The sequence below is a fragment of the Pinus tabuliformis genome, chromosome X (genome assembly GCF_031772625.1).
Source record: "Pinus tabuliformis cultivar Carrire ecotype Pingquan chromosome X, CPIR1, whole genome shotgun sequence".
Taxonomy (NCBI): domain Eukaryota; kingdom Viridiplantae; phylum Streptophyta; class Pinopsida; order Pinales; family Pinaceae; genus Pinus; species Pinus tabuliformis.
This window is the reverse complement of record NC_142308.1, coordinates 814,169,293-814,313,471: the sequence shown is the minus strand read 5'-3', so window position 1 is coordinate 814,313,471 and position 144,179 is coordinate 814,169,293. Positions and strand designations below refer to the sequence as shown.

The window sequence follows — 144,179 nt, the reverse complement described above, 5'->3', positions numbered from 1 at the left end:
GCTCTTGATGGATAGCTCTTGAGGGGCTATGGGACCATCTTGAGGAGGCCAAGTGCCTAATATTATAGGCTAGGTGCCTAGTATTGGATTGGGATGCTGAAGTCTAGTGGGGGTGTAAGGACTTCGATGCCTGGGGTTGTGCACCTTAGTAGTTGTGGAGGGAGTGGGCCAGCCTTGCGAGATGCTCGGAGTCATTGAGTACCGTACCGAATGTTGGCCTTGGGGCAGATGAGGTTTGAGTCAGGCGCAAGCCTTAGGGACAGCCTTGGACTAGGATACAGACCAGGGAGGCTTAAGCTTGGTTCCGAAAGTGGGAAAAAGGACAAAGATTCCTTGAGATTTCCTGGGTGTTGTGAAAAATTTCGATTCCTGTTGGTTATACTAGTTCAACAGAGGGTGTAGGGAAAACATGAAGTAATAAATAACTAAATAAATAGAATGTTAAATAGTTCAACTTAACTTCGTTACGAAGTTCCTTAAAGAGAGGGAGTATGTAATGTCCCCTAATAATAATAAAAATAAGAAAATAAATGATAAACAATAAAGAAAAGATACTAATAGTAAATAAATAATAAATAAGCCCGCGGGGGTTTGGTCTCGTGGCCAACGGACAGTCTGCTAAGTCGTTCGTGCCACTGTGCAGGTCACAAGTTCAAGTCTTGTCTTACCCGAGGGCCGTTCTTGTGGGCTGGGCGGTTCCTCCTAGCGGTTATAGTGGCAGTCGGTGGGATTCGACCCCGTGTAACGTGAGTATGATACCACCACCGTTGTCGATTCCGCTAGATAACAAAAAATAAAATAAATAATAAATAATGAAGAAAATATAATAATAATAAATAACAATACTAGAGTTCTAAATAAATAAAAATAAAAATAAACTGTAAAATTAGTAAAAATAAGTAAAGTTAACAAAAAGTAAAATAAAATAAGAAAGAATTAAATTAAGAGAACTATAAAAATAGTAAAAATAAGTAAATTTATCAAAAAATAAAAAGGAATAAAATAAGAAAGAACTATATTAAGAGAATTACTAAATTAAGTTAAACTTAAAATAAAGAAATAAAAGTTGCATGTTGACACATGGAGTGTGTGCATGCGGTTCCCCTTCCAATGTTTGCTCTATTTAATAGACGGCGAGGAAGATGAAAGATCATTCCATCATTCCATCATCCATTCTCTTAGGAGAAAAGTGTGGTGAGACAAAGGATTCCCTAGCAGTAGTATGTTGATTGAGGGCTCGGGGGTGGCCAGTTGTAGAAAAATTATATGTAGTTGAGCCTACGGTTGGGTGGAGAGTCGTCCCCAAAACTTTGTTACAGTTAGTAGGATTCAAATAGCGTTCAATTCCGAAATCACAAGTAAGGGATATCATCGCCACAGGTAAGTTGTCTCTACTCATATTTCCGAAACGTGATGTTAAATAATTGATAAATTGTGTGTTGATTATAAATCGCGTAATTAATCTAATTAGTTGCATGTTTTAATTTTGGGGTTGTTACACGAGGAGTGCAAGACTCATCATGTCATCATTGGCTATCATGATCCCTACACTTCCAAGCTCATCCCTGCAGGTGGTGAGCTTGTTCAGATATGTAGAGATCGTGTCGCCCTTTTCACACTTGATTTTCCGAAGCTTGTCTTTCAGCGCCAGCTTCCTCTAATCGCTGCTATTCTGATATAGATCTTTCAATGTTTTCCACATCGAAAACGATGTCTCCTTCCCATGGAGACTTGAGACTATGTGGTCTCGAACTCCCTCCAGAAGGATTCTCCTTGCTCTAGCCACACATTTCTTCCATTCCGCCAATTCTGTAGCATCAGCTGCTGCGGGCTTAGGGACTTCTTGATCAATGAAGTCCTTTAGACCATTATCCTCTTAAACCACTGAACGCCATTGGTGAAATTGAGATGTGATAAGAACTCGATTTCTATAATCAGGGACCTCAAACTTTGAACTTCTCCCTTCTTGTATATTGTTCTTCGCTTTGATCACCTTTTCTCTGATACCATGTAGAAATTTTAACTGTAGATCAACAGATTATGCAATATACTAAAGCAAAATACAAGATCTACTTCTACAACAAACTTGTGGAAGCTTAATCGAATATGAGCAAGATCAAATAAAACACATATAACTGAGAATGAGAAATCAATCATACATGAACACAGAAGAATAACCCGGGGAAAGCCTCAGCCTAAAACCCCAATCTCTGTATTATCATATAAGTGGAAATATGTTCATATTACAAAAAGAATCAACTCACAAGCTATAACAATACATCTCATAGACTGAATAGACACAAGATATGCCTTTCCTCAGCCCTCCAAGCCTCCTATTTCCTTGCGCAGTTTTCCTTAGGGTCCAGTGATGCCACCTGTGTGAATTGGCCTCATCACACACTCACTAAACTGAAGAAGTAACAATGCAATCTCCAAGGAATGAATTCCTTCTGCATGCAAGAGATATTCACAATGGAATATTCCTGCAACTGATAGTACACTGTTGCTCCATCTGATCTCAACTAGGTCTCTGTCTGAACTGACATGCATGAGTTATTTATGAGAGAATATTCAGTTATCTGAAGTGCAGCAGTTACATGCATGCATGCATGCATTAACTAATTGAACTCACAATTAGTTCAACAAACTATTTGAACTAATCTAACTGGACTTAACTCAATTAACTGAGCTAACTAATTACAACTCAAATTACAACTCATCCTTATCTCTTTAACTAAGGGATAAATTCCTCAATCAATGGGATAATTGTTGCATGTCCCCACATAGACTTCATGTTTGATTTTCTACAACTAATTAACTCAAGATGAATTAATTAATTATTTTACAAACAGCTGCTAAGATCATATTCAAATTTTACTTCTCTATTTTAGTTCAAGGACTAACTAAAATAGGAAGGTATCCCGAAATGCTATTTATGGCAGTGCTATTTTTAGCACTTCTATATTTAGCATTTCTTGTTGCTATTTTCAACAATCCCCTCATCAACATCTTCTTCATCATTTTCATCCTCTCTAAGAAATTATTCATGTTTTGGTTCACAAATAATCTCTTCAGCAATTGTCTTTTATTGTTGCTCCATTTCTCTCCCCAAATGAGCATTTCACCTCTTTTCAAACTCCTTGAGTTTATCCATCAACTGAGTATTTGATCTTTGTCTCAGCTTCACCTACAAAAAATTCCAATTCACTCTCTTCCAGAGAGTCCATGTGTAACCCTGGTCTTCCTCATCTCTCTGTAGCAATCCTCTAATCATCTCTAGTTGTAATTTAATTTTAGATACTTCTCTATCAAGTTTGTCCTGACTTGATCTACTATGACTTCTCTCTCAACCTTTACTATGACTCTCAGTAATCACAAATATCCTTCTTCTATGAACTTCTCCCTGCTCATTGTGAGCTGCAAACAAGCCACTGCAAAAAGTTGACTCCATCAAATTGTTTGTAAATACCAAACTAAGCTCTTCCATGCCTAGACTTCTCCTGGTATTTCTTTTGACTCCTTCCTCTAGAATATTCATCTGAGCACTCTCTGCTCTCTTGGCTCCTACATTTAACTACTCACCATTCTCATTTGAGAACTTTGTTGGTCCTCCATCTCTACTATAAGGCTCTTTGCCATCATCATCAAGAAATCTCTTTGTTCTTGGCTACAGTCATCAACTCATCGTTTAAATATCTGTCTGAACATATGTTACTATTGTAGCTTCTCTGTTGGCTCTACCTTCAAGGTTACAACCTTTTAATGTCCTTCAACTTATAACTTTCTTGTAATTTCCTCCTCCCATATTTACCCAAATTCACAAGTCTGCTAGGGTAAACATGAGACGAAGAGTTACTACGACATGACCCAACCTCCAAGCTCTAGTTAAGGAAGTGGGGCCTACAAACTGACCTCATATTTTCATCCTACAGGTCACTCAAAGGCTGAACAACCATCCCAGGTGACACAAACCTGATATGGAACCATTTTTCTCTGTCTTGGGCCCACGATCGTATGTATGACAAGGCATGGGTACAATTATAGGCCTCCAACCGCATGCACAACACTGCCATGAAGGCCGATGTCGTGGCACACATAGAAAGCAGGTCTCATGTGTGGGAGACTATTATAATCCCTCATGTTCATCCCTGCAAAGTACTATACACAACGTTTTGCTCAGCTCCTCCACCCTTTGTATTGATGTCTTTGAAGCGACTAGAAATTTGGTGTTTTAATTATGATGAGATGGGATTCACTTGGGAGGGCAGTCTCCTCATTGACAAATTTATGTTCTGGTTTGGCCCCTCTCATTTCACTATCTCGCCATGTCCTATGCAGAAGTTCCCCCTCCTTGCCTTCTTAAGTTTGTTGGGCTCCTTCCCTTTGCAAGGCTCATGGAATTCACTTGCTTTCACTTTAGTTGGCTCTGTAATGAGGCCCTCTTAATGGTCAGAGCCATTTTCTTTGGTGGTGAGAGACCTTGGCTCCCCCACCCTGACAACTTAATCTACTGGCGAAATTCTCTTTCGGGGACCCCTTCTGTATCAACCAGCGGAAAAGCATGTGCAGGGGATGGCTTCAACATCCAGTGGTTCGACATAATTGAGCATCTTAAGGTCTTTGATTCCTGCATTATGTTTTATTCTAGTCTAAATATCATTTTGGTGTGAATTTCACAATCTTGTATTTCTTGCTTCTTTATGTTTCACTCCAAATTCATGTTCATCCCCCAACTCTATTATGGTTAGCCCTCTCCACCCCCTTCCATCTCCCCCTCCCTATCACCTTAGGTGTCCCTTTCACTCACTCTGGACAATTATAAACATATTTTCACTCCTTCCCCTTGACTCCCTTAATCTCAATGCAACCCAATGAATCCTCCTCTCTTCTACCTCCAATTACCTTCGGGGCACTGTCTTTTCCCCCCTCTAAAAACATCTCGGCAGCCTCTCAAACCTTCTAGCCATATCCTCGAGTCTCAATTCTCCGGGATTCAAGGGAAATTTTCCCAGTGACGCAAGAAACAATCCTTTGGAGATTATTCAAGTGGAAATTATGGACCTAAAATGGCGAATTCTCCAGCAAGATAACCTTCTAATATTTGTCATTGATGAGCTTTAATCCCTCAAACTTATTGTCATAATGACGAGATTGATGCCATTAAATGACAACTTGAGGATCTCAAAATCAATGGCAATGTTGTAAGGAATGAGAATTCTACGAGCACTATTCTAAGCCCAACCTATGTCAATCTCCATTTTTACTTGAACAAACCCACTGATGAAGACATCAATTTTCCTCTATAATGGAGCTTATTGTAAATTTGTGTTTCTGTTGTTTCAATTTTTCCGAATTTGTGTATGCCAAACTAATGTCATAGTCTTTTTATTTAGTAGTTATTTGATCTTGATAGACAACTCCTCTTTGAAGGACCCTCTGAAAATGATGAAATGTAATGATTTCCCTAGTATTTGTTGTGAACAAGTGCAGATTTAATGCAATATTTACTCATTTTTGTTTAAAAAATATTCGACAATTCTAAAATAGTTGTAGTTAAAAGTTAATTAATTGATGGTGAGATGTGGGAGATTTTTGTCATGTTAGGTTAGACAACTTACATTAAAAAAAAAGAAAGTTCATTTAATTAAATAATGATAATAATAATAATACAAGTTAGCTTATGTGAACATACATTAACCTATTTCATTTGGTAGAGAATGATCTTATGGGGAAGATTTTGTTTATTTCGTGACTCGCAAGGCTTTTGGAGAGAGCTTGGAGATAACTGAAGTGAGCTCATGAAATAGAAAGTTATTGAGAGCTTATGAATGAAATATCCTCTTAATATATACAAATACTCAAGTAATTTTCAATATGTATCATACATCTACATTACATAGGTTAACTATTTTCACATTTCTTTCGAGTTTGTCAATTGTTGTTTGTGAATTGTTTTCTTGTTTACAACTGGGAAAGTGGATGAATAGCTCTAAAAATATTTATCTTGCATTTACAATACACACACTAATTCTTTTAAGGTTTCTTTATAACTATATTCAAAAAATTCATAAACTAATGATGCTAGAATGTAGATGGATATTGTTCCATGCGCGTGTTTATATTATGAACAATTAGTCACATGAAAATAGGTCTTCAAAAAATTATTCTAATCATGGTATTTGAGATTCAGTAGATAAATAACAAAAAGTTAACTCAAGCACTCTATTTATTACAACTAAAATTAGCAATGAACTTTCAAGAATAAGGTACTACTGAATCTGGTGAGGGATCAAATCATTTTATGGGATTTTAAACTAGCAACCTTCACACAAATAGATCCTTAACAATACATTGTATTCTACACACCATAAACAATACCAAATAATGTATTAGTGTAGTTATTCATTTAATTAATATTAACATATTTAGTGTTTTTGTGATGATTTAGTTTCATTTATTATTAATATTGTTTTTCAAATCATTCCATGGAATTTTGAATTAGCAACCTTCACACAAAGTGTTCCTTAACAAAACACTATTCTAAACACCATAAATGATACCAAATAACATATAACATAATTGTTGGTTTCATTAAAATATTTAGTAATTTTTTAATGATTTAGTTACGTTTATTATTAATATTTCCTTTTAAAAATGTATCATTTTGTAATTCATAGTTTTTTGACTTTTTGTTTTTTCATTACAACATTACCTTAGTAATATGGTAATATGAAAGACATTATCTATAGAGGTGACAATTTTGTGCCGAGGACCCTTTCTTTTTGGAATCTAGTGATTTTTTTTTCAAAAAATCTACCTTGGGAGTGTTTCGATTACTTTTATTTATGGTGGAAATGGATTAACACCATCAAAAACCCATGGAACACCCAATTTCCACCAAAATTTATCAAAATCATACTAAAATTTCCATTATTTTCCAAGCAAAAACGTCCCATTAAATTACACAAATATCTACGCCGTAAGGCGTTCCCTCTAAGAAGAACTCCCCTCCCATGCCATCTGTGTGGTTTTGTGTCATTGATTTCGGTGTTAGGCGATTGAAATAACCTCAACCATGGGATTGAAGACCAATATTACAGTTACAATTCAGAATAGATAATCAAATCTAAAGCATTGAAATGATCAAATAACAAAACCTAGTGCAACAAACCAGAACCCCTCCTTCCCATTTATCCTGTGTTGTGAAATTCCCCTGCGTCTTGTGCCCTGTAGCACACTGTCCAATAAGTGGGTGTAGCTGGGGAAGTTAGTAGCGAGCCTATTCCTTGCCAGCGTTGTTATCCTTCAAATTATTATATTGCGAACAACAAATTCAATAAATTTCCAATTACAAAACTTAAATTTATTGTCTTCTCATTTGGAAACATTTCAGAGGTAAGGCGATCTCGCACCAAACTAGGGAAATGAGGATTCACCATGGAAAAGTTGTTGTCTCGACACACACAAGTGACAGTGAAGATAATTCATACATGAGAGCTATTATTTTTGTGGTAAACAGTAGCATAACTGCATTACAGAAACGATGGACTTCAGCGGAGTCGAAATGAGGCATTCAGGATCCTCATCCTCTCCCATTAGGGGAATTTCGAGGTCTAAAATGGGCCTCCTAAGAAAAATGTACAACCAAAATAAACTTTATAAGAACCAATAGGATTCAAGATGATGATCTCAACCATGGGGGATGAGTCACCATTTTTTGAGTAAAAAAATAAAAAGATTAAAAAATAATAAAATAGTAAAACTACTTTTTCAACTCATATTTTCAACTTATCTCCCTAAGGTTTTACTCAAATTTCAAGCGCGAGTGCTCGTTGGACACAAAATTTAATTCCTCATCCAAGGAGTACCCATGTTGTATACTTTTGATGGACCCTACTATATGAAAAATGAGGAATATATGAAAAAATGTGATTGTAATCACATTTTTCATGTATTTCTCATTTTTTGTGTGGTAGGGTCCATTGAAAGTATGCAACATGGGTACTCCTTGGATGAGGAATCAAATTTTTCATCCAACTAGTGTTTCTGCTCGAAATTTGAGTAAGCCCATAGGGAGATAAGTTGAAAATAAGAATTGAAAAAATAGTTTTTTTTCTTTTTTCCCTCTAAAATTTGATGATGTAATCTAATCTGATTTTATCATTTCCACTATTATTTTATAATTTAATTATGAGGCCCATTTTAGACCTCAAAATTACCCTAATGTGTCCTCGTCTTCACTATCCAAGCAAGCTAAAGAGGAAGCAAAAGTCGAAGAAGAAGAAGAGAAAGAAGAACTCCATAATCTAAAATTTAGAGGATGGAATCTCTCCTCTCTTTATTTTTGGAAAGATGATAGGCTCTCTAGAGCGAAGGTCTTCAGAAAACTTTCTCTAGCATTGCTCTGTGCTCTTTTGTTAGCAAGATTCATCTCACTGTCGCCCGTCTAGAACTGTTCGAATCCTCCATATTTGTACAAGAAGGAAGGAATTGTTCTATGTTGTCCACATGTTAAAGATACACCATCTCTTTCGGAGAATCCACACTCTTCAACCACTTCATGGAAGCCATGTGCCTAAATGCATGAAAAATTTTCACCTCCACAATGTGAAAATGAAACTAATGGCTATATTCTTATCCATGCTGAGGACAGACTCAATCAGCGACATATATCTATATGCAATGCAGTGGCAGTTGCAAAGATGATGAATGTGACATTTATCCTACCTATTTTGAAGCAAGACCAAATTTGGAAGGATCAAACGACGTTTGAGGACATTTTTGATGTGGATAATTTTATTGAATACTTGAAAGATGATGTACCAATTGTAAGGAGAATTCTTGCATGGTTCCTTGATAAGAAAGAATTATTTACTAGCATTAGGTGCACTATGAAAAACATCCCAAAGTATGCTTCCGCCCAATTTTATCTAGATAATATGCTTCCATGGATAAAGGAGAAAAGAATTATGGCACTGAAGCCTTTTGTGGACAGACTCAGATATGATAATGTTCCAGTAGAAATAAATCGTTTGAGGTGCAGAGTTAACTACCATGCCTTGAAGTTTCTACCTGAGATAGAAGCAATGGCAGAAGTTTTGGCCTCAAGGATGAGAAACCACACAGGAGTGACACATCCTTACATGGCACTACATCTGTGTTTTGAAAAGGAAACGATGGTTGCTTACAGACAAAAAGAGTGGCCTCGCTGTTATAAAAATGGTTACCACTTATAGAAACTAGCATTGCAGAAACGAAAAGAGGGTCATTTTCCACTTGAACCAGCTGAAGTTGCAGCGTTATTGAAGGAAATCAGGTATCCCAAGGAGACACAAATTTATGTTGCATCTGGGCAAGTTTATGGCGGTCATAATCTCATGGCTCCTCTAAGAAATATGTTCCCAAATTTGGTTACCAAGGAAGAGTTAACGACAAAGGAGGAACTCAATTCCTTTAGGAAACATGTTACAAGCCTTGCTGCTCTTGATTTCCTTGTCTTTTTTAAGTTTGATGTTTTTTAATGACACGTGGTGGGAACTTTGCTAAATTAATAATTGGAGCTCATAGGTATATGGGACACCGTTTGAAATATATCAAATCTAATAAAGGTGTTATGTCAAGAGATTTAGGGGATCCTTTCTTAAGTTGGCTAGCATTTGTGAATGATGTTATAGTTACACATGAAACTCGAACTAGGTTGACAGAGTCAACTTTTCCTACCTATGATATTTGGGAAAATCCTCAAGTCACTGCATGTGTAGAGAATGAAACCATGGACTTTTCCTAAGAATGTTAAATCTCATTGTGCAATTGGTTCCTTTTATTTTCAGGAATATAGGCATTTCCAAAGCTTTTTTTAGATTTATTTTGTTGGGATGGTAGTGGCAGAGCTCATTGAATTTTGGGAACAAGTTCCAGTTGGTGCATAATGTCTTTTGTTGTTGCTTTACCTGAATGGATCGTGCCTCTTATTTCAAATTGGAGTAAGTTAACCGTAGGAGTTTATGGTCTCTACTCAATCATGCGTATACTGGGAGTAAGTATCTTGCTTTGGAAGTAATCGAAGTTAGTACCCTTCTCTAAAGGAATGTGTTATTTCATGAGTAAAAAAATCCTTCAAATTATTCAAAATAATGCAAGCTTCTTGGCAACAAATTCAGAAAGGGATTAAATAAATCATAAACTTCTTCTCCACTGCGCGTAGAGAAAGAAGGCTCTTTTGCTTTCATTGGTTGAGCCATGTCGGGTGCGGTGCCCCCTTCAGGCAGTCTGCTGGCAATTGAAATCCCTCTAGCCATTCAAGCCATAAGACCTGCTGCCTCCCGACTACCTGCCAAGGAGACCTCATGAGAATGGCACAAGCAGAGTTGGGCGTCGACGAAGCTTGAACGATTATGACATCACAAAGTTGTTGTACCTCCAAGCGGTGGTGAAAGAGGCGCTGCAAATGCATCCAAGCAGTGGTGAAAGAGGCGCTTCCAATGCATCCACCTGTACCATTGCTATCATGGGCGGCTCATCTCTCTATGGCCGAAAGAATGTGCATTCCCGCGGGCACAACTGCGATGGTGAATATGTCGAAGGTCCTTAAGCTGTCATGTGAAATGGCTCATCCTCTTCATTGTGTTCCAATCATCCGAATGCCCTTCGCTAAATCTTCACATTAGCGAATGGTCATTATCGTTGAAATCATGATGTCTATTTTTGTGTAGTATTAGTAGGCACTACGCAGTGCCATTCAATTTTGCCCCGCGGTTATGTATTTTAGCTTGTGAACGGTAGATTTTCCGAAGGAACTGTCCTTAAAAAGGGCTTATCTTCCTCACTTTGTTCTCATCCCCAGGGAAAATATTTTGGAATAGCATGAGATCTACTGTAATGAATTTCATAATTGAGTCACAGATTTTGTTCATCGTAGGTTGTGGATCCTGCGCTGCAAGATGCACTCAATAGTCGAAATCACAAATGGAAAATTTACACTGGAGTTGTCTAACAATTCAACTATATTGCCTCATTTATTTTTCAATGCTTTTCCATCTTGTGTTGTAAAAAAAGGTTTGCAGAAAAGGTCAGGATTTAGCTTTTGAGCTATATACCTTAATGGAGGCCCTTCAATCGAGGTTCTAATGGTTAAATCTATGTGTTTGATATTCTAAGTATTAGTGTAACTTTAAAAAGTTATATGATCACATGAAGTGAAATAAAAGTTAAAAAACCCTTGCATGATTTAGTTATTTATTTAAATATTACATGCGTGAAAAGCAATTGTGTTAATATAATGTTAAACTATCTTTTAATTGGCCATCACCAGAAATGACAAGATGGATATATATATATATATATATATATATCCTCCAATGAGTAGAAGAAAGTTCAAAAAACTCTTTGCATGATTTAGTTATTTATTTAAATATTACGTACGTAAAGCAATTGTGTTCATATAATGTTAAACCATTTTTAATTGGCAATCATCTTAATTAACATAGAAAATGGCAAGATGATATATATATATATATATATGCTTCGATGAGTAGAAGAAATATGCAATGTAGGTTATATATATAGCTAGTAATTAGATAACTGCCCAGAGGCCATTAATATTAATCTTAATTTGATATTAATTATTTAATAAAATAATTGTTTTTTATACATAATTTGATATTAATTTATATAAAACATAAATAATAGAATAATAAAAATATTAGTTGTCAAATTTTATTAATAATGGAAATAAATTGAGGATAAAGTTTTTGAAGAGGATTTTATAATTTTAAAATTATTTGGTTATTAGATTACTCTTTCTCTTTTTTATTATTAACAAAAATTGTAATTGGAGTGGTCTTGTATTGGCATACATAATAAATGTTTAAGATTTAGCAAAAATTGTAATTGGAGTGGTCTTGTATTTGCATACATAATAAATGTTTAAGATTAATTGCAATAGATTCATGCAGACTTCATTATAAAATAAATATTTTTGTATCTTTGTATATTTATTCTCTCTTCCGTTGTGTAGAGTCCATAATTTCTATTGTCTTAATTTTCATACTTTACATTTCATATCAAAGTTTAGAGTCAATCAAGATGACATTGTCATTTACCAAATTCTAGTGCCTATCACAGATATCACAAATTTTCATGGAAGGAGGAGAATATCTGAACAGACTATCTTGTATGCAACTTTGAAGCAAAGAAGAAACGCAGAGAGCGCGGTCCAAACTGCGAAAGTCCAAATCAAGATTTCCAGACCATAGCAAAAGAGGGAACGAAGGGAGAAGTAAGCGCTGAGGGGCCAAATGGAAAAAAACGAGGGGAGGGGAGAGATCCCCTCCTACAAGAGCATGGCAATGGGAGAGGCAAGAAAGGAGCGAATGTGGAATGGAATGAAGCCAAATAACGGAGAGAACTTAGCAAGCGGAGCAAACTGGCAGATGGGTCTAAGGGGTAAATGTCTCCCCAGGGCATCGAAGAAACCCAGGTTCGTAATACCAAGTAACAAACTTGAAGAGTATAGGAGTTATATGAAAGACTATGCATTAATATGTAAATTTGTAGGGTTCTGGCCGTCAGAGAAAGACTTATCTAAATGGATACAACAGAGAATGAAACCTAAGGGGCATGTGGAACTAAAACTAGGAGCGAAAGGTTTTTTTACTGTAATATTCTCTAACATAGAAGACAAGGAAAGGATTTTCGAGGGAGGACCCTATTTCATGAATAATGCAGGCCTATTTATCCGGCACTGGGAAGACTGCTACAACCCAGACAAAGAGAAAATGTTAGCAGCCCTGGTCTGGATAAGACTCTTCGGGCTTCCAATGGAGTTTTGGGACCCAGAGATTTTAGAAGGAATAGGGAATACAATAGGGTCATTTGTGAAAGTCGCAGAATCTACAAAAAGAGGAAGATACACATCATATGCCAGAATATGTGCGTATATGAATATAACTGAACCCCTCCCAGACTTCATTGAGCTGGAATATCATGATGAGATATGGCAACAACCAGTGGATTACGAGCACATACCGTTCTGGTGCAGACGATGTCATGAATATGGTCATCTTTTCAGAAAATGTCCATTAAACAGAACAGAGGATGCAAAGGATAAGAGAGAAGAAGAGAGAATAACAACAGAGGAACCTGGACGGGGGGGAGAGGGTTTTAAAGAAGTACAGCATAAAAAGAAATCAGGGTTCAATAAACCCCAACGACAAATGCCAAAGGAAAATATTACCCTGGAAACGCAAAACAAATTCAAAGTCCTCCAGGAAGAAGAGATCGAGATGGGGGAAAAAGAAGACAGTGAGGAAGAGACAATGGAAAACTCAAAAGAATCAAGAAAACAAGTATCAGGACAAAAAGAAACAGAACGGGGAGGCAGAGGAAAAAGGAGAACAGACAAATGAACAAATACAAATGGAGATAGACCCACAAAAAGATAAAGGAGGAGAAGAGGAGCGCATAATGAGGAAATTGTTGCAGGAATGGAGGCTGTTAGATGAAAGATTCATTCTGGGGAGCAAAAGCAAATATATAAAGAAGCCTTCCAAAAATATAAGAAAAAAGTAGGGGAAACAACAGCAAACAAATTGGAACAGATAGAAATACAAGGAAATCAGAACATGGGAATGAGCAGCTCTGGCAAAGGAGGAAGAAAGAGGGGCAGGCGCTTGATGAGCGAGACAATTCAGGAGGTAGGAGAGATGTTGGTGAACTCTGGAAGAGTCATACCTCTATCAGAGGTATTCCAACTACCACCAAAATTATTAAAATGATTATTACAAGTTGGAACATCAGAGGCCTTAACAGTAGAGGTAAACAAAGATACCTGAAAGATAGATTAAAAAGAGATAAACCAAGTATAATGATAGTCCAAGAAACAAAGATTAGTACGGAAAAAATGAAAGAAATAATGAGCAGGGGAAATACTAGGTATGAGATAATGGGGCAGGATGCGACAGGCAGTGCAGGAGGATTGGCAATCATATGGAACCCGGAGGAAATACAATTTGAAAATTGGATAAGCCTCCCACGAATTCTCTCAGGAACTTTTAAGGTAATAGGATCATCGAAGTGGGTAGTCTTATCAGGAGTGTATGGACCACATTCCCCAATAGAACGAAAAGGATTCCTTCAAAATCTAAAAGCAATGAGAAGACTTATTCCAGAGAAGCCATGGATTATAGGTGGTGATTTTAATATGATTACGACCTTAGAAGAAAAGAGGGGAGGATTGAGAAGGATAGATTCAGATATGGAAGCGTTCAGAGATATGATATCAGAACAAAGAATGGTGGACATTCAAACAATAAATGGTACCCATACATGGAATAATCGTAGAGGAGGGACAAATCAAATAGCCTCAAGATTGGACAGATTCCTTATCTCTGAACAAATCATGATGAAAGATGTGTTCATAGAAGCCATGATCCTACTAGTAGTAGGCTCAGACCACTGGCCAATAAAGTTGGAGATAGACCTCAAGCAGAGCCCCAAAAGAAGACCATTTAGGTTTGAAGCCTTTTGGCTTAGAGACCAGAAGTTTCTACCTAAAATAGAAGAATGGTGGACTAAGAGCAGGCAAAGTGGGAGAAGTAAGATGCAAACATTCCAACTTAAGTTGAAAGAACTTAGAGGGAAAATTAAAAAAATGGAATAAAGAGGAATTTGGGGACATCTTCAAAGAGCAGCAACGCTTAGAACAGAAAATGAGTGAGTTGCAACAGGAGGATATACTGGAGGGAAGAACTAAAGAGAGAAGCAGAGAAGAAGGCATAGTAATAGGCCAATTAGAAGAGCGAAGAAAACAGGAAGAAATTTTATGGAAACAAAAGTCTAGAGTTCAGTGGCTCATAGAAGGAGAGAGAAACACGAAGTTCTTTCACAAGGCCATGATCCAGCACAGACAGAGAAATAGGATCTTCTCAATTAAAAACACGGAAGGCCAACGCATAACTCAGCACGAGGAAATGGAACAGGAGTTGGTAAGTCACTTCAAAGGTATACTCACCGAACCCCAAAGAAACAGAACAGAGGCCATAGGCAGGATTAGTAAGGAAATTCCCAAGCTTGTAACCAGAGACCAAAATTTAGCCTTGATGAGGGCAGCAACCCTAGAGGAAGTGGAGGAAACAGTGAAGGGCTTGAAAAGAAATAAAGCCCCAGGTCCTGATGGATATACAGTGGAATTTTACCAAGCATGTTGGCAATTCATAGGAGAAGAAATCTTAGAGGTGGTGGAGGAAGCGTGCAGACATCAAAAGGTATGGCCTGGACTAAACTCTACTTTATTAACCCTCATCCCCAAAACGGCTCATTTAGAATCAGCAGAAGGCTTCCGACCGATTGCCCTTTGTAACGTTATCTACAAGATTATAGCCACCTTAATGGTCAAATGACTTAAACCAATCTTGCCTAGCATAATATCCCCAGAACAAACAAGGTTCGTGGAAGGGAGGAAAATCTTAGATGGTCTGGTAGTATCTCAAGAAGTTATACATACCTTAAAACAAAAAAAGGAACCAGGCATGACGATCAAACTGGATTTGTCAAAAGCATACGACCGACTAAACTGGAAATATCTAGAATCAATTCTTTAGGCCTATGGGTTCTGCAACAGATGGGTGAAATGGATATTCAGCATGATATCCACGCCGAACTTTTCCATCCTCCTAAACGGTACACCAACTGCAACCTTTAACGCTTCAAGAGGTCTGCGCCAAGGAGACCCTTTGTCTCCATTCTTGTTTATAATAGCAGCGGAAGGGTTGGGCAGGTACATCAAGAAAGAGCTAAGAGAAAGGAAAATTAAAGGGCTGCGCCTATGGGGAAACAACATCCTAGTTACTCACCAACAGTTCGTAGATGATATCATGATATTCTGCAAGGTATCACTGAGAGAAGTCAAAAAGGTAAAGGAGATCCTAGAGGTATTCATGGAAGCTTTAGGTACTGAAATAAATAAGGATAAATCGAGCACCTTTATCTTCAACTCACCAGAAATGGTTAAAACCCACCTGACAAGAACTTTGGGGTTCAGAAAGGGAGAGCTACCCACCAAGTACCTAGGAACCATGCTCGATATAAGCTCGCTAAGGATAGCTAACTGGCAGCCCATTCTAGAGAAACTTAAGAGCAGATTAGAAAACTGGTCCTTTAGGACTCTGAATATAGCAGCTAGATTGGTGCTTCTTAAATCGACATTGCAATCAATCCCAATCTATCCCCTATCGATTATGGCAGTTCCGAAAGGAGTATGTGTCAAAATGATTGAAATCTACAGGAAATTCCTATTGGGAGGACCAAAACAGCAGAAGAAATGGGCCCTAAGTTCACGAAACAGCTTAACAAAAACAAAGGAGGAAGGGGGGTTAGGGCTAAGAGATCCATTGATTTTAAATAAAGTCCTAGCGGCGAAAATTTGGTGGCGGTGGATGAATGGAGTCAAAGATTTATGGAAGGAAATATGGACACTAAAATATAACATGCCCACAGCAACTGAAGAAATTATGAGAAAGGAAGCGATGCCAAAAGGATCTATGATATGGGAACTGGCGAGCCAGAATAGAGACATCATAAATCGACATGCTTTTTGGGAAATAAGAAATGGAAGGACAACAAAATTCTGGGAGGAAGCCTGGCAACAGAGGGGAAGAATGGTGGAAATTCAGGAGTTGCAAAACATTTACAGGGAAGCCAAGGCCAAAGGCTTAATCCATGTCAAAGACTACTGGAAGGAAGGAGGAGAAAATGAGATGTGGAGGGAATGGATAGGACCTGAAGAATGGGATAATAACATCGATGAGGAGCTAAAAGCCAGGATAATAAAGGAGATGGACTCAAGAAGGATTAAAAACAGAGATGGACCAGATATCCTCAGATGGGGCAGAACCACAAAAGGCACCTTCACAGTCAAAGAAGCATATATCATAAAGGCCAAGAAAGCACAGGAGGATCGAACACAAGAATGGAAACAATTATGGAAGAATAGGTGGTGGCCAAAGGTCACCATGTTTGCCTGGTTAGTGGGCAGAAGACGCATACTTACATGGGATCAAATCCAGAAAAGAGGGTTCCTAGGACCACCAAGATGTAGCTTATGTAGACAAAATGTCGAAGATCAGGAACATATCTTAAATTGTTGTTCAGTAGCCCAGCATCAATGGGAAGAGACTAGAAGCCTCTTTGGAAAGTCAAACCGAAACCCCCTGGACATAGTACAAACTCTATTCCAATGGGGGAAGGGACAATTTCAAAGCCCGGTGGTCAGAAGAGCATGGAACCTAGTAATGGGTTCAACATATGGAACATCTGGAAAGAGAGAAATAGAAGGATTTTTCAAGGTAAAACCACTACCCCTGAGGACTTATGGAAAAGAACTAAAAACCTAATAAGAGAAACAATTATATTGGAAGCGTGGGACCAAGAAGATTAGAGAACTTCGGAGGAAGAGAGCTGTATTTTAAGAAAGATAAACTTGGAACCTGGGATGGTTCACCCTCATCAACAAAAAACACAGGGTATAAAAAACCAAAGCCCAGCCGTGTTCATTCACCCTCAGGACGGCTTCATCAAAATTAATTTTGACGGAGCATCAAAAGGAAATCCGGGACCTGCTGGATATGGAGGGATCTTTAGAGACAGCCAAGGCCAAACCAGATGGATCTATGCAAACAGAGGAGGTAAAATGAGTAACAACGAAGCCGAGTTCATGGCGGCATATCAAGGAATCAAGATCTCAATAACAAATGGATATATGAAATTAGAAATAGAAGGTGACTCAAATTTGGTAATAGAAACAATCAGAAAACTAAATCATGGCAAGTCATGGGAACAGGTGGCTAAGAGCTGGAGGATGGCGGGTCTCATCCAGGACTTAGAAGAATCTATGAAACATATTGAGTATAAGGTCATTCATCATGTAAGAAGAGAAGGCAATAGACCAGCAGACTACCTGGTAAACTGGGGATGCAACAAACCGGATGGAAAAGTAGATACCATATGGACATCCCAGCTGGCCACGACAAGATGGGAAAACCTAAACCAAATCACCAAACAGGATAATAATGATACAATATAGCCATGATCATGCTAACACACATACCCCGATCAGGGTGGAGAAATATGGACAACATAAGGCTGTGATGGGATGTAGTACAGGGCAGTACTCGCCACACATCAAAGCTATCATTATTAGGCTAGCAGCGACGGCATGCAGAGGAGAACGCATACCAAGACAAGAAACAGGTAGAATTATGAAAATGGCAGGGGAGAAGATCGGCGGTGATCATCTGGTGCAACAAGGGTTAGGTGGTGGTATTCATTCAAGAGCAGGAGCAAGCAGAAAGATAGATAATCTGAAGATCGGAAAGGTGGCGAAGAGCGAAGCAGGTTGGCAGAGAGACTTGGGGCATCGACTTAAACGAAAGCAAGACGATATGGCGGAGGGAGGAAGGAAGGAAAGGCAGGTGAAGGAGGGGGAAGGGAGGAATACACGGAGGGAGTAGGAACGAACAACGGAAGAAGAAGGAGATTGCAGAGAAAAGGAAATGGAGATAGGGAAGGAGGAATGCAGGGAGAGGGTGACTTTCGAAGTAGGGAAAAGCAGCAGGAGTAACAATAGGGGCAGACCTACAAGAAGAGGAAAAGGCAGGAGGCGCAGCGGTCGCGGAAGAACATGGCAGGCGGACCATTGCAAGACTGAGATTCCAGCCTCGAACCAGCAGAAACGAGGTCGAAGATCCACAGAGCAGGTTGCTCAGGAAGCGGAGAAAGCATATGTCAAAGGGACCAACGAAGATATCAGAAGGTTAATAGATGCTCTGGAAAACAAAGTTCTGGAAGAACCCTCTAGTCTGGAAATGGAGGAACGGAACACCCTCATTCTGGATCCTGGGAATACAAGAGGGCGCTTAACGTTATATAAACAGGCATTACACATGTATTGGGTTATGAAACATCTGTTAGCCAGAGCAATGGAGTAGGTCACAGTAGAGATAACAGAGATAGCTCAAGGTCTGCCAGATATGAAAAAGGAGATGACCAATCTACAACTCATGATACGGAAGCAGGACAGCAAAATGGAGGAAATCTGTGGCATGCTGAAGGAATTAACCAAGGCGAAGCGTGAGGAGGAAATCAAGCAAGAAATCATGGTAGATTGAATGTTTTGCTCTGTTATTTTTTGAATTTTTTGATAAGCATTAGAGAACCAGCCAGTATGGCAGGTTATGATATGTATTCGAGACTAGGCATTAAGAGACAAAATGTAGATAGGATGCTGCTATAGTTTTAAACATGTTGTTTTTCAAGCTAAGATGGCAAGTAGACATTCTCAAACTATGGGTGACCAACATACCCGATTTCCCTATGGGGCGGGTTGAGGTCACCTACGAATGTATATTTTATTTTTGTTGTATATAATAGAAAAGGTCATACCGTAGCTTACAAAAAAAAAGAAAATGGATTTTGAATGAAATATGAATTATTTCACAATGACAATAATTTTCAAAAAAGAAATTCAAGTTAAAATTTTATTTATTTATAATAATAATAATATTTATAATTTATATTAAATATAAAAATAGAAGGATGACCACAGTACAATGTTGTCCATTTTTTATTTTTCTTGTCTTCAATTATTATTATTATTATTATTATGGGATGTGATTATGTTATAATGTTTTTCACATAAATTTGATAACTTTGTAATATAAAAGGGTAAAGAATGGACATATACAATGTAGAAGATAATTTTAATGATAAAATGTTAAGTATGTTTTTTATTTTTAAAATTTTGTTTCTTTTGATTTTTTTAATATATTGTAACATATATGACTAAATGTAAATAAATTATAAATATGAAAGGCTATATAAACAATACAAATTTAAAATAAGTATTGATTTTGAAATTTAGTAATGATCGTATACAAAGTTGGATTGTGTTTTTTCTTCATAAATAAATGATATATACAAGAAGTTATAATACAGATTAGAATTTTGGCCACTAGGAGATGTAAACCATGTACACTTGAGGGGGCAATGCAAAACACTAAAATAGTTTGTTGCCAGTGTTCATGCAATTCAAAATGTTTCTTTACAATTTTTGAGATGATGTTCTCATGAAACACTGGAGGTATTGAACATCATCAACTGTACTACACTAGAATTTCCCATCAAAATTGTAGATTTTACACCAAATTACACCAAAAGTTATAAATAATTGGGAGCTCATGTTTAGCTCATTTTCATCTAATACGTTTGAAATTTGTAAGGTTGTGTTGACGGTGCTGGATTCACCAACATTCAGGGGATCTCCTTGGTATGAAGTCCCAACTAGACCTCACATCGTTTGGTGTAGGAGTCCCATCCGATATGATGACCCGATTGTCATTATCTTAAAGATATGCCTTAGGTCTTGCTTGTCAGCACATGAGAGTGGTATACTTAGTCTTCAAACAACGAGGTTCGTGTGCTTCATGAGTGCTTAGTGTAACTTGAGTCCAAGTTCTTTCACTGCAGAGGGAGAGGGTGAGAGTGAGTCTCAAGTCGAAAGGGAATAGTCCCAACTCTGTTAGAGACACACAACACAGCAGGACATGCGTAGCTTCCAGTGGAGTAGTCCACACAGATGCGGCAGTCATAAACACAAAATGAACATGTAGCATGTACAACACCGAGCGGAATAGTCTACACGAGTACGACAGTCGTTATAACAAGTTTACAAGAATGGGTCTATCAAGTGTCCAACGGAATATGTAGAAATTCTCACTGTAGATCACCTGATAATGCAATATACTAAAGCAAAATACTTGATCTACTTCTACAAACAAACTTGCGGAAGCTTAATTGATTTTGAGCAAGATCAAATAGAACACATATAACAGAGAATGAGAAAGCAATCACACATGAACACATAAGAATACTCTGGGGAAAGCCTCGGCTAAAAACCCCGATCTCTGTATTATCATACAAGTGGAAATATCTCAGGATTACACAAAGCTTTAGCTCACAAGCTATCTAGCTCTCAGTACAATCCCTCACTGTTGCTCATAGACAGAATAGACAACACATATGCCTTCCTTCAGTCCTCCATGCCTCCTATTTCCTTGCGCAGTTTCTCCTGAGTCCTTCAGCTGCAACATGTGTGATTCTCACCTCACACACAACATTGACCTCTAAAATAACTGCGCAATCCTGAAGGAGTTAATTCCTTCTGCATGGATGAGTTTCCTTTATAGGAAAATTCCTCCAACTAATAGTACACTGTCCCTTCCTTTAATCTCAATTGGGTCTCTTTCTGAACTAACATGCATGAGTTATTTATGAGAGAATATTTAGTTATCTAGAGAACACTAGTTGCATGCATGCATGCATTAATCGACTGAAATCACAATTAGTTCCTCCAACTGTTTAGAACTAATTTAATTGGACTTAACTCAGTTAACTGAGCTAACTAATTACAACTCAAATACAGCTCATGCTTATATCCTTAATTAAGGGATAACTTCCTCAATCAAAGGGATAATTGTTGCATGTCTTCACAAAGACTTCATGTTTGATTTTCTCCAACTAATTAACTCAAGATGAATTAATTAATTATTTTACAAACAGTTACTGAGCTCAAATTCAAATTTTAATTCAAGGACTAATTAAAATTGGAATCTATCACGAAATGCTATTTATAGCAATGCTATTTTTAGCATTTTTATTTTTTTCTATTTCCAACTGAGTTGAAATCTATCCTGAAATGCTATTTATAGCAGTGTTATTTTTAGCATTTCTTATTGCCATTTTCAACACTCCCTCTCAACAAGGAAGGCGTTCAACTCGAACTCGATCTTGAACCTTTGGAATGTTCTGCATGCAACACTTCTCTCAAGTGTTTTTGCTCCAGAAACTTTAGGAACACAAAAAATATCCAACCTGAATCAGAATGATGCCTCTGTCATCAAAGTCTCTGACTGTTATTGCCTCTGTCGGCTGAAAAACTCTGCACCTTTGTGCTCTTCAGTATCTGACTGCTCTAGCCTTTGTCACTTGGATCTCTGACTGCATCAATCACACTGATTCCTCCTGCTGCATCCGTGTTGTTGTTGGTCTTGTCTCCCAGCACTACATCTGCACTGCACCTCCTCTCATCATGTTGCATCGTGCTACTCACTGCTGCACTGCAACTCAGTTACTGAGAAGTAAGTAACTGACCTCCCTATTGGGCTAGAAACACCCTCTGATTCTGAAGCTCCCTCTGCCGCTGACAAGTGCTCCCTCTCTGACCTCTGCACTGCTGCAACAACTCCCTGCATCTCACACCGTTGCACACCTCTCTGTGCCATCCTATACTAGTGCAACACTCTTGTGCCTCTCCCATTGCTGCAGCTTGCTAGCTCTGCGTTGTCTTTGGACTCCTGCACTGTAGCTCTCTCTGCAGCTCCATCTGCATCTGTCTTTACCCACTCAGCCAGTCCTGCTACTCCTCGTTAGGACTCCCGTAGCAAGGTCTAATCAAAGAGGCTGGGTACCTCAAGGATCCTACCCCTATTTCAGCCTTCTTGGGACAATCACTTCACATCGCCCCACCTCACACCTGGAGGTATGGATGCATGTGATCCCTCTTCCCACTTGGCTCGAAATTTCCCCCTACTGGAGGTCTCTACATGAGTGGATGCCTCCACTTGGTCTCCTCTTGGCTTCTCCATTTGTGGATGTTCCACAACCTCCTGAAGCTGCTTCACTAATTGTGGCTCCTCCACAATTGTCTGAGACTTCTTCTGGCGCTTCATGTTGAGAGTTAATTTACTCTCCCTCTCAACCACCAAATATCTAACCTTTGCCTTACTCCTCAAGGCTTTGCATGCATCTTGTACCTCAAGTGCATACAGGTTCTTGGCTAGCACACCAATCTGTTTCATCTTTCCCGCCGTCATGAAATTTTCTAGAAAAAGAGCTGATTTTAAATCAGCGATATCTCCCTCATCTGAACTCCGATTCAGCCGATTTTTTTTTGAATTTGTGTCTTTTTCCGCAAGGAATCCAAATCTTCTATTTGTTTCTGAAAATTTTTGTGCAAAATTTTCAGATCTGCTCTGAAAAGTCACAGCCCAATTTTTTTTTTACTTCAAATTCTCTTCTTCATATATTGTTCACTGCTTTGATCACCTTTGCTCTGATACCATGTAGAACTTTTTTCTACAAAACCTCGCTCTGATACCATGTAGAAATTTCACCGTAGATCACCTGATAATGCAATATACTAAAGTAAAATACTTGATCTACTTCTACAAACAAACTTGCGAAAGCTTAATCGATTTTGAGCAAGATCAAATAGAACACACATAACAGAGAATGAGAAAGCAATCACACATGAACACATAAGAATACTCTGGGGAAAGCCTCAGCTAAAAACCCCGATCTCTGTATTATCATACAAGTGGAAATATCTCAGGATTACACAAAGCTTTAGCTCACAAGCTATCCAGCTCTCAGTACAATCCCTCATTGTTGCTCATAGACAGAATAGACAACACATATGCCTTCCTTCAATCCTCCAAGCCTCCTATTTCCTTGTGTACTTTCTCCTGGGTCCTCCAGCTGCAACCTGTGTGATTAGCACCTCACACACAACACTGACCTCTGAAATAACTGTGCAATCCTGAAGGAGTTAATTCCTTCTGCATGGATGAGTTTCCTTTATAGGAAAATTCCTCCAACTGATAGTACATTGTCCCTTCCTTTAATCTCAACTGGGTCTCTGTCTGAACTGATATGCATGAGTTATTTATGAGAGAATATTCAGTTATCTGGAGAACACTAGTTGCATGCATGCACGCATTAATTGACTGAACTCACAATTAGTTCCTCCAACTGTTTGGAACTAATTTAACTGGACTTAACTAAGTTAACTGAGCTAACTGATTCCAACTCAAATACAACTCATCCTTATCTCCTTAATTAAAGGATAACTTCCTCAATCAAAGGGATAATTGTTGCATGTCTTCACAAAGACTTCATGTTTGATTTTCTCCAACTAATTAACTCAAGATGAATTAATTAATTATTTTACAAACAACTGCTGAGCTCAAATTCGAATTTTAATTCAGGGACTAATTAAAATTGGAATCTATCCCGAAATGATATTCATAGCTATGTTATTTTTAGCATTTCTATTTTTTGCTATTTCCAACTGAGTTGGAATCTATTCGGAAATGCTATTTATAACAAAGCTATTTTTAGCATTTCTTGTTGCCATTTTCAACAGAATAGTCCACACAGACGAGACAACATTAACAACAAATACAACACATTTCCAACAACATATGCACTAAAACAACCAAAATAGTTCAACTATCTTAGTACAAGTTAAAGCAACATGCATTACAAACGTCCAAAGAATAGTCTTATAGACGAATACAATACATGTGTGAAAACGTGTTGGCTTGTTAACAGGATTCTGAATTAAGCGAAAGTTCCAAGACACATCCGTACAACATACATCACTAACCTCGATATTGGGGTGTTGGAGCCATTGCTCGCTCCTCAAAGAAAAGACTACAGACTCTCAAGGCTATGTGGGAGGAGTCAAGGTGAAAAGTCCTTTGCATGTACAAATGAGGGGTATATATAGGCAAGGGTGAAACTGGCCCTTGTGACTCTTCGACTTCTCTCATGACTGTTCGACTTACATGAATCTTTGATTTACATGAATATTTAACTTCATTCGTGGGTCTCTTGGACTTCCACGTTACATTACATTGATTACACAAGTAGACCCAAAATAGCGATGTGGCCGAGGTGGCTCATGCCACAACTCGACATGACATTGTTGGGATGCACATGCTAGTTGTGATGTTCATGTCAAGTTGTTGTGTTGTTGAGTGATGAGTGTGCCTATGATGTACCATAGATTCACCTCCAAATGGCAAAGTGTTGGGAGTATTCAATGGTCTTGGTGTCCACTTGATGGTCCATGCATGTGCATGTGTCTCCTTCGCTTGCTACTTGGTATGCTTCATGTGTTTGTCCAATCGTGAGAAAGTCTTCTAGCATGCGCTCCTTGTTCATCCCGTTCATCATCGCACCATGTCTCATCCATGTACCTGTTTTTGCAATCACTCATGACGAGATGACATCAAATCCAGAAATCCCCTATTCTACCATGATGCATTGTCTTTCATTTCCAGGTGTAGGTGACCAGGAGAGAGGACAAGGCTCTGAAACAGTGCAGAGCACATGTCAGGCCAGGATGCGAGGCTTCGGGACACTGTCGAGAAAAACTATGTAGAGGTCACTGAGAGGCTAGGTTGAGCGGTCCAGGACAATAGTGACATATGCGGGATTTGGCTCAGCTAGGAGGCAGAACTACGCAATTTCTCTTGGGAAGGCAATGCATGAAACAGGAGGCATTGGCAGTGAAAACTGCACAGATTTCCAGAGGAGGTCGGGATCGGGCTACGAGAGCTTGTTGGCTAGAACTACGCAGATCTAAGAGGCGAGTATTAGGTGGACTGTCCATGAAAACTGCGCAATTTTCAGGAGTGCCTGGCAGGCTAGAAAAGGGGTTGACTGACAAAACTGCGTTATTTCCAGAGACAGTGTAGTAACAGGCAGCGAGTGCTTGACCCTCTTACCTGTGCAGTTTGTTCAGGCAGTGCAAGCAGGCAAGCTGGCAGCTTCTGTGCAATTTTGGAGATGAGTACAGCCCTGGGTCACTGCTTAGTCAAATTATCCGGTCGACTAACGGGAGGCTTGATGGATAGGCTTGCGGAAGCGTGGAATGAAATGGCTTCTTGGGTAACTTCTGCGTTGTTATGGGGGACAGTCATCCAGGTTGATTCCAGGATTGTGCAGTGCAGACTATCTAGAAGGCATCCCCAATCTCTGTGTATTTTTGGGCAACCGTGCTTGGTCACTGAGGGCTGAGACTGCGTAGTGCAGCTCAACGGAGGTCTGATTGATGGAGGGTGGTCCGGTCGACAGTTCTTAAGCAAAATGGTTAAGTGTGTGAGCGAGTGAAATCATGTATACATAACCTTGTGAACGCACACTCAACATGACTCGATGACACGACACCTCAAACCGACAAGAGAAAATGCTTAGAGTGACTGAATGAAGGTGCGAGTGACAAGTGTGACACTTCGAATAGACCTTCAGATGACCGTGACGACACTTGCACGATAGTGCTTACAACGTTATATGTGAGTGTGAAGGGTTTTTACATAGTCGAAATGACTCATGCACACGAAGACAAACCTTCGATATCACCAGAACAAGGTCACAAGCATGACATAGCAATCAACATGCCGAAGACGACAGTTGGTCAAACAAGCGAAAAGGAAGCAAGACATGTAGAGGAAATGCATGAAATGACTTTTGTGTTTGCACACATGCATGTTACTGAAGACATGATGATATGATGCTGACAAGCAGTCCTTCAAACTCAACTAAGAGGTGTACTTCGAAAGGTGTTCTTTACTTACATACTTACCCTCGAGATGATCATGTATCTGCCAGAGTTTTCATGCAGTCCTGATCTATTTCCATCACTCGGTCTCTTGGTCCTTCTCCTTAACTCCTTACAAGTGATCTCAACATGTCACCTTTTCAAGTTGTCATTGAGAGATAGGTCAACGTTGTTTCAGCGGACAGTGATTGTTACCAGAATGAGACCCTGGGAGGCCCATCTTCACAATTTCTGCATGCAAGATAGACAGGGCAGCTTGGAAAACACTGCGCAGTTTTGAGGCACAGGACACTGCAGCGGGATGGGGGTATTGGGAGGACACCTCTATGCAATTTCTGAATACAAGGCAATCAGAATGCTCTGCGCATTTCTGGAGTGCAGTGCTGATTGGGAAGCCGAGGGACAACACTTCACAGTTTCTGAAGACAATGGGTTCCAGCCGGAGGAAGGACACTAGAGGAAACCACTACAAAGTTTTGGATGATAAGGGAGGTTGGGGTCTTTGCGCACTATGGAGTTCCAACAAGCAAGGGAGGAAGCTTGAGGGTTGCAAAAGCAAAGTGCACAATTCCGGGAGGCTGAATGAGGCTAAGTTGCTTGGGAAATTGGCTAAGTGTGATAGTAGTGAAACATATGTAAACATTGATAAGACTTAACTATGATCGCACATGAACACTTAGTGATGCAATATAGACCATCCAGAATGTATAAAACATACTCTTCTTGATGCAACAACCTTCGTGACAAGAGTGTGTGAAATGAGTGTGAAACATGTTTACGTGATGATAACAACTCATGCGCGCATGCTTTCCCTTGAAGCAAAACAACATTCCCTTTACATGCCAAACAACAACCCATACGCCCAAAGGTGACACATGCTACATAAAGATGAGAACACGAACAACTCTTAAGATCAAGGAGACGAGCTTGAAATCATCAGCTTACCAACAAGTGACCAAGGAAGATCGATCGTAGGATCTAAGGTAGGCTCCGAAATTTGTATGCAAGCCAAAATTTTGGAGGGTGGTTGTAGCCGCTACAACATTTGCGACACACCATTAGAACTCCAGCTCTCTGTATGGACCTTGTTTCGTAAAAAGCGAGTCTAATTTTTTCATAAGTATTGTTAGATTGTTTGATCGTGATGGACTCTGCATTAGCTTGTGTGAAATATGTAGTCCCTGCCATTCTCTTGATTGGTCAGCACAGATTCCAATCCAAGTCAACTTAGTATTTTCGATTGGGGATGAGGGGCATATGGATGTAAAAGCAATATAACTGTCAGAGTTTAAGTTTCATCTCTGGTGTTGCTCCGCTGCTAGCAGGCCTAGACAGTACCTCGACGGAGTCAGGCAGGAACACAAGCATCGCGTCGCTGCCAGCGAGCCTGGTTAGTACCTCGACAGAGTTACTTGTATCATATCTCTGTGCAAGAAGCCTTTCTCTTCTTTCGCCTTATTCATTTTTCATCATTTTTTTGTTTGTTTCAAAGAATTTTGCGTAGGCACTTATCTATTTCAGAGGTGGAAGAGGGATCCCAACTTATTGAGAGCAGAAGAGGTTGTTCCTTCAGAGAAGTATGTTATATATACCTTTGACATATTTGTTAAGGTTGGCCCCCTCACCTTACTCTACTTTACTGAGCTAAAAAGGGTTAACCCAAAAGAACCAATTAGAGTAGGCGATATTAGTTAACAATGCAAGTATTATGTTTTCACTAAGATTCACTCTAAACATTTTTCCATCAAGGTATCATCGAATGAAGACAACAAGCTCTTCATAAAGAGATGGGACAATAGATAACCAGATGTTGATAGTTGTACAAGTCCTCTTAGATTTGCTCGGCTTGTCTCGAGATCCAACACAGTTTCATGGGAGGCTAACCTACGGGTACACGCAAGTAAAGAAAGCAAAAGTAAAAAGTAGAAGTAAAGCGAAAACAAAACAAGCAAGCAAGAAAACCATAACAAGTCAGTAAGCAAACAGACATGCAAACCAGAAAGCAAAGAAAAGCAAGAAGCAAAGACTACTCTCATTCCTATGCTAAACAATGCATGGGCCTACTCACGTGAAGTGTACTTCCAATGCAACCACCGACGCATTGGCTGGCCCATGCTGGTGAAGGCATGAAAAATATGCATGTAAACCAGTGAACAAGAAAGATTGATCAACGAAGACCAACACACTTCGAGTTCTAAAACATCCACAAAAAAGAAAAGAGCGAATGCACAAAACAAACATTTTGCAGACGTACCATGGTGTTGCGATGTACTGTGTGCAGAGGGTAAGCATACATACTCTTTGGACTGTGACATACGAGCAAACATGAGAAAGAAAAACAACTTATGCTTTGCAAACATGCTCGTTGTGTAATATTCCTCCAAGGAATGAGTGATGGGATCATGTGATTCGAGTGGAGGAAGCGAAATTTGTGCGTTGGATTGATCTTGAACGCATACAGATGAGTGATGAGGAGCCTTGGGTGTTTCACAATTTTTCTGATCGGAAGTGGAACTAACCTTAGGACAGTCAGGGCCCAACATAACCATCAGCTCATGCTGAAATGTCTCGACAACCTGCAATGTTTCCACTTCGTCAATAGATAGATCATTAGAGACCAGTGGCTTAGAAAGATTAACAATGAGTGAATCAACATCGTGATCGAATGGAGAAGTACAGAGATCACGACAACCATGATTAGAAAATTTGGGATGTTCGTCAGCGTCCTCATGATCTGATGAATAATGCAGAGGGGTTAATGAGAAATAAGGAAGTTCACCCTCTGTGTTTTCAAAAATGACAGATGACAGATGGGATAAATTTTCAAAGGAAGATGTGTCCTCTCTACAATGTAATGACAGGCTGACATCGGTGTGTCATGTGAATGATTGGAAGTAGAAACATCCAGAGATGAGTTTTCACAAGGGAAATCAAAAGTGGAAGAATCACAAGTGATGTCAAAATAAAGAGGATTAGGCGCGGATGGAAGGGAGTCATCCTTCACCGCATGTTCTTCTTTATATTCCTGCACACACTCATCATGAATGATAGCGCAAGTTGGCTACACAACACCAAATCCGTCGACAACTTGATCCTCGTTCACAACAAGTGTGGAGTCCGGAATGAAAGAACACAAGACAATACAATCTAGAGGATCAACAAAACGCGGGGACAAAGGTTGAGGTAACAAGTCCATATGACAACCAGCAGGCTTGCAAGCCAAATCTGCGCAGATATCAAGAGCGGGTGGGGTAGGAGGATGTGATAGTTCAACAGATGTGCACACACCTTCTCCCACATTGCACCGCGGAGCTAGAGTTGTTTGATGAGAAGAGGACAAACAGTCACTTGTGACTGTTAGAGCCTAGATTGACCTTAGGCTGAAAGAAGGCAATCCTAGGATAACCACAAACCAAGCTTAACCTGGTAGCTAGCCCTACCAGGTCGGGAGAGCGCTCTCTCCTTGTTAATCTCAGTTGAGATGAATGAATCGAATTTGCATTTTAGGCTAGGTATAGTAGCTCTAGGATTTTTTGTTGATTTTGAAGGTTTTGTTGATGGATCAAATGGAGCAGGCAGCTTTGGGTCTAGGAAATGAAGTCAGGATGCAGGGTGTTCTATGGGGCGAGGTAGGTAAGTGTTTTGGCACTTGTAATCGAGTGAGATGGTAGGTCTAAGACTGATGAGGAGATGAGGAGGGCATGCAGAGATCATGTATCCTCTTCTAACTGTAGAAAACATCAAAAACTAAATGGATTCCCAAGGCAGAGCACTGTAACCAATGTATTATACCTATCTATCTTGATTTCATTTACTTTAGAAGAATGAATTAGATTTTTGGCACACATAACACATGAGAAAAACTAATGACAGAACGAGAAACTATGCAAAAACACATTACCACAAGAATCCCACAAAAATAGCTGCAAATCCTAGTTTATTTCCTTGCCAAACTACTGTAGAGATGTATAATGTAGCTCAGAGCATCCAAGAGAGTCCAACCTTTGCTAATGACTGAAAAAAATACATAATACAGACATCAAAACCACCTATGCTAGCCATCAGGGGTCGAATCCAGGAGATGAGGGACTGTTACAATCATTTCCCAACAAGGAACAGGAATATAGGTAGTGGAACAGCTGGCCTCTATAAGCATGGAAACTTATTCATTTACCCCAAAACCACCTCAAAATGATGAATCTACCCTCTAAGGTCATTTTACAATTACATTGACATAGCATAGCATCATTTAAAATCATAAATTCATCCATGATGAGAGAAAAAGTCAACTTGTAGAAAAACTAGGCGAAATTTGGATTTTTAGGCAAACTGGCTCTATGCATAGCGCCACTGGCTAGGTGTGTAGTGCCACTAGCCAGGTGCGTAGCGCCACTTTACAACTATTTTTTGAGGTCTTCCTCTTAGCCAAATTGATCCCACGATAGCTCATTGGAAAGGTCTTCCTGTCTAGTTTCTGGAACATCTTGAATTTTTGCATTTGGAGGTCATTTTCCCCCTCAAAAGTGGAATCTCCCAAGGCTTCTTCTGTGTGTCCAAAAAGAGGCAGAGAGGTCATTTTTTGATGGGATTTTGACCTTTAGGTGACCAAGTTTTGCTCCAAAATTGCTGAGATTTTCTGGGTTTGATGCTCTCATCATGCTGAATCCAAATATGCAAGCCATTTCTCTAAAAATTCTTCCAGTGAAAAGCATAGCACCAGTGGTGCTACGCACCTAGGGCAAATTTCTGTGTTGTAAAATTCCAAAAATTGAAAATGACCAAAATTTGTCAAAACTTGCCCAGATTTGGCACAAGGCACCACCATTAGTTGCTTTGATGGGCTAGTGAGGCTTCAACCAAGATTTTTAGCTTGTATTGCTCCTTTTTTCTCCTTAAGGCCTTCCTCAACCTAGCCTTAAGCTTCCTCATTTTTATGTTGCATATTTTGTTCCGGGTCATGTAGTGGTAGGCCATGTGGTGAAGCATATTATTGTCTCTGTTGGCCTTCTCAATCAGCCCCTCAAGGTGTATATTGACCCTCTCAAGCCAAGTTTCTCGGTCATTCTCAATCTCTTGCTCAATGGAGGTCAACTTGACCTTTGCCTTCTTAGCCTTTTACATGTTCTCCTTGATCATTTGCAACTCCATGAGGACTTGCTTGTCAATCAATTGTTTGTTTTCTTGCTCTATATATTTGATGATCCACTTAGCCTTCTCTAAATTGTCAGACAAAGCTTGTATCTCAGCCTCTTGTTCCTTAATTATCATATCTTTGACAGTCTTTGGATCTTGAGTATCCAAGTCAATGACATCAACTCCTTGTGTCTCCTCATGATCAATAAGGTCAAAATATCTCTCTTGCCCATCACTAGGATCCTTCTCATGCATCTTTTTCTTGCCTTTACCTTTACCCTTGTGTTGTTGCTCAACCTGTACCTATTTAGCTGAAGAAGAAGGCAAAGCCCCTTCCACTCCTTGTGGAGATAGCATTTGCCTGTGGCCTGAAGATGAAGGCGAGACCCCTTCCACTCCTTGTGGATGTTGGATGTATACGCAACTGTGTGTAATGAAACAAACATATATCAAGTAAACTTATGATTCAGTTAGCTGATCCTTAATGAGTGCATCAGAACATTATTAACCATATGAACTGTAAACAAGAGCAGTATAACAAAATAGATCATCACACATAAGCAACGCACATGAACACCATGATATAAGGTGGAAACCCAATGTGGGTGAAAACCACTTGCTGCAAGTCGTCTCTATCTTCTTTTTAATAAGAAACTTCTTTTTACAATATTTCTGCACTGGTGCAGTCTTATACCAGTATGCAGGCTGCTACCTACAGAAGGCTAAAACCTTCTCTCGTTCTCCAGACTCTCTTGGAAGGGAGATACAACCCCCTTAGCTATTGTACTAGCTGAAGTACTAGTACATAGTTGCTGACCTACAGAAGGCTACAACCTTCTCTTTTCTTCCAGGGACTACGTTTCATAAATTTTTAGACTGGATCCATGAATATCAATCAAACATCAAGTATATCTGCATTAACCAATACCCAATACTGAATCACTGAAACCCTGTCATCAAAAAACAGTTACCAGAACTCTGCAACAACCACTAGAACCAACAACAACCTGAAACATCAAATCTCATACTGTATATGCTACTTGACTGTGTGAAACCGGCGTGTATGCGCCCTTTCACCAGAGAGAACCCGCGTACAGATATAAAGATAATTACTTATACCTTCGTTGCAATTTCCAACTTCAGATATACCCAGACAATAAGATATAAAGGATAAAATATGCGACACTATTCAGATCTACTCATGATCATACCATATACTGATAATACATTTTAGTCTTCAAGATCCCGGTCCATCGACCTTTATCCACTGCATAGGAGCCTCCTTGATTCAGATCGAGCCAAGCATCACAAACCCAGTATATTAGATCTCACACTTCATCAAATATTCAACACACACTTTTCCGCCCTTGGCCTAATGATCTTCTCCTTATATAGGTTTAGGATTCTCTCAATACCATGGTCCAAAACCATGTAGAACCAATACCTTGGACCCAATACCTAGGGTCAACACTTCGGACCAAATACCACGGACCAATACCAAAATACCATGGACCAAATACCACAGACCAAAACTTAGTTTTCCAACATGTATGCGCCTTTCCTTCTGTGAACCTGCGTGTGTACGCATACGCGCCTTTTGTTCTTCTCACCCGCGTGTATACGCACTTTCATCAAGGTTAACCTGCATATATCTCTCTCTTGACCTGCTGTACTAAGATTTGTCCTCTGATTGAGTTTCCATCACCTGTATCATACCTCTGATTGAGTTTCCATCAAGGACAACACTTGTATCATAATGCCAACAATCTTCCCCTTTGGACTTGATGGAAACCACCACACCAAGTCACTCTCCCCCTTTGACATCAAGGGCAAAGGGCAGACCAAGAAGTTCTCTCCCTCTGTTGTCCATACTCCCCCTGAGTACCTGCTGAAATCTCTGATTGGGCTCCCCCTTTGTATATGCCAAGATGTACCAATCCATCCATGCTCCCCCTGAGCACATGCAAGGTCTTTATAACAAAGACCAGCAATCCATTCAAGACCATGATGGTCATTAGCCACTATCATACACCATATATGATCTGCACCATAAGCATCAACATCCAGTTCTGTAACCTGCAATACCATTCTTTTGATCAAACCACAAGATGTATCATTTAGCCACATAAGCATCATCACCAAAGACTTCTAACCATAATGCCAACAATGCATTATTTGAAGTATATGCTCCCCCTGAGCCTGTGCCAACCATCATATACCATGACCGAACCATTTCCTGAGTCTGTTCTGCTACCTTTTTCTTCTGAGCTCCATATACGCGACTCTACAGCCTCTAGCTCGCGTATATACGTGACTTATCTTCATTATATCAGCGTATGCAAGATGGAATACTGAAGGTCTACACTTTCAGTTTCCCCTGTGTCTGTTATGTCAGCTAACTGAGTTATGTCACACCTTTCTATCTCTAATTTTGTCTTCTTCAATTCCTGGAATTGTGATGATGTATAATCCTCTTGCTTTGGAGTTTGAATTTTGCTCCTGCATTCCCTTGCTTTATGTCCAAACTTGTTACATGCATAACATCTTACATGTTTCATGTTCCTTCTATTGCTAGCAAAACAATATCCTTTGAAGTACTTGGAATGTGATGATCTTGTGTGACGGTCTTGAACCATTCTACTTCTGCATCTGGCTGCAACATGTCCAAGATTATAACATACATAACATTCAACATTATTCAATGGAGGAAATAATTGTCTATCACTTCCATAGTTAGGAGTAAAGGATTTTCTTTGAGGAATTTCTTTCCTTGGTTGTTGATGAGGTTGTCCTCTCATCTCCTTGTTGAGCATTTCAGAATTCTCATTAGAGTTCCTTGCCTCACCTTGTGAGCTAGATTCACCTTCAACAGATTCATAAAAGCTAAGACCGGCTTTGGTAGTAGGGGATCTTTGACTACCAAGAATGTCATCCAAAATATTAGTACTATGTTGAAATCGTAACAGTTTATCCTTTTCTTCTAATTTACTTTTTAAGATATTTACCTCAACCTGATGTTGTTCTTCCTTTTCCAGATACTGCTTCCTTATGTTTTCTTCAGCTTTTCTTCCTTCTTCCACTTGTTGCCTTAATTCGATCACTTCATTTTCTTGTTCTTCAAGAGCATCTTCATTCTGCTTCTTTGATTCTTTAAGATCTTATTTTAGATAGAGGATATTTGATTCAAGACTATGAATTGTTATGCTTTGATCTTTTACTATATCCTGCAATTGCTCCCTTACTCTGGTTACTGACTCCAACTGTTCTTTTAATTTGGTAACTTCCTTTGGTTCTACATTCTATTTCATATGCCATGAGAAGTCTAATGTCTTCATCACTATTGGATGAGTCATTACTTTTATCATGGATATAATAACTTCTATTAGACATCTTTCCTTTGTTATGAGGGCATCTAGCAGCGTAGTGACCAACTCTACCACATGAAAAGCATTTGAAAGGTAGCTTACCTTTCAACCTTCCTGTTATAGACATATTTGGGCACTACAACCCCAATCACATATGTCAAATAAACCAAGGGCTTCTAAGTCCCTAAAAGTGTTGTTTCATACCCTAAAGGAGCAAGGTCAGCTAATTACATCACCTCCCAGAAGTTTTCCATGAAAATCTACTCAAAACTGGTCAAAGCAAGACCATACAGACTGCCCAGTGCTAAAGGTGTGATGCATCTCACCTGCCACATGCAAAAAGTGTGATGCATACTGAAAAGCCCTTTCATAGGGTGCAATGAGCGGGAGCAAACAAATGGCACAAGCAGTTTGCTAGGTGGAAACCTAGAGAATCTTCTAGAAACTGCTCATTTGACATTTGCCTCTCTGAGTTCACCCAGGGATGAGTAAGAGATCTAAAATCTCCATGTGGAACCATGAACTATCAGAGAGATGACACTAATCAAAATCCCAAAGCTAACTCACCCCCCTGTAAATATCTATAAATGGATTCCTCCAGAGGTTGGAATTTGGTAATTTGCAAAGAGGTGTTGCTGGTTTCTCTTTGAAGACATTGTTGGGTGATCTTGCTTTGTGTGAGGTGAAGAGGGCTTTCAAGCTGGGAGGATGGCGTTGGGTCAGACCAAGTGGTTGTAATCCTCTCTTCTATGACTTTTACTAATAAAGCTATTTGAGTTTTCCTCCATATTCTTGTGTATCTTTGAATATTATGTTATATGCATTTGTATGGCCAATATATATCTGATCCTATAATGTTTACAATGAAAGATCTCTATGCTTTGATGGTATTATGTTGCTGTGAATCTACAGGTGCTCTTTGAAGCTGGACAAGTAAGGAAGCAGTGACAAGATTTTGTCAAAGGGGAAAGGAAACAAGCAAGGAGCCAAGCGGAAGATTGAGGTTGGTACTCTCTGCTTCTTTCCCATCTCTCTCTCGTAAAGGAAGAACAAGTGACTTTAATCTGTTTGTTTCTAAGATAGCTACCCGTCTTAGTGGGAATAGCAGCTCTGCATAGACACTAGATTTCCCGATAACAAAATGGAGACTCCACTGGGGAGCGATTATTTTGATTGCTTGTCTCTATTTGTTTGATTCATAAACCATAGACGGAGCTTGAAGTCAAGCCAGCTAGCCTTCGAACTGCATTTGCTATGCAAGTGCAAAGTAGATCAACGTTGCTTCAGTCAATCTCCGGGTTTGTTTATGAACTGAACAATTGACTTGCAAACATCCTAAGTTCCCTAGAGGTAACTTGAGTAACCTCATTAGTTCAGCCCTATACTTTATAGATACTGACTATCATTTGCTCGACCTAAATCCCTGGACTAAACTGCAAATTGTGACCAAAAACCAAGTTAAAGTCTCATTCCCTGACCATCGCACCCTCTCCTTTAGGAAATCTGGATGCATCGCACCTCCCGTGTGCAGTAGGTGGGATGCATCCCTGTTTCCCTGTGTTGCAGGTGCGATGATCAGACAAGACTAGATCTGCCTCCAGATTTTGGTTTTTTCTTCACTCTCTTCAGTTTTATTCAGGAGTTTTGCTGTCTGTGATCAGTAGACCACTATTGAAACCCCCTTCTTTGCATCATCCAACCTCTATTGTACAAATAATTGTGAATGTTTTTATCTATTGTGCGCCATTTACAATTCTCTTTTACAAAGAAGTAGCGTAATCGAACTGTCATTTGATTTGGAAGTGTCGCAAGTGTCGTTTTCAGTCAAAGAAAAGAATCCCATTGTTCCTAATAGTCGATTATACAGTTACTCTTGTATTTGATCTGAATTAGTAGTATTTCAAGTGTCGAAAGCAGTTTTCAATTTAAAATTGTAAAGTGTCTTCCTGACGTTTTTGGAAAAGAAAATCATTAGTACTGTCGCTTTGAAAGAAGAAATAATTCAGATTTGTATTTAGCATTCTTTTTGTCATTCACACATTAAGAAAGTGGAAAACAAATACATGCATGTGCATTTGCATTTAGACTGCTTGTTGATTTTGATTTAGGACAATGCATCTAGTGTGTGCTCTCTGCTCTATGTTGAAAGGATTTCATTTCTCTTTCCTTAGTAGCTAGGATTTTCATTGCAAAAATAAGATTAAACAACTGTTTATCATCTTAGATTGCATTTTAGGAGTTGTATATCTACATCACGCGGTGAACCTGAAAGGCAAATTTCTTAAGAAAGATCAACTGTAGAATAAATTTAATGAACATAAAAACGCTTTGGAACCTAACGCACATCTAGAAGTCTAGGCTAGAGACGTATTCCGGCGTCGTAAACCCTGGTAACTGTCGCTTTCATCGTAGGTTGGGTGATTCCTCCTCTTTGAGACGATAAGTGCCAGTACAGACTTGTGCTCCCACATACCGTCGAGTATATATTGGGAGACCGCAATCGGCTATATCCTTTATCCTTAGGAAGCCGTGTCTGCTGCCCTATCGATCGCAATGCACTGAACACAGCATTCGGGAAGATTTACTGCCGTACCGTAAAAAGTATTCTACAATTTTGCGATTGGTTTGGTAATCCCTCTGTCTAGATTTCCAGAGTAGACTCTTTCGTTCCTTTTCAGACTCCTTAAAAGAAAAGGTCCATTTGATCACTTGTCACTTCAGGCTCATTAAAAATCGAAGGCGACTAGAGTCATCTTTAGCTTTTTCTCGACTCTTAAAAATTGAAAAAACAAGTTGTGTCAAAGCGTCTAAAATTTATTTTAATCGGAATAACGTCATTGTTCCCTCGTTGGTCTTAGGTTGAGAAAATGGAGTCCACCAACCAAGGATTTCCCCTTGGGGGAAGTCCTAGTCCTTTCTCCTCTTGGGGAGATGTTGGTGCACCTCATATGGCCACATTATCCCTTCCAGGACTGACAATTGGCCTAGCGGTATGGATTTTCTCGACCTCTGTCGTTCAAAGCACTGTGATTCCTGAACAATCGAATCAGCAACTAGATGATACCAGAGTTCCCCCCAACCTTCTACTTCGTTTGTCTCTCCCTCTCCTTCTTCCTCTTCGTTTGGTAAAGATAGTAAAACTAAAAACCAAGTAACTGAGAAGAAGAAGAAGGGGAAGGAGAAGAAGAAGGAGGAGCCAATGGAAAAAAGGGGCAACCATGCATAGTCTAGCGAAAATCCACACACTGCACTGTCCAAACCTGAATCTCCATGTGTCATCTGCAAAGGAGACCACTATCACCGAGATTGTCCTTGCATCCCACGGATCCTAAGGGACTGGTCTCCCTGCTTGCACAATCCGGTGTCGTCAACCTCTAACGATCATGTTGAAAGTACACCGTCAACTAGTGAAAGCGAAGTCACCAGACAGAAAGGAAAATATAAATTTCCCTGCAGACTGTGTGAAGGAGACCATTCCCTCCACCGTTGTCCCTTCCTAGACGAAACTAAAAGAGTCTTGGATAATCGTCTGTATCACCACAGCGACTCCCTCCGAGGTACAAGAAACTCTTGCCAAATCCATCGCTAGTTGAAAATCCGACTGACCCACCTTTGGAGTCTATCAAAGCACCTATCATTGAAGAGAAACCCTCTGAGTCCACATCGGACCAAAGTCAACAGGTCGAGACGGCAGTCGACCCCATCTTGACTTCAGAAGATTTACCTTCAGATGATACAGTCACCGAAGAGAATGAGAACGACACCGTTCAAATTCTTTTCGTAAACACAGACTCCGATGAACATGGGGGCAATCTGCCCATTCCTTTACCGCAGGAAGGAAATTCGTTGGAGTTGTATCTGGCCGTTTATTTGGTCCCACCTCCAAGCAACCTAGTTGTTTCCTTCGATTGGAATCTACTAGGCAGACCCCGTTTACCATCTAATGTACCATTTCGAATCATAGTGCAAACTTACAAAATGGTCATGGTTGGTACCATCATAGATGAAGGGGCTTCTGTGAGTATCCTTTCCTCAACTGCTTGGAAAGCGCTTGGTTCACCATCGCTTTTGCCTGAGATGCGATATCTGACAGGCTTCGATAAAGGAACCAGTTGGCCGTTAGGGATCCTTCCAAATTTGCCTATAACTTTGAGAAGGAAAACCGTTTATCTGAACGTAATGGTAGTCCAAGGACCTTTAGATTACAATCTACTCCTTGGGCGCGACTACATTTATAGCATGGGAGCCATTATCTCCTCACTCTTTCGAGTAATGTGTTTTCCGCATGAAGGCAGAGTGGTCCAGCTCGTAGACCAACTTTCATTCCCTGGTTCACACATAGCTAATAGTCAAATGCCATCCCTAATAGGTCTTTTTGCACAAGGAATGTCTCATCAATCTCTAGTCCGTCCACCTGATGAGCGCGAGTGATTCGGTGGTCAAGACTGAAACCCAGGGGGCATGCACCCTGCCCTGCTTCAGCAGGAAAACTTCAGGTATAGGATAGGTTTCCACAAAGGATATATGACTGGTCTGACACACCCGTCCGTTTAGGAAAATGGGATTAGACCGAAATAAGATACCTTTGTTAGAAGGTAGGCCTTTCCCAATAGAACAAATGTTTTGTCTGCAAATTGAAGGGTAACCTGGAAAGGTAGGCCTTTCCCGATAAAACAAATGTTTTGTCTGCAAATTGAAGGGTAACCTGGAAAGGTAGGCCTCTCCCGATAAAACAAGTGTTTTGTCTGCAAATTGAGGGGTAACCTGGGGAAACTCTACTTCGCTATACCTGGGGGCATGCAAACTTTTTGTGTGAAAGTGAAAAGCGACCATTTATTTTCTTAGTTTGTAGGTTCTTAACCCTTTAAACTCGTAGGATTGGTCATTCCTAGCTTACATAATGAAAGGAGTTGGAACATAATTTCGAATGGTGCAAGCTCCCTAAAAAATGAACATATCGATGAGACATCCTTATTATACGACTGGCACAAGCAGTTTTACGCGAAGTTCAAGCTCGTTAAAAATTAAACCTAGCAATGAGCATATGTTCCACCAGAGTTTAAGCTCATTAAAAAAAGAACCCATCTCCGGTAAATAACCATTGTGAATGCATTGTCATCAGCTTTTGAGCCTTGGTCATGTTCTTACCATCACCTCCACTCTGTTGTTGTCGATCATCCGCCTCCATTTGATTGTTTACCCCTTTTTGAGGAACAGCTGTGACGAGTGATCCTATTAGCCACCTTTTTACACTGTCGTGATTGGAAAGTTCCAAACCTTACCTAGAACCAGCTGCTATCTGAAAACATCACTCATTCCTCAAAAAACGAGTCTCCTTTAAGCTCTTTTCATCTCACTCATAAAATATGAAAAGATTGCCGAGCGATTGGCCTCTCCAGCTCGTTAAAGTGATTGGAAGTGCTATCTATCCTCTAGATTTTAATCTTTTTGGACCTGAGTGATTATTACACAAAAATATCGAGCGTTTGTCTTGTTCGGCTCGTTAAAACTATCGAAAAGTCATCCCTTTCGCATTTTTTTATACTTTTTCGGACTTAAGGGATTATGTTACGAAAAAGGAATATTGGAGTCTTCTTTCCGTCTCTTTTCAGGCTCTCTAAAATTGAAAAGGACCAAGTTATCCTTGTCGTTAAACTTGTTAAAACAATAGCAACAAACTTGTCCATTCAGACAAGAGCGAGTTTCACTGTCGCTAGGCTCGTTAAAACATAGCGACGGGTTTGCCCGAAGGGAAAATTATAGAACAAGCATATGTTATCCTCCTCAAGCTTGACAAAAATAAAGAGGTACTGCTCAGAAATGACTGGGAAAAATTGGGAAGAAAACTTGAAGAAACTTTATTGGTAGCAGGTTGCTCTTGAACATGACACTTTCACTCCATCACCATGATTGAGTCGGGTTGGGTTATTCCGTTCACCGGTCATATTGCCATTGGTCCACCGTACCATCCACTTTTGGGGTTAACGCTACCAATCCATTTCAGTGTCGCCGATATGTTCAAGAGAAGTCGCTTAGAGAATTCACCTACCCAGCTTGTGTCTCATCTGCTACAATACCTTCACGCTTCATTCTTTCATGACCGCCACCCTGAACCTTGTATCATCAGATCGTTTTCACCTCTACAAAATCATTTGCTCCGTTCTGTGTCATAGATGTGGGATCCATTAATGCCCTCCTACGACGGGTCACTTCTTGTCGACATCAGCTCATTATCCAAGAAGCCGACCTAGGGACAACCCTTCCAGTACTTTGAAGCTTGCATGCCTCAATGGCAAGTTTCTCACTTCCGGCGACAGGTTTACACTAATGGCCTTCGACTGAAAGATTTTGCGTGGTGTTCGACATCAACTCATGTATTCACACCATGTGAATTGTACTGCAGTACCTTGAGGGTCATCATCATTATCGGTGATTCCTCTCGCATCTGTTAACAGCTTACATCATTGGCTGGTAATCAGGCAATGTCTTTCCATGTTCGACATCAGGACACCTATTCACATGGATCGACTTGTACTTCAGGCGAAGATTGAACGAGTTTTGAAGACGCCAGATCTAGTTTCATCCATCCGGGCTACGATATATTCAGGGAAATAAAGACATCAAATGTACATCATTGCTGCACAGATAATCATCCAAACAAAAGGATGATGGCTCTACCAGAATCATCAGTCTACACACAGAAGATTGTCTGTCCTATGTATATGAAAATGAATTTATCAAGCTGAGCATGGGAATGCCCGCCTCAGCCAGATCATGAAAATATTATGAAGATAATGTATTGTATTGTATCTTATTACAGGTCACCTTCCAGTGTGAAAAACCTCGGATCCTCACTATACAGCATTTCACCCGACATCAAAAGATTTACGACCTCATGCTTTAGGGGGCAACTATTATAGACATATTTGGGCACTGCAACCCCAATCACATATGTCCATAAACCAAGGGATTCTAAGTCCCTAAAAGTGTTGTTTCATACCCTAAAGGAGCAAGGTTAGCTGATTACATCACCTCCCAGAACTTTTCCATGAAAATCTACTCAGAACTGGTCAAAGCAGGACCATACAGACTGCCCAGTGCTAAAGGTGCGATGCTTCTCACCTACCACATGCAAAAAGTGTGATGCATACTGGAAAGCCCTTTCATAGGGTGCGATGAGCAGGAGCAGACAAATGACACAAGCATTTTCCTAGGTGGAAACCCAGAGAATCTTATAGAAACTGCTCATTTGACACTTGCCTCTCTGAGTTCACCCAGGGATGAGTAAGAGATCTAAAATCTCCATGTGGAACCAGGAACTATCAGAGAGATGACACTAATCAAAATCCCAGAAGCTGACTCACCCCCCTGCAAATATCTATAAATGGATCCCTCATCCAAGAGATCCAGAGGTTGGAATTTGGTAATTTGCAAAGAGGTGCTGCTGGTTTCTCTTTGAAGACATTATTGGGTGATCTTGCTTTATGTGAGGTGAAGAGGGCTTTCAAGCTGGGAGGATGGCGTTGGGTCAGACCAAGTGGTTGTAATCCTCTCTTCTATGACTTTTACTAATAAAGCTATTTGAGTTTTCCTCCATATTCTTGTGTATCTCTGAATATTATGTTATATGCATTTGTATGGCCAATATATATCTGATCCTATATTGTTTACAGTGAAAGATCTCTATGCTTTGATGGTATTATGCTGCTGTGAATCTACAAGTGCTCTTTGAAGCTGGACAAGTAAGGAAGCAGTGGTGGGATTCTGTCAAAGGGGAAAGGAAACAAGCAAGGAGCCAAGCGGAAGATTGAGGTTGGTACTCTTTGCTTCTTTCCCATCTCTCTCTCGTAAAGGAAGAACAAGTGACTTTAATCTGTTTGTTTCTAATATAGCTACGCATCTTAGTGGGACTAGCAGCTCTGTATAGACACTAGATTTCCCGATAACACTTCCAGATCCCCGTTCAAGATTCTTGACAAAATTTACCTCATCTTCTCCTTATGAAATGTATCCTGATTCATTTGCTGACACTTCAAATGCGGTTTCTCTCATATCTGATGGTCCTCCTTTTCTCATCTCAAAAGCAATTAAGATTCCGTGAAGCTATGTCATAGTGATTTTCTGCAGATCCTCCTTTTCTTCTATGGCAGAAACTTTGGAATCAAATTTAGCAGATAGGGATCTTAAAACCTTTTCAACTAAGACAACTTCCTTAAATTCTTCACCCAGATTCCTCATACAATTGACAATATCATCTATACGCAGGAAGTAATTAGCTATGCTTTCATTACTATGCATCTTAAGATTTTCATACCGTATTCTGAGAGTTTGAAGCTTTTCTCATTTTACCTGTTCATCTCCTTCGTAGCTTAGAATGATTTTGTCCCATATTTCTTTGGCTGATTTGAACTGCATGCCCTTGACAAATTCTAATTGTGACAAACTTCCCAATAAGACAGTAACCGCTTTGGCATTGAGTTCATATTGCTTTCTCTCTGATGTATCTGTAGGAATTGTTGATGGATATGTGTATCCTCCTTCCACGATTCCCAAAACATCCGTTCCAAGCGACTGTAGATATGCTATGGTTCTTATCTTCCAGTGGACAAAGTTGCTCCCATCAAAGATTGGTGGCTTGATGGATGCCTCTCTTTCTTGATTACCCATTCTGATGGATCTTTCCTTCAAGTGATCAAGCTTCTTCTAAAGGACTTGCTCTGATACCAAATGTTGGAAATAATATTGAGAGGGTTGGGGGGGGGGGGGGGGGGTGAATCAGTATTATCAAATCAATATAACCTTTTCATTTTCATACTCAGATTCATATACGCTACTTCAATTAAGACAAACCGCGTGTATACGCAACTGTGTGTAATGCAACAAGCGTATATCAAGTAAACTTATGATTTAGTTAGTTGATCCTTAATGAGTGCATCAGAACATTATTAACCATATGAACTGTAAACAGGAGCAATATAACATAACAAATCATCACACATAAGCAACACACATGAACACCATGATATAAGGTGGAAACCCAATGTGGGTGAAAATCACCTGCTGCAAGTCGTCTCTATCTTCTTTTTAATAAGAAACTTCTTTTTACAATATTTCTGCACTGGTGCAGTCTTATACCAGTACGCAAGCTGCTACCTGCAGAAGGCTACAACCTTCTCTCGTTCTCCAGACTCTCTTGGAAGGGAGCTACAACCCCCTTAGCTCTTGTACTAGCTGAAGTACTAGTACGTAGGTGCTGACCTACAGAAGGCTACAACCTTCTCTTTTCTTCCAGGGACCACGTTTCATAAATTTTTAGACTAGATCTATGAATATTAATCAAACATCAAGTATATCTGCATTAACCAATACCCAATACTGAATCACTGAAACCCTGTCATCAAAACACAGTTACCAGAACACAGACCAGAGCCCAGAACTCTGCTGCAACCACTAGAACCAACAGCAACCTGAAACATCAAATCTCACACTGTATACGCCCTTTCACCAGAGAGAACCCGCATACAGATCTAAAGATAATTACTTATACCTTCACTGCAATTTCCAACTTCAGATATACCCAGACAATAAGATATAAAGGATAAAACATGCGACAGTATTCAGATCTACTCATGATCATACCATATACTGATAATACATTTTAGTCTTCAAGATCCTGGTCCATCAACCTTTATCCACCGCATAGGAGCCTCCTTGATTCAGATCGAGCCAAGCATCACAAGCCCAGTATATTAGATCTCACACTTCATCAAATATTCAACACACACTTTTCCGCCCTTGGCCTAATGATCTTCTCCTTATATAGGTTTAGGCTTCTCTCAATACCATGGTCCAAAACCATGTAGAGCCACTACCTTGGACCTAATACCTGGGGTCAACACTTCAGACCAAATACCACGGACCAATACCAAAATACCATGGACCAAATACCACAGACCAAAACTTAGTTTTCCAACATGTACGCGCCTTTCCTTCTGTGAACCTGCGTGTGTATGCATACGCGCCTTTTGTTCTTCTCACCTGCGTGTATACGCACTTTCATCAAGGTTAACCTACGTATATCTCTCTCTTGACCTGTTGTACTAAGATCTGTCCTCTGATTGAGTTGCCATCACCTGTATCATACCTCTGAGTGAGTTGCCATCAAGGACAACACTTGTATCATAATGCCAACAATGGAGATAATACTCGCCTGGCAGCTGCAGAATTTTTCCTAGTGCCTCTCTCATATGTCACAAATACTGGCACTCCAACAGTTTCAGTCTCTTGAACCTTTTCATGTCGTGAAGGTTCACCTTCTTCATGTGGCACTGATGAAAATACTTGAGGGCCTTTGAACATTTCATGAGAAATGAAAGTCTCCCATGGCATGTTAAGAAGGTTCAGCTGATGTAAAACAATGATTTTAATCAAAGAGTAGTGGTAGATGCTGGTTAACTGTTGGGGGTATGATTTATTCTTTGCAATGAGTTCCATCTTCTCAATGTTTATGAACATGAAGTAGGGGATATTCATCATTCTCACCCTAGTGAAATGCATCAGCAGTCTAATGTGGTAAGCATACAGTCGGGAGAACCTACCTTCACAAGTAAAGTATTTGATGATGATCTTCATCAATGGAGCAAACCCGTCCTCCAAGAATTTAAAGGGGAATACTCTCTTGAGTTTTCCATGGTATTTAGCCTTGATGTAAGGCTCATAGTACTCCCTGTCAATGTCCTGACCTTTGTTCCACTTTTCACCTACATTTGGAATACCTGTAGCCTCTGAAATAACAGCTGGTGACAAAGTGAATGTAACTCCAACAAGGTTTGCATCATTGTTGTACAAATGTGTCACAAACAACCTTGCTAATTCATGATGATATTTAACCCTTTCCACCATTTCACAAAACCTGAAACATGACTGATGTCTAAAACAAGAAATGGCAAATGGGCAGGCTTGCAGCTCCCTCAAACTAGTGTGCTCCTCTCTGATATGTTTTCCTCCCTTATGAGGCTTCATGTCCTGTGTCTCTCTCACCCTGGAACTGTCACTAAGGGTTTCTTCTTCCAGCTCATACTCATTGTCCCTCTCCATTGTTGTATAGTTGTTTCTCTTGTGGTGAATGAAGAGATAGGGTGAATGGATATAAGATGAGTATGAAGAGATTTTATAGGTAAATAGGTGAGGGTGAACAAGAGTGGGAATGGGATTTAGGGAGTGAGTAGGGTTGGTGAATAGTGTAGGGTTTGGGAATAGTGTAGGGTTTGGGGTATATGTATAGGGTTTGGGGATTGGGGAAAATTTTAGGGAATGATGTCTAGGGAATTATATATGGGGGGATGGGATTTAAAGAACAACAAATAGATGATATAGGACAGCAGTAATGAGTGAGATTTTTAAAATATATGAGACAATTTGGTGAAAATTAGGGTTTGATTTTTTAAGAGACAAAACCACCAAAGACTGATGCAACAACCTCTTTTCAACAAGAATGATGGTGTTACTTACTTGCAAAGAGGCAATGGGGAAGTTTTGAGGTGAATTGATGCAATTTGCAACGATCTGGAGCCTAACTTCCAGGTGCATAGCGCACTCACCCAGGTGCGTAGCGCCAGTTCAATTTTACACTGCAGAAAATACCTAGGTGCGTAGCACCAGCTCTATGCGTAGCGCAGGAATTTGGTGTGTAGCGCCACTCAGATTTCTCCACAAACTTAGTAATTTCTCCCCTTTTGTTTAATAACACTTCAAAATCGTGTTTTTAGCTCAGCTCATGAACTTTAACTCAAACAATTAAATGACTTAAGAGAGGGAAGACCTTTATATGAATTTTCAACTTTTGATTTTTAATTTTCAAAACCCACTTTGTAATGTCTGTTTGCCTTTTCAAATACTCTGTTTTTTGGATGCTTGATCTTTTGCTTGAAATAGGTGAACTGATGCTTGATTTCTTTGGCTTTTGCAGTGGCATGTACTTGGAAATATCAGCAGGTGACCAGGAGCAGCATGAAACTATTAATTACATATGAGAAATAATAAAATTACATGAAATTTACAAATAATATACCAATGCTCCGTTTTCACCTAAAAACTAGTTTTGAGGTGAAAAATTTATTAAGTTTACAAATTATGAGATTAAAACTTTTCTGATGATTATTGTCATCCTCATGTGTCTGCTGACCATTATTAGTCAATAGTTACTAAAAATTTGACCATGATAAACCCTAATACCTAATGAGACTATAACCCTAAGACCTAAGACCTATTTGATGAAATAAACTAAAAATGAACCTGAACCTGAACCTAAACCATTGACTGAATCACATATGAAAAGAGGTCAGCAGATATGTGTCATGAGGGAAAAAACTAAAATGTACCCTACCATTAGTTGATCCATGACCTAATGGAATGCAACTCATTAGAATGGGACTCCTAATATGAGTGCAAAAGAGTAAACTTTGATCATTGATGGCAGTGTGAAGACACTGACACTAACAGTGACAACGACCTCATCCATATTAGATTTGGTAGCTCTAACACCAAGGTATGCTGGGAGGGGTTCGAATGATTCCAAGAATTGCAGATTTTCAGAGATGTAAAGAAGATAGTTAAATCTTCCATCGAGGAATTCCCAATAAATTTCATCTTCAAGGAATTGGTACACAAGATTACAAAAGCGTGTGTGAAATTGCTCAACAAATTCATCAGGTGCTTTCCGTAATTCTAAAATTTCATTATTGAGTGCTTTATGGTCAAAATGATCGAAAGCATGGTCAATCTCTACAATCAATTGAGTGAGAGAGTGAATAGAGTTCTCAGGCAGCGTGGCACACCATAGAAGTCGGTGACCTCGAAGCGTGTATGCAAACATCGAGAAGGTCATGTAATCTTCATGGATTTTATATTTGTGACATGTAACTGCAATGGGCATTCTGTGTTCAAGCCAGGCTATTCCGCCTTCACATGTGTGTTGTGACAAGTAATTCTAGGGCTCCTCCGAGATTTCAAAGTCATTTCCATAAGACATACACTTTGGAGGAGAAACTCGGTGGTTAGTCATGATAAGTATGCGAAGATTCAAAACATATTGTGAGGACTCAACTTGTCATCTAGCCCTCCTTATAGCGCCATAAATGTTGATGGTGCTGGACGCACCAACATTCAGGGGATCTCCCCCATATGAAGTCCCAACTAGACCTCACACCATTTGGTGTAGGAGTCCAATCCGGTATGATCGCCCGGTTTCCATTATCTTAAAGATATGCCTTAGATCTTGTTTGTCAGCACATGAGAGTGGTATACTTACTCTTCAAACAATGAGGTTCGTGTGCCTGGTGAATTCTTAGTGTAACTTGTGTCTAAGTTATTTCACTGCAGAGGGAGAGGGTGAGAGTGAGTCTCAAGTCGAAAGGGAATAGTCCCAAATCTATTAGAGACACACAACACAACAGGACATGTGAAACTTCTGGTGGAGTAGTCCACACGGATGCGGCAATCACAAATACAAAGTGAATAGGTAGCATGTACAACACCCAACAGAATAGTCCACATGAGTGCGACAGTCGTTATAACAAGTTTACAAGAATGAGTCTGTCGAGTGTCCGACGGAATATTCCACATAGGCGAGACAACATTAACAACTGATACAACAAATTTCCAACAACATATGCACTAAAACAACTGAAATAGTTCAACTATCTTAATGCAGGTTAAAGCAACATGCATTACAAATGTCCAAAGAACAGTCTTACAAACGAATACAATACATGTGTGAAAACATGTTGGCCTGTTAACAGGCTTCTGAATTAAGCAAAAGTTCCAAGACACATCCGTACACCATACATCACTAACCCCGATAGCAGGGCGTTGGAGCCACTGCTCACTTCTCAAAGAAAAGACTACATACTCTCAAGGTTATGTGGGAGGAGCTAAGGTGAAAAGTCCTTTGCATGTACAAATGAGTGGTATATGTAGCCCAAGGTTGAAATTGGCCCTTGTGACTCTTCAAATTTCCTCATGACTGTTCTACTTACATGACTCTTCGATTTACACGACTCTTTAACTTCATCCGTGGGTCTCTTAGACTTCCACATTACATTACATTGATTACACAAGTATGACCCAAAATAGTGATGTGGTTGAGGTGACTCATGACACAAATCAACATGACACTGTTGGTATGCATATGCTGGCTATGATTTTCGTGTCGAGATGTTGTGTTGCTGAGTGATGAGTATGCCCATGATGTACCATAGCTTCACCTCCACATGGAAAAGTGTGTGGAGTCTTCAATGTTGATTTGGGGTAGCATCGGATGTACTCTAGCCACGAAATTTGGTGAAGAGGTTGGGGCACATGAGATCTCCAACACCCAGAAAGCGTTTGGGCAGATTCTAAACAGATCAGGAGATATTAAAATAATTAATATTTTAATGGAGTCCCTAAGTCTAAACTTAGGGAAAATAAAATATTAATGTGTATTAATATGAATCTGTGTTAGAATGGTCCAAAAGATAAGGATCAAGCCAGATCTAATCTTAGCCATTGATTAGGGACTTAATCTCGGCTGTTGATATGTCAACAAGAAAAGTATAAGAGGAGGCTTGAGGGTCACTTGGCGAACACACCAGAGTGATCAGTTATTCTATTCTCTAGAGCGGGGTTTGCTAAGAGAGATAGAATCAGTGATCGAAAAGTAGTTGCTAGGAATTGAATACAGAGAGACAAAGAGGCAGAGATAGTGCCCGAATAGCCACAGAGTAGCCAGAGAGAGAGACGCAAGAGCAGCCAGTGCTCACGCAGGGCCATGCAAAGATAGCTAAGTCCTGCGCAGAGCACCACAGGGGCCAGTGTAGCTGATGAAAAGGCTCAGAGAGTTGACGCAGGGCTTCCTTGGGCTGATGCAGGCCAAAAGTGGTTAACGCAGGGCCAGCGCTGGGCTAGGAGAGGCTGACGTAGTCCAGATTGGGCAGACGCTGGGGTTTCTAGGGCAGATTGGTGCTAAGTAGCTGTCGGAAGGATTATCCGGGGTTTCAGCCAGTAGATTTGTCAGAAATTGAGAGGTATTACTGCCAACGAAATTCTCTGTTGGGTAGGCTAGTTTTGGCACCCAACTTGTACTTTGATATTACTTAATAAGAAAACCCTCAGATAGCTGCATTGGTTTTCCCATATTGGGTTTTTCTGGGGACGTTAGTCCAAAAATAATGGTGTCATATGGTGTGTTTGTTCTTGTTTCTTTTAGTTGTTGATTTGTAATATGTTGAGCATGCACTAGTGTTTATTTTCAGTATTTACATTTTAAATAACTTGTTAAGGGAAATAACAAGCATGTAGGAATAAATCAGATAAAGTGCATGGAGGGTTTGTAACTAAGTAAACTTAGAAACTTCAATATGGTATCAGACCGTGATTGCAGATCACAGGAGGACTAAAAGACATCAGTCTAGCAGAGCAATAGCAACAAAAAACAATTGTCCCGAGGTGACAGAAGCTGTTTCTAGCAACGTAGAAGCCAAGGAGTGTGACACAGGGCCAGCCAAGGCCACACAGAGGAAGCCGGGAGCTACGTAGAACCTTAGAGAGGCCAGTGTTGCTGACGCAAAGGGTCAGAGGGTTGACGTAGGGCATCCCAAGGCTGACGCAGACCCATCCGGGGTGACGCAGAGTTAGCGTGAGGCAGAGAGGGGCTGACACATTTCACCTAAACGCAGTTGCTGGGGTCTAGAAGGCTGCAGGAATATTGCAGAGTGGAGCTGGTGAGGTACTGTAGTCAGAACAGTACCTGACAGAGCAGGGCTAGAGGAGTTGTTACCGAGGGTTTCTAACCGAGGAACCCGGATCAGCAATGCAGCTGCACAAGTCGATCAGAGTAGGGGGCATCTCGACAAGCGGCAGAAGGATTTCCACAAGGGATATCGGGACTCAGAGGGAGTCCAGAAGAGAACTTCCAGACGGGAAGTGGAGACTCAAAGGAGTCGGACAGAGAACTTCCAGGAGGGAAGTAGAGGAGCATCATGGCACCACACGGGGTAAGAGACCAAGATAGACTGGACGGAGAATTGAACTTCGCAGTCTGGAAGGCTAGAATCTTATCCGTGCTTGACAGGAATCATCTCAAGAACTTTGCCTTGAAGGTAATAGCTGTCCCAGTCGACCTCGGTGAGAATGACAGGGACGAGGAGGCGATGGCGAGGGCCAAGTGCATTATCCTTGACGGGGTCAAGGATCATGTGGTACCACATATAGCCGAGAAGGAAATGACATTTGAGATGTGGGAGGCTCTCAAGAAGTTGTACCAGCATACTTTTGTGCAGAGAAGAATGCTACTTGAGAATTAGATGAGGTCGTATCAGATGAAGAAGGAACAATTGATTGACACCTTCTTCAGAGGACTGAATGAGATCCGAGACCAGTTGAATGTTGAAAATGCAACAAGATGATGGAGCTTAGTGGAAAGGAGTCGCCTTCACTAAGTGGGCCTGTAGGCTATTTTTGGCTCAAAGTCTATTTTTAGACATATGGATCATGGTCTATGAGTTGTAGGATGTTGTTTATGGATGATTGGCCATGTTGGGAAAAATAGATGGACTTCTATTTTTGGTTCACAGCAGAGTGATCAGAGTCTATTTTTAGACTGCCAGGCTAAAAATAGAAACAGTCAAATATTATTAGCCCTTAGTAATATTTGGACTCTAAACATTATCTTATTCTCTTGGAGCACTTCAGTTTGAGCTACGGATGTGGCACATGCAGTTGACAGAAGGAATCACATGGTTTCTCATGTGTTAGTTGAGCTATTGCATGGAGGACTTCAGTTAGAACTCATGCATGTGAGTTCTGTGGAGTTGGATGTGGAGTTGATGGAGTTGTGTTCAGTTTGACTTAATTGAACTAGTTGTATTTAGTCTAACTAAAGAATACACTAGTGATGAGTTGTGCGAATTGATTGTTAATTAATTCGCTAATTATTAACTCATAAAGAAACTAAAGAATACATCAGTTAACTCAGTGCATGGACAGTTCAACAGAGACAAGTGTTAGAGGTAAGTGAAAGGGTGAGTTGTGACTATCAGTTGTGCATGACATTTTGCACATGCATGGATTGAGTTATGCCAATGAGGACTGCGTAGTGTGGGCCAATACCAAGGTAATTGTAGCCTGTGCTCACATGATTTTCACCTTGGATTGTGCAGTGGAGGCAAGCAAAGCAGCGGAGGAGATTTGAACCTGTGACTTGTTCGGATCTGAGCTAGTTTTGTGTGTAACAGGTGGAGATAGTGCTGGATACTTGTGAGGAGTATTGTACTATGTATTGTTACATGTTCTCAATCATTAATATACATATAGTGTGGGGTTTTCAGCTGTAAGCTTTCCCTGGGTTACATACTGTGTTAATGTGTGCATGCGATTGATGTTTCATTGTTTATGATGCTGCTAAATTGATGATTGAATGTAGAGGATTATGTATGTATTGTGCATGTAATAGTGTATAATCGTGTATGTAATAATCTGGAATATATGTATTTATGTATTCAAAATTGTCTACATGGTATATTCAAAATTTCTACATGGTATCAGAGCTCTTTGATTTGTAGAAAAAGTTCTACAGGATATCAAAGCGAGGATTGATCATCAGATCTATTATTCAGAAAGTGATTACATTTTATTTCTTCAGGCAGAGTCTGTAATCGGGCCAAGTAGCCTCTGGATTCATCCGTCTTTTGGAAGGTGAGATATCCGATGAATGCCCATACAGTCAATCTCTATACGAGAAATACTTTGTTCTCATGAATTTTAGATCAGAAGCGGTTGAGTTTTGAGCTGGTGGAATTCGAATTTGCAGCAGTGTTTTCTTGGTGTCAAAGTTGAAATGTCTTTCAACGGATTGCGATTGGAGTATGCTCTTGAGGGCAGCTCGAATTATATTGCATGGAAAGACAGGATGGAGGCGGTGTTAGATGACAATGGGTTGAAGGATTTCATAGATGCTGAAGTCCCAAAACCTACTGATGCTGCTGAAGCTGTGGCTTGGCAAAAGAAGACAGCAAAGTGTTGAAGGATTCTGTTGGAGGGCATGAAGGATCACATTGTGTCCAGCCTGCATGGAAAGGCTTCTCCATACTAGATGTGGAAAGCGTTGACAGATCTACTCCAAAGCAAGAGCGACCAAAGGAAGTTGGCGCTGAAGGATAAACTTAGAAACATTAAGTGTGAGAATGGAGACAGCATGCCCAGGTATCTCACGAAGTTCACCCAATGCCAGGATGAGCTGGGAAGTGTGGGGGTAACTGTTGATGATGAGGAATTGGTGAGCTTGGCTCTCCTTGGTCTTCCGAAGAGTTGGCGTTCCTATCAGGACTCTGTCAATGGTCCGGGGAAATTGCCAGGATGGGAGAGACTTTGGTCAGATCTTGTGCAAGAGGAGATCAGACGGAGCACCAGAGACAATTCTTCATCCATGCATGATGAGGAGAACTGTGCCTTAGTGAGTAAGGTGAAGAAGGGGAAGGAGAATGGTTCTCTTTCCGAATCCAGTTCTTCCAATGATGGGAAGAAGGTTGACAAGTCGAAGGTGAGATGCTTTTGTTGTCATGAGTTAGGTCATTATGCTGCTAATTGCCCAAAGAAGAAATCCAAGAAGGGATCCAGGGAAGGATCTAAAGGTGAGGCACTTGCTTCACAGTTTGAGTTGGATTTCACACTCTTCACATGCATGGTTTCATCCATGGTGGGAAGTGGTTGGTTTCTTGACAGTGGAGCTTCTTTCCACATGACCAGTGACAAGAGTTTGTTCAGTACTTTGGAGGAGAAAGATCTCCAGATACTCATAGCGATGGGTAATAATGAGAAGTATAGTGTCTCAGGTGTAGGCACGGTTATTTTTTAGAGGGAGCATGGAGCTCGCCTTACCTTGACCGATGTCAAGTATGTACCAGGACTGAAGAGAAACTTGGTGTCGATTGCGATGCTGGAAGACGGAGGTTATGATGTAGTCTTCAGTAAGGGAAAGGTTTTCCTTAGACACATCATCACTAGACAGGTGAAGCAGATTGGTTCACGGGTCAAGAACCTGTATGCTCTTGAGGTTCAAGATGCATGAAAAGCCTTGAGCAGCGAGGCAACTGATGGAGACTTGGTGGTTGAGAGGGAGCGTATATTACCTCTCAACATGCAGAGCCAGAGGAAGTCTCAGACGATTGTGGAGGAGCCACGATTGGTGCAGCAGCTTCAGGAGGTTGTGGAGCAGCCACAACAAGGGAAGCTGAGAGGAGATTGAGTAGAGACATCTACTCATGCAGAGACCTCCAATAGGGGGAAACTTCGAGCCAGGTGGGCTGAGGGATCGCATGCAGCCATACCTCCAGGAAGGAGGTGGGGTGATGTGGATTGATCGTCCCAAGGAGGAGGGGCAGGATCCTTGAGGTACCCAACCTCTTGGATGAGACCTTGCTACAAGAGCCCCGATGTGGAGTAGCAGGAACTGACTGATTGGGTAGAGACAGATGCGGATGGAGCGGCAGAGAGAGCAATGGTGCAGGGAATCCCAGGACAGCGCATAGCTAGCAGGCTGCAACAATGCGAGAGGCACAAGTGTTTTGCACAGTGCTAGGTGGCACAGAGAAGTGCGCAATGATGCGAGATGCATGGAGATGTTGCAGTAGCGTAGGTGTCAGAGAGGGAGCACTTGTCAGCAGCATGTAGAGATTCAGCATCAAAGTATGTTCCTAGCCCAACAGAGTGGTCAGTTGGGAGTGTTTTTGTTCCAAGTGTTGTCGGAGCAAGTGGATCGGGAAAATGTGTTGCATGCAGAACATTCCAGAAGCAGGATAAGGGTTGCTGATAATCCATATATTTTTGAGAGGGAGTGTTGAAAATGCAACAAGATGATGGAGCTTAGTGGAAAGGAGTCGCCTTCACTAAGTGGGCCCGTAGGCTATTTTTGGTGCAAAGTCTATTTTTAGACATATGGATCATGGTCTATGAGTTGCAGGATGTTGTTTATGGATGATTGGTCATGTTGGGAAAAATAGATGGACTTCTATTTTTGGTTCACAGCGGAGTGACCAGAGTCTATTTTTAGACTGCCGGGCTAAAAATAGAAATAGTCAAATATTATTAGCCCTTAATAATAGTTGGACTGTAAACATTATCTTATTCTCTTGGAGCACTTCAGTTCGAGCTACGGATGTGGAACATGCAACTGAAAGAAGGAATCACATGGTTTCTTATGTGTTAGTTGAGCTATTGCATGGAGGACTTCAGTTAGAACTCATGCATGTGAGTTTTGTGGAGTTGGATGTGGAGTTGATGGAGTTGTGTTCAGTTTGACTTAGTTGAACTAGTTGTATTTAGTCTAACTAAATAATACACTAGTGATGAGTTGTGTGAATTGATTGTTAATTAATTCACTAGCTATTACCTCATAAAGAAACTAAAGAATACATCAGTTAACTCAGTGCATGGATAGTTCAACAGAGACAGGTGTTAGAGGTAAGTGAAAGGGTGAGTTGTGACTATCAGTTGTGCATGAGATTTTGCACATGCATTGATTGAGTTATGCCAATGAGGACTGCACAGTGTGGGCCAATACCAAAGTAATTGCAGCCTATGCTCACGTGATTTTCACCTTGGATTGTGCAGTGGAGGCAAGCAAAGCAGCGGAGGAGATTTGAACCTGTGACTTGTTCGAATCTGAGCTAGTTTTGTGTGTAACAGGCGGAGATAGTGTTGGATACTTGTGAGGAGTATTGTACTATGTATTGTTACATGTTCTCAATCATTAATATACAGATAGTGTGGGGTTTTCAGCTGTAAGCTTTCCCCGGGTTACATACTATGTTAATATGTGCATGCGATTGATGTTTCATTGTTTTTTATGCTGCTAAATTGATGATCAACGTAAAGGAGATTATGTATTGTGCATGTATTCCGCAATAGTGTATAATCGGGATAATCTCTGTGAATAAGTGTTTATTATTCAAAATTTCTACATTGAATGTTATAGGAGCAAGACCAGATCAGGAGCTAATGGCGAGGACAACCCTGAATGCTGTCTCAGAATACTGGGAAGTATTTGTCCAGAGTATACTGGGCAGAGGGACACTTCCACCTTGGGACGAGATGTGGGTAGCTCTTCGCCAGGAAGAGATCAGATGGCAGTCGAAGACAGGTAGCAACAACAAGGGGATCAAAGTCAAGCAGGAGGAGGAAGATGTGGCCCTAGCATCTGAGGGAAAGCAGGAAAAGCGGAAGAAGAAAGATCTCTCCAAGATCAAGTGCTTCCACTATGGGGAGCTGGGTCATTGTGTGACCCAGTGTCCAAGGAAGAAGAGTAAGGGAGAGTCTTCCGAGAATAAGGCAGCACCAGCACGGGCAAAGAAAGAAGTTTTGACAGATGATGACTGTGCCATGAGTGCACACACGCCACTTGAGCGGAAGTGGGGAGACATCGAGCTGTAGTCAGGTGGACTACAGGCGATGAGGGGCAAGATCCTCGAGGTACCCAGCCTCTTGGATTAGACCTTTCTACGGGAGGCCCATCGAGGAGTAGCAGGACTGGCTCAGTCAGGTAGAGACAGATGCAGATGGAGCAGCAGAGAGAGCTACAGTGTAGGAGTCCCGGGACAGCGCAAGGTGATCAGGCTACATCAGTGCGAGAGGCACAGGAGTGTTGCACCAATGCAGGATGACATGGAGAGGTGTGCAATGGTGCAAGATGCAGGGAGCTGTTGCAACAATGCAGAGGTCAGAGAGGGAGCACTTGTTAGTGGCAGAGGGGGCTTCAACATCAGTGGGCATCTCTAGCCCAACAGGGAGGTTAGTTGGGAGATCAGTTACTTACTTCTCAGTAACTGAGTTGCAGTGCAGCAGTGGGCAACACGATGCAGCATGATGAGAGGAGGTGCAGTGCGGATGCAGTACTGGGAGAAAGGACTAGCAGCAGCACGAATGCAGAGGGAGTTGTCGTACAGATGCAGCAGTGGTAGTGGCAGAACCATGGGCAATAGTACAGGATACAACAATGCAGAGCATGTTGGGCAGGAAGGCCTAGCATTAGAACATGTACCAATGCCAGATGATCAACGTAATACTCAGTGAGGAGTATTGCTAGAGCATTGTCCTCGCTAAGAGGGAGTGTTGATTTGGGGTAGCATCAGATGTGCTCTATCCACAAAATTTGGCGGAGAGGTTGGGGCACATGAGATCTCCAATACCCAGAAAGGGTTTGGGCAGATTCTAAACAGATCAGGACATATTAAAATAATTAATATTTTAATGGAGTCTCTAAGTCTAAACTTAGGGAAAATAAAATATTAATGTGGATTAATATGAATTTGTGTTAGAATGGTCCAAAAGACAAGGATTAAGCCAGATCCAATCTTAGGTGTTGATTAGGGACTTAATCTCAGTCGTTGATATGTCAACAACAAAAGTATAAGAGGCGGCTTGAGGGTCACTTAGAGAACACACCAGAGTGATCAGTCATTCTATTCTCTAGGGCGGGGTTTGCTAAGAGAGATAGAATCAGTGATCGGAGAGCAGCTGAGGGGCATTGAGTACAAAGAGACAGAGAGGCAGAGATAGCGCCGGGATAGCAGCAGAGTAGCTAGAGAGAGAGACGTAGGAGCAGCTAGTGCTCACACGGGCCACGCAGAGGCAGCTAAGTGTTGTGCAGAGCACTAGAGGGCCCAATGTAGCTGACGCAGGGCCTCCTGGGGCTGATGTAGGCCAAGAGTGGCTGATACAGGGTCAGCGCTCGGCTAGGAGAGGTTGATGCAGTCTAGATTGGGCAAATGCTGGGGTTTCTGGGGCAGATTGGTGCTGAGTAGCTGCTGGAAGGATTATCCGGGGTTTCAGCCAGTAGATTTGTCAGAAATTGAGAGGTATTACTGCCAAGAAAATTCTCTGTTGGGTAGGCTAGTTTCGGCACCCAAATTGTACTCTGATATTGCTTAATAAGAAAACCTTCAGATAGCTGCACCCGTTTTCCCACATTGGGTTTTTCCAGGGACATTAGTCCAAAAATAATGGTGTCATATGGTGTGTTTGTTCTTGTTTCTTTTAGTTGCTGATCTGTAATATGTTGAGCATGCACTAGTGTTTATTTTCAGTATTTACATTGTAAATAACTTGTTAAGGAAAATAACAAGTAGGTAGGAATAAATCAGATAAAGTGCATGGAGGGTTTCTAACTAAGTAAACTTAGAAACTTCAACATTCAATGGTCTTAGTGCTTGATGGTCCATTCATGTGCACGTGTCTCCTTCGCTTGCTACTTGGTATGCTTCATGTGTTCGTCCAACCGCGAGCAAGTCTTCTAGCGTGCGCTCCTTGTTCACCTCGTTCGTCGTCGTGCCATGTCTCATCCATGTACCTGTTTCTGCAATCACTCATGACAAGACGACATCAAATCCAGAAATCCCTAGTCTACCATGATGCATTGTCTTTCGTTTCCGAGTGTAGGTGACCGGGAGAGAGGACAAGGCTCTGAAACAACGCAAAGCACATGTCAGGCTGAGATGCGAGGCTCTGGGACACTGTCGGGAAAAACTACGCAGAGGTCACTGAGAGGCTGGGTTGAGCAGTCTGGGACAACAGTGACATCGGTGGGATCTGGCTCCACTGGGTGGTAGAACTGCGACAATTTTTCCAGGGAAGGTAGTGTAGGCAATAGGAGGCATTGGCAGTGAAAACTGCACAGATTTCTAGAGGAGGCCAGGATCGGGCTGCGGGAGCTTGCTAGCTAGAACTGCGCAGATCTGGGAGGCAGTCATGCAGGACATGTCTGCGCAATTTCCGGGTTGAGCGGGGTGTCGGGCAGTAAGTGGACTGTCCATGAAAATTGCGCAATTTTTAGGAGGAGTGGTTGGTAGGCTGTCAGGGGGGCTGACTAACAAATCTAGGCAATTTCCAGAGACAGTGTAGCAACAGGCAGTGAATGCATGTCCCTCTTGTCTGCGCAATTTCTTTAGGCAATGCAAGAAGGCAAACTGGGAACTTTTGCGCAATTTTGGAGATGAGTGCAGCCCTGGGTCATTGCTCAATTAAATTCTCCAGTCAACCAACGAGAGGCTTGATGGATAGGCTTGTGGGAAGCGCAGACTGAAATGACTTATTGGGCAACTTCTACGTTGTTCTGGGGGATAGTTAGCCAGGTTGATTCCAGGATTTTGCAGTGCAGACTGCCTGTAAGGTAGCCTCAAGTTCTGCGCAGTTCTGGGCAACAGTGCTTGGTCACTGAGGGCTGAGACTGCGCAGTGCAGCTTAGCGGAGGTCCGACTGATGGAGGGTGGTCGGTTGACAATTCTTTAGCAAAATGGTTAAGCGTGTGAGTGAGTGAACTCATGTATACATGATCTTGTGAACACACACTCAACTTGACTCGACGACAAGACACCTCAAACCAACAAGACAACATGCTAAGTGTGACTGACTGAAGGGTGCAAGTGACAAGTGCAACACTTCAGACGACCGTGACGACACTTGCGTGACAATGCTTACAACATTGTGTGTGAGTGCAACGGGTGTTTACATAGTCGAAACAACTCATGCGCACGAAGACAAACCTTCAATATCACCAGAACAAGGTCGGAAACATGACATAACAATCAACATGCCGAAGACGACAGTTGGTCAAACAAGCAAAAATGAAGCAAGACATGTAGAGGAAACACATGAAATGACTTTTGTGTTTGCACACATGCATGTTGCTGAAGACATGATGATATGATGATGACAAATAGTCCTGCAAACTCAACTAAGAGGTGTACTTCGAAAGGTGTTCTTTACTTACCATACTTACCCTTGAGATGATCATGTATTTGACAGAGTTTTCATGCAGTCCTGATCTTTTTCCATCACTCGGTCTCTTGGTCCCTCTCCTTAACTCCTTGCGAGTGATCTCAACATGTCACCTTTTCCAGTTGTCACTGAGAGATAGGTCAATGTTGTTTCAGCAAACAGTGAATGCTGCCAGAATGAGACCCTGGGAGGCCCATCTCCGCAGTTTCTGCATGTAAGACAGACAGGGCAGCTTGGACAACACTGCGCAGTTTTTAGGCACAGGACACTGCTACGGGATGGGGATCTTGGGAGGACAGCTTTGCGCAATTTCTGAATGTAGGGTAGCCAGACTGCTCTGCGCATTTCTGGAGTGTAGTGTTGGCTCAACAACTGAGCAACAACAACACTGCGCAATTTCTGAAGATAGTGGGTTTTGGCTGGAGGAATGTTATAGACATTTTTGGGCACTGCAACCCCAAGCATAAATGTCCATAAACCAAGGGCTCCTAAGTCCCTAAAGGTGTTGTTCCAACCCCTAAAAGAACAAGGTCAACTGATTATAGCATCTCCCAGAAGTTCTCCATGAAAAACTACTCAGAACTGGTCAAAACTGGACCATTTCACCTGCTCCATAGGCAAAGTGCGTTGCATCCCACCTGAATACACACAGTAGGTGCGATGCATGTCAAAAAACCCTTCTATGGGGTGCGATGGGCGAGAAGGGACAAATGGCAGGGTCAATCCGCAAGGTGGAGGAGCATGGAATCTTCCAGAAACCTCTCCTGTGACACTTGCCTCTCTGAATTCGACCAGGGATGAGTAAGAGATCATCAATCTCCAAGTGGAATCAAGAACTATAAGAGAGAAGACACTAATCAAATCTCAAAAGCTGACTCACCCCCCTTGCAGACATCTATATATGGATCCCTCATCCCATAGATCTGGAGGCTGGAATTTTGTATCTTGTAAGGAAGTGTTGTTGGTTTCTGGGTGCAATATCATAGTATTGGGTGATCTAAGCTTTTCATGAGGTGAAGAAGGGCTTTCTTGCTGAGAGGATGATGCTGGGTCAGAACAATTGGTTGTAATCCTCTTTGCTCTTTCTTGATTATCAATAAAGCTATTCAAGTTTTCCTCCACATCCTTGTATAATTAATGATTTATGCATTTGTGTGGTCAATGTACATCTGATCCTATATTGTTTATGATAATAGATATATGTTCTTGGATAGTGTTATGCTGCTTTGATTCTACAGGTACTCTTTGAAGCTGGGTAGACAAGGAAGTGAGTGGCAAAGACCTATCAGAAGAGAGAGGAATCAAGCAAGGAACCAAGCGCAAGACAGAGGTTGGTCTCCTTATTCTTCTCTTATCTATTTCTCATAAAGGAAAACGAAAGTAGTTTTTAGTGTGTTTGTTTCTAAGGTAGCTACCAGCCTTAGTGGGACTAGCAGCTCTGTATAGACACTAGTTTTCCCGATAACAAGGAAGGACACTGAGGAAACCACTGTGTAGTTTTGGATGCCAAGGGAGGCTAGGGTCTCTACACACTGCGGAGTTCCAGCAAGCAAGGGAGGAAGCTTGAGGGTTGCAGAAGAAAAGTGCACAATTCTGGGAGGCTGAATGAGGCTAAGTTGCTTAGGAAATTGGCTAAGTGTGAGATCAGTGAAACATATGTAAACATTGATAATACTTGACTGTGATCGCACATGAACACTTAGTGATGCAACATAGACCATCCAGAATGTATAAAACATACTCTGCTTGATGCAACAACCTTCGTGACAAGAGTGCGTGAAGTGAGTGTGAAACATGTCTACGTGATCATAACAACTCATGCACGCACGATTTCCCTTTAAGCAAAACACCATTCCCTTTGCATGCCAAACAACAACCCCTATGTCCAAAGGTGACACATGCTGCATAAAGATGAGAACACAGACAACTCTCAAGATTAGGGAGGGGAGCTTGAAATCATCAGCTTACCCACAAGTGACTAAGGATGATTTATCGGAGGATCCAAGGTAGGCTCTGAAATTTGCATGCGAGCCAAAATTTTGAAGGGTGGTTGTGGCAGCTACAATAGGCTGTGATGCAAATTTAGATTTGAAAAGATAGGTATCATATTGTTCATGAATTAATATTATTTTATTTAGCTTATCTAATGTCATCTACTACTTGAATTTTTTCAAAATCTATCAAATATTTGCTATTAGAACTTGAAATACCATCTTTGAAGATTAATAGGCAATCTATGTTGGAAAGGTTATAAAATCTTAGAGTTTAGGCTTCTGTGATCCATATCAAGTTTACAAAAGATTTTTCGGTGAAGATCACATGAAACACCATTTGTCGACGCGTTTCGAACCAACCAGTGTGGTTCATCGTCAGGACAAGTTGAAGAAACAGATCCAGCTTAGCAAGTTAAATAGACAGAGCAGAGCCTCCAACGGCTAAAAAGACCAACAACTACTTTTGACTAGGATCTCTCAATTTGACATAATGTGAATGATTTCTTTTCATCTTCTCGCTTTGACTAACATTTTGTTTACTAATTTTTATCTTCAATCATATTTTATAGGTTATATTTCTTTTCAAATTTATATCTTATAATATTTTCTTTACAACATGTGATACATTGCTAATAAATAAACTTAATAATTAATACCCTCTATTAAAATAATAAAAACAAAACAACCTTTCCGCACATTATACCCATTAACCCTCTTTTACGTTAAATCGTGAATGGTAAATCATAACCACAAGTGTACCTTGTTTCAAGCTATTTACGTCATCAACGACAAAGCGCTGAATCTGAAAAGTTTAGGGATAATTTTTATTGAACAAGCACATTCTACATCTTTCTGACATGTCTTATGAAGAACGGAACAATCATTTTTCAAATTTTTAGTTGTTGTGGTTATTATTATTAATATTTAAATTTTTAGTAGTTGTTATTGTTATTATTATTAATATTTAAATATTTATTTATTATTATTGATTTACTTAAAATTATTTAAAAAAATATATTATTATTATTATAATAAATATAACTATAAATGTTATCAACAGTCAATTACAACATATTTTTAGATTTATACCCACATAACGGGAAAACCAAACAATTCACAAACCGTTCCAATTAAGATTCTTTCACATTTTTCAACTTTCCATATAATTTGATCTAAATCTAATTTATCAATTTTTTTTTTTAATTGTAAAATATTCAAGTAAATTTAAATTGATTTTTAATGAAAAAATAATTTATAATCAGGTCAAATTTGGATGGTCAAAGTCTTTAACTATAATTAATTTCTAATTAGGTGAAATTTTAGTTATACAAGTCTACAGAGAAGAAGGTGAGTGATGCTGATCCGGTCAAATCACAAGGAGAACCTCCTGATTATGTTGTTGCTTAGTGATGCGTGCCTAAAAATCAAAGTTAAGAATTAGCTTTCTCCGACGCTGGTGACTGGACTCGGGTTCCAGGCTGAACATTTCTATGAAATTGCTGAAAGGCAGACTGGATTCGATCGCAGGTCAACATTTCTATGAATTGGCCGAACGGCGAGAGGTGGTTCTCGTTAAGGGCATGCAACAGGGGGGAGTTTTGACCTCCTCATAGGGTTATGAAGAGCAGATATATCTGGCTGTTGATGGCAGAGGCTTCAGATGAATAAACGCCTCAGAAATCATGTATTTTCAAAGCCGAAATTCAGTTATTTGACAATGAGTATTACACTGGTTCAATTGGTTTCTAGTCTTCTGCGAGGCCAGCAAATAAAATTCGAGGTGGGTAGCAGTCATCCTGCATGTTTTTTGTCATTACAATAGATAATACAATGAGATATACAATCTAGATAACCATGGTTCCACAGAACAGAAACCGCAGTAATAAGGTCGCATTGAAGCGTTTCGGTACCCTGGCTTGTTTGATTGGAATTGGGTTATTGGGGCTGCTTGTTCTTCTCCATACACCAAATGGGTTTTCGCAGGCTGCCCGTAGGGACTCCAGGGAAATAAATGTAATCCTTTTCAATAAGGAACTCTATCTACCCCCTCAAAATAATTTATCCAGAGAGCTTGAAAGAAGAAACTCCTTGCTACCTCTTAACATAGATCTTCATCCAAAGTTGGCGAAAAATCATATAACGATTGTTCTGTATGTGCACAATAGACCAAAGTATTTGCAGTTAGTTGTAGATAGCCTTTCCAAAGTGCAGGGCATTGATGAGACGCTATTAATTGTAAGCCATGATGGGTATTTTGAGGAAATGAATAAGATAGTGGAAGGAATAAGGTTTTGCCAGGTAAAACAGATTTTTGCCCCCTATTCCCCTCACTTGTTTGTTAATTCATTTCCAGGCGTGTCACCTGGAGATTGCCAGAATAAGGATGACCCCTTGCTTACAAAGTGTAAAGGAAAAGCTGATCAGTATGGAAACCATAGGTCTCCGAGAATAGTGTCTCTGAAGCACCATTGGTGGTGGATGATGAATTGGGTTTGGGATGGGATGGAAGAAACCAGTCGACACACTGGACATATACTTTTCATAGAAGAAGACCATTTTATTTTTCCCAATGCTTACAGAAATATTCAAATTTTATCTACATTGAAGCAACAGAAGTGTGTTGAGTGCTATGCTACAAATTTGGCTCCTTCTGATGTGAATTATAAGGGAGAAAAGTCAGAGAATTTGATTGCCGAGAAGATGGGCAATATTGGGTATGCTTTCAATAGAACAGTTTGGAGAAAAATCCATTCTAAGGCAAGAGAGTTTTGTGCTTTTGATGATTACAACTGGGATATAACCATGTGGGCAGTTGTGTATCCTTCGTTTGGCACTCCGGTTTACTCTTTGAGAGGGCCTAGAAGAAGTGCAGCTCACTTTGGAAAATGTGGCTTGCATCAGGGGACCAACAAGGGCGTTCCATGTTTTGACAATGGTCAGGCAACTCCTGCAATTGAAGAAACTGACAAAGTTGTTAATATAAAGCCTGAATGGGAGATATACAAGTATGAGCATCAAGGAGGTTACCAGGCTGGTTTTAAAGGTTGGGGGGGCTGGGGTGATGATAGGGATCATAGGCTCTGTCTTGATTTTGCCTCAATGTACCATATTGCAGCTTTCTCTCATGGCTCAACTAGGTGAATTTTTTAACTATGAAATATTTCAATTTTCTTGAGTAGAGCAGTATTAACTGAATTTTAATGATTGCCTATTCCGTAGTTACTAAAGTTATGTTCCTGCTTATTGAGTGAGATTCCTCCATTGGTTCTTATGTTATAATAAACAGTTTAGGAATGAACATTTGTTCCATGCTATATTAGTATTATTTTAATGCTTCATAGTAAGAAAACAAATATCTTATATATCTATGCCATTTACTTTCACATGGGTAGTGGAGTAGCTATCATTTGTTATATATTTATTTACTTTTATATTTTATCAATACACAGGAGAAAATACTTCATATATTCTTACGTTGAAATGATTTATCCACAATTATATCTTTGGCCAGCATTTTCAGTTTGTAATATGGGGATTATGGTAGTTTAGTGAATAATAATGTGAAACATATATTCCTGACCTGGCCCTGTGGAATGTTAGCATCTGTAACCTTGTGTCTGAGAGAGACGTTTTGAAGGTTTTATGGGGCACATTCTCTGTTCATGTGCTTCAAAATTGAGAATGAGGGGCCTAAAGGGCTTTCTTATCGTTTGGTTTTAGTTGGTTTTACTAACCAAGAGGAAAATGGATAGAATTAGAATTGACTCAGCCTCAAAAAACAAAAATATGTCAAGCAGCAACAGTTGAATGGGTGCTCAGACCAGGGTTTTAGAAACCCTAATCTTGGCCAGAATCAGGTTTACTTTAAACATATAGAAATTCCTATACACTACAAAACTATCTTGCAAAAACAGGAATACTGTCAGACACAAAATTTATGCAGATTTTCAGAATTTAATGCATAAGAAAAATGGGTAGATTCAGAAGAGTATTACAACTGGAACAGTCACAAATCTAGCTCTCTCGATCCAACTTTGCCAATTGGAAGCCACTACTCTTTATAGGGGCCTTATAAGTAAAAGCTTAAGATGATTATGTATGATAGTTATTTATAAGCGATATCCTTGTTCTCTTCCCTATTTCATCCTCATCCCTCCTCCCAAAACTTGGTGCAATATCGATATGATACAACACTAAAGCTCTGATGATATGTTAGCTAGTACTTATGACCAACAGTAGACTGCTGCTTTTTTAGGTGGTGCATTCTCAAATGACGCAGTTCTTATTCTACTTTGTCCTACTTTTTCTTGATTTTTTCTTTGGGCATTCATTCTTCTTCAACCAAACAGAATGGATGTCAGTTGTTCGAGGCCAGATTATGCTGCATAGTTGTCATCTTAGACAGATGATTTTTGGAATGTTAAGGACAGTTTGGAGTTCTATTAGTGTCTATTTCTAGCCTTTATTAACCACATCTCATCTTTCTGCTTTTACTCTAAGTTGTACTGAAACAGATACGAGAACAGATACGGATACAGGGTTTGAAACTGATACAGCAAATTTTCAAAAAATCTGGATACGATACGGCAACGAAACGGCGCGCACACACACACACATATATAGCAAAATAAGAATTTCATATTACCATTCATATTTTAGAATCTAGATTCTATATCTAAAAATGCATAATCAATTCAGCATAAACATTGTCATCGTCATTAATGATTATTATAACATTCATGATTCAACATATTATCAAGTTTCTGTTTCAAATTTCAATCATCAACATGACAACATCATCACCAAAATTATAATGCACACTCGATAGTACAAAGTACAAAATAAACTATGACTAACAGTTTACTATCATTATTCATATGGCATATTATGGTATTCAATGTTCATTGTTCAAAAGTTTAAAACACCATCATAAATTACATCTACATATCATCAAATATGTCTTCATCCATGTAATTAAGAACCACATCCTTTCCACGAGTGAGAGCATTACTGCCATGTCCACTTGAAGATCCAACTATTGGTGTCTCCTCATCAAAACAAAGTCATATGAGACCTGAACATACACTAGTTCCTCAGCCTTCTTGGAGCTCAATCTGTTTCGTTTCACCGAATGGATGAAGCCATATGTATTCCAGTTCCTTTCTGTTGAAGAGGAACTAGCAACTTGTGACAAGATCTTGATGGCCAATTTTTGGATATGTGGAAGTTCCCCACCATAGTAGTTCCACCAATCAATTGGACTTAATCTGGTCTTGTCCCACATACAATCAATATCAACACCCAAACCCTCTGATCCCATAAAATGAGCAAACTCTGAACAAATCCGAATCCCAATTTCAAGATCTACAAAAAGCTTTCTAAAAGCTTTTTAAAATCCTTGTGAGACTTTTGGGTCTTTGTTTGGTGCGGTTCTTTCTGGATCACTTAGCAACTCTGCAGAATAATATTTTGGATTCATTGTATAGGCCAAAAGGTGCAATGGGGTGGTCATCTTGTTCTGCCTTTTGGTCAATATATCTTTTACTTATCTGTAAAAGACTTCATCTAGGTCTTTCTCCTTGGCATTTATAACCACCCTTATCTTCTCTATCATGGAATCAATGTGCTCATACACCTCTTCCAAATCAGGCATATATGTGTCAAACATGTGGAGCAAATCCACAATTGGCTTAGTAAATGATAAGAGGTACAAAAATCTATCCCACCATTCATCATCAACAACCAATCTTTTCATTGCTTGTTCTCTTTCATATTGGGATTGCCTCCATTGGTTCCAAAGAGAATTGCATACCATTGATTGTAATGTTTCTTTCATCTGCATAAGTCTTGTTAAGACTATGATGTGAGAAGCAAAACGAGTCTCGGCAATCTGCAGGTGCCAATGTTTCAATAAATTAAAAATCATAATTGATTGAATACCTATTATGATTAACGAATCATGACATTTGATAATCCAATTTACATATTTGAATTTAGAGTCATAGAAATTAGAATTTATGAAATAAACTTTAAAGTTTAGGCATTTTAAGGAGGTCCAACTTCGCAAATTCCCTATAGATGCCTTGGGACATGTGGTAGTTTAGGCTTGAATTTCTTTTGCCTCTTCAAAAATAAGTTGAATCTATTCAATTTGCTTCCCCATCTTGCTCAACACGAGGTTCAATGAATGTACAACACAAGGTGTCAAGAAGATGTGCTAATATTTGCCTTCAATAATTAGGCCCAGTGCTCTACACACCATTGCATTGTTAATTGTTACGTAGACAACATTTTTTGGCCTCACTAATTCAATTGCTTCAATCAAGGTGTCAGTGATGAATTGGGAATCTTTCAGCCGCCCCTCACAATCCATTGCCTTAAAAAACATTGCTCCCTTTGGGCTTTGAGCAATCACATTGATCAAAGGCCTATTCCTTTGATCTTTCCATCCATCAGAAATGATGGACACCCCTGAAATGCATTATGAATTACGAATGGGGCTTTATTTATCCTTCAAATCTAACTTCTTAACACTCAACATTGTAGTGCGGACCTTCTCATATCGAGGGCTCTTGTACCCTTTTGGGGCTTCATTCATTGCTTTGATCATCTTTGCATAGTAAGGAGATCACACAAGGTTAAAGGGAAGGCCATTTACATAAATAAATTGACTATAGTTGTATTTGCTGTCTCTCAAGCATCATTATTAAAACTCCTTTCAAACGGTCCCAAATTAGACCGCTTTGAACCAGGGTTGCCAATTCCATAATAGGGAAGTGGAGGCTTTGATGAAGATGCTCCCAATCTTGTTGGTTGTTTGAATTGAGAGGTAGGATTTGCTTCATTTGCTTTAACATCTGCCTTGTCTTGTTCTTTCTGATATTTTGCAAGTTTTTCCTTGCTTAAACTATTTCCATCTATCCCATTCTCTTTAGGTGGGCCAGTGCATATTCGAACCCCATCTCATTTTAACCCAAGTCAATGTGCTTTAACCTAGGTGTATGATTCCTTATACTTCTTTTTACATTCACTGCAAACCCATGCCAGTGACCCCCCTCCTTGTATCTTCCCAACAACAGTGACATATTTCCAAAGTGGTGACTTTGAATCAACTTTAGGGGCAGATTCAATTTCATGTTCCTCATGAGGAATGGATGAACTTGAAGTTTCCATGATGATGTAAATGGAAACTACAAAATAAAATTGACAATTACAAATTCAAACTCAAATAATTTTAAAATTTACAACTGTAATTTGTTTTCACGCTAGAAGATATTTGCCCCCTTCAATGAAAGTTGTTTTAAGAGGAATGGTATTTAAAGACTAGCCTTTCAAGTTTCATCTTATATGTTTATAATAAGCACTATTATTCTTGTGCTTTTGCACAAAATTATTGATTCCTTCTGAGTCAAAAATCCAGATGCTCATAAAAATTACAAAGCAATGAACTGTGAAACACACCTTTGGATTATTAATTGTCAATTTTGTTAAGGTTATCTTCTCTGCAATCTAGGTAAGGTCCAAGGGCATTTATATTGTAAATTATTGGATAAATGAATGCTAGACCAATACTAATTTTTAAATAGTTAAATTAACTTAGTTCTCATAAACATGGCGGTTCAACAAGGCAAAGTGAATTTCCAATGATTTGATTTTATTAACTTCTTAGTGTATACCTTGATCATAAGTTGGTTATGAACAAATGGGAATCGAAATACCTTTTACTCTCTAGAGTCTATATACAAATGGTATTATGGACCATGGTAAGAATAAGAAAACAATTTAGTAGCATCCAATAGGACATTTTTAAGTTTCACAATTGGGAAATTGGAATGACATAAAAGTTAAAACTTAAAGCAAAGTGATTTGTTTACAAATTGTGAATACGTGCACATAACAACAAATACAAATTATGGCACTTCCCAATCCTCATTATAACCAAATGTATGAACAAATTTACAAGAGTTAAAAGTTAAAACCCTTGAAAGTTGAACGGTGGAACAAATACGTCGTCTACTTGCCTGGAATGGTGGAACCACTTAAGTTTCAACTGGTAGCTTTGGCAAGTTTGGCTTCGGCTCACGACTTTGAATATGTGGCTTTGAAGTTTGGCAACTCCGGTTGCAAGTTCCAATAGACAACTGACAATCGACTTTGGGAGTTGGCTCCAGTTCCAAGTTCAAAGTTCGAACAAACTTTACCAACAAATGACCATTAGCTTGGGCTCTTATAGTTTACCAACCAACAGGGCTCGGGCTCTTATGGTTTACCAACCAACAGGCCACGGGTTACGGGCCACAACTCTTATGGATGATAGTTTACAAATTACCGTTGACCAACAAACGATTTAGATTCCAATTGTTAACAATGCTGATGACTCTTCACTGTTCACAATGGCTTGATGAGAGGTGGGTTTCGCAACGACTCGATGAGAGGTGGGTAAGAACAAATGAGGCCGGTCATATGAGCCTTTAGGTTTAATGACAAATGACATTTTTTAATCGGTTACCAAACAATTAAAATGTTAAAACATTTCATCCGTTGCTGGCGTTTGAGGGCAATTTCATCCGTTCCTGGCGTTGAGAGATCCGTTGCAGAGGATTGGACTCAAAATTTCTTGGATCCTTTTCCGAATTTATGTGATCCATATCACAATTTCCAGAACCATATCACGATTTTCGTGATATGAATCCGGAAATCGTGATACAGATCCATAATTTCGGAAATGGATCTAAAAACTAGAAAAACGTCACGAACCTATTTCCGATTGGAAAAGTGCCGTTTCCAAAAAACTGAAATGGGATGGATTCGTTTCCAAGCCGGATTGTATGCGTTTCTGTACCAGAAGCAGTGAACGACGTTTTAGAGGGTTAGGGATGGTGTTTCTGATACCTTAGTTGTTAATTTTAGGATAACAATGGTGTGTTCTCTGCTTAGAGCAATTTTACTTCAATTTCTTCATTAGCCCAATATCATATCCCGATTAGCAATCACATCGACATGATAGTAAAATGCAGATAGAACATAAACAATAACAGAAGACAAGCCAACAAAAGAGGACACAAGATATGGCACCAGCCAGGGACAAACCCCAATGTGGGGAACCCTTGATCAATTCTTCTTATAATTCTTCAAAAGTTCAACAAAGACAGAGAGTACAATTTACAATATTCAATTGCCCAAACTGATCAATCAAAACAACAGAAACAAAAAGCCCTAACCAGAAAGTCAATGCTGGTCAACGTGGCTGAAATTGACCTCCAAAACAGCTCAGTCAACCTTGGTCAACTCGGCCTCCAACAACAAGATAATGCAAACTAAAACAATCCGAAAATAACTAGTCAAATTTAGTCAACAAAAGTCAACGCAACAACCTGAATTAGGGCAGTCAACACTGGTCAATGTAGGGGTCAAATTGCCTCGATTTTTGTGCCCCGAATAGTGGTCTGCCCAAATAGAAGTCTCCCTCACTAAACTGAAGTCAAACAGGGTCAACATTGGTCAAAGTCAGCCTCCTGAAATTTCGGTCAAATTTGGTCAACGCAGCAGCTAGAAAAGACAGTTTTCCTTTCGCACGTGTAGAGAGAGAGTGGCCCAGAAATCCGTATCCAATCAAGATGAGAGAGAGAAAGATGAATGAGATGAGATGCCCAAATGAGGAGGAGGAACCTTGTATTTATATGCAACGTTGAACGCTGGAGGAGGCTAATTTGATCGCTCATTGACCTTGACAATTTGTCCATAATCAAAATAAATTCATAACTTCATTTGTACATGTCAGAATGGGATGATCCTTAGATCAATTCTACACCCCTCGGGAAGAGGAATCGAAGAAAAATATCAACTGCCTCATAAGAGTTGTCCAAAGTGATGTTTGGCCCTAGTTGCCAAATTTAGCATTCCCTCTCAACTAGGGAGAACATCACTTGCCAAATTGTCTGACAATCTGTACCATCCTTGTCACTGCACTGCTCTGCTCTGCTCTGTTGAACCATGAGGAAAGAAGAAATGATTGAGAATCTATCATACCATTCTCCACTGACCCAAAGTCAGTCTCCAACAACAGAGAGTGTGTCATACCACTCTTAATTGACCCGTAGTTGGTTTCCATTGATCCCAGATAAATATCAACATCCTAGCATAGGGAGTACGGTAGTACACGCTGCGTCCATCGAAAGTACTATGGTCCCTATCTTCATTGGCCAGATGAGAGGTACTTCCCATGAGTCTTGGATTGCATGGGTATGATGTGCCGGCAGGAGAAGGTGAACCATTCATCCTGCTCATATGCCATAGGGGAGGGTGAACCACTCAACCTATGCATATGCCACCATGGGGTATCACAGGAGAAGGTGAACCATTCACCTTGTACACATCGCACCACGAGGGGAGGGTGAGTCACCCTATGGTCACTCATTGCTCCAAGAAGTGCCCTAAGCCCCCCAAAGCTCCCAGAGCTCACTATCCATCTCATATAGGACCCTCATAAGAGGGTCTCTCCATGACTCCAAGTCGTTCATGGAAGGTTAAGAATTTGACCTTCCCGAGGGGCTTCGTAAGAATATCGGCGACCTGCTCATCGGTCCCAATATGATGGAGCCTTATTGCTCCCCGCTGTACCATATCCCAGATAAAGTGGTACTTGATATCAATATGCTTGGAGCGATCATGAAACACAAGATTCTCAGAAAGACGAATCCCACTCTGGTTGTCACAGAAGATCACGATGGTATCCAACACATGTCCAAACAGCTCACTAAAGAGCTTCCTCAACCAGACAACTTCACAGGAGGCCAAACTAGCAGCAATGTATTCAGCCTCAACGGTGCTTAAAGCAACCGACTTCTGCTTCCTGCTCATCCATGATATTGAAGCAGAACCTAGAGAGAAGCAACATCTTGATGTGCTTTTGCGATCCACCACACTGCTAGCCCAGTCTGCATTAGAGTAACCATGGAGCCTCACATTCCCGGGAGTGTATCTCAATCCATAAGTGATTGTGCCCCGGAGATATCTCATGAGATTCTTGGCAGCAATCCAATGTATATGATGAGGCTCGACCATAAACTGACTCAATGTGTTCACTGCAAAACATATGTCCAGACGGTTGTTCACCAAGAACATGAGGGCCCCTATGAGTTGACGATACTCGGAAGGATTTCCCAAATCGGGCTCCGCAACACTTCTACATAACTTTTTGAAGTTAAGTTCCATCGGAGTAGTCATGGAATTGCAGTCCACCATCCCAAATCTTTCAAGTAGCTTCACAACATATTTTCCCTGAGAAAGGAAAATCTCCCTTGGCTTTTGCAAGACCTCCAACCCTAGGAAGTAATGCATCAGTCCTAGGTCCTTCATATCAAATTCGGAAGCCAACTTTCTCTTACATTGATGAATAAGAGGGTCTGCACATGTCAGAAAGAGATCGTCCACATAGAGTACCAAGATAAGAGGTCTATCATTCTCAACCTTAAAGTAAAGGTTCAGATCAACTTCACTTCTTGTAAATCCCAGCTTCATCAAATAGCTATCGATCCTCTCATACCAAGCCTGGGGTGCTTGCTTCAACCCATAGAGGGCTTTCTTCAACCTGCATACATGTGTCTGACGATCTTGAACTTCAAACCTCTCAGGTTGTCCCACATAGACTTCCTCCTTAAGTGAACCATGCAAGAAGGCAGTCTTGACATCCATCTGGTGTAGATTCCATCTTTGCGACGCAGCAAGGGCTATAATCTACACGTTCCTTTTGAGAGAAGCCTCGAGCAACAAATCTCGCTTTGAACTTCTCAACACTTCCATCAGCACCATGCTTGATCTTGTAGAGCCATTTAGAAGTGACAACAATTTTGTCTTGGGATCTGGGGACCACATCCTAGACATCATTCTTCATAATTGACTTGTACTCTTCATTCATAGCATCTTTGCATACTTGTTGCTTCATAGCTTCTTCGAATGAGCAAGGTTTAGACTAAATAATGGTGCTCATAGCAGTTAAGTACCCTTGGTACCTATTAGGCTTGTTCTTACTTTCATGAAATATCCCCCTCGGTGCAACATGTCTCTCGGCATCTTCGAGATTTTCCCTCAACCATGAGGGTCTCCTTTTGGAGGAGGAGGGCTCATGAGGAGGAGGATCAATGGGATCCATCGGTCCTTCAACATCGGGAATTGACTCATCCTGCGAATCTCCCTAATTTCTTGCATCTGCGTCTTTGTCCTTCCTTGGAATAGGAAGGTTGCTAATCTTCCTCAGAGCAACATCCTCATCGAAGGGGACATCATGAATCAACTCTAGTTCTCTTTGATCAGGCACATAGATTCTATATGCCTTAGAAGTTTCACTGTAGCCCACAAAAGTTCCTTTCTTCCCGGATGCCTCCAATTTACTTCTCTTTTCTTTTGGCACACGAAAGTATACGGGACTACCAAAAATTCTAAAATGAGAAACATCAGGTTTCTTACCGGTGAAAACTTCTTCGGGAGTTTTGGAGTCCAATGCTTGATGAGGGCATCGATTTTGAACGTACACAACAGTGTTGGCAGCTTCTCCTCGTAGGAACTTTGGAAGTCCTTGATCATGAAGGATGGCACGAGTGGCTTCTATAATGGAATGATTCTTCCTTTCAGCAACATCATTTTGCTCAGGAGTATATGCAGTAGTAGTCTCCTTCTTAATGCCAGCTTCCCTGCAATAGTCATTGAATTCATTTGACTCATACTCGGTTCCATTATATTTTCCACCAAGGCTTTGAAGGCAAAAAACCATGAGAATATTTTGTCCTTCTTCTTCAAGAAATATATCCAAGTTTTGCGAGAGAAGTCATCCACAAAGACAACATAATATAATTATCCTCCTAATGATGTCACATGCAACATACCAGATAGATCAGAATGAACCAATTGCAAAATGTCTGTGGTCTTGCTATCACTTGAGGGGAATGGTCCCCTTGTATGTTTTCCCTCGGCACATCCCTGACATACACCTTCATGCTCTATTTTGAATTCGGGCATACCTGTAACCATCTTCCTTGCATTAGGTAGAGCATTATAGTGAAGATGAGCAAACCTCCGGTGCCATAGCTTGGATTCAAGAGATGTGTCGCAAGACATGGCTCCTAGTGGACTTCCTCCAACTTGATATAAACTGTCAACCCTGAATCCAAGAGTAAATGATTCTTTGAAATTTCTTTTCCATACATGCACCTTTCCATCGATGAATGCCATCTTGAATCCTTTGTCTTCCATCAGCGAGATAGACACTAGATTCTTCTTTAGATCAGGTACATATAGTACTTCTTGAAGATGAACGATGTTACCTTGATTCAATTGAAGGGTAACATTCCCAACTCCCTTCACGGGATAGGTGGCATTGTCTCCAAGGATAATTTCCAAATTTGTATCCTTCTCTATCAGATTTGAAAGAGCTTCCTTGTACCCGGTGAAGTGCCTTGAGGCACCACTATCAATCAACCAATTTCCCAAAGTATTCGGAGGAGAGGCAGTAGAGAGGGAAGATATAAGATAAAATTCCTTTTGCTTAGAATTTACAACATTAGACTCATCATACCTGGAGTTTCTTGTTCTTTTAGAAGCTCGATCATTTCCAAGTTGAGTAGCGGAAGCATTCCTTTTCCCTTTGTTGTTGAACTTGCCATTCTTTTGATTGTTGTTGTTTCTCGAGGAATGATTGTGATCATCTGTTAAATTATGTTATGTTCTATGCTTAGAGCAATTTACTTCAATTCTTCTTATTAGCCCAATGTCAATTCTCAGTATAACAATCACATTAACATATAAATAAAATGTTGATAGAACATAAATAAAATCGACAGAAGACAAGCCAAGACAAGAGACACAAGATGTGGTGGCTAGCCAGGGACAAACCCCAATGCGGGGAAACCCTTTGATCAATTTTTCTATGTTCTTCAATAATTTAGTAGAGAGAGAGAGATAGTACAATATCACAAATCTGTGATTTATAACAGCAGCAACATAAATCAAACCAGCAAGGTCAAAGCTGGTCAAACAACTCACCAATGACCTTAAGATATCCTAGGAGAACTCGGCCTCCAACAACAAGTATGTGCAGCCCAAAACAGTGCAAGTAAGAGGGTCAAATCAGCAATGAAAGCTACAACAACTTGCAGCCAGCCCTAACTAGTCAACGCTGTCCCAAATCAGCGCTTCAAAAGTCAACGCAGCACTTCGTCAAGCCTAGGAGAGGCTGCCCATTAAGGCGCAATCAAAGAGGGTAAGGCGTTGGTCAAAGCAGCCCTAAATCACCCCAAACAGATGGTTGTACCCTGCTGTGTCCTCACTGCCCTAATCTGCGTCCTCACAATGATGCCCTAGTGATCTGCGTCCTTCTTCAAAGTTGCCCAAGAGATCTGTGTCCTCCTTCCTTGTGTATACCCAAGATACAAGGAAGAGATGAGAGGATGAGAGTGAGTGAAATGACACACAATGCCTCCTTTTATATGCAACGTTGAGGTTAGTTGGGGGTGTGCAACACAACTTAACTTGCTGGGCGACCTTGACAAATTGTCAAGAAATACAAATAAATTCATATCTCCATGAATACATGTCGGAATCAGATGATTGTTAGATCAATCCTACACCTCTTGACGAGAGGAATCCAAGAAAAATATCAGTTGCCATAAATAAGATGACCCACATAGAGTTTGGCCCTAGTTGCCAATTTTGACACTCCCTCTCAACTAGGGAGAACTCCATCTGCTAATCCATCTGTCTGTCGGTACCATCTCTGCCATCAAATGCACTGCCCTACACTGCTCGGCTCTGCTCTGTTCTGCTGAACTATGAAGAAAAAGAAATGATCGAGAACGTATCATACCATCCTCTACTGACCCGAAGTCAGTCCCAGATAGAAAAGAGTGCCTAATAGCGCTCTTACTGACCCGTAGTCAGTCCCAATGAAGATCAGTTCCAAAAGGGAGTGAGTTATATCGCTGTTACTGACCCGAAGTCAGTTCCAATTGATCCCAGATCAATGTCATCCTAGCATAGGGAGTACGGTAGATACATGATGCGTCCGTTGGTACTACTATGGTCCCTATCCTCATTTCCCTACTCATTGGCTAGATGAGAGGTACTTCCCATGAGTCCTAGACTGCATGGGTAGGATGTCTCAGCAGGAGAAAGATGAACCACTCATCCTGCCTACATGTCGCCACGGGGTATCACAGGGGAAGGCTGAATCATTCACCTTGTACACAATGCACCACTAGGGGAGGGTGAGTCACCCTATGGTCGCTCGTTGCTCCAAGAAGTACCCCAAGCCCCCTGGAGCTCCCAGAGCTCAATGTATGCATCATACAGGACCCTCATAAGAGGGTCTCTCAACGACTCCTAGTCGTTCTCGGAAAGTCAAGAATTTGACCTTTCCCAAGGGCTTCGTCAGAATGTCGACGACCTGCTCATCTGTCCCAATATGATGGAGCCTTATTGCTCTTCGCTGTACCATATCTCGGATAAAGTGATACCTGATATCGATGTGTTTAGAGCGATCATGAAATACGGGATTCTCTGATAAAGGAATCCCACTCTGGTTGTCGCATAGGATCATGGTAGTATCTAGTGTATGTCCAAATAGCTCACTGAAGAGCTTCCTCAACCAGACAGCCTCATAGGAGGCCATACTCGCAACAATGTACTCTGCCTCAGCGGTGCTCAAAGCCACGACTTCTGCTTCCTGCTCATCCAGGAGATCGAGGCAGAACCCAAAGAGAAACAACACCCGGAAGTGCTCTTTCGGTCCACCACACTGCCTGCCCAATCAACATCAGAATATCCATGTAGCCTCACATCTCCGGCAGTGTATCTCAACCCATGAGTGATTGTGCCCGAAGATATCTCAGAAGATTCTTGGCACCAATCTAGTGTGAGTGATGAGGTTCAACCATATATTGGCTCAATGTGTTGACTGCAAAACATATATCTGGACGGGAGTTCACCAAGAACATCAATGCTCCTATGAGTTGACGATACTCAGAAGCATTTCCCAAAGTAGGTCCGACAACACTACTGCATAACTTCTTGAAGTTAAGCTCCATTGGGGTAGTCACGGGCTTGCAGTCCACCATACCAAATCTCTCCAATATCTTCACCACGTATTTTCCTTGAGATAGGAAAATCTCTCCTGGCTTCTACCAGACCTCCAGCCCTAGGAAATAGTGCATCAGTCCTAGGTCCTTCATCTCAAATTCGGAAGCCAACTCCCTCTTACATTTGTGAATGAGAGGGTTTGCACTTTTCAAGAAGAGGTCGTCAACATACAACACTAGCATGAGAGTGTTATCATCCTCAACCTTAAAGTAAGGGTTTGGATCGGCTTCACTCCTAGTGAATCCTAGCTTCATCAAGTAGCTATTGATCCTCTCATACCAAGCTCGAGGTGCTTGCTTCAGCCCATAAAGAGCTTTCTTCAAGTTGCATACATGAGATTCCCGATTATGAATCTCAAATCCCTTGGGTTGTTCCACATAGACTTCCTCTTTAATCGAAACATGCAAGAACGCGGTCTTGACATCCATCTGATGTAGGTTCCATCCTTGCGAAGCAACAAGGGATATGATCGAGCGGATGGTGGTGTATCGGGCAACAGGTGCAAATATCTCGTCATAATCTACACCTTCTTTTTGAGAGAAGCCTCGAGCAACAAAGCAAGCCTTATATTTTTCAGCACTCCCATTGGCTCCATGCTTTATTTTGTAAAGTCACTTCGAGGTGACAACTGTTTTGTCCTGGGGTCTGGGGACCACATCCTAGACATCGTTCTTCATGATGGACTCATATTCCTTATTCATAGCATCCTTCCATACTTGATGCTTCACGGCTTCTTCGAACAATGAAGGCTCGTTTTGAATGATGGTGCTCATAATGGTCAAGTATCCTTGATACCTGGTCGCCTTCTTACTTTCACGGAAAGTCCCTCTGCATGCAATATGTCCTTTGGCATCATCAAGTGTCCCCCTAAGCCATGAGGGCCTCTTCCTAGAAGAGGAAGGCTCTTGCAGAGGGGGATCAATAGGATCCATAGGTTCTTCCACATCAGGCATCATCTCATCTTCCTTTTCATCCGGCTTCCTAGTGTCAGCTTCTTTAGTTTTCCTTAGAATAGGAAGATTGTCAACCTTGCTAAGAGCCATATCTTCATCAAAGGTGACATCATGACTAATCTCGACTTCCCTTTGACCAGCCACATAGATTCTATAGCCCTTAGAATTTTTGCTATAGCCCACGAAGATTCGCTTCTTTCCAGATGCACCCAATTTGCTCCTTTTCTCTTTTGGTACATGAAAATATACAGGACTTCCAAAAATTCTAAAATGAAAGACATTAGGTTTCTTACCAGTGAACATCTCTTCGGGAGTCTTGGAATCCAATGCTTGATGAGGACATCGTTTTTGAACATATATGGCGGTATTCGCAGCTTCGGCCCATAGAAACTTCGAAAGCCTTTGATCATGGAGCATGGCACGAACAGCTTCCACAATTGTACGATTCTTAATTTCTTCCTTTTCGCCACACCATTCTGCTAAGGAGTGTATGGTGTTGTGGTCTCCCTCTTAATGCCAGCCTCTTTGCAAAAGTCATGGAACTCATTGGATTCATACTTGGTCCCATTATCAATACTTAAGATCTTGATCCTCTTCTCGGTTTGATCCTCAATCAAGGCTTTGAAGTGACGGAACCAAGAGAACACTTCATTCTTCTTTTTCAAGAAGTATATCCAAGTCTTGTGAGAATAGTCATCTGTAAAAGTGAGATAATATAAATATCCTCCCAAAGAGTTCACGAGCATCATACCAGATATGTCGGAGTGAACCAACTGCAAAATGTCTAAGGTCTTGCTATGGCTTGAGGGGAATGGTCCCCTTTTGAGCTTTCCTTCGGCACATCTTGGACATACACCTTCATGCTCTATTTTGAACTCGGGCATCCTTGTCACCATTTGTCTCACATCGGGTAGAGCCTTATAATGAAGGTGGGAAAACTTTCGATGCCATAGTTCAGACTGGAGAGATGTGTCGCAAGACATGACTCCCAACGGACTTCTTCCAACTTGATATAAAGAGTCAACTTGAAACCCAAGAGTGAAAGCATCTTTAAAATTCTTTTTCCACACACGTACCTTGCCATCAATGAAGGCCACCTTGTAGCCTTTGTCTTCCATTACCGAAATGGACACCACGTTCTTCTTGAGATCGGGTACATATAACACTTGTTGCAAATGAATTGTGTTACCCTGATTTAATTGAAGAGTAACATTCCCTACAACCTTTACAGGATAGGTGGAATTGTCTCCAAGAATAATCTCCAAGTTTGTCTCCTTCTCTATCAGATTAGATAGAGCTTCCTTGTAACCAGTGAAGTGCCTTGAGGCACCACTATCAATAAGCCAATTTCCCAACGAGTCTGGAGGAGAGGTAGTGGAGAGGGTCGATATCAGATAATATTCATCTTGCTTATTGTTAACAACATTTTGTTCATACCTGGAGTTCCTTGCTTTCTTGGAGGGTTGACCACTTCCTTGATTTCCGACATTCCTCTTTCCTTTGCCATTGAACCTGCGATTCCTTTGATTGTGGTTGGAGTTGCCCCGAGAGTGGTTTTGATCATTGTCATGAGATGTGTCCTTCCTATTTGGACACTCCCTCGCATAGTGGCCAAATTTATTACAAGCGAAGCATCTTCCCTTTCTTCCACCCTTCTATCCGGCCTTTCCTTTGAATTTAGACCCAAAATTATTTCTCCTTTTAGCTTGAGAGGAGAAAGTAGTTGGGTTGCCTTTGCTTGAAGGCATTTCTTGCTCCATCATCCTTGTCTCTTCCTGAATGCATCTTGCCATCAATTCCTCAAATCTTGGAATTCGATCTTTGTTGAGAAGAGTGGTTCTAAATACATACCATTCGGATGGGAGCCCTCCAAGAGTAGTGATAGTTAGTTCCCTGTTAGCAATGACTTCTCCAACCGATAGGAGATCATTCTTCATCTCAGTGATCCTGAGGAAATACGATTGAATATCCTCGTCCTTACCCTTCTTAATATCCTTCAGCATATTTTTGAAGAACAAAACTTGATTTGCATCACTAACTTTAAACAAGATTACCAGTCTATCGTAGATCTCCTTGGAGGTGTTCAACTCGGAAACGTAGGCCACCAGATGCTTGTCAATAGAGTCCCGGATGATCTTCTTCGCTTTGACTTCACCCTTAGTGTACTTGTTCCTTGTAGCAGTCGGTGCATTTGATGGAGGCTCCGTAATTCTGCCTCTCACATAATCCAACACTTCCTGCTCTTCCAATGTCAGATCAAGAGACATCTTCCATCCGTGATAGTCAGACTTCTCACGGAGCTTGTCTTCAACGGGGAAGTGTGATGAGGAACCCATGAAGCCTTTTGACTTTTTCCAACTATCTTCGGTGATTGCTCTTGCTCTTGCTTGGGCTTTGTCTTCACCTCAACTCTGATACCATGTTAAATTATGGTATGTTCTATGCTTAGAGAAATTTACTTCAATTCTTCTTATTAGCCCAATGTCAATTCTTAGTATAGCAATCACATTAACATATAAGTAAAATGCTGATAGAACATAAATAAAATCGACAAAAGACAAGCCAAGACAAGAGACACAAGATGTGGTGGCTAGCCAGGGACAAACCCCAATGTGGGGAAACCCTTTGATCAATTCTTCTATATTCTTCAATAATTCAGTAGAGAGAGAGAGATAGTACAATATCACAAATCTGTGATTTATAACAGCGGCAACATAAATCAAATCAGTAAGGTCAAAGCTGGTCAAACAACTCACCAATGACCTTAAGATATCCTAGGAGAACTCGGCCTCCAACAGCAAGTATGTGCAGCCCAAAATAGTGCAAGTAAGAGGGACAAATCAGCAATGAAAGCTACAGCAACCTGCAGCCATCCCTAACTAGTCAACACTGTCCCAAATCGGCCCTTCAAAAGCCAATGCAACACTTCGTCAAGCATAGGAGAGGCTGCCCATGTAAGGCCGCAGTCAAAGAGGGTAAGACATTGGTCAAAGCAGCCCTAAATCACCCCAAACAGATGGCTGTACCCTTCTGCGTCCTCGCTGCCCTAATCTGCGTCCTCACAATGATACCCTAGTGATCTGCGTCCTTCAAAGTTGCCCAAGAGATCTGCGTCCTCCTTCCTTGTGTATACCCAAGAGACAGGGAAGAGATGAGAGGATGAGAGTGAGTGAAATGAGACACAATGTCTCCTCCTTTTATATGCAACATTGAGGTTAGTTGGGGGTGTGCAACACAACTTAACTTGTTGGCCAACCTTGACAAATTGTTAAGAAATACAAATAAATTCATATCTCCATGAATACATGTCAGAATCAGATGATCGTTAGATCAATCCTACACCCCTCGACGAGAAGAATCCAAGAAAAATATCAGTTGCCATAAATAAGATGACCCACATGGAGTTTGGCCCCAGTTGCCAATTTTAACATCTTCATCATGAGATGTGTCCCTTCTATTTGGACACTCCTTGGTCTAGTGACCAAACTTGTTGCAAACAAAGCATCTTCCCTTCCTTCCATTTTTGAATCCCAGTCTTCCTTGACTTTGCTTTTTTTGATCCTTTTTTCTTTCTTTTGGCATGGCGGAGAATGCGGTAGGATTATTCCTATTCGAAGGCATTTCCAATTCCATCATCCTTGTTTTTTCTTGTGAACATCTAGTCAACGATTCTTCAAAACCTGGAATTCTATCGTTATTGAGAATAGTATTGTTGAACACATGCCATTCGGGAGGAAGACCTCCAAGGGCAACGAGAGTGAGCTCCTTGTCAACAATAGCTTCACCAATCGAAAGAAGAGCATTTTTGATCTCGGTAATCCTCTTGAAGCAGGATTGAATATCCTCACCTTTCTCCTTCTTTATATCCTTCAACTTGTTCTTGAGGAAAAGAATTTGATTTGCATTGCTGGATTTGAACATGCCAACTAACCTGTCATATATCTCCTTTGATGTATTCAAATCGGAGATGTAAGCAACTAAGTGCTTATGTATAGAATCCCTGATGATCTTCTTGGCTTTGACTTCACCCTTCTTGTACTTTGACTTAGCAGCAGCCGGTGCATTTGAAGGAGGTTCCGAAATCTTTCCCTGCACATAATCCATAACATCGTGCTCTTCTAAAGTCAAATCAAGAGACATCTTCCATGCATGATAATCAGACATATCATGAAGCTTATCATCAGACTTGAAGTAGGATGTGGAGGCCATTGAATCTTGTCTTTGATTAGTGATTGCTCCTCTTAGTGGTTGCACTTGACTCTTGCTTGGGTTTTGTCTTCACCTCAACTCTGGAACCATGTTAATTTTAGGATAACAATGGTATGTTCTATGCTTAGAGCAATTTTACTTCAATTTCTTCATTAACCCAATATCATATCCAGATTAGCAATCACATCAACATGATAGTAAAATGTAGATAGAAAATAAACAATAACCGTAGAAGACAAGCCAACACAAGAGGACACAAGATATGGCACCAGCGAAGGACAAACCCCAATATGGGGAAACCCTTGACCAATGCTTCTTATTATTCTTCAAAAGTTCAACAGAGAGAGATTACAATTTACAATATTCACTTGCCCAAACTGATCAGTCAAAACGGTAGAAACAAAAAACCCTAACTAGAAAGTCAACGCTAGTCAACAGGGCTGAAATTGACCTCCAAAACAACTCGGTCAACTCGGCCTCCAACAACAAGATAATGCATCCCAAAATAGTTTGAAAATAACTAGTCAAATCTGGTCAACAAAAGTCAACGCAACAACGTGAATTAGGGCAGTCAATGTTGAAATTTGATGACTAAAAAGTTTCCTGCAATCCCAACTCGGTTTTAATTTCACCTTATCACTTCCATTTACTTAAATGCCCTTTCCCATAAACATACATTCAACATATAGAATTCTGGAAATGAAATTTTCAGATTAAAACACATGGGACTGTCAACACATGCTGAAAATAAATATGGACATAAACAGACCAGCGACACACATAAAAAGACACACAGATTTTTGGTCAACTTAGACCCAGGCAAAACCCCTTCAATCTTCTCCGGGGAAAACCTGTTAGAGAGCTCTTCAAATTTATTTATTTTTCAAGTTCAGGAAAAATACATTTGTAGACAAAACAAAACAACAAAATACAACTTATCTCTTCAGCCCAAAACCCTTAAAAACCGTGCCCACTTTGCTTTGATTTCCATGCCCACTTGAAGCTGAAAATATGTACTATACAGATACTGACTGTACGGACTGTACTGTATGGATTCCATACGGACTATACGGATTTTCGTACCGCTGTACACACTGTATGGATTTTCGTACCGCAGCACAGACTATATGGATTTTTCAATTTTTTTTTCAAAAAACTTCTCTCGAACGACGTGCAACTCACAACATTAAACCCTGTTCGTACTGTACCTTATGTTGTCTATTATGCCTTGATTTCCATACCCAACTTTGCCCAAAAATCACTCCTTCAGCGTGCTGCAACAAATTTCTTCTTCAGAATTTTTCTCCATCTCTCAGCCTCCTTTCTCCAATTTGCTCATGAAGAATGAATGTAGTCTCTCTTTTCTTTTCCCCCTTTTGTTTCCCTAAATGACTTTTGGGCAACCCTAAGATCTAATGGCTCAGATTCATTCATTTAGATCAAGGGATGAGAATAAATGTGCATTTAATTCTCACTTTCTATTTTTTAACTCACCCATTAAATAAAGTACCCACATTGTACTTTATGTCTAAAGTCACTTTTCACTTTATAATTTAACATTGACGTTACCACTTATAAAGTCACTTTCACTTTATAAACTCACACTAGGAAAATAATTATTTTGGACACTTTTCCCTAGGTAAAGACTAACCCATGGGAAACCACTTGTCAAAGGTACATTAAAACTCAACGCTCCCTCTTACCGAGGAAAGTATTTCTCACCACACCCATCTTGTCCACGAAATGGACATGCTTGCCTCTTGGCAAAGACTTCGTGAGAACATCGACCACCTGCTCATCTGTCGATATATACTCTAGCTTCACTGCCCCCTTTTGAACATAGTCCTTGATGAAATGATATTTGATGTCAATGTGTTTTGACTTGTCATGAAACTCTAGATTCTCTGTGAGTTTAATGCAACTTTGAATATCACAGTGAATAACCGTCGGTCTCAACTCCTGATCAAATAGGCCATACAACAACTTGCGAAGCCAAATGGCCTCACAACTAGCATGGCTAGTAGCAATATACTCAGCCTTAGAAGAGCTCAAAGCAATTGACTTTTGCTTTCGACTAAACCACGACACAACTGCCGAACCCAATCCGAAGCAACACCCTGAAGTGCTTTTCCTATCAGAAGCACACCCTGCCCATTCTGAATTTGTGTAACCTGCCAACCTCACTCCATCTCCCTGCCTATAGTCCAGACCATAATCAACAGTCCCCTACACGTAGCGAATAATGTGCGTTGCAGCGACCCAGTGCACCCTACTGGGCTCAACCATGAACTGGCTGAGTGTGTTCACTGCAAAGCATAGATCTGGCCTAGTGTTGACCAAATACATCAAGGACCCAATAAGTTGCTTATACAATGTGGGATCCACCAAACTAGAATTTGAAGCATGAAGCTTCTTCCAGTTGGTGATCATAGGTGTAGACATGGGTCTACAGTCTGCCATGTGAAATCTGCTCAACACATCCACAACATACTGCCCCTGCCCTAGAAAGATATGCCCCTCCTCCTGCCACACGTCAATCCCCAAAAAGTAATGCATCAACCTAATGTCCTTCATCTCGAACTCCATAGTAAGATCCTCCTTGCAACCACTAATCAATCTCTCTGCCCCAGTAATGAACAAGTCATCAACATACAACACAAGAATGAGCAGATCATCCCCTACAACAATGTAGTATAGGTTTGGATCTGCATCACTCTTCGTGAAACCCATCTGCTGCAAGTAAGTATCAATCCTCGAATACCAAGCTCTCAGAGCTTGCTTAAGTCCATAGAGTGCTCGCCTCAACTGGCATACATGGGTCTCTCGCCTAAGTACCTCAAAGCCCTATGGCTGCTCAACATACACCTCCTCCTCTATAACTTCGTTCAGAAATGCAGTCTTCACATCCATTTGAAGGATCTGGCAACCGATTTTTGCGGCAATAGAAATAAGGGATCGGATAGAAGTGTACCGAGCTACGGGAGCGAAGGTCTCATCATAGTCAACTCCCTCTATATGTGAGAACCCTTCAGCCACAAACCTCGCCTTATACTTCTTAATGCTGCCATCCGCAACATGCTTGATCTTGTAGAGCCACTTGGAAGTCACAACTGACTTGCCCTCAGGCTTAGGCACCACTTCCCAGACATTGGTCTTAATGATAGAGGCATACTCCTCCACCATAGCCTCTGTCCATACCTCCTGAATGGTAGCCTCCACATATCTAGTAGGCTCAGAGTCAACAATGTTGGTAGCCTTGGCTACATAACTGCAAAATCACTCAGGTGGCACACTCTCCCTGTTCACCTTGTTTGGAGGACCAACGGACTCCGCTTCCTTTAAGGTGTCTTGAAGCCACTTGGGCCTCCTCTTCCCTGAAGAAGCTTCCCCATAGGGAACCTCATCCTTTGCCCCCCAGTCTGGTGAACCTGAAGGTCTGCTAACTGACCTTGGTGTGCCTATGCTAGCACCTGTCCTCGAAGAACTTGTACCGACACCTGTGCCTGTGTCAGCTGAAGTGCCATGTGAACTCTGTACTAGTGGACTCCCTAAAGAAGTGCTCGGTGAACTCGCCATCGGTACCCCAGATGTTAGTGACACTGAAGTACCTCCTATACCAGTCGATCCAGAACCCTGAGGTCCTGCTCCCTGTACCTGACCTCCCTATTGAGGAGAAGTCTGTGACTCTCTCTCATCATACTCCTGTGATCTCCGATAGGCCCTCTCCTCGAACTTCACATCCCTTCTAATCACCACTCTCCGTTTAGAAGGAATGAATATCTGATAGGCCTTCGAAGTCTCGCCGTAACCCATAAAGATACCCTTCTCTGCCATGGGTTTTAACTTTGTCCTCTACTCCTTGGGGATATAAGAATATGTGAGACATCCAAAGATACGAAGATGTCCCACATGAGGCTTCTCTCTAGTGAAAGCTTCTTCCAGAGTCATATTCCCCAATACTCTGTGAGGAATCTTGTTCTAAAGATAAACAACATTATTGCAGGCCTCAGGCCACAAAAACAAAGGTAACCCCTGATCATTAATCATCGCTCTAGCAGCCCCAACAATAGCTATGTTCTTCTTTTCAGACACCCCATTCTGCCGGGGGTTGTAAGGAACCGTGTGTTGAGAAATCTATGGGCTTGATATGTTAATGATTTCTCTATCTTAGATAACTGCTTGTGACGTATTTTAATCCTTTTACTTATTCAAAAAAGATCTTTTCAAATGTGTATGTTTATTAACTTCATCAACCAGTTATCATGCATAATAAACAAAAGAACAATAACACAAGATATAGGCAGCAGCCAGGGCAAAACCTCTCCAACATGAGATGAAAATTCACAGTAATTCTTCTTATAGAATCTTCACTTGACAAAATTTCCAAGTCTTATACAAAGACCCTTTGACCAATGTGTCTCCTCTGACCTGCTGTACCATATATTAGATCTGCAACTATAGATGGAAGGATTAGCTTCCTACTCCCTTCTTTCTTCCTCCAAGCTTCACTAGTTCACTTGTCAAGCTGTTGTCCTCAACGCTTGCCTTTAGACAAAATGATTCTCTTTCGTGATGTGAACTGTTCAACAACCCTAGCAACAGACCTAAAGATGTCACTGTTTTCGCACATGTGAGTGAGCTACTTGTTCTTGTAGCCTCCTCCTTGCCTCGCTATACTTGGAGCTTCCTTCTAGATGAACAACCGAACTTTTTAGGCCTCAAATCAACCCTTTTCATGAAGATAACCTAGGACTGTAATGCAACCCTAATTGTGACCTGTTCCTTTTCACACGTGAGAGGTTTAGGGCTCTTCTAGCCCTCCTAAACCTTCGCTCTCCTTGTCACTTTTCTTCAAGTAAATCTACCCTTCAAATAGACCCAAGGTCGAACTCTTTCCTTGCTAATGAGAGCACATAAGATGATGCCCTAGCCTCGCACGTGTGGACATATTTCCTGCGGTTATAGATGGCAGAACAAACTTCCTTCTTGTTGACCTGTGGCTCCTTGACTTGACCCTTTCTTCGCACCCTTAGACAGACTTCTTCGCATAGGAGAGAGACCGAATTGATGTGATGAGAGTGTGTTCAAATGAGGGAGGAGAGGCCCTTATTTATAGTCCTCTCAAGGCTGCTCATTAGGCCGACATGACTTGTCTTTAGGCTGACTTACATAATTGATTTAGTCGACATGAATATAATATATTTTTGTCGAAATTACAATGCCTTTTTATCTTCGCTTGGAGGAGACTTTTACTAGCCATTTGTACTTGAACTTGGAGGAGATATTCCACATGGTTCTGCCCTTGATCTTGGAGGAGATATTCCACATGGTTCTGCCCTTGATCTTGGAGACACAAACTATATAATTTACAAGTGTAATTGTTTACGTCAATGACACAAACCTATCACCTAGCCTAGAGCTCTTCAATGAGAGCTAATACAAACAAATTTTGAGCATGAAACCCATGACTTAAATTTACAAAATATTTTGCTAGATACAATTTACATTATTTACATTGGAATGTGTCATTATGAAGACCGTACCTAGTTGCACTTCCTTCAACACTCCCTCTTAACTAGGGAGGTATTCATGCATACATGGTACTTGGACAATTTTTCAAGTTCACATAAGAATTCTCATAAGAAGATCAGATTTGCATTCCATCTGTTATAGCATCATTTCAACCAACATTGTTTTCATATAACAAGGCCTTGACTAACAACTCTATCTCTCACTTAGATCAGAGCACAATGTTGGTGAGACCAATCACTGATAGGCACATATCATCATTGTCTCTCTTAGGGTCATACCCACCCAGGTGTTCTCCGAGTATGCCCTACTAAGACTATTCTCATCTTGGGTTCCCAACCCTCAAGAATATCGGTCCCCTTGCCCACTCTTGTCTTGGATGCCCTACCACATCCTCAAAGAGTGTCGGATGCCTGATGATTATACAATCTTCCATTCTTTCTTCCAAACTGAAGACAAGAATGTCGTGTCTAACTCTCCCTCTTAACTAGGGATGAGTTCCAAGTTTCTCTTTACTCAGAAACTTACTCATGTTCCTTTACTCATAGGAACCTTCCAGAGCTCCCTCTTAAACAGGGACTCTATCATCAGTACTTTATAGGGTCTTCTAGTTGACTGATGATCCAAGACCTCGATGTCATCAATTTCTTCATATGTAGGGTTCAACCATCCATCACTTTCCTCCATCATGTCATTCCTTCTTTCCTGGAAAGTATCCTCCTTGGATTTACATCTGGGGCTTCCTTCATAGGGCCATCTATCTCCACCTTTCTTTCAACGGTGATTTCTCTAGATCACAAGGTACATAGTTGTGACATCCTTCACAACTCTTCTTACCATGGCCCTACACACATACCCAAACTTATCCCAAAAGGTCAGAAACCAAAAACAAATCACATATTACCTTTTTGGTGATGGCCTTTTCCAATGACATCTTCTTGTAGGTATCAACACCCTGCATACATGTTGACACATCTCCCAAAGATATCTGTTGTCAAGGGTCTTCATCTTTTCAGACTTCCATCAGAGTCTCCATATCTTTCTGGGAGATTTCCTAGTCAAATCTTCTTGATTCTCTGGATGTTGATTGCCTTCATCATGGTTTCATATTTCACAATCTCTACCATCCTCACACCTTCCATTCCCAGGAGCTTTCAATCAGAGTTTCTTAATTGTAGTCAACCACCTCATACTCCATATTGGGATATATTATGTTGATTTCATCTAGTGTGACTTAAGCCTTCCTGCATCCTTTCAGAGGAGGAGATCCTTTTTCTCTTGATCATGCTTGATCCATGTTACCTGCAACCATATGACATGATATTATAATATTAAACACAAGTATACATACCTCATTTGTCTTGAATCATACCATGATTCTTGCAGCAGACTTCTTGAGGGATCTTTGACCTGCAACGAAGTTGTCTTGATCCTTACAGGTTCTCTTAGCACCATCGTTCTGACTTATATGAACCTGGATTCTTCACAGAGGATATTTGCCTGTAAAAACTCTTCAAAGATTCAGAGAACCAAAGTGTTCTCATCTTAGGGTTTCCTACACATAGCAATTTCATTCCTTCCTAGAATCCTTACATAAAGAAATACAACATACTTTAATCATAACCATTAACAGATTTCCAGAGGATTCAACATATCCTCATACATCAATTGTTCATCCATGGATGGTACGGAATACATAATCAGTACATCCTTTAAAAAGTTACTTAAACAACACACAAGAATGTTCATGAATCACAACATGTCACAAAATGCTATGCAACTAAGACCTATGAAAGAAAACAAGAGGTGATCTTTTAATCATAGTAAAGATCCTGTGGCTCCTCCTTCTTCGGCTTCTTTTCATTGTCTTGTATTTCCTGGGTGACATGAGCTGTTTCATGTTTCCTCTTGCCATTCTTCTTTCGCTTGGGACAATCTCTTTGGTAGTGTCCATATTCGTGACATTCAAAGCATTGAATCTTTGACATGTCTTTCTTGGGATGTTGCTGGTGACTAGATCTCTCAAACTTTCCGAACTTTCCTTTTCTCTTGAACCTGGCAGCAAATGCTTGCTCCTTGGATCCAACTGCAATATCTTCCTTGGCCTTTAATCTGGCTTCTTCCACTTTGCATATTGCCCACAGATCATTGAGTGAGGATGCCTCCTTTTTAGCCCATATGCTGGCTGTAAAGTTTCCCCACTCCTCAGGTAGTGCATTCAGCACTATAGTAGTCATCTCTTGATCAGACATGATTTCTCCTCGATCCTGTAACTGATCTCTTATTTCAGAAACCCTTATGAAGTATGGAGCTATACCTTCTTCTTTGTTGATCTTCATCTTGTACAACTCATTCCTTAAAGAGATCCCTTCTCCTGCAGTGCTGACGGAGAATAGGTCTATCAATTTGTCATAGATTTCCTTGGCTGTTTCAAGCTTGGCTACATAAGGAATCAAAGAGTCCTTGATAGATTCTATGAGAATCTTTTGAGCTCTAACTTCGTTCTTGTTATACTTAGCCAATTCTTGACTATCAGTAGGAACAACAATTTTCTTTTGTACATGTTCAATAACTTCTTGTTCTTTCAAATTGAGGTCAGTTCTCTTCTTCCAAGCAAGGAAGTTGGCAACTCCAACTAACTTATTGCTTTCCTTGCAAGAAGACATCTTTTTCAAGATTAGTTTTGCTCAAATAAATAAGATACTTACTTGATGTGATGATCCTTGAAGCTTGACTTTGTCTATCCTTGAATGCTAGGGAACCTGATATTTTATCCTTGAGGATCTGCTCTTCAACTGAAGTGAGAGGATTCTTGATACCTTCCTCTTATAGATCTGCCTGAATAGTAGATCTTGTCTTCTCTTTGATAGATCTTGGAGTTTCAGAATGTGGATCTGAATCTAGCTTTGCCTTCAACTTCAACTGCCTCTTCTTTAATGTTCTTTATCAGCCCTTCCTTGATGTACTACCATCCCTCTGATACCATGTTGAGAAATCTATGGGCTTGATATGTTAATGATTTCTCTATCTTAGATAACTGCTTGTGAAGTATTTTTATCCTTTTACTTATTCAAACAAGATCTTTTCATATGTGTATGTTTATTAACTTCATCAACCAACTATCATGCATAATAAACAAAAGAACAATAACACAAGATATAGGCAGCAACCAGGGCAAAACCTCTCCAACCTGAGAGGAAAACCCACGGTAATTCTTCTTATAGAATCTTCACTTGACAAAATTTCCAAGACCTATACAAAGACCCTTTGACCAATGTGTCTCCAAGATCAAGGCTAGTACCTTCTGCTACTGCTGTCCTCTGACCTGCTGTACCATAGATCAGATCTGCAACTATAGATGGAAGGATTAGCTTCCCTCTCCCTTCTTTCTTCCTCCAAGCTTCACTAGTTCACTTGTCAAGCTGTTGTCCTCAACGCTTGCCTTTAGACAAGATGATCTGCTTCCTTGATGTGAACTATTCAGCAACCCTAGCAGCAGACTTGAAGATGTCACTGTTTTCGCACGTGTGAGTGAGCTACTTGTTCTTGTAGCCTCCTCCTTGCCTCACTATACTTGGAGCTTCCTTCTAGATGAACAACTGAACTTTTTAGGCCTCAAATCAACCCTTTTCATGAAGATAACCTAGGACTGTAATGCAACCCTAATTGTGACCTGTTCCTTCGCACATGTGAGAGGTTTAGGGCTCTTCTAGCCCTCCTAAACCTTCACTCTCCTTGTCACTTCTCTTCAAGTAAATCTGCCCTTCAAATAGCCCCAAGATCGAACTCTTTCCTTGCTAATGAGAGCACATAAGATGATGCCCTAGCCTCGCATGTGTGGACAAATTTCCTGCGGTTATAGATGGCAGAACATACTTCCTTCTTGTTGACCTGTGACTCCTTGACTTGACCCTTTCTTCGCACCCTTAGACAGACTTCTTCTTTGCATAGGAGAGAGACCGAATTGATTTGATGAGAGTGTGTTCGAATGAGGGAGGAGAGGCCCTTATTTATAGTCCTCTCAAGGCTGCTCATTAGGCCAACATGACTTGTCTTTAGGCCGACTTACATAATTGATTTAGCCGACATGAGAGGACTATATTTTTACCGAAATTACAATGCCTTTTTATCTTCGCTTGGAGGAGACTTTTACTAGCCATTTGTACTTGAACTTGGAGGAGATATTCCACATGGTTCTGCCCTTGATCTTGGAGACACAAACTATATAATTTACAAGTGTAATTGTTTACATCAATGACACAAACCTATCACCTAGCCTAGAGCTCTTTAATGGGAGCTACTACAAACAAATTTTGAGCATGAAACCCATGACTCAAATTTACAAAATATTTTGCTAGATACAGTTTACATTATTTACATTGGTACGTGTCATTATGAAGACCGAACCCAGTTACACTTTCTTCAACACCGTGAACTCTCTCCTAATGCCCTCTTGTGCACAGAAGTCAGAAAACCCACCATCGGTGTACTGACCACCATTGTCTGACCTCAAGACCCTAATCTTTTTACTTGTCTGCTTTTTCACAAGAGCTTTGAACTCTTTAAATCGACTTAAGACCTCACTCTTGGTCTTCAGGAAATATATCCAAGTCCTCCTAGAGTGGTCATCAATGAATATAACATAATACTCATAACCACCCAAAGGCACATGAGACATACGACCACTAACATCAGTATGAATCAAGTCTAATATACCTGTAGATATGTTGTCGCTCGCTGGGAATGGTAACTTGGTGTACTTGCCCAAAGCACACCCTCTGCAAACCTCATAATGCTCGACACTGAAATCAAGAACTTCAGTAGTGACCTCCCTTAGTACTTTCAAAACTCCATGATGCATATGCACCATCCTCCGGTGCCATAACTCGCACAAGTCTCTACTGCTGGTCGTACTTGTGTGAGTGCTACCAGATGTGCTACTCACCAATGCTCCTGCCAATTGAAAACTGAACCTGTATAGTTTCCTAGCGCAGACTCTAATCACTTTGGCTGAAGTGATGGAAGCTCCCTTGGGATGCATCAATAATTGCTCTCCTGAGAAAGTGACGTCAAACCCCTTCTCCTCCATAGCAGACACTGAAATCAAGTTCTTCTTCATCCCCGGAACATACAAAACATCCATGACCTTCAAAGGAGGCAAAGACTCCCTCTCAAAGGTCACAGTTCCCACACCAACAACTCTCACAGTGCGTCATCTCCTAGTACAGTCTCACTATCAAGTGCCCTCTCTGCAAGCTCTGAAAAGAACTCACATGCACCTGTCATATGGCGGGAAGCCCCACTGTCTATGTACCACACATCGGATGATGTACTCCTACTAGATGTAGAAGTAGTAAATGCAAAGTCCTTGTCAAACTGTGAAGCAAACTGCTCCACCTCTGTTGAACCTACAATACCCTTCTTCCCCTTGTTCTTCCTCTCAGGACACGTAGCAGCATAATGTCCCATCTTCTGACATGCCCAACATTTGACTTTGGACATATCTGTATCTTTCTTCTTCTTCTTCTCCTTTCCCTTAGCCCCATTTGATGAGGCCCCTTTCTTGGCCTTCCCTTTGTTCTTCCCTCTGGCTATCAAAGCAACATCTTCCTCATCTTTTATCTTCACCCCACCACTGCCAATCTTCCATATCTCATGCTGCACACAATCATCCCAGAATCTGTCCCAATTGGGAAGATTCTCCCTAGAGGTAACAACATCTCCAAAGACCTCCCAAGACTTAGGAAGTCCCGCTACAACTATCCTGACTAACTCTGTGGGTGCAACTGCCTCACCAATAGCAGTCAAATCATCACGTACCTGTTTGACCCTGCCAAGATAATGAACTACACTTTTAGCCTTTGTCATCCTGATGTTCTTCAATTGTTCTTTGAGTACCATCTTCCTGCTCTCATTGGTACTCTGATAGAGAGTGGTTAGAGTTGTCCACATTTGATATGCATATGTGTTTCCTCTCACCTGAGGAACCACATGATCTTTTAAACTGTCCATCAAAATCCTTTTTGCTTTTGCATTATTTTTTGTGAATTCAGCAAGTTCATCTGCAACAGTAGGAGGTAGAACCACTTGCTGCACTATGTCCGAAACTGCTGCCTTCTCAAACACTGTCTGAATTCTGTCCTTCCAAACGGCATAGTTGGATATTGCATCCATTCTGTTCTCTATCCTTAAGAACATGGCCATGACTGCTGTTCAAAATTTACAAAACCAAGAAAATGGAGAAATGAACTTTCCAGCACACCTTGCTGTCCCAAAAGTCCAGTCTGTGTGAAATATCACCTTGCTGTCCCAAAATATCGGTTTGCTGTCCAAAAAGTCAGTTTGTTGTCCAAACTACTGTTTGTTGTCCCAAACTACTGTCTGCTGTTCAAAGTTCAAACTGCGATTTTCAGCTTGTAGCTTTGATACCATTTTGAAATTTGATGACTAAAAAGTTTCCTGCAATCCCAACCCGCTTTTAATTTCACTTTATCACTCCCATTTAGTTAAATGCCCTTTCCCATAAACATACATTCAACATATAGAATTCTGGAATTGAAATTTTCATATTAAAACACGAGACTGTCAACACACGCTGAAAATAAATATGGAAATAAACAGACCAACAACACACATAGAAATACACACAGATTTTTGTTCAACTTAGACCTAGGCAAAACCCCTTGAATCTTCTCCGGGGAAAACCTGTTAGAGAGCTCTTCAAATTTATTTATCTTTGAATTCAGGAAAAATACATCTGCAGACAAAACAAAACAACAAAATACAACTTATCTCTTCAACCCAAAACTCCTTTAAAACTGTGCCCACTTTGCCTCGATTTCCATGCCCACTTAAAGCTGAAAATATCTATTGTACGGGTACACACTGTACTGTACGGATTCTGTACGGGTTGTACGAATTTTTCAATTTTTTTTTTCAAAAAAATTCTCTCAAACAACATGCAACTCGCAACATTAAATGTTACTCGTGTTGTACTTTCTGTTGTCTTCTATGCCTTGATTTCCATGCCTAGGTTTGCCCGTAAATCACTCTTTCAGCATGCTGCAACAAATTTCTCCTTCAAAACTTTTCTCCAACTCTCAGTCTCCTTTCTCCAATCTGCTCATGAAGAATGAATGTAGTCTCTATTTTCCTTTCCCCCTTTTGTTTCCCTAAATGACTTTTGGGTAACCCTAAGATTTAATGGCTCAGATTCATTTAGATCAAGGGATGAGAATAAATGTGCATTTAATTCTCACTTTTAATTTTTTAACTCACCCATTAAATAAAGTACCCACATTGTACTTTATATCTAAAGTCACTTTTCACTTTATAATTTAACATTGACTTTACCACTTATAAAGTCACTTTCAATTTCTAAAGTTACACTTTGGAAAAAAAATATTTTGGACACTTTTCCCTAGGGAGAGACTAACCCATGGAAAACGGCTTGTCCAAGGTACATTAAAAATCAACAATCAACGCTGGTCAACGCAGGGGTCAAACTGCCTCGGTTTTTGTGCCTAGAACAGTGGCCTGCCCAAACAGAAGTCTCCCTCACAAAACCGAAGTTAAACATGGTTAACGCTGGTCAAAGTCAGCCTCTTGAAATTTCGTTCAAATCTAGTCAATGCAACAGCTAGAAAAGACAATGTTCCTTCCGCACGTGTGGAGAGAGAGAGGCCCAAAAATCCGTACCCAATCAAAAAGAGAGAAAAAGATGAATGAAATGAGATGCCAAAATGAGGAGGCGGCACTTTGTATTTAGATGCAACGTTGAACGCTGGAGGAGGCTAATTTGATGGCTAGCCGACCTTGACAATTTGTCCATAATCAAAATAAATTCATAACTTCATTTGTACATGTCAGAATGGGATGATCTTTAGATCAATCTTACACCTCTTGGAAAGAGGAATCCAAGAAAAATATTAGCTGCCTCATAAGAGCTGTCCAAAGTGGTGTTTGGCCCTAGTTGCCAAATTTAACATTAGTACTATATTGCAATTAAATTTGCAAGAGTTCTAGAACCATTGTAGATGCATTTTAACTCCAGATCTTGCGTGTGCTAAGAGGGATCAAATCCCTCGAGGTGCAAACCTTTCCTCAAGTTTTTCAATCTAAAAAAATGCTTTTACCTCCGGAGACTTGATCCTTCTTCATGCATGATAGATTAAGAGTCTGTCTGTCTCTCTCTCCCTCTCTCTCTCTCTCTATATATATATATAATTTCTTATGGGTGAAACATTTCAATGGGGCATTGCTCAGTATGAGGGAGGTGTAATTCCTTCCATGCTCCACTGAAATTATAGGGAGTTGAATCATGTGTCAACTCCATGTTGAGCATGGAAGGAATTGCACATCTCCCTCATACTAAGCAACACACCATTGAAATGTTTTAAGTTTTAACCATAAGAATATTTTTACGTTCAATTGCTTTATATATATATATATATATATAGATATAGTTGATATTGAAATATTTAATTTAAAGTCCACATGGAAATATTTTATTTATGTTCAATTTTGAAATGCTTTTTTTTTTTAAATGCCACATCTCAAATCTATTTTGAACATGGAAATAATTACATATCTCCCTCATACCAGGTTGTAAAATGTGCTTCTTAACACAATGAAACTTTGTTTACAAAGAAACATATGCTTCGGAATTGTCTGACTGTTTAGTGCCTTCTTTTACATTGGTTTTGGAGGAATTGGCCAATCTCTAATTTCCTCCCGTTGCTGATAGCATTGTCTGTGTTACTTCAGACCTGGTAATGAAGTGATGCTTTCACTTACATCTTTTGTGACATATCGGCTTTTCAATGATGCCAATGTCTACTTGCAATGGTAGGAAACAAACATAATCTCTGTTTACATAATTCTTTTTGATTTAGTTCCAGCTTAATTTTTTTGCTTACATTTCAAGCATTTCAGGATGCCATGTTAAGCTCTTATTGTAGAGAGAGAAACTAAGCTTAGGTTTGACTTGATTCCATGTTTTTAGCAGGTGCAAGTCTCAAATACTTTGCCTTAAATATTGTATACATGCTTCCCAAAGAACACATACTGGAATACCAGTATGTATAGGATTTCCAACAGTAAGAAATATACTGGTGGAAAAAATTGCCTAGAAATTGGCAGTTTTATGATTTTTCCATGGTTATTCCTCAAGCTGAGAAATTGTCAAGAAAAAATTGTGGTTGTTTGAGCAGGAAAAATTGCGATTTTTTTCTTCCAAAAAATCGGGAAGGTTCAGAGAAAAAGTTAATAAATTTTTGAAAAGTAGAAAATATTATCTATTTATTTATTTTAATGTTGCTGATTTTGACCCTAACTGAGTTATTCCCTGACAACAATTGAAGTATAAAAAAATCAGGCATTTGGCAGCACCTAATATTCTAATTGAACGACAAGTGAGGCCACTAATAATTATCTTGCATATGCTTTATCATGTATTAAAGGATTATAAGGTTTGACTCCAAAGAACTGTAGTGATTTGTCCAATTCATACCCTCATTCATGTCTATGTGCAGCAGCGGCAGAGAAAAAGAAAACAATGCTTTTCACTTGGATAGGAAAAGAAGCCAGAAAATCCTTACTTTCCAGCCCGAAACAACCGGAGTCCTGGCAGAGTTTGAAATTGGAAAGCCATGATCACTCAAACCAAGCCTTAAATGGGCTCCAAATTACAGTTAATGTTAGTTCCCAGTCTAGATTTTATCTGTAGCTGTCTTAATGATCTCTTCATTCTGGATGATTAATAAATGTTGAATATTGTCGATTGTTGTTAACCTCCTCTTGCTGTTCATATTCAACTTGATGCCACTTTCAGGAACCCACATCTATATAGGTCTCAAATCTGACTTGAATGTTGAGAAAGCTTGTAAAATTCATAGTTACACCTGGAAATCAGAAATTAATTTACCCAAGATTAGAATTCATATGATATGGACATTTAATATAATATAGGTAAGGATTATTTCGTCTAAATTCTAATGAAGCAGTCACAAAGATGGCAGGACGGCCTCCTTTCTCTTGGGCTTGGTAACAAATTGGGGCCATAAGAAAGCGCACATACGAAACAGTGGCCAAAGAAATCGAGGAGCTTAATAAATTTGTTGAGACCTGCCCTTATGACAAACGCCTGCAACATAGAGCAACCAACTCAGTGCCAGGGATAGACCCTCAAAAAGACTTTTTCAGACCATTTACCTCAAAAGCAGCTCATGAGCATATTAGAACCATCCAATCAGATGCAGGTAGTGTCAAATAGTGGGTCGGAATTGAAAAAAAGAAGATTGTCTCTCACGAGTCACTGCAAACTCATGTTCTGGTTGCAGGCAATCATCGTAGAATGTAGGGTGGCCATGCAGATTTGTGTCGATGAAGCCTTCATAAAGGTGATAGAAACACAACACAGACATGTGACCAACTCCTATCAATGGACGAGTTGTATGCTATTTTACAACAACATACGGCAAATGAAAAATCTGTGGGCCTAGATGGATTTCTGTGTAAATATTATAAGACCATTTGGGATTTTTTAGGTCCAAATGAGAAGCCAGTGGAATGCAGTATTTGGTTGAGGTTAGCAACAAAGGTAACCATTAAGTTCATCCAGAATGTGGAGGATTCCAAGTTTCAATAGTTTTCAATGTGTCATACTATACCTTGGCCAAACCACTAACCTTGCAAATCAAGTATACTGCCCAAGATCATTAGATCTAAGAAAAGTGGCATTATCCATAGGTGCTATATCCTAGACAATATCATTGCAGTTTGAATATTATAAGGCCATTTGGGAATTTTCAGGTCCAAATGAGAAGCCATCCGAATGCAGTGTTTGGGCGAGGTTAGTCACAAAGGAAACATTGAATTCATCCAGAATGTGGAGGATTCCAAGTTGTTCAATAATTGGAGGCCTATGAGTTTTCTCAATGTGTCATACTATACCTTGGCCGAACCACTAACCTTGAAAGTCAGGTATACTGCTGAAGATCATTAAATCTAAGCATACTGGTTTTATCCTTAAGTGCTATATCATAGACAACACCACGACAGTTTGGGAAGCCACGGAATGGGCCAAATGTGTACAGGCCAACACACATTATTTGTCCAAAATAATTTTGAAAAGGCCAAGAGAAATTGAATGGCCTTTTATCCTCTCAATTCTTCATGCTCTAGGCTTTGGACCTTTTTTAATAAAGGTGGTCAAAACCGTCTTCACAAATGCCTCAAATTACCTTAACATTAATGAAGTGAAGTTGGAAGACATTAGATTTTTCATATCAATCAAACAAGGTTGTCTGCTTGCACTAGCCATGTATCTTGATGATCAAAGCCTTTGGCTACTCTTGACCTAGAAAGTTGACCAACACATAATCAAAGGCATTCCTATCATGTACCCATCCCCCTTTGTATCCTTATTGAGGGAGTGGCATTTTTTGTCTTTTTCATTATTCTTCATTTCTTTGTGTTTTTCATTATCCCTTCAAATTAAGCCTTATTACGCGGGTCAAAACCCATCCGCAATGCCCTTGAAAGAACATCTTTGGAAAGACCTTGATAAGCCATTAAGTCCCTTCCAAAGAACACCTTTCAAAAAGCTCCAACTACTTGTCAAGCCTTATCTAAAGATTAATTCCCAACCTTGGAAGAAACAACGTAGTTAAAAGCCATTAGGCCAAAATGCAAGATTGCCCATCAATTGCTTTAAAAAAACCTACTTAATAGACTATTAGGGCTCTTAGAAAGAACATCTTCAAAATGCTCTTGATAGGCCATTGGGCTACTTCAAAAGAACAATATTTGAACACCTCTGATAGGCTATCAAGCAACTTGAAAGATCATCTTCTAATTACCCTTACTAGACCACTGGACCATCGTGAAAGAAGAACATTTGAACACCCTTGATTAGTGATTGGGCCAACTTGAAAGATCATCTTACAATTCCCCTTTATAGGTCATTGGGCCAACCTTTGAACACCCTTGATAGCCCGCTAGGCTAGTTTGAAAGAACAACATTTGAATGTCCCTATTAAATCATCGAAGTATAAAAAAACATCATTCACATATCATATATAAATACAAGGCTATTGAGTGTCTTTGAGAATAAACATGGCTTCTATCCATTCGAAGAAATACTTAAAATTACACACAAGCCAACTTGGGTAACTGAAATGAACCCTACAAAGTAAGAACTAAAGGACTAAAGGGCAAACCATATCATTTGAACCATGCCAACCATCATTTGAAGTCAATACTTTGAATGCACTAAAGGGCATCTTCAAATTACACAAAGGCCAACTTGGGTAACTTAAAGGAACCCTTCAAAGTAAGAACTAAAGGACTAAAGGGCATACCATATCATTTGAATCATACCAACCATCATTTGAAGTCAATACTTTGAATGCACTAAAGGGCATGGACCCAACACCAATTTGTCGAAGCTTGTGGTAGCTTTGGAAGGTCTTTTGCGTAGGCTTGGTGTCTTAGTATGCAGAAGATGATTTATGTCTTCTTTCCCAAGTCTAACTTAGGAAAAATACAACAATTAAGGTCAATCAATTGTTGTGGACTCTTAAGTCAAATTCTAAGGATAAATAATGAAATTATTTAAGTGACTCAGAAATAGTCTCAACCATTGATATCCTAGATCTTCTAGAAGGGAGATTAGGGTTAGGGATTTGGGTTTCATGAAGATTATAAAATAATCCTAAGGGAGAGGTGAAGACGCACAAGTGGAGAAAATTATTTTTTCTAGAGCGAGGAGGAAGAGTGCAAGTGGATTCGAGGGCATTTCCAAGATGTTGAATTGCTAAAGCAAGGAGGTTGAATTGTTGGAGAGGTTGATTTTCCAAGGCCTAATTTCCTAAGGTGCATACATTGTTTGAGGGGAAGAGGCAAGGTCGAGTTGTTGATGAGAGGTGGGCTGAAAATCTCTAGGCCAAATTTCTTTAGTGGCTAATTTCCAGTGGGCTAAAATTCCTAGGGAAAACTTCTTCTAGTGGGGTCGAGTTACTGGTTCCAATGAATGCATATTTCCTTGTAATTTCTCTATGGGTTGAAACCCTAATTTTCTTGAGATTAATGTATGAAGGAGAATTGTTGTGGGTATTTATCTACTATAATGTGTGATTGTTCTCTTTGATTTTATTTCCGCTGCATATAAATTTTTAGAAGTTCATATATTAGTGGTTTTATTTTTCAACAATTCAGAATTTATTTGGATAGTAAAATAAATTTTCAGGAATAAATAATTGTTGCGAGAAAATAAATTTGGGTTGGTATTAGGAACTTTAACACAGTCTTGTAGGCTAAACACTAGTATACTCAACAATTCGAACTAGATCTAGCCCATGCCATCCAACTCAAAATGCATCACAGTATTCCAAAGGCATAACATGGATTCAAATGTAAATACACATATGCAATTTGAATTACAAAGGTACACTACCTATCAATGCAACTATCAAACATGCATAAAACTTTAATTTAGAAGGGATCTCAAGCCAAATAAATTATAATGCAATTCCAAATTCACCAAACAAACAATTAAGCCATTCAACACCTATGCATGCCAATGTCGTAAATTCCAATGATGAATTCCAACCAATTCATTCATGAATACAATATAGTTTAACAATATAATTGTAAACATGAATTCAAGCATAGAGATGGAATAGAGAAATCTTCCACCCAACCACAGGCATTCCTCTGTGGATGCCATGCCCAAGCTGGGTTGTGAGGCTACTAGGACAAAGAAAATTGGTCCTGTATACTCAAGTCATTCACCTAGCCCAATTGCTCCTAGACTGAACCAAATTATCTACTTTGAAACTCTTTAGCTAGCCTAGCCACGACACTCCCTTCCATTACATAACATAAGGAAGACGTTCCTTTCATTGCTAAATAGTCTCTAACGAGAATCCTCTTCCCTCCTATGCACTTTAGTGTGTGCATAAGGAGTTTGAGCCTTTGTTTTCCTTTATGATCAACTCAACATAGTCATATATTGGATCTTGAGCTCTTGATGAGCAACTATCTACAAGGAAAATGGGTGTGCCTTCCTATCAAACCAACTATTTATACACCACTATAGTGTTCCATCTCTCTCTCTCTCTCTGTCCCCGCCAGGTTCACAACTTCTCTTCCATAGCTCTACTTGGTCACTTGCAAGTTTGAATGTCTCCGACATAGCATAGGGACATATCTAGGATCAAATGGAATAAAATCAAATGAAGTGAATGGAATTGTCAATTTGAATTGCATCAATAGAGTGCATGGGAAAATAGATGGTTTGAATATCCATAATGTCCAAATCTTTATGAGAATGTAGTCTCTTACACGCCTTCAAACTTGTACTCAAATACCATGCTCTCATAACTATGGATGGTAGATTTTCTCACCAACTATTGTTGCGTCGAGAGGTGCTCTACAACCCAGTATGGGGTAGATGTGCAGGTGTTAGATGTTAGATGTCTTGCTTGGTCACTTGCAAGTTTGAATGTCTCTGACATAGCATAGGGACATACCTAGGATCAAATGGAATAAAATCAAATGAAGTGAATGGAATGGTCAATTTGAATTGCATCAATAGAGTGCATGGGAAAATAGATGGTTTGAATATCCATAATGTCCAAATCTTTATGAGAATGTAGTCTCTTACATGCTTTCGAACTTGTACTCAACTACCATGCTCTCATAACTATGGATGGTAGATTTTCCCACCAACTATTGTTGTGTCGAGAGGTGCTCTACAACCCAGTATGGGGTAGATGTGTAGGTGTTAGATGTTAGATGTATCGCTTGGTCACTTGCAAGTTTGAATGTCTCCGACATAGCATAGGGGCATACCTAGGATCAAATGTAATAAAATCAAATGAAGTGAATGGAATGGTCAATTTGAATTGCATCAATAGCGTGCATGGGAAAATAGATGGTTTGAATATCTATAATGTCCAAATCTTTATGAGAATGTAGTCTCTTACACGTCTTCGAACTTGTACTCAACTACCATGCTCTCATAACTATGGATGGTAGATTTTGCCACCAACTATTGTTGCACCAAGAGGTGCTCTACAACTCAACATGAGGTAGATGTGTAGGTGTTAGATGTTAGATGTTTTGTGAATATTTTTTAAATGTCTGACCCATAAGTATACATATGTTGTTATGTAAACATTTTGTCTTGGTTAAATTACATAAAAAAATATTTAATAAATAATAAATAAATACTAATTAAAATAAAATTGAGATAAAATAGTAAATTTACCGGAGGTTTTTGGGCTCCAGGTTTTTGCAAACCATGGTTTTGCACATGGTATTTTTCTCTAATGATAAAATTACATACAAAAAAAAAAAAAAAAAAAAAAAAAAAAAACTGATTATTACTAATTTTAATAAAATTGAGATAAAATACTAAATAGGTTTTTGCAAACCATGGTTTTGCACATGGTATTTTTCTCTAATGATAAAATTACATAAAAGAATAAAACTAATAAAATAAAATAAAATTATAAAATTGATTATTAATAATTTTAATAAAATTGAGATAAAATACTAAATTTATGGATGGAGGTTTTTTGGCTTCAAGTTTTCACAACCCATGGATTTTCCCATGGTATTCTTATCTAATGGTCAAATTACATAATAATTTGACCATTAAAATAAAAATTAATATAAAATAGTAAATTATGGATCGAGGTTTTTGGGCTCCACCATTTAACAACCCGTGGTTTTTTCAGCGGTATTCTTCTCTAATGTACGCTATTTAAAGGTATTCTTCGCTAATGTGAGACATTCGTTGCAACAATTTTTTTTAGTTAGATCAAAATAAATCCTAATTTCCACAACAAATATCAAACCTTGAGCAATTTTCATATTTGATTTGGCAGAAAAAACCACTCAATAAAGACACACTAGACAAAGAATTTATAGCTTTGCGGATGCATCTCTTCAAGGTAAAGCTTGGGAAAAACAAGCTTGCTCACTTTGTTACATAGCGTTCAAAATTTTTGTATGCTATTCTTTTTATTTTATATGTTTGAAATTATACTCTTGAGTGTGAAGAGCAACATGAGCATGAAAAAAAGAAAATTCGGTGCCTGCAGTCCTATATTTTGTTTATATTTTTTTGTCTGCATTAAAATTTATTGGAGTTGCTCAATTTAGACTATCTCAACTGTCTGTTTTAACCTCCCCATGAAAATTCATTGGAATATGACTCTCAAATGTTCATAACTTAGTTTAGATAAAATTGATATTGAGTTTTATTTAAGAGATCAAACGATAACATTAAAAATAAAATTAAACAAAAAATCCTTAACTCCTGCAAAGACAGAGGTATATATAACACAGAAGCTTATTAGGTTTTATGGTCTAACAACAGAGCCGCAAGTAAATTGTAACTACTGATCTTATATATATCAAAACAGCCTAGATCCATCTTAACTCTGGATCTATTAAGCGTCACAAGGGATCAAATTTCTCGAGGTGCAAACATTTCCTCATGTTTTGCAGTCAAAAAAGAGGTTTGCACCATGAGAGATTTGATCCCTCTCGACGCTTGATAGATTTGGATTTAAGATGGATCTAGGATGGTCTACGTTCAATAGTTGATGGTTGAGGTCTCTAATAAGGTACATGGTGAAAATATGAAGGTTAGGAGGCTGAGGAACTTTAGGAAGCTTAGGATTATTTGTGATCCCATTGGACTCCCTTTTCTTTTCCCTTTGAATGGTCTCATGGTGCCTCTTGTGCTCTTTGCAACAAATTTAGACCTTTACATAACTTTCAAAATAATATTTATATTTATCTTGAAAATATCATAGGAAGTCTATCTCATGATATACTGAAAGCAAATTTATTGAAAATACATGCCTAGACATTCATTGGTTGGGCCTTGGCCTTAAGCTCCACACCAATGTATTTACATCATTTACACATGGGGTCATTTATATAAGTTGACTCCCATCATTACACCCACTTATTTACAATTCAATCCAAAACATCCAAATAATAAGAACCATGATGTTGCATTCCCCTCCCCCTTGAAGTAACATCATCCTCAATATTCTTTTCATTTCAACAATACTACATGCCCTCATTTTTCAATGACACTTGCAATGATATCTTGTTCACTGCAACTTTGCATTCTTGTTCATTATTTTGGAAAATTATATTCAACCATTCCTTCCACCACCTTGGCTCACCTCCAAGGTCTCAACATCCCAGTATATGCCTATAACAATTATCAAAGGAAAAACATGCATGTATTAGCCATTGTAAGCAACAATAATATCATCCATATGAATTTCAAATTCATAATAGAAGGATATATATATATATATATATATATATATATATATAGCGAGAGAGAGAGAGAGGAATTCATTCCGACACTTATTTGTGTTGCTATATCTTTGTGACATGGCTGCCACAAGCGAGATTCATCTCATTACATTCTTTGATACTCTCTCTCTCTCTCTCTCTATATATATATATATCTCCTTCTTGATTATGACTAACAAATAATATGAATCTCTCATAAAATATTCATTCTAGTTGCCTCTTCCTTGCCACACTTACCTTCGAGGCTCAAGGATTCATTTCCCTGCTAAATAGTGTGGAACCATCCTGCTAAGATTTTCACTAAGAATAAGAGTGAAAACTTTTATAATTTAACTACCAAGGCATTCCACTAGCAACTTCGCCCACCTCCAAGGTCTCGACATCCTAGTATATGCCTATAACAATTATCAAAGGAAAAGCATGCATGTATTAGCCATTGTAAGCAACAATAATACCTTCCATAGGAATTTCAAATTCATAATAGAAGGATATTATATATATATATATATATTATATATATATATTATATAGAGAGAGAGAGAGAGAGAGAGAGGAATTCATTCTGATACTTATTTGTGTCTATATATTTTTGTGTAACAAGGCTGCCACAAGCGAGATTCATCTGATTACATTATTTGATTTCTCTCTCTCTCTCTCTCTCTATATATATATATATATTATATATATATATATATATATCCTTCTTGATTCTGACTAGCAAATAATAGGAATCTCTCATAAAATATTCATTCTAGTTGCCTCTTCCTTGCCACACTTACCCTTCGAGGCTCAAGGATTCATTTCCCTGCTAAATAGTGTGGAACCATCCTGCGAATTTTTTCACTAAGAATAAGAGTGAAAACTTTTAGAATTTAACTACCAAGGCATTCCACTAGCAACTTCTAATATACTACAACTTAAGGCGATCAAGGCATAACATAAGGTTTCAATGTCAACATAATAGCATCATCTCCATTCTCTCCACCAATCTCATAATAGTAGCATCCTCCACATACTTTTCAAGATACAACATCTATCTATCTATCTATATAGAAATTATGGAATTCATCCTAATACTTATTTGTATGAATATATCTTTGTGTAACAAGGCTGCCACAGGCGAGATTCAACTCATTCTCTTCTTTGACACACCCAAAACACATATTACCTTCTTGATGTTGAGAAATCTATAGGGCAATAGTTAGGATGATTTCTCTATCTATGATAACTGCATGTGATATCATTTTATTTTTTCTTTCTTATTAATTTCTTCTCTTATTATTATGTTCATTTATCATCAAACAACTACCAAGAACAAGGGTACACAAGTACACATGATATAGGTTGCAAGCTAGGACCAAAACCTCCCCACTTTAGAGGAAAACCTGCAAATCTCTTCTCTTCTTATGTATTCTTCAATTAACGAATTCCAAGACCTCTAGACCAAGAACAATAACCTTCCAAGACCAAGTTCGAGCTCTCCTGATGATGTGCTTCCTTTGTCCAAGTCAAATCCAGTCAAATATCTTCCAGCAGCACAACTTCGACCCCCAACTTCAAAATTTCGGCCTCTATTGCAAGTCTGAAATTTTCGGCCCCCAACAACTATATCTGCATCCACACGCATGAGAGAAAATTGGCTTTCCAAGGTGTTACATAGTATTTTGTCACACCTCCTGCACTTCCCTTTGTCATATCCGGAGTGCCCAAAACTTGGAAAATATGCAGTGTACCCATCCTGATATGTAGTCCAGATCCTCCCCAAAGAATTAATGAAAACATGCCTTGAGCGTTCCTTGAAGAAGTGAGCTCAAAACCCTAATTTCTGGGTCAACGTGACTGTGACATTGCTTACTCGTGTTGATGACAGGTTGCACCATATTAGCCTCGCACTGCCAGCGCGGTTTTTACCTCGATACTCACACTGATCCCTAAAAGACAAGTTTTCCCAAAGAGGAAAAGAAGCTTTGTGATCTAAAGGCTTCCATAATGATGAGCTGGAGGTTGTTCATTGTGGATGTGGTCAAATTCTCCCAATATTTACCTTTGATCTTATCCCTATGAGCTTCTTCCTTGAGATGAGGGCCTTCCTATATCTTTGGTGAGATCCTAACTCCCTTTCCTTGCCTATATATTCATCATCTTCCATTCCCAAATGGTTGGTCTCTGATTATTTGCACCCTTATGCTGAGATAATGCTTACATGCTATTCACTTTGGCTTGGAGAAGGAGTGCTTGGAGAGCTTGAGTTTGGACTTGGACATTCACTCAAGGAGGGCTTAATAACATTAAGGCCTAGGTTGTATGTTTCATTTTTCATTTATTAATATATATACAACTGCTGGTTTACTTTCCATAAATACTTGTGTCAATGCATCATTTATCTTAATGCTTCTTGATCTGTTAAGTGTATTACATTCGATTATGCTTGTTTCACTTTTATGCTTTGTTGTGTCTTTGGCCTCTTGTGCAGGTATTCGAACGTTGAGAACAGTAAGGACTAAGCCTGAGGAACAAACAATCAAGGTCTTCAACAAGAGAGTGCATTATAACATCAGAACAAGGTAGGTCTCCTTCCTCTTCTCTAATTTTGATTGTAATTTAAGAAAGTGTCTTGTAGATTATCTCGTTTGTTGCTAGACCCACTCATTGGGTTAGAGGGATCGTCTTTGCCTTTAGAGAGGATATATCTAGACAACAAAATGGCGACTCCAATGGGGAAGCTATAACCTTTCCATTCATTCCTTCAATCTGATTCTCTGATGAGTTTGACCAATCATCGATTTCTTGGCTTGTGTGCATCACTGTAGATTTATACAGTCATTGGTTTTTGCTTGAGAGTGTTGAGTTTGGTTTGATTTTTTTTTTTTTCCTTCTTTTCCTTGCCCAACGCATTTTCTGGTCTTACAGAAGCACTGCCAACGCTGATTTGGAATTTACAGTCGCATTTCTCTGCCTTTCATTGCTGCTTTGCCTTTAACATGCACGCTGATCTCAGAGGCTAGAAAAAATTAGGTTTTCTTCTTAGTTCCAGTGGATCTCAACCTCTGTGAGTATTTTTCCAATGTGATCATAGTCGGTTTGCCTTGATTGCTGTTCTTTAGTGGTTGCAATTATCTCTTTGCGTCCGATGATGTGTGATTGAAGTTGGATTGTCTTCTAGTGTTTCTAGGTCTAGGTCACTCTTCACTCGTCACTTGGCTTGTCTTCGTGAGATTGTTTGTCTCCATTTAAGAGTTTTACTGTGATTAAGACACCATTTACAAGTTGCTTTTGGTTCATATTTGCGAAGTTGTTTTTATTAGTATTGGATCATATTTGTAGTTTGAAAATTGCCTTTGCTCCATTGTCAAACAGGGATTACAATTGTTTGCTTTGGTGAAACTGAAAGTGCATGCTTGTGTTGATTTCATTGTTTCGAAAAGAAAAGTGAAAGGATCTCTTCATTTAAGTATTTTTGAAACGATTTTTTATTCAAAACCAAAAGTGAATGAAATTTTCATTTTAGTTGTTTTAAAATCCATTTTTCCTTTGCTTATGCATTAGTTTGCATTTTGAATCAAAGTGAAAAAAAAAGATTAGTGCATCTTAGTGAAAGAAAAGTGATTTTTGTTTCTCATAAGATTGCATTTTGGCATTGCATTTGTTAGTGAAAAAGAAAGAGTAGTTTTCATTTTTACATCTTGCATTTGAAAAGTTAGGGAGATAGGTTTTGATGCATTTGTTTGTTTGTCTCTCTTTCCTCATTAGTTTAGCCTTCATCGAATGAAAATATTTCATTTTTCTCATTTAGTTGCATTATAGGAATTCATGTGACATCGTTGATTCATAAAATTGAAACCTAATTCAAGATAAACTTAAAATTTACCTCAATTAACCTAAGGAGCATTTGTAACCTAACACAAATATCTAGAGGTCTAGGTTAGAGATGTGTTCCAACGTCTTTAAACATAGTCGCTATCGTTAACTGCTTGCATTGTATCTCGGGGGTGAAATTTTGTTCTAGTATGGAAGTATATCGAAGGTTCTCCAGTACTTTCAGGTATATAGGAGGCACTTCAGTATGGAAAGTATATCAGAACGCTCTCACTGAACGGTTATGTATTAGACAACGCTAACATGAACTTGTGCTTCCCGTATCGTCGAGTATATATTGGGAGACCCCACTAGGTTACTATCCTTTAGGCATAGGTAACTGAGTCACTCGCCTTGTAAACATGATACACCGAACACATCATTCGTGGAGATTGGCCGTCATACGTTAAGTCCTTGGTTTCGGCTAAGGTGTATATAACAGTTCACGGATACTTGGTAAACCCTCTTGCCTAGTATTACCCTTTTTGATTTATTTGTTGTTTTGAGTTATAAAATTAACTGCCAATGAAATTCCTTGTAAATTTTAATTTTAAAAGCCCTCAATGAATCATCTCTTCTCCATCTGCTCTTGAGAGAAAGTCATCGTGGCTGAACCATTGCGTTCACCTCACAGTTTCCTTTCATCATCTGATACTAAAGGGTCATCACAAGGAGTTCATCCTGAACTTTCATAGTCACTTAAAGCTTAAGGCTTTGAACTTGGAATTGTCCCAAGTATCCAACCCCTTGCTTCTCGTTCCACACCTCGAGACTCATCGTCGTCTCAGGACTCTGATCCAGAAATCCCTGAGAGTCCACAAAGGTTTGTTTTATACCCTCTGAATCCACTTTTTGATCTGTTTGTGATATCTCCTCAACGACCTTATAGTCCATACGATCAACCTGGTGTTCCTTTGGATTTGTCTCCTCGTCTATCTCGAATTCCTCCTCGCCAATTGTTTCCACCCATGGCTTCAAAAGGTGAATTTCCAACGTCTCCTCGAGGTCCTCCGAAAGTCTCAACTACTCACACTCCTAGTGTTGATAATGATTCTGAATATGACTTTCCCTCGGAAGACTTTCCTTATGCAGGAAGAATTCCATCTCAACCACCTCCTAAAAACACCGGGTCTATGCTTCCACATGGTTATATGACCTTGGTTCAATTAGTTTCAGGAACTCCCAGTGCTTCTTCATTATACCAAAATCCAATTTGGTTATCGAATGCTATGCCTACTTCTGGTCTGTTTATTCCTAACGTGATATCTCATATCCCTGTGCAAACTGCCTTTACTTCAGTTCCGATTCAATTGACTATTCTGACACAATCGTTACCTTCGTTCCAACCTTCAATCCCGGTGCAACCAACAGTTTCGTTTTATATGTCTGTAAGTTCCTCAATTCCCCCCTCGAGTGGACAAAATGTGCCACCACCTCATTTGCATCCTAGGGGGAAAATCCATATATCCCTCTTGTCTCAAGTGGAACCCATGTGAGTGGATCACAACCTCACATGGTTGGAGTGATTCAACCTGTTAGTGGTATTCCTAATCCGGTGAATCATCTATTCCAACCAGAGCAAGTAATGTCCAGTGTCAATAGCTTTATTCGGCTCAGATACCCCTCCAATAGTCTTATGTTCCATATGGTTCACAAGCACTTCAAAATCCACCTTATATTCTGCAAGTAGGTCCTCATATGCAACTTGGTCAAAATCCCATTCCCAGTGCATATGGTCAAATCCCAATTGGAACTTATCAGTACCAACAAGGAATTCTTCAAGGAACTGTTCAACAAAAACCTTTACAGCAATAGGGGCAACCTTTGCAACAACAAATGCAATTCGTCCAACAACTGAATCAACCCTTGTATTTGCAAGGTCAACCATTGCAGCATCAAACCCAACCTTTATGTCAACAAGGTCAAACCTTGCAGCCATAAGGCCAACCCCTGCAATAGCAGGGCCAACAGTTATATCACTAGGGTCAGGAGTTGCAGCAACCGTATAATCCATATGTTGCGCACAATGTTTATCCACCTTATGGTTCTCAATAGCCTATGGTAGGTCAATATCAACCCTACCCTGGATAGAACCCACCTTTGTGGGGCCAGAATCCACCTTATGGTTAGGGTATCCCTTAGTGGGGGAAAAAGAAAGCCCCTTATGATCAAAATCCTCCACTTTGGGGGCAAAACCCTTACCAACAATTTTGAAATCTGCAAAATGGGCCTTACGAAAGGCCTTACATGACTTCAAAATGTTGGTGCTACCTTCCAGAGAGCGATGTCATATGCCTTTCATGATATTAAACACATCGTTCAACCTTATTTAGACGATTTACCATTTCATTCTTCTAAATGTGGTGACCATCTGGACCACCTCCGAGCAATATTTCTACGTTGTCAACACTATAATATTCGTCTTAATCCACATAAATGTGTCTTCTGCGTCAAATCTGGTCGGATCTTGGGTTTTGTTGTGTCCCAAAAAGGCGTCCAAATAGATCCTCTGAAAGTAGAGGCTATTGTAAATCTACCCCCTCCTTCATCATTGCACCAATTGTAGAGTTTGCAAGGAAAGGCCAATTTTCTTCGTCGCTTTGTCCCTAATTATGCTGAGCTTTCCAAGGTATTTACTCACTTACTTAAGAAGGGGATCCCATTTGTTTGGGATGAAATTGTTCAACAAGCTTTCGATGCTCTAAATAAAACACTCATAAGTACTCTATTGCATCCCCCTGATTACCACTGCGATTATTTTCTGTACTTGGTCGTGACTGACAGTACCATTGCCATGGTGCTAGTCGAGGACGATGATGATGACAATGAACACATGGTTTATTATTTGAGTCGAAATTTTATTACCATAGAAACTAGATATGCTCATGTCGAGAAGCTTTCCTTGGAAGTAGTCCATGCTGTTCAACGATTTCGCCATTATATTCTTCTTCGGAAGACTACGGTGATTTCTGACTGTAACCCCATGACTTATATTCTGACTCGTCAGTTGCTTGGGGGAAAATACTCTAAATGGATTGTTATCTTGCAAGAGTTTGATTTGGAGTTTAATGCTGCCAAATCAAAGAAGTCACTAGTTTTTACTGAATTGAGCTGCGCCCTTCCTTCTGCAAACACCTCCATTGATTTTACTGAGAAAATTCTTGATGAAACCTTGTTTCTTATCAATACTCTCGACCCATGGTACAATGATATTATTGTTTATCATCAGACCCATAATTTCTGATTTGAGTTGTCTCGATCTGATTGACACTGCATCCGGCATCAGTCTCAACCTTATCAGATTATTGGTGATTTGTTGTACTGAGTCAGTGTTGATTATGTTCTTTGCAGATGTTTCACACTTGAAGAGGCTGAATGAGTCTTAAATGACTGCCACTCCGGAGCATGTGGTGGTCACATGTCAGGGTATGCCACTGCTCAGGGGATCTTTCACACTGGTTATTTCTGGCCTTCAATCTTCAAAGATTGCATTTTGGCAGTTCAAAAGTGCCATGAATATCATATATATAACCTTAAACATCGCGCCCGCCAACACTCTTACACCCAGTTGTTATCGTTGGCCCATTCGCTAAATGGGGCATTGATTTCATGATCTGTAACCCTTGCTCGACTGAGGGGCATGGCTATATCATCATCACCATCGACTATTTACTAAATTTGCTGAGGCGATGCCCACGTATAATGCTGACGATACAACTGCTGCTCAGTGCCACTTTAACCATGTTATAACCCGTTTTGACGTCCCTCAAGCCATTGTCACTGATCATGGATCACATTTTTGTCAGTACATGATGGCAGAGTTCACTGCTCAGTTGGGTCTTCGCCATGACAACTCAACTCCTTACTACCCACAAGCCAATGGCCAAGTTGAAGCAATTAATAAATTTTTAATTACTATGCTTCAACGTACCATTGGAAAGCATAAAAAGGATTGGAATCTCATGCTGTTTTCGACTCTTTGGGCTTAATGAACCTCGACTAAGACAACCATTGGTTTCACTCCATTCCAGTTGGTATATGGTTTAGAGGCGACACTCCCTATCGAGTGTGAAATTCCTTTGTTAAAACTAGCTATCACGCTACTCTCTGATACCTCACCTGAAGAGGAACGTTTACTTTATCTCGAGAGGCTTGATGAAACCCGTTGTATTGCTGCGATAGTTATTGAAGCACAAAAAATATGAGTTAAAGATCATTATAATCAAACTGTTTCTCCACGAGTTTTCGCTAAAGGTGACTTGGTCTTGTTGTATGGCCAAGCCAAGAATAAGTTGGGAGCTAGAAAGTTCGAACCTATGTGGTATAGGCCATACATTGTTACATGTGTTTTGCAAAAAGGCGCCTATGAGTTGGTTGACTACAAAGGTAACGCATTAGCACAACACCGTAACGAGCTTTATCTGAAAAATTATTATGCATGAGTTCTGTGTAATTACTTTTGTACATTAGTGTGCATTTTGATTTTTTGGTGTGATTGTTTGCTTTGGAGACATGTTTCCTCTCCTTACCTTGTGTTCCACTTGGTGCGCAGATGTCATCGAACCATTATGTTGGTTTTGCTGATGGTGCTTGTTGTAGCACACAAAAATTATATTCCGCAGCTTGGGCACTCTTTGCCCTTAATGGTGAGTTGATCAATTTACAAGGTATTTTCCTGGGACGAACAAATAATAATATTGCAGAGTACAGTGCAATTATTGAACTATTATCATACGAAGTTGCCCTCAGAATCAGAAGTTTGGTTGTTAAGTTAGATTCACAACTCGTTGTGCTACAATTAAATGGTCATTATTCAGTAAGAAATCCACAAATTTAGTGCATGTATCTACGTGTTCGATTATTGAAAGAAACATTGTTTATATTACATATTAACACATTCCACGAAATTTGAATACATTAATAGATGCATTAGAAAATTATGTTTTAGAAAGACATTTGTGTCACTTGTAAAAACTGAACACATCATCATGATATATGAACACATAAGTAGACAATAGAAACATATATATATATATATATATATATATATATATATCGAGTCTGTCAAAGTTTGTTATATCAAAGTCTCAAAAAAAATTTATAGTGTTTTGAGAACCATGGCTCTAAAAGCCCACAATAGTGCAGATAACACGACTAGGAATAGGCTATTCACCCACATAATGCTCATGATAGCATGCGACCACTCTGATCACTCGGCCTAACAACTAAGGCAGTCTCGCGGATACTCGTACTGTATGCCTCTGGTACTGCAACAACACGTCATCTATAGTCGCATACTCTGGAATCCCCCAAGTAATCACTTCCAGGTTTCACTCCATCTCTACTATAGGATCTTCTCCTTCCTCGTATGGAGCATCCTCCTCTATCTAGCGTGCTACTTTCTGAGCTATCAGAGACATTCCTAGAGGTCTTTCTGGTCCCACATCTGCAAAACTATCATAAGTACACTCTCAAATACACTTCAAAAAAATCACAAGACTTGAAAAATTCAAAAAAAAATTTTTTACCTGCACCGGTGCACTGTGCACCAGGTGGTAGAGGGAGATCTGGGTCTCCTCTGAAGTCCTTGCTGGCATAAGCATAGTCATCCACGATGATCAATTGTTGGCATAAGCCAACCAAAGAACGACGAAGGGAAATTCATCTGTTGACCTCCTCCCCCTCTAGGCATGATCTCACTCCATCTGAGCAACCTCAGATCTCATGGATCTGGATCATCCACATCTACCCACTGGTATCGAAATAGGGGCACATTCTCCAAAAAGAATGTGACTAAAATCGATCCAAACCCAAACTTCTTCAAGCGTCCTAATTTACCCTTGGTCAGCTGTCTTTTCATGTTGACTAGTAGTCCTTCTCACCAGTTAAATATTGTTGGAGCAAGACAATCCACTGTGTATTGGAATTGTGATTTCGTTGCCTCATGCAACACTTATGCCCCGTCTCTACGGGCCATTGTGTGTATAATAGTCGACAAAGGAAGGTTGTTGATGGTTGCTATTTTCACCTCCCCACTCACAGTGGTTTCCACACCCAGGCAATGCCTTCTGATAAGGGTATTGGTGCTCTCTCCTCCAGTACGAGCTCCAAAGAGTTGGACCCTCTCCCCTCTTCTGGACAATCCAGTGATGAAGTAGATGTAAACTACTTCTAGCTCAAGTTCTTGATCTCCAATGATGAAGATCTCACCTTCGACATCCCATAATCCAATGAGATATTCTAGTAGCTCATTCTGAGCTATGAGTCCCAGGGTTTGGAAGAACTTCAGTAATCCACAGTCCCTCAAAGCATTGACACATTCATCGACTTGGGCAGCTTGGTGATCTTTTGCCTTGTGGCCTTTTTATTTCCATTCGATGGCCATATCTGTCAAAATCTCCTGCAAACAACCCATAAACAACATTTAGAAGCTTTTTAATGGAGTAAAATTTTGGAAAAACCAATTTAAAGAGAGGATTTTTCATTCGATTTTTCACTCTGCGCCCAACGTGACTATTAGAATTATTTTTGCGCTGGCAGCGCGAGGGCCTTTTGGGCTAAGGGGTGATCAACGCAGATGCGATGATCAGAGTCACGCTGATCACCCCCGATTATAAAAATGAAAATCCTCCCTTAACCAACTAAAATCCTATGAAATGGCATGAAAATGGAATGAAAAGCAAGAGAAAGGGAAGATCTCTTACCTGCCGCTGACGGTTCGTGAAATGGTGCCCGAGATTTCCCACATCACTTGCCTGAATAATAAAGGAAAATAGGGTAAAATACACTCTCCAATTCACTCCAAGTAAAATGGTAAGATGTTTTTTAATTTTGGTCTATTTATAAGTTTTTAAATACATTTTACCAATATTTTATTATTTTTCTCGATATCGGTGATGTGTGGTTGTCTTTGTGTAGTTACAGGATCTTTTGGTGGCAATGATGATAATTTTTTACCGATTCAACGAATTTTTGTTTTATCTCGTTTTCAGACTCATTAAAAATAAAAAGGAACCCCCCTGGAGTCATTTTTAAGCTCTTTTCTGACTCTCGAAAGATGAAAAGATCGTCGAGTACTTGTCTTTTCGAACTCGTTAAATTAAATGAATTGACGTCGTCTCAGTATACGTTTACCACTTTTTCGAGCTGGGATTGACTATTTATGAAAAAAGAACACCTTGGTCGACATGGTCAAGAGGTTCTCTCGAATATTGTTTTCTACCTTTTCAGGTTCGAGAGACAATTTACGAAAATGGACATGATGGAGTTTTTTTTTCATCTCTTTTTCAAACTCTCTATATATGAAAAAGGCACCGAGTTACTCTTTTGCTAGACTCGTAAAAAATAAACGACGAAAGACTTGTCACTATGACGAGACCGAGTTTCTTCTTCCTAGGGCTCATAAAACTTAATAGGATTGATTCATTCGAAGAACGAATTTATATGACAAGCATATGCTATCTCCTTCAAGCTTGTGATTAAAAATAATCGGGGTACTCGCTAGAAATAGTGGGGAAAAATGAAAGTGAAACACCTCTTGTATAGGCAACATGTCGCTCTTGAACATGACACTCATCTGTTTCTTGTGTCGGGTTTGGGATATCCTCACTTAGTCACTTGTCCTTCCGATTTTGGGTGATCCATTTTGTCTCTCATCTGACTATTCCACTCTGTCCTCATGACCCTTGGTCCTATGTTGAGTCAAATGCTGCCACACTCCGGAGTCGTGTCACCGATATGTTCAAGAGAAGTATTATTTGCAGTTCACTACCTATATACTGTCTGATCTTTTTCCATAGTCCTGGATCATATTCATTTTTCCACTTTATTCCTTGTTTCGTGTCAATGATGAGGGAATCATTATGGCCCTCCTTCGATAGGTCACTTCCTGTCGACTTCAGCTCATTATCCAGGAAGATGACTTAGAAACTCCCTTTCAGTACCTTAGAGATTGCATGCCTTAATGGCAAGTTCTTCGCATTCGACGACAAGTTTTCATCATTGGGTTTCGATCAGATGATTCCATGAATGTTCGACTTCAGCGTCATTTTCACATTCACGGATTGTGCTGTCGTACCTTGAGAGCCATTGTCATTATTTGTGGTTTCTCTCGTTCCTATTAACAATTCACATCATTGGTCGGTAATCAGGTGGTTTTCTAGCATATTCAACTTTGACACATTCATTCGCATGTTAGAATTCGTACTTTGATCGGTTGGGGTGGAGCGCAAGACCCTCAATTTTGTTTGATATAACTCAGGCTGCGGAGTTATGTATTGTTCATAATTGTATACATGTTTCCTCTCTACGGATGGCTGTGACCATGCTGTGGGAGCTTATACCTATGATGATTTTGATCCTTCTACATCGAGTAGCTGCATCCATACCTTGGATCTTAAGACTTACAGACAATCTTTTTTATTCGGATGGTTGCGCCCATACTGTGAATCTCTTCACATGGTCCTTCCTATCCGGATGACTGTGTCCATGCCGTGGATTCATGTTTTGATATATATGACAGAGATATCAGGTATGTATATGTATATGCGTCCTTGATTTGCAGGTCTCCCGACAATGTTTATTCTCGTCCTTGCAAAATCTCGTAAAGCATCTCAACCATCACTCCCTGTTCTGCCTTCATGCTTTAGGGGGAATCTGTTACACAATGTTTTGTCACACCTTCTGCACTTCCCTGTGTCATACCCCAGAGTGCCCAAAACTTGGCAATTATGCAGTGTACCCATTTTGATATGCAGTCCAGATCCTCCTTGAAGAATTAATGAAAACATGCCTTGAGCCTTCCCTAAAGAAGTGATCTCAAAACCCTAATTTCTGGGTTAGTGCGACTGTGACATTACCTACTCATTCAGATGGTAGGTTGTACCATACTAGCCTCGCACTGCTAGTGAGGTTTTTACCCGGATACTCACGTTGATCCCTAAAAGAAAAGTTTTTCACAAAGAAGACAAGAAGCTTCGTGATCTAGAGGCTTCCAGAATGACGAGCTAGAGGTTGTTCGTTGTGGATGTGGTTGAATTCTCCCAATATTTCCCTTTGATCTTATCCCTATGAGCTTCCTCCTTGAGATGAGGGCTTTCCCCTATCTTTGGTGAGATCCTAACTCCCTCTCCCTACCTATATGTTCATCCTCTTCGATTCCTGAATGGTTGGTCTCTGATTATTTGCACCCTTATGCTAAGATAGTGCCTACATGCTATTCACTTTGGCTTGGAGAGCTTGAGCTTGGACTTGGACATTTAGTCAAGAAGGACTTATTAACATCAAGGCCTAGGTTGTATGCTTCCTCTTTCATTTATTAATATATATACAACTGCTAGTTCACTTTCCATAAATGCTTGTGTCAATACATCAGTTATCTTAATGCTCCTTGATCTATTTATTGGATTACATTCAATTATGCTTGTTTTACTTTTATGCTTTGTTGTGTCTTTGGCCTCTTGTGCAGGTATTCAAACGCTGAGAATAATAAGGACTGAGCCTGAAGAGCAAGCAATCAAGATCTTCAACAAGGGAGTGCATTATTGCAATAGAACGAGGTAGGTCTCCTTCCTCTTCTCTCATTTCAATTGTAATTTAGGAAAGTGTCTTGTAAATTGTCTCGTTTGTTTTTTTTTTAATCTAGGATAATCGGTAACTGGTGAGAGTTATCCTGAACAGGCCCAGGATCAAATCCAACTGGCTGCCACTATAAACCTAGGCTAGGTGCAACAGCTTGCAAGCCGCACACAATAGCAATTAACTTATGCCTCAACAAGAGCCGAGATGTTCGCTCTGGGGTCGCCTACTCTTCTAGCCAAGACACAACAGGCCATATACTCAATGAGATTTGAACCTTCATCTCGTGGGTTTCACCCAGCGAAACTTACCGTTAAACCCCATATCACTGTATTAAAGGTGAGCGGGCTTGACCCACGAAACAAGTAACACCCGCGACTAGTCAACGCCCTCGCTCAAGTTTGAGCACAAGACCTGACCGTCTTTACGAGTCCAACTTTACCAACCAGCTGCCTCCGCCGACCTTTAGATTGTCTCGTTTGTTGCTAGACCCACTCATTGGGCTAAAGGGATCGTCTCTGTCCGCAGAGAGGATTTACCTAGACAACGCAAGGCATACCAACAACTTCGCTTGCTTTGCTTCCTTGTCTAGGGCTAGAAGGTGACATAATAGGCCCTTCTTCTAGCAACTTTGATCCTCTTCCAACAGATAGAGAATTTTGACCTTGAAGCAACAAACCCTAGCCTTCATTCTTCGCATGTGTGAGATATATTTAGCCCATACACTTCTTCCTTCATCCTCTTCCTTCTTTGCTAGCCTTTTTCTGCTCGTCCTTCGCTTGAATGAGATGAGAAGTGAGTGTGTCCATAGGAGGTTGAGTTCCCTCCTTTATATAGGCTTCTCAAGGTGGATATGGCTCCTCAAATTAAGCCGACTTCTTAGCTGGCAGGTCGACTTGGTCCTGAAGGGTATTTTGACACTTTTAATTACAAAAATAATTTTCTTTACAAGTTACAATGTACTCGATGGGGTCTTCAACTTATGACAATGAATCTTTTGACTTCTTGACCTAGGACAAACCCTAGAAGAACTCAATGGGTGATTGACCTCTAAAATAAAAGACCTTGAGCATGAAACCCATGCTAAAAAAATAGCAATAGTATTTTTTTCTTTCATTTTACAAAATACAAGAATCAAAACTACATTTCATATTTAAGAAAACCAAAACTAGTTACACATTTTTCAACACTCTCTCTTAACTAGGGAGATACTCATAAATGGTACATGGACATTCTCAATTTGAAGAGATCTCATAAGAAGAGTCGGATTGGTAACCCATCTGTTTAGCATCATAACGACCAACATTGTCACATAGTAAGGCCTTGACGAACAAATCTAGCTCTCCACATGATCAAAGCATAATGTTGGTGAGACCAATGATTTATAGACACCATCATCATTGTCTCTCAAGGCACATACCCCACCTGGGAGATCACAGAGTATGTCCTTGTTGGACTATTCTTATCTTGGATAGCTAGTCCTTAAAGAATATCGGTCCTCGACTACTCTTATCTTGGATGCCCTACCTCATCCTCAAAGAGTACCAGATGCCAAATGTTTACTTAATCCTCCATTTGGTCTTCCCAAGTGAAGACAAGAATGATGTGTCTATCTCTCCCTCTCAACTAGGGAGGATATATCAACCAGACCAAGCTTGTCTCTCAAATATACAAGCTTCTTATTAGGAAGAGATTTTGTCAATATGTCAGCTACCTTCTCATCGGTGGAGATATACTATAGCTGCAATACACCATCTTGTACTAGCTTCTGAATGTAGTGATACTTGTTGTTTAGATTCTTTGTCTTTCCATGAAAAACTCGGTCTTCAAACAATCTTATATAACTGGTGTTATCACAACGTATCACTGTAGGGTCCATTGGTCCTTCTAACAAGTCAGAAAACAACTTACTCAATCGAATCCCTTCTTTACTTACTTCACATGCTGCAATATATTAAGCCTCATCACTACTTAAAGCAACTGATTCTTGCTTTCTGCTCATCCATGAGATCATGGAGGATCCCAAACTAAAACATCCTCTTGTAGTTCTCCTTCCATCCCGCTCACTACCTCGTTAGTGAGAATCTGTATATCTAATCAAGTGGAAATCATTGCACCTTGTAGATATCTCAAAAGGTGCTTGGATGCTATCTAATGATCGTGCTTCGCTTCAATTTGGAATTGACTGAGAACATTTACTACAAAACATATGTTTGGTTGAGTATTCACCAAGTACATCAGTAAGCCAATCAATTTTCTATACCTGGTCGAATCCATTGGGTTTGGTTCGGAACTCCTTAGTCTTTTCAAGTTTGTGATCATCAAGGTTTTCATTGGTTTGCAATCCATCATGTCAAACCTCTTCAACATCTCGATCACATACTTCTCTTGACCTAGATAGATTTCATTAGGTCCCTGCTAGACTTGTAGTCCTCAATAGTAGTGCATTAACCCAAGATCCTTCATATCGAATTCTGCTGCTAGCTGCTTCTTGCGTTCTTGGATTCAACCTTCCACACCTGTCAAGAGAAGATCATCCACATACAAAAGAATAATCACAGACTCACCTTGTACAACCCTGATGTAGAGATTCAGATAAACAAAACTCTTTGTGAAGCCCAATCTTTATAGGTATGCATTCATCTTAGCATACCATGCCCTTGGTGCTTACTTAAGACCATATAATTCCTTCTTCAACCTGAAAACATAAGCCTCTCTATCTTTGACTTCAAATCCCAAGGGTTCCTCTATATAGACTTCATCAATTGTGCCATTCATGAATACAATCTTGACATCCATTTTATGTATATTCCATCCCATTGATGCTGCCAAAGAGACTAGTGAGCGTATAGTTGTATACCTTGTTGTTGGAGCAAATGTCTCTTCATAATCGATGCCCTCCTATTGAGAGAAGCCCCTAGCCACAAATCTTGCCTTATACTTGTCAATAATTCTATCTACTGCATGTTTGATCTTGTAAAGCCACTTGGAAGTTACCACATACTTGTCTTTAGGTCTAGGTACGATCTCCTATGCGCCATTCTTCATTCATGACATCTTTCCATTCTTAATGATTGACAACGTCTTCAAAAGTGGATGACCATGCTCTATTAAATTTGTCATATATGTTGCATACCCTGAATGTATTTTGGGCTTCTTGCTTTCTTTAAATGTGCCTTTAGTTGCTCCATGACCGTCTGCATTTAATATAGTATATTTCAACCAGTTAGTTCTCTTTCTAGATTCGGGGGTTACCACAGGTTGTATAGGTTCACTGGGACCTTCATCTTCTTGTTTTGTTTCTTCTTCCCCCCTAGTAACTTTCTCTTCAAATATTAGAAGTTATTCATCATCAGAGTCCATAGGGAGATCATTTGATTTCTTAAATGTAATACTTTCGTCAAATTTCACATCTCGACTCACTTATGTTCGATGTCCTTATTTTATGTAAATCCTATAGGCCTTAGAAGAGTTAATGTAGCCAACAAATGTTCCCTTCATGCTTGATGGATCCAACTTCTTTCTCTTGTCCTTTGGTATATGAATATAGACAGGACAACCATTAAAAGATGATCCATGCTTGGTTTCTTCCCAGTGAATGCTTCTTTAGGAGTCATGTTATCTAATGACCTGTGGGGACTTTGATTTTGTATGTATACAACTGTCTTCGTAGCTTCACCCACATAAATTTTGGAAAATATTGATCATGTAGCATAGCTTTTACACTTTCTTCAATGCACATATTCTTTCATTATGCAACTCCATTTTGCTCAGGATTATATGGGACTATTAGCTCCCTCTTAATCCCAAACTCCTTATAGAAGGCTATAATTTCCTTGGATGTGTATTCTCCTCCATTATCAGACCTTAATATCTTGATTCTCCTTTTTGTAAGGTTCTCTACTTTAGCTTTGAATTCTTGAAATTTGATAAATACTTCATCCTTGGATTTCATTAAGTAAACCCAAGTTTTCCTTGAATGGTCATCTATGAATGTGACATAATATAGATGACCTCCAAGTGACTTTGGAGTCATAGGACCACAAACATCAGAATGAATAAGATCCAAGATTTCTTTTGACCTTGAAGCACTGCTTCCAAATGGTCTCTTGGTGTTCTTATCGAATGCATATCCCTTGCATACTCCATGATCTTCTTTTAGTTCAGGGATTCCATTCACTATTGAATTTAGGGTTGGTAAGCCTTTGTAGTGAAGATGACCAAATCTTCTATGCCAAAGTTCACATGGGCTAACTTCAATGTGAACGAAAGCTTGAGTGAGGGGAGTCAACAATCTGTAAAGTCTTCCTCCACGGATCCCAATCATTCTTGCATCTTCTATGCTTGATTTTTTTACCCCATATTACCACCTTTCCATCAATGAAAGGAGTTACTTTATCACCCTTGTATTCTAAACATGAAATGGGGAGTAAATTCTTATGCAAACTTGGAAAAAATAAGATATTGTTGAGATGAATGTTTCCTCCATTCTCTAGCTTGAGTGAAGTTGATCCAATTCCTTTCATAGGGTAGATTTTATCGTCACCAAGTGCTATGGAGTAAGAGGACTTTCCTTTTGATAATGTCTTTAATCTCTTGTGTTGACCAGTCATATGTCTTGATGCACCACTATCGATCACCCAAATATTCTCATCTTGAAATGTTCCCGTGAGTGCTAAGAATAGTCCTTCATCATTTGTAGATGTCTTGGTCACTTCCTTCTTAGAAGAAAATAAGAGACCCATACTTCTTTGATGCCCTTATTGAGTTGACTTGCCACCTTCATACACTTCTTTAGGAACTTCTTCTGTGTAGTAGAGATATTCATTATGCCCTTATCCAGTCTTAGCTCTGATACCATGTTGAGAAATCTATATGGTAGTAGTTTGGATGATTTCTCTATCTATGATAATTGCAGCTTCTATTATCTTTTTACCTTTTCTTACTTATTAACTTTTTCTCTTATTATTATGTTTGTTTATCATCAAACAACTACCAAGAAAAAGAAGAACAAGAGTACACAAGTACACAAGATATACGCTGCAAGTCAGGGACAAAACCTCTCCACTTGAGAGGAAAACACACAAATATCTTCTATTCTTATATATTCTTAAATTGACGAATTCCAAGACCTCTAGACCAAGACTAATACCCTTCCAAGACCAAGTCTGAGGTCTCCCGATGATGTGCTTCCTTTGTCCAAGTCAAACCCAGTCAAATCTCTTCCAACATCACAACTTCGACCCCCAACTTCAGAATTTCGGCCTCTACTGCAAGTATGAAAATTTCGGTCCCCAACAACTACTTCTGCATCCACACGTGTGAGAGAAAATTAGCCTTCCAAGGCCTCCGAACAACTTCACTTGCTTTGATTCCTTGTCTAGGGATAGAAGATGACCTAGTAGGCCCTTCTTCCAACAACTTTGATCCTCTTCTAGCAGATAGAGAATTTCGACCTTGAACCAACAAACCCTAGCCTTCCTTCTTCACATATGTGAGATAGATTTAGCTCAAAAACTTCTTCCTTCTTCCTCTTCCTTCTTCACTAGCCTTTTTCTGCTCATCCTTCGCTTGAATGAGATGAGAAGTGAGTGTGTCCAAAGGAGGTTGAGTTTAGTCCTTTATATAGGCTTCTCAAGGTGGACGCAGCTCCTCAAATTAGGTTGACTTCTCAGTTGTCAGGCCGACTTGGTCTTGAAGGGTATTTTGACACTTTTAATTACAAAAATAATTTTCTTTACAAGTTACAATGTGCCCGATGGGTTCTTCAAGTTATGAAAATGACTCTTTTGACTTCTTGACCTAGGAAAAACCCTAGAAGCACTCAATGGGTGCTTGACCTCTAAAATAAAAGACCTTGAGCATGAAACCCATGCTTCAAAAATAACAATAATAAATTTTCTTTCATTTTACAAAATACAAGAATCAAAGGTACATTTCATATTTATGAAAACTGAACCTAGTTAGACATTTTTCAAAACTTGATCCCAACTAGCTTATAATATGAATCTTTGATAAAATATTCATTCCAGGTGCCTCTTCTTTACCACACTTACCCTTCGAGGCTCAAGAATTCATTTCCCTGCTAAACAATGCTTGAGGGATCCATCTTGCCAAGGTTTTCACTGAGAAGGAGACTACAAACTTATAGAATTTAACTACCAAGGCATTCCACTAACAACTTATAATATACAACAACTTAAGGTGATCAAGGAATAAAATGAGGTTTCAATGTCATCACAGTATCATCCTCTCCATCCTTTCCACCGATCTCATAATAGTAACATCCTCCACATACTTTTCAACATACAACAATCATCATCTATTCTTACCAGATAGATCCATCATCTTACCTATATCAATATAAAATTACCATGAAATGCTAATACAAAAAATTTAAATTACCAAAATTATATTTCACAACTATGAAATTATTCTCATAATGTTTGGCCCTTTATTTGCCATAGCTTTCATTGTGGGTTTATAGTCATTGCCATATCCAAGGCTCTCTACTTCAAATATTGTGCTCTCTAACAAATCTTTCATTCCGTGAAACAAAGGTGAGTATTCATGCATATACTTTTTATTAAAACATTCACAACAACACATCAAATAATAATAGAATTATGGCATCCAATAATTCAATCATTTTCAATAGTCGACATGTTAAGGACAATGAAATATCTTTTACTATATATGCATTATTAACACAAACAAACATTCACCCAATGCAATAAAATATATGTGCTAATACTCATGGAGACATAATCACACTCTTCACATCCACATAGTCTAGTCATGCACTTTTACATGAATCTTTTACATCTTTATATGGCATTCACCATCCTCACTCACTATGCCCTTGCACAACATTGGATACTATCTGATACTATAGGATACTTTCTATATGTATCCTAGTTCATACATCTAATCATATATATACCATCGTCTTCACCATCTTTTAGATCCATATCATTTCTACATGCCTTCATCTCCACATTATATAATTTTTACTCTTCCATACATCTATGCTTACGTCTATTATCACAATTAGCATATCTCCTATGTCATACAATCCATGTATCGACTAGAAAAATCACTCAACTCTTCAACACATAAGTAAATCTTCCTCTTCAATGAAGCAAAACACAGGAATGTGCCCCTCTTCATTGCTCAATAGTCCCTTAAGGACCTTGCTATCTCTTAACCAACTGAACATGATATTTTTTTATATGAATGCTGTAAAAAATTTCTAACAATCATTGCACATCCAATATTTTTCTCTTTTACTATATTTAGATGTGGATCACATATATGCGTTCAAATATCATAAAACATATATTGAGATGTCAAAGCATGATTGGAAGTATTCTTGTGAAATTTCTTTCAACACACATGCAATGTTGGATTGACCAATTTTATAGTTGTATGGTTGCTATTAACATTTGACCGCCTTTTGGGAACTCACACAAGTCCCTTCATCAACCTCTTGTCAATCATTCACTTGTCTTTATCACTTTTCGCGAGGTTGATTGTCATAAGTAGTTGTACAACCACATTAAACATCATGACATACTCATTTCATGTACGACATATCACATATAGCCAATTATATGCATTATCACATATATTCTCAAGCATATTTACAAGCACATTTGATTGCATATTATTTCACAATATATTCACTAGTGCACGCTTATTCTAGTGGGTTTTACTCGTTTGCATTTCAGCAACATTCCCATAGTTTTAAATACTGGAACTAGTCTTTGAATCAACCACATATCAAGTTGGGGTTTGAACCAGAACTAACATCGAACTGGATTTGATGAATCAGATTTTTTTAGAATATGTGTGTGAGACTAATGGAATTGGAAACTGGGGCAGGTCTCGTACTCATGTGACATGGGGTCAATTCAATTTGCTACCACTACAACCTCTAGATGCATCACAACTTCCTCTAATGTGGATATGGGTTAATTGAGTGATCAAACCAAGGACCTCATATTATTTTACATAATATGTTTACATGTTTTGCCAAGTGAGCTACCCCTAGGATGATTAATTTTTAATGAAAAATATTATTTTTAATATTCCAAATCATTAGAGACAAACTATGCAAGGATTGCTCATCTAAATACCGTGTAAAGGTGAATATATCAAAATGGCATCAAGTGCAATACATATCAGCGAGAAAATACATAATCAATGAGCCTCTAGAGTCCAAAAAAAATGTTACAAGCTACTGGCCTGCTAGCCAACTACAAATTATTGATCCACATGATTTCTCATCAAACTCATCACCGTTACTAGAAATAAGATCATCAGTAGAAGTTACATAAATATCATCTATTGCAGAGTCTTCATACTACTCATATTCCTCGACCTTATAATATGGTAGAAAAAACTTAACATGCCTAACCATTGATTTTGTTGAGAGAAGGGTTCATCTCTTCAACCTTATAATATGGTAGAAAAAATTAACATGCACAACCAATTATTTTGGTTTGAGTGAAAGGGTACATTTTTGTTAAGGCTATGGCAGAGGAGTTCAACAATCAATACTGCTGACATCAAATGAGTTTAACGATCAATATCACCAACATCAAGGTACATAACAAACTTGGTGTTCTTGATTAAATGGCAATCCCATACTCTCATACATGATATGAAAATGTTGCAATCCTACCAATCCTAAAATTGTTTAGTCTGCTGAATTTTGAGTGGGATATTGAATTTTATCTTTTCCACATGGAATCTGATAAGGTTGAAACCACTCTCAAACATCCTAAAACAATTAATAATAACATTAAAATTAAAACAAATAATTAAAGAAACTCAATAGACTCAAGTAATGGACAAAAAAAAAATTGAAGGTTGAAAAAACAACGACAATGAAGTGCAAAACACAACATGACAAGAATACATGGAACTCTAATGAGAAATGTTGCTAGTAAAAAATAAGAAGAATGATGGGAAATGGAAAATGAAGGGACAAGGACTCTTGGCCTTCTATCTACCCAACATTGTGTATATCCTCTTCCAAATAAACTCATAAAGGGTTTTTTTTTTTTTTTCCCTAAGTGGAAGATGATGCAAAGGAAAATCTTGGCTAATTTAAATTGTTTAATGATCGAGAGAGCCACAAGACTGCATTGTGACCTTGCTATTATTGAAATTAAAAAATAAAAATCACTAAAAACTGGTTTTCCTATTTATGTTTTGAGGATGAGAATAAGTGTGTATGATACATTTATGATGGATCCTTGTGTAAATGTTTTGCTTTCCATTGATTTAATGAATGAATTCCATTGCAAATTTGGTATGATGAAACTTCATCTAGTTTGTTTTCCACTCAGCATTTCACTTGCCCACAATGATGGGATACCCTAAAGCATTTGTGAAGTAAGTGCCGAGTAACATTCTCATTTAGTAAGGCATTTTTATATATTAATACTCTCTTAGTATATCGATTTGCAGGTAGTTGGATGTACTCTTGGTGTTATAGTGGCAGCTACGAGGATTGATTCTGGGTCTCCCATAGATTAGGACTGACAATGACCAATTCACCATATGGTTTAAAAAAAAATAGTCTCTGCATTATCAAGAATTATAACTTTTAGTTAATAATCAAAATGCATTCACTGTGCATTAGTTTTCAAGATTTCAATTAATAATCAAAGTGCATTGGCTATGAATTAGTTTTCCAATAAATCTTTATTGGAATAAAGTGCTGGGAAAAAGAATCTTATTATCTTTTTTAAACCCGATAAAGTTATGGGAAAAAAAATCTTATTATCTTTTTTAAATAAGCCATGAAGCTTGTTGGCTAAAGAAAGCCGTTCTGTGCCAAACCGGCTTGCTTCTTTTGCAAATAAAAACCGTTGTCATTTAAGCCTTACAGCTAGTCTCGAAAATTTGAAACATAAAACATCATCACAATCAAAATAGTTTATGAAAGTATCCAAAACGGACAGTCAGATCATTATATCTATATCTTTTGTAGTTATTCATTAAACTAAAAAAATGCATGTTAGTTGTTTTGATACGTGATACGTGATGCCTCAAAACTAAATAGCAGAGAAATGAGATTATATTAGGATAGACTTAAACCATGTTACTTCAACATAATTTTGTTGAAACATGAACAATGAAGTATGATATAATTGTGTTAAACTTCACTTTTAATTTTAGTTTTTTTTTTTTTTTCCAAAACCGTGTTTAGATTGAATTTATTTATGATTTTTTTGCAAATTATAATGATGTTAGGTTATTTATTTAAATGATGTTATGTTATTTATTTAGTGGGAAATGTTGGCCGTTTTTGTTGAGGAATTCAATTATACTAAACATGAGTTATAAATAAAATATACGTTTTTTTAAATTGAGGATTATAATTTCCTTTTCTTTAATCTTTCAAAAGAACAAGTAAATACCATTATTTTTGGTGAAATAAGTTAAGCACAATAAACTTTTGGTGAAACAAGATAAGCACAATAAACAAAGCACAAAACAAACTTGCTCCAATTTCTTTCCATATAAATAATAAAAATATGATATGGACTAAACACGTTACATAATTTTTTTTCTTGAACTTTCTGTAAATTTTAGGTTTATTAAATTTAATATATGTATCAAGAATTTTCTCACATATTTTTGAGAATTATTTAGAAAATTAACTTTTTTGTTTTTCTGAAACTTGGAAACGTTGTGAACTTGGGTATAAGAATTTTCTCACATATTTTTGAGAATTATTTAGAAAATTAACTTTTTTGTTTTTCTGAAACTTGGAAACGTTGTGAACTTGGGTATGGGTGTTTGAACAACTAAAAGTTTCCCCAAAATTTTCAAGAAATGGCTAATTGGGAGCAGTAATATTATTTAATAAAAAAATAAAAAATAAAAAATAAAAATTATCTTTTTAATTATATAATTTATATAATAATCAAAATATTTCAAATATTAAAATCAATTTAAAATTTTAATTCATTATATGAATATCAAATTCAAAAATGAAAATTCGAAAATGTAAATGATTCAAGAGACACTTTTGAATTTAAGAAACATAGTGAAAATCAAAGAACTCATCATATTAATATTCATATTGCTAGCATGCCCAATGTAGTACATAGTAAAAAAAAAAGACAAATGCCCAAAGTGGCAAAGTAATACATGGTCAAAAAATGCTCAAAGGCCAAAACATAACATTAAAGACTAAAGTAGAAGATGACCATAAAGTGCAATCTTGAGCATCAAGACTATCCATATAACCTTGAGCCTCGCTAGACACTCCAATTTCATCATCACCGTCATTAATATCAAGATCACCTGCAATGCTACCCAAAGGTATGCGAAGTAAACCTACATCTAGTGAATGATTATCCTCCTCATCATCAATCTGAGAAGCCTCCTCAACATCAACATCCCATCTTGCTGCAGGGCCATCTAAATACTCATGTAGCTTCCTTGAGCAAAGTCGAAGACTACTATGCATATAAACCAATTTCTCTGCTCTCTTAGAGGTAAGCCTATTCCTCTTAACAGAGTGAACTAAACTATAAGTAGACCAATTCCTTTCAGCTGCCAATGAACAAGGAACTTGAGATAGCAAGTGTGAGGCAAGATTTCGAAGATCTTGGGCTTTCCCCCATACAATCTCCACCATCCAACGAGATTCCTTTGTGCATAAATGTTGATGTCCACCCTTGCATCTTGAGAGAATTTGGAAGGGTTTAAGGTAGCAAAATCAATAAATTTCTCCCGCATTACAATTGTTCCATTAGGTGTATAGATTTTGCATATGGCATCAAGAAAGCCTTGTTTCACTTCTTCACCATCAATGGGTAGAACTCTGTTTGGTCTCTCCATATACCATTTTGGATTAAGGGCATAAACAACCATGTGAAGAGAGGTATTGAGTTTGATCCATCTCTTCCCTATTATTTTATGAATTTCATTGAAGAACTCCAAAGAGGGGTTTCTATCCTGAATGATGTGCCATATCTTGCCTACCATGCTATCAATACATTCATAAACTTCTCCAAGGGTGGGGGAATCAGAATTTGCATACCTAATCAACTCCATAATTGGAGCTGTGAAAGAAACAACATATTTACAATCAAACCACCAATCATCATTGAGAAGTTGCTCTCTTATCTTCTTTGCTTGCATTGATTTAGATTTAGACCATGCCTTCCACTCTTGGGAAACAACAATGGCTTGTAAGGATGCATGCACCTCAACAATACGTTGAAGAAGAATGAAGTATGTAGCATATCTTGTTTCTGCAGGTTTCAAAAACCTCTTCCTTGAGTACATCTTATAGATTGCTAAAGAGGCACGGTGGTTGCAAATGTACATTTGTGCATCTCTTGCATCTCAAATTAGTTTTTCAATCCAAGATATTTTTCCAATGTCTTTGAGGACATTATTCAAGGCATGCACACACCGAGGAGTCCAAAATATATGCCTATATTGACTTTGAACCATCAAACCCATTGCTTTGCAAACAGGTGCTGCATCTGTGATTACATGCACTACATTTGAAGGACCAATCTCATCAATTTCTTCTTTCAATACTTCAAACATGAAGGTAACATCCTTTAGTTTCCCACTACAATCAACTACTCTTAAAAAATAGGGCCCAACTGGAGATGTAACAATAATATTCAACAACGACCTTTGTTGAATGTCTATCTAACCATCCATAGCTGTTGAACATCCTGAATAAATCCAAGATTGTTTAAGGGGACCCATAAGCCCCTGCATTCTTGTCACCCCGTTATCTAACAATGATGTCCTCATTTTGTTGTAATTTGGAGGTGCATATCCTGACCCAAAAACTATGATTTTTTGCGCCATTTCTTTGTAATGTGGAGAATGGGTAGCATTAAATGAAATTCCATTTGCCATAAACAAATTAGCAATAACATCATCAACCTCATCCCTATGTACTACATTGTAGATTTTAGAAATTTGTTCCTGAGCAAAACTAGCGGGCCTCTTACTCCTCTCAGAAGTAGACCCCCCCACAGACTCAAATTTGTTTGATGCATTTTGATTAACTGAATCTTCCATATCATGGGAAGAAGATCTAGGTACTTTAAAATTACAATCATTGTCCAAGTTCATTACATTGGATCCTAGGGAAGCCATATGAAGCTTTGTCAACTCCATCCTTTTCAAAATAGTACATGTACAACCATTTACACCATCACTAGATAGGGAGAGAAGATGATGCCACACCCCAGTGTAGCTTCCTTTAAACACATGGTTACATAATGTGCACATCCATTCTTCACAACAACCACTATTCTTTTTCTTGTTTTTAGTAATTTTCTTCACAAACTTTAACAAGGGTTTCTTGGGGTTTGTGCTTTGTTGGACTTGACCACTTGGAATTGGAGGAAGAGAAGAATTTTCATATCTACTTGTTGGTATTGAACTACGACGCTCCGTTCTTTAGGGCTTATTATGCTTGCTTGCTATGGAACTGACTGAGCAATCGTAAGGAGTTACTAAGTTGATGCAATCGATTTATGGGGGTCTATCATTTCAAGTTCTATTATGGTCTCGATCCTAGGACATGTGGATTATAAGCCCATAAACTCAAATCATCCTCACTTCCACTACAAACTGAAGAACCCTATGGTCTACATGTAACAATAATTCATTGAATAAATTCAATGGATCTATGCATCAAGCCATCAATGCATTAAATCACCATGCACAAACATAGAATTACATAAAGTAGAAATAAAATTTCATTAATTAAACCCACTAAACTATTAATAGCATCTATTGGCACCTTGGCTGGCCATACCTTCATTCTAATGGATGCCTTTTTTCAATGCCCAAAGGCTACAATTTACAAAGGCAATTACAATATTGTGGATCATTTCAAGATCCATGGTCTTCTCCATAAAAATCTCAACATGATCCTCTCCACAAAGCTCTCAACATGATTTTTTTCACAAAGCTCTCAACATAATCCCTAAGATCCCTCACAAATATGATTTTTCAAGATTTTTAACAAATCCCTTGCCTTTGACACATTTTTCTCATTTTCACCTTTAAGAAATCATTCTTGCTAATTTTTTTTAGAGGATGGGTCGATGCTAATTCATGAGAAAACATGTCTTTCTTCCTTTATGATACACTATGTTCTTTAGGGCCTATTATGTCTGTTTACTATGGAACTAACTGAGCAATCTTAGGGAGCTACTAAGTAAACCAACATCTTGTCTCTCTTTCTTTACACTAAGCCATACTTGATGTTGTGTGGCGAGAGCTAGTTGTTAGACCACACCCCTTCTATTTTTTCTCCTCATAGTGCCGAAGTGCTATCTATGCTCCCATCTTCATCTCTAGCAATGCAATGTGTCCTCGGTTAGCTTGTGTAGAACAAGGTAACTTGGACAATGAGAGGTAACAAGTATTTTTGCTCAAATATGATGGTACAATAGCTAAAATGATTTTGAGTTGAATTTGACATTGCAGATGTTGTTGTTGAGATATCAGTGGTGATCCTAATTATCCCATTCTTAGTCTAGAAGTTTGTAACTGATCATGTTGGTTATCCATTTTCTCTTTTTATTCCCTCTACAACCTCGGCACATATGATGCAAGCATATTATGTGCCTCAAATCCGAAGTATATCGTTGACTATTTTAAAAGAGACCCCAAACGACCTTGGATTTCCCTCGGAGAGTCACTCTTTGCATAACATGTATGCATGTTTCTTGCCTGCCAATTTAACATATTTCAGATCTTATTATTGATTTATCACTTAAGGACACAAGCTCTAATGCTTATAAATTATGTATGATGTCAGAGATGAAGCTTTGTTTGCTGATTTAGGCCACTTTTTTGTTCATTCCATTCAGAGAATTTGATTCATTGCACAATCATTTAATTTTAAATAGATAGTTTCTAATGAAATTATTGGAAAAAAACAAGTTTAATTTTATGGGACTGTATTCAATATTTCATATGATTTTCATAAAGTTTGCAATCAATGATAATTAAAATAATCAATTGTCATAAATTTGACTAGAAACAATAATTAAAATAATCAAATTGTCAAGATGAAGTAAAAATTTAAAACTACATAGAAAATCTAAAAATATTTTTATTGGATTTAGAAACCTCAGTTAATAAAAATATTATTTCATTAATATAAATTTATGGCAGTTATGTTCCCATCATTATTTACAATTCCAACATTTTTCTTTGTTCATTGAGATCCTGTAGTTAATACATATATTAAATTATTAATCATAATAATGAATGCAAAATTTAAATTGGAAATTACATGCAAACACATTACCAAGATCCAAACTCAATATGCATACACTACATGTGTAACTTTTACCTTGGTAAATGCTATTTTTTAGCTTTATGTATTCCATGTATTCCCCACATTTTGAAGATACAACATTCCAGAAGCACATGTTTCTTCATTAGGGGTCATACCCATGGCATGTTAGTCTTACATGTCTTGTATACGAACTGTTGATGTTAGCCCTATAGATGTGAGCTCTCACATTTTACATAGTACTGACCATATTTCTTGTCAGAAACTCTTGTTTATCATGCTTTACGCGTGACTTATAGTCCTAATGTTGGAAATCCTACGAGGGAGGATGAATCAACATTTCAAGAATTATTACTCATTTATATATTTCAATTTAATTTACCATTTTATATTTGCATAATCAAGAAACACAAACAATCCATAGACATCATATGCAAGAAAAAAAAGATTTTTAAGGTGGAAACCCACAAGGGAGAAAACCACCATACTTCTTTTATTCTTAAGTCTTTTTTTACATATGTTCACTAGCACCGACCAATAGGCAACATCGAATCCCTTGCACTGTTTTGCTGACACACATCAACAGGAAGCATCCAATCCCTTCACTGTTTCACTAGCACCCACTCCCTTACACACTTTTGTTGGCATCCAACAGTAGGAAGAATCCAATCCCTTCATAGTTTCACTAATACCCACTAGCAAGAAGTGTTGATTTTCATGATTTTCTAGACTGATAATTACTTCCAATGATTTTTTAATTATTTCCTCTTATGTCACATACATCATTAAGCAATTATACATAGAAAATATCAATAGTAAAACAACAATGACTGTAGAACCATGAAGAGGCAATCAAACACAAAAGAGACACAAATTTACACTTGGAAAACCCAACAATCTTTTCTTAGGAGAAATTGATCAGTTTTACAAGAATACAATTTGAGTTTTATAGAACAACTTGGGAAAATCTAGGGTTTGACGAACCCTTCTCCCATGAATATACTTTTAGGGCTTGACCAACCATTCTTCCATGACCAACATTCTTCTAGGGCTTGACTAACCCTCTTTCTTCATACAAAACAAGACCAAAACTTTGACCTTTCTTCTTCTTCCTTAGATAAACAAGTAACTCAGATTTCTTACTTCAATTCATCCTTGATGAAGATATGTGGCTCCCTTTGATTGATTATTCTCCATAGAAAAGAGTCTCAGTCCCTCTAGGGCTTCTGCAATATCATAGAAGATAAACAAAGAATACTAGAAATCCTTTTCTTTATCGTATATATGATTAGCTTAAGAAGATTCTCCTTTTCACATGTTGAACAAAACAATGGAGATGATTCAAGTTCATGATATTAATTGTTCAAATGAGAAGGGATAATTCCATTTTTATAGAGTTCAAAAGTGCCCTAAGAGGTGTGTCATAACGTTGGGATGACTTGCCTTCTTGGAGGTAAAATTCAAAATTAAGTTTCTTTTTCTTTAGGAGTTGACTTGAGTAATTTAGATTTAGATTCAATTTTCCTCTTTGAATACCGACCAAATCTACACTAAAATCAACACTCCCTCTTAGCTATGGAGGTATTCACTTTGACTTCTTGATATGTACATTTTATTGAAACAATTTCTCCATCCTAAGAAAAGATTGAATGAGATCAACTATATTGATGAATCCATCCACCTCATGTTCTATTCCATAACCATGTGGAAATCATCCTGTAAAGGGATATGGTTACCTACCATTCAACTCTCCTTTGCAAATGGATGTAGTCACCCATTGACCAAAGGTCTTCTGGAATCCCACTGGCCTTTTGGCTTTATGGGGTCAAGAATAGTCATTGGTCACCAATTATCCAAGTCATCACCTGGAACCTAGTTAACACCTGTGACCTATTGCGAAACCTTGGGCTATTACCATTATTGCATGCCAATTGAATGGTAATATACTTGCACGATGCTAAAGACACTCATTCTACCCACTATCCAAGTACCTCTCGGCAATCTGGGGAAGCACTCGAGGCCTTGATGCTCTCTAAGCCATTATCCTTAGCCACATTACATGGCCCATGGTCAATATATTTGACCTGTCAATATCCTGACTTAGGGAGAATTTTAGCCCCTTGATGCTACAACATCAATACTCCCTTTAACCAAGGGAAGCATTCTCAACCACTCCAAGATGTCCTTGAAGTATATGAACTTCATCTCGGGACAAAGGCTTTATGAAAATGTTACCAATCCTGCTCATTTGTAGAAATGAATTAGAGCCTCACTACTCCCATCTGTGCCATATCTTGGTACTTGATCTCAATGTGCTTCGACCTGTCATCAGGGTCATCTCCAACATATAATCAAACAATCCTGAAAATATTTTCCGAAGCCACACTGCTTCACAACTCACCAAAATAGTTGCAATATACTCAGTCTTTGAAGTCCCGAGTGAAAAAATGTTTGCTTCCTGCCCAAGCAAAATTCAAACTGAATCATCATCTTGATGTGCTCTTCCTATCTTCAACACTCTTTGCCCAATCTAAATTTGTATATCCCATTAGCTCTACTTTATCATATGAAGCTGTACCATGTTGGAACTATAGAAATTAGGTTGTATATTTGAAACTTCTCATGAAGTTTTAATCAAAATCACATGAAACAAACCTACACTACTGTGATGCAGACAATAATTCACAATTTAGAACAAAAATATCAAACATGCAAGAAGAAATAACACACATGCAACAAGTATTTTTATTTGGAGAAAGCAATCTTCTAAAAACCACAATGTTTTCTTGCATTAATCCTATGAATATAGATGCATTATGATTGATTTTGTTAACTAAGCTCACTCTGCAAGTGCACAACCTTTCTCATTGCTAACTAAAGGACTCTGACCTAGACTTAGTCAAATTTTGCCTCGGCTCGAGCTTCTATTTCCTTGCACCATTCCTTGAGGAATTAGCCCCTATTATTTAGGAAATTCCTCTAATGGAATTGCACAATTCCTTAGACTGATCATCTAACTGCGGGCAACACCTGCACACTCAAGACTAGTCTACAACTTCTGTTACACTACCTTGGAATCTCCACCTCAATTGGGTAACTCGAATTCTTGTTATGCACTAGCTATTTTGGGATGATTGATAAATTAAATGGATGATCATTGAGTTTGACTGAAGTCCTATTGCTTAACTGACTTTCCACTAGTTCCTCCAAAAGTTGGAACTAGTTTAACTGAAAAAACCCGAGATAACTAACCTTGATTACGATAAATTAGCAATCACACATGAAAAACTAAAATCTAATGCCTCCAACTTGAATTTATTGAGTAAACTGGGTGACACAAGCCATTTCACACAAGTTAACATCATCCAAGTTGTGTACTGATGTGGAAATTCAATTTTTTCTCATTTTAATCAAGGCAAAATCAAATTGGGAATTTCTTTGCTGCATTTTGACACCCCCTTTCAACAAGAAAGGGATTATCAACCACCCCTATCCCACACCTATGGAACTCAAACTTCCCTCTTAACAAGGCCTTTATCAAAATATCAAAATCTGATTCCTTTGTTGGAATGCACAACAACAACATTATACGCCTCTGCACATAATGGTGATACCAAATATCTATATGCTTGGATCGATTGTGAAAAACAAGATTTTCAGATAGCTTGATGCAACTCTGATTATCACAGTAGATCACAATTGGATACATCATCTGACCAAACAATCAGACAAGTATCTTTCTTATTGATATCGCCTCACATGTTGCTTGACTGGCAGCCATGTATTCTACTTATGCCGAGTCGAGTGCCACATATATTTTCTTTCTATTGTACCAAGAAACAACTGCGGACCCAACACTAAAAATTCCACTTGATGTAATTTTTCAATCTGATGGACTCCCCACCCTCTACATCTGTGAAGCTACATAGCTTCACTCCCTTTATCCTTCTGTACCATAGTCCAAATTGGGTAGTGCTTCTGAGGTTTCGTAGAACATGCTTAGCTTCCCTCCAAAATAATTTGGTTGGACTAACCATATCTTGGCTCATATAGTTGATTGTGTTACCACTCAAACTAGCAAGGGGCCTAAAAGGGACTCCTAAAGGGACAACTGCTAGATCAAGGGAAACAATGGAGACTTAGCTTACTATCACCTCAACTAAGAATCCCTACTCTTTACAGACTTTCACCGATGGGAGGAAACTTGATATATGGAAAGTCACTTGTGAAGTATTAATCAACAAATGGATGTGAGGTGACCTTAATGATCCTTTTACTAGAAGGGGGTTAAGAATGGAGCTTGCTTGCTCTTCAAGAAAGGTACTAAGCTTTCTAGGAGAAGGAGGTGAGGATTCAAGGGTTAGGTTTAAGGAATATTACTTGTAAAGGAGTTTCCAAATCCCTAAAATCCTTATTGAACTTGGTTTCCCAAGTGGTTATTGAAGAATTAACCTTTCAAAGGTATGGGACCACACAGGACCAAGTGAACCCAACCTAGGTTAAGGGGAGGGAGTTTAGCAACCAATGATGTTGTTAACCCATACAAGGAAGGGGAAAGGATCAAAACTAGAGTTTTCACTTAGAGGTGTCAAGTTGATCTTATGAGGTACTAGCCTAGGGAACACTAGGGACAATTTTGATCTCAGAGCTAGGGCTTGAGGTATCTTACAATCCCACCATTAAAATTTCTTCAAATTTGGAGGATACCTTGAGGACACACCAACACAGTAGAGTCTAGGAGATTGAACATTTTCTATGACTACTTTATCAGGAAAGTGATGCCCTAGGTGACCCAACTTGGTTAGACCTAGAAGAGAAAGGGAAGAGGCGGAGAAAGTTTTTATTTGAGTGATCACCTATTGGTAGACCAGTGTCTAATCTCTTGAGGAAAATGAAGTCTAGGAGAGTGATGAGAAAGGACTTCGTATTTCGGTCAAGGAGGCCTTAAGGATTACTTCGCTTGCCCTTTAGGGCAAGAATAAGTGACCTCACATTAGGGAAATTTTGAGGTCTAAAACGGGCCTTCTAAGGAAATTATAAAATAATAGTGGAAATAATAGAATAATATTAGATTACATCATCAAATTTTAGAGGGAAAAAAGAAAAAAAACTATTTTTTTTTCAACTCGTATTTTCAACTTATCTCCTTATGGGTTTACTCAAGTTTAGAGTAGGAACACTCGTTGGATGCATAATTTGATTCCTCATCCAAGGAGTACTCATGTTGCATACTTTCAATGGACCTTGCTACACGAAAAATGAGAAATACATGAAATACATGATTACAATCACGTTTTTTCATATATTTCTCATTTTTCGTGTAGCACGGTCCATTGAAAGTATGAAACATGGGTACTCTTTGGATGCGGAATTAAATTTTTCATTCAACGAGTACTCTCACTCGAAATTTGATTAAAGCCTTAGGGAGATAAGTTGAAAATACAAGTTGAAAAAATAGTTTATTATTTTATTATTTTATAATTTTTTTACCTTTTTACCCCAAAAATGGTGAATCATCCCCCATGGTTGACATCAATATCTTGAATCCTATTGGTTCTTATAAAGCTTATTTTGGTTGTACATTTTTCTTAGGAGGCCCATTTTAGATCTCAAAAGTTCTCTGATGAAGCTTTTATACTTTGTTTTTCAAAAAGAGATGGCTTATCAAGATAAATTCATGGTTAGAATTATCCCTAGGAGATTTCATTCACATACATGGCTGATACATTGAGAGATGCTTGTTGAAAATGAAACAAGAAAATCCTAATTTAATTTTTTCCTTGAATTAAATTGGGAATAAAATTGTAATTCCACATCTCATGACAATTTGTATTAGTTAACTAAGTTAATTTGACTTAGTTGGCTCAGTTAATTCGAGTTGAGGGTCTAACTAGAGTCATGTAGAGCGTCTCCTACATTATAGGACCTTGTTTGAGTTTATTTTGATTTGTAATTAATTAATTCAGTCTAAGTGAGTTAAAATTAGTTAGACTAGTTCCAATTGATGGAGGAACTAGTGGGAGGTCTAGTAGTGTGGTGATGCCTACAGTCGAGTGTGGTGCTGCCTCAAGGCAGTGTGGTGCTCCTAGAGTCAAGTGTGGTGATGCCTAGATCAACTAGTAAATTGAAGATTCACTCATAAATAACTCATGCATGTCAGATCTAAGAAAGTCCAAGTTGAGATTAGAGTTCAAGGACAGTGTACTATCAGTTGTATGATTATCCAAATTGTATAGGTGGTGCATGCAGTCATAGGAAGGCCTATGAGGAGTGCACAATTCTAATTGAAGAATTTCCCTAATTAATATGGGGCTATTTCCTTGAGGAACAACACAACAAAATAGGGACTTGGGAAAGTGAGAAATTGGTTAAGTATTGGCCTAGGCTTGTCTAGGAAGTTGTGAGATAGATAGAGATAGTGCAGAGGTTGCTAGGGCTTGAGCAAAGCATTGTAACTAATGCAATATACAGATAGAAGGGGTTTTTAGCTATGTCTTTCCCCAGGAAATCATTGTGTCATGTGTTGATTGAATTCTTTCTCTTGTATGCTTCATGATTTTGTGATCATTTAATTGTTTCCATTGATGAGTAGAGTAGATTCAAGTCTATTGTCTTAGTAAATTACAATTAGCAGTTTGAATCTACAAGAAATTTGTACATCGTATTAGAGAAAAAATCACTATATAAGAGGAGAATATGAGTTTGTCTTTTGCAGGTGAAATTGAATTTGCAATATCATACTTCAGAGCCAACAGGATGTCGTTCTACGAATTGAGACTCAAATATGCCCTTGAGGGTAGTTCGAACTATATTGCTTGGAAGGATAGGATGGAGGCAATGTTGGAAGACAACAGGCTTAAGGAATTCATAGAAAAATATATTCCTAAGCCTCCAGCAGCTGATGCTTAAGATCTGACAGTGGATAAAATGTGTGGCAAAGGCAAGAAGGATTACCCTAGGAGGAGTTCAAGATCATATTGTATTAAACCTCAATGGTAAGGAGACTCCATATGCGATTTGAAAGGCCTTGAAATACCTGTTTCAAAACAACATTGACCACAGGAAGTTGGCACTGAAGGACAAACTCTAAAAGGTCAAGATGGAGAAGGGCGACACAATACCAAAGTACTTGACCAAGTTCACCCAATGTTAGGATGAGCTTGGAAGTGTCAGTGTTATAGTTGCTGAAGACAATCTGGTAATCATAGCACTTCTAGGCCTTCCCAAGAGATGGCACAACTACTAGGACCTAGTAAATGGGAGGGAGAAGCTACCATAGTGGGAGCGTTTGTGGTCCGACTTGCTGCAAGAAGAGATTCGACATAACACTAGAGATGGATCCTCATCCAAGCATGATGATGAGGAGAATTGTGCCTTAGCTGGGAAGGTGAAGAAAGGGGAGTCATCCCATTCCAAATTAGATTTCAGTCAGGGAAACAAGAAGAAGGACATGTCAAAGATCAAATTTTTTCACTATCACGAGCTGAGACACTATGCCATGAAGTGTCCACACAAGAAGGCCGAGAAGGAGACATCAGGAGGAGTGGCAGGTGAAGCTCTTACTTGAAAATTCACCCTCATCGCTTGCATGGTAACATCGGTGATGGGTAGTGTGTGGTACCTGGATAGTGGAGCCTCATTGCATATGAACGACAACAAAGAGTTCTTTAGTGAATTGGAGGAGAAAGACCTCCAGATGCACATCGAAATGGGAGATGATGGGAGGTATAGCGCGAACGACATTGGTACTGTTACCTTTCAGAGGGAGTTTGGTTCTCCTCTCACATTAAAAGATGTCATGTATGTTCCGGGTTTGAAGAAGAATTTGGTTTTAGTTTCCATGTTGGAGGACTGTGGCTATGATGTGATATTTAGCAAAGGAAAGGTTTTCCTTCGTCACGTAGCCTCAGGACAAGTGAAGCAGACCAGGGTTTGGGTGAAGAATCTCTACAAATTAGATGTAAAAGACTGTGTTACTTTGAGCACAAAAGCAGAGAAGGTGCAAATCCGAGACATTGGTGAGTTGTGGCATAAAATATTGGGTCAGTTTCACCACAGAGCTTTGAAGATCACGTAACAACTTTCTACAGGACTTCCCAAGGGTATAGTAGAGCAAAGAGACACATGCAAAGTGTGAACATTGGGGAAGTACACCAAAGATACCTTTCATGATAAACGCAGTCGAGCACAAGTGATACTTGAAAGAGTTCACTCAAATGTGTGTGGACCATTCTTGACAGCCTTCACGACCAAGCACATGTATTATGTAATATTTGTAGATGATTTTTCTCGTAAGTGATGGATTTTCTTCATGCAGAAGAAAGGTCAAACGTTCGCTAAATTTTGTGAATTTAAAGCACTTGTGGAGAAAAACACTGACAGGAAAGTTAAAGCTCTCAGGAACGATAACGATGGAGAATATGTGTCGAATGAATTCAATAAATTCAGTGCATCAGAAGGCTTTCGATGGGAGTTAATAACATCCCATAACCCATAGTAGAATGGGGTGGCTGAAAGGAAGAACAAAATTATTGTGGGCGCTGCGTGGGAAAGGTTACATGATCAGGGCCTACTGTTGCACTTGTGGGTTCAAGAAGCTTTTTCAGGTAAGAAACCAAATGTGGAACACTTCAGGATCTTTGGTTCATTAGTCTAATATCATGTTACCAAGGATGCAAGGAAAAATCTAGAACCAATAGATGAGTTGGGCATATTTGTAGGGTACACTGATACACCTCACAACTATCAGGTGTACCTACCATCTCATAGGATTACAATGGTTCATAGAGATGTGAAGTTTGATGAAGAGAAGGCCATTAGATGTTCCCTTGAGAGGGAGCTTCAGTTGCATGGAGAAGATGATATTTTAGCTCCAAAGAAAGAACCTCAAGATGATGTGGAACAACCACATGCAGAGGAGTAGAGAGTGGAAACACCCACTCATGCAGAGACTTCCAAAGATGGAAGGAAGCACACTAGAGAGGTTGAAAGATTGATGCATGATTCTAGAGAGAATGTGGGAGCACCCACATCACAGTGTAGGCTGAGGAGGTTACCAGATCGATACATTGGATACATGGCTCTGATGAGCGAGAATGTAGAGATTGAGCCATCCTCATTCGAGGAAGAAGTGCAGAAACCAATATGGGTTAATGCCATGGTTGAGGAATATGACTCCATTATCAGAAACAATGTTTGGGAAGTGGTCCCAAGACCAACAGATAAGTCAATGGTGAGTTCCAAATGGATTTACAAGGTAAAGCAAGCAACATATGGGAGTGTGGAGAAACAAAAGGCTATATTTGTGGCCAGAGGGTTCTCTCAGGTGGAGGGAATTGATTACGAGGAGACCTCTGCTCCAATAGCAAGGTACTCTTCAATCAGATCTATTCTAGCACTTTCAATGCATATGGGATTAAAGATACATAAGATTGATATGAAGACAACATTCCTCAATGGTGTGATTCAGGAAGAGGTGTACATTGAGCATCTAGAAGGATTTGAGAC

The 144,179-nt window shown here is 39.3% G+C and overlaps 2 protein-coding genes and 1 pseudogene across 15 annotated transcripts; all 3 read left to right on the top strand.

Moving 5' to 3' along the window:
• Nucleotides 1–8,688: 8,688 nt before the first annotated feature.
• On the top strand, nucleotides 8,689–9,787 carry LOC149142271 (protein PECTIC ARABINOGALACTAN SYNTHESIS-RELATED pseudogene; annotated as a pseudogene).
• Nucleotides 9,788–13,942: 4,155 nt separating this feature from the next.
• LOC149142270 (uncharacterized) lies at nucleotides 13,943–14,659 on the top strand. Its single transcript, XM_089451440.1, has one exon. The coding sequence runs from the start codon at nucleotides 13,943–13,945 to the stop codon at nucleotides 14,657–14,659; it is 717 nt and encodes a 238-aa protein (XP_089307566.1).
• Nucleotides 14,660–63,107: 48,448 nt separating this feature from the next.
• Nucleotides 63,108–129,210, top strand: LOC149142269 (beta-1,2-N-acetylglucosaminyltransferase II). Of its 14 annotated transcripts, XM_089447007.1 has the most exons (5): nucleotides 63,109–64,894; nucleotides 97,343–97,423; nucleotides 108,402–108,492; nucleotides 114,336–114,429; nucleotides 128,837–128,852. In XM_089447007.1, the coding sequence occupies exons 1-3, from the start codon at nucleotides 63,612–63,614 to the stop codon at nucleotides 108,430–108,432; spliced, it is 1,395 nt and encodes a 464-aa protein (XP_089303133.1). In that variant the 5' UTR covers nucleotides 63,109–63,611; the 3' UTR covers nucleotides 108,433–108,492; nucleotides 114,336–114,429; nucleotides 128,837–128,852. The 14 variants fall into 14 exon arrangements, with proteins under 14 accessions (XP_089303129.1, XP_089303128.1, XP_089303133.1 ...); XM_089447009.1 differs by lacking the exons at nucleotides 97,343–97,423; nucleotides 108,402–108,492 and adding an exon at nucleotides 119,250–119,344 and having other exon boundaries at nucleotides 128,841–129,210; XM_089447006.1 differs by lacking the exon at nucleotides 114,336–114,429 and having other exon boundaries at nucleotides 108,402–108,496; nucleotides 128,841–129,210.
• The last annotated feature ends 14,969 nt before the right edge of the window (nucleotides 129,211–144,179 follow it).

Bases quoted from the DNA above. Each gene is read 5' to 3' on its own strand.
- LOC149142269 (XM_089447002.1), top strand. From the start codon at position 63,612: ATGGTTCCACAGAACAGAAACCGCAGTAATAAGGTCGCATTGAAGCGT. The intron at 64,895-97,342 runs GTGAATTTTTTA...GTGTTACTTCAG, and splicing joins TTCTCTCATGGCTCAACTAG to ACCTGGTAATGAAGTGATGC. The intron at 97,424-97,580 runs GTAGGAAACAAA...CCATGTTTTTAG, and splicing joins GCCAATGTCTACTTGCAATG to CAGGTGCAAGTCTCAAATAC.
- LOC149142270 (XM_089451440.1), top strand. From the start codon at position 13,943: ATGGGGCAGGATGCGACAGGCAGTGCAGGAGGATTGGCAATCATATGG.